At 35.7% G+C, this 144,179-nt stretch overlaps 4 protein-coding genes and 1 long non-coding RNA gene across 8 annotated transcripts in view; all 5 read left to right on the forward strand.

Moving 5' to 3' along the window:
• Positions 1–6,901, forward strand: part of LOC133248121 (killer cell lectin-like receptor 5) — an 11,256-nt gene extending 4,355 nt beyond the window's left edge. The window contains exons 5-9 of one of the 2 annotated variants that reach the window (XM_061417878.1): positions 669–740; positions 877–1,028; positions 3,604–3,707; positions 6,494–6,659; positions 6,754–6,901. In XM_061417878.1, the coding sequence (XP_061273862.1) occupies positions 669–740; positions 877–1,028; positions 3,604–3,707; positions 6,494–6,623 (458 nt within the window). In that variant the 3' untranslated portion in view covers positions 6,624–6,659; positions 6,754–6,901. The remainder of the gene's footprint in view (positions 1–668; positions 741–876; positions 1,029–3,603; positions 3,708–6,493; positions 6,660–6,753) is intronic. The other variant, XM_061417879.1, reaches the window with a different exon arrangement.
• Positions 6,902–24,261: 17,360 nt separating this feature from the next.
• On the forward strand, positions 24,262–43,813 carry LOC133248122 (killer cell lectin-like receptor subfamily I member 1). Of its 2 annotated transcripts, none has more exons than XR_009736618.1 (6): positions 24,262–25,942; positions 33,064–33,162; positions 33,307–33,375; positions 39,292–42,674; positions 43,039–43,133; positions 43,641–43,813. XR_009736618.1 is itself a non-coding variant. In XM_061417880.1 (6 exons), coding segments are annotated over exons 1-6 (528 nt in total). In that variant the 5' UTR covers positions 24,262–25,941; the 3' UTR covers positions 43,753–43,813. The 2 variants fall into 2 exon arrangements, 1 of the variants encoding a protein (XP_061273864.1); XM_061417880.1 differs by having other exon boundaries at positions 42,523–42,674.
• Positions 43,814–57,164: 13,351 nt separating this feature from the next.
• Positions 57,165–82,869, forward strand: LOC133248123 (killer cell lectin-like receptor subfamily I member 1). 2 transcript variants are annotated; one of them, XR_009736619.1, is made up of 8 exons: positions 57,165–57,775; positions 58,615–59,426; positions 61,827–62,099; positions 65,109–65,207; positions 65,358–65,426; positions 70,961–71,112; positions 71,468–71,571; positions 72,355–82,869. XR_009736619.1 is itself a non-coding variant. In XM_061417881.1 (7 exons), exons 2-7 carry the CDS (start codon positions 61,895–61,897, stop codon positions 72,464–72,466), a joined length of 741 nt encoding a protein of 246 aa, XP_061273865.1. In that variant the 5' UTR covers positions 57,175–57,775; positions 61,827–61,894; the 3' UTR covers positions 72,467–82,869. The 2 variants fall into 2 exon arrangements, 1 of the variants encoding a protein (XP_061273865.1); XM_061417881.1 differs by lacking the exon at positions 58,615–59,426 and having other exon boundaries at positions 57,175–57,775.
• A 28,279-nt stretch (positions 82,870–111,148) lies between these two features.
• On the forward strand, positions 111,149–129,805 carry LOC133248768 (NKG2-A/NKG2-B type II integral membrane protein-like). The gene is made up of 11 exons (XM_061419077.1): positions 111,149–111,542; positions 112,020–112,118; positions 112,610–112,663; positions 113,495–113,643; positions 115,378–115,478; positions 115,802–115,916; positions 125,584–125,818; positions 126,335–126,388; positions 126,920–127,071; positions 128,783–128,883; positions 129,203–129,805. Exons 1-11 carry the CDS (start codon positions 111,356–111,358, stop codon positions 129,318–129,320), a joined length of 1,365 nt encoding a protein of 454 aa, XP_061275061.1. The 5' UTR covers positions 111,149–111,355; the 3' UTR covers positions 129,321–129,805.
• A 7,671-nt stretch (positions 129,806–137,476) lies between these two features.
• Positions 137,477–143,176, forward strand: LOC133248124 (uncharacterized). The gene is made up of 3 exons (XR_009736620.1): positions 137,477–141,104; positions 142,319–142,436; positions 142,935–143,176. It is a non-coding gene; the product is annotated as an uncharacterized LOC133248124 (long non-coding RNA).
• The last annotated feature ends 1,003 nt before the right edge of the window (positions 143,177–144,179 follow it).

Here is a 144,179-nt window from a genome sequence, read left to right on the forward strand (position 1 = left end):
GGCATTGTCATAGTTTGTAAGTGCCTCCTAAGGAGGGGGTGTTTATAATAATTATCATAAGGCTTCTTTTATGCTAATTAAATTTTAATACAAAAATAGTGTAGATAAGTATTTTACAAAGGCCTTGCATTAAAATGTTAGTTTTTTCCTTTGAGATATTGAACCTATATTGAATAATTAAATGAACAACCTGAGAATCCCTTAGTGATTCATCATGCTAAAAACCTGGTTTCTTTTTTTTTTTTTATTGAAATGTAATTAACACATAACTTTGTGTAATTTTGAGCTGTACAATGTGTGGTTTTGAAACATTTGTATATCGCAATATGGTTACTATAATAGCATTAGCTTATGCCTTTATTATGACACAAGTTGTCATTTCATTTTTTGTTTTGACAATAACTGAGATCTATTCCTTTAGCAATTTTGAGCTTATAATACAGTACTGCTGACTATAATCACTAAATTGTGCATTTTAAAATGCTAATTTCTAAGCACCTGATTATTTCAGGCAGAGATGAAGCTAATTAAGTAGGGAAGGGAACTGGACTAAAACTATTTGTACACTGTGCCTGTTGACCATTGTTATTATTGTGACTCTTCAAATAGTACAAAATCGGATGAAATGTGTGGTCATCTCTAATGTTAAGTCTCATTGTCTTATATAGAAATCCTAGAGAAGCTCCAAAACCAGAATAAGAATATGACTGAGGCTCTACAAGAACTAAAGGCAAAAGGAGGTAATTTGGAAGTGAGACAATTCTGAGTTGACAATAATTTTTAATAATGACCTCATTCTTTTAAGCAGGGGAGTGTGAGGACATAAGGCCTTGTTTGGGAAGTTCTGTGGGCTCTGAGTTATATTTTCTTTCCTAGGAGACGGGTGTGGATCTCCTCTGAGTCACTGGGTACAACACAGAGACCACTGCTACTACCAGACCATGAAAACAGTTTCTTGGTCAGAGTGTTCAGATCTTTGTGTCTTTTGGAATGCTACATTTTTAAACACAGAAAGGAGTAGATTGATGGTGAGATTCTATTTCATTCTTTACTCTGGGATATAAATGTGTAGTATCCACCAGTGGAAGGAAGAGCTCACCGGCAGCTCTGAAATCAGGGTAAGGGGAGCTCTCCTGTTTCATTTCCATTCATCTTTCCGTTGAGTGCTCCACCTTTCTTTCCTAACATACATGCACACATTCATTGTGGAAACATTGCATTTGCTGTTCCCTCTTCCCTTGTGGCTCAGAGGGTAAAGAATCTGCCTGCAGTGTAAGAGACCTAGGTTCTATCCCTGGGTTGGGAAGATCCCCTGGAGAAGGGAATTGCAACCTACTCCAGTATTCTTGCTTGGAGAATTCCATGGACAGAGGAGCCTTGTGGGCTATATATAGTCCTTGGGGTTGCAAAGAGTTCCACAGGACTGAGCAACTAACACTTTCACTTCACTGCATGTAATAGTCTTCTCTCTGATACAACCATGGTGAACTACTTCATCTCCTTCAGCTGTTTATACACTTGTCAGCCTCTTAATGAGACCTGCCCTGACACCTACTTAAAATTGCAACCTGTGTATCAGCGCCCACCCCACCCCTCAGCCTCTCCTCTTCACTTGTAGGCATTCTTACCCTGCTTTAATTTTTATAGCACTTGTCACCTTCTTATATATCATATTATTTATATGTATGTGGTTGACTTCTGTCTGGCCCACAACCCTCCAAAGCAGGGATTTTTCACATTTTTGTTCCATGATATATCTCAAGCTCTAAAAACAGGCACAGAGTTGAACAAATGGTCAAATAATAAAGTGATTCATATATTGGTGTGGTGTCCTCTTAAATGGAAATTTTTCTGTTATATCATCACTTACTATTTGGCTCAGAAAAAAATAATATTAACCTGGTAAAAGCATTAAAACACAAGCTAAAAATTGTGAAGTAACTATATCAAAAAGAGACAGGAGGTGAGAAAATAGAGCATGAGACTAAAAATTCTGCCTTTGTAAAATAGGAAGTCATAGGAAAAACAGGAGAAGATAATTGCCTCTGGAGAAAGGCATTTAGTGAGGGAGGGATGACTATACACACACACACACACACACACACACATATATATATATATATTTAGCATCACTTGACTTCTAAAACCAAGTGCATGTATTTGTGTAATAAATTTTTAATGCCATTCTCCCAAATCTTCCCACCCTCTCCCTCTCCCACAGAGTCCATAAGACTGTTCTATACATCAGTGTCTCTTTTGCTGTCTCGTATACAGGGTTATCGTTACCATCTTTCTAAATTCCATATATATGCGTTAGTATACTGTATTTATGTTTTTCCTTCTGGCTTACTTCACTCTGTATAATAGGCTCCAGTTTCATCCACCTCATTAGAACTGATTCAAATGTATTCTTTTTAATGGCTGAGTAATACTCCATTGTGTATATGTACCAGAGCTTTCTTATCCATTCATCTGCTGATGGGCATCTAGGTTGTTTCCATGTCCTGGCTATTATATAAACAGTGCTGCGATGAACATTGGGGTACACGTGTCTCTTTCCCTTCTGGTTTCCTCAGTGTGTATGCCCAGCAGTGGGATTGCTGGATCATAAGGCAGTTCTATTTCCAGTTTTTTAAGGAATCTCCACACTGTTCTCCATAGTGGCTGTACTAGTTTGCATTCCCACCAACAGTGTAAGAGGGTTCCCTTTTCTCCACACCCTCTCCAGCATTTATTATTTGTAGACTTTTGGATTGCAGCCATTCTGACTGGTGTGAAATGGTACCTCATAGTGGTTTTGATTTGCATTTCTCTGATAATGAGTGATGTTGAGCATCTTTTCAAGTGTTTGTTAGCCATCTGTATGTCTTCTTTGGAGAAATGTCTATTTAGATCTTTGGCCCATTTTTTGATTGGGTCATTTATTTTTCTGGAGTTGAGCTGTAGGAGTTGCTTGTATATTTTTGAGATTAGTTGTTTGTCAGTTGCTTCATTTGCTATTATTTTCCCCCATTATGAAGGCTGTCTTTTCACCTTGCTAATAGTTTCCTTTGATGTGCAGAAGCTTTTAAGGTTCAGGATGGGGAGCATGTGTATACCTGAAATTTAAAAATGTTAAAAATTATTAAAAAAAATAATAAATATGAAAAAAAAATTTTTTTTAATATCTGTAAGTTTAAAAAAGTATATGAATTAAAAAACAGTTAACACTGTGCCCTTTCTTTTTGCAACTTAAATATTTCTAAAATACACTGGGAAAATAATACCCTTTTCATTACTGGGACTAAGCTAAAAAACAAACAAAAAAAAATGATTAGCTTTGTTTATTTTATTTTTGGGGTTGAAGAAGAACTCAAATATTTTTTCAATGTTTCACTTATCAGTGGGCATATATATACTGCATTATTTTTATGATTCTTTAGACACCAGTTTTTTAGATTCTTTTTTTATGATTCTTTAGACACAGGACAGGGAAGCCTGGAATGCTGCAGAGTCGGACACAACTGAGTGATTGAACTGAACTGAACTGAGACACAAGTTCTGTATTTTTATGTCTAATGGACTTCTGGTGTTAATAGCTTTGTGCATTCTGTTTCCATGCAGTGTATTCTGAAGTTACTTGCAGTAAACCAAACTTGGCTTGGCCTGTCTTATAAGGAAAAGGACAATGAATGGAAGTGGGAGGATGGTTCTCTTCCTTCTGGCCTGTAAGTTTCTACTAAATAATCCAATGCCTTACTCCTTTTCCAATGTCTAGCCTAAAGAGTTTTGAGGAAATAGAGATTATTAGGGACAAAATTTAGTCCTCTTTACTTCTCGCTTTTGTTATTTCATATTATATTGTCAGCAACTTTATAAATAATTAAGTCATTTAGATATTTTAAAATTAGTGTAAGTATATCCTTATTATTAGATGACCTGAATGATTACAATTTCAGGTAAGAAATATGATTATGGGAAAGAATATCATAAGTATGAATCTGAGTACCTCTCTGGTATTTTTATTGGGAACAAGCATAGAACTGTCATTTCTCATACAAATAATTTAGGTCTATTTTTTGGTTTTAAAGGCATATTTTTCAGTTGTTATTCAGAAACACTGCATTAGACAACTATGTCAGGAAAAAATATTTCAAGCTCTTTCATCACCATGTGCCAATCTTAGAGAATAAGATTGATAATCTTGATAGCCAATTATTTTTACTTTGTTCCATTAGGTTATATTATTCTGATGTTTAGTAAGGCTGTTTTTCTTCTAACTTTTAATGTCAATTCTTTTGACAGTTTTATCCTATTTATCTTTTTATTTCTTTTAAGATTTCTTGTATATAGTTTGTAACTTCTCTTGCAGGCACAGCTTTCCAGTTTTTTCCTTTAATAATTTTCTCTTTAAGTTTATTTGCTTCTATCACATAAACAGATGATTAACATTTAAATAAAATTAGATTTTTTTTAACTCATTTGAAATTTATCTTAACACATAAAGGTGTGAAGGAGAAAGCTGAGGCATGTACATGAGTATTCAAATGTAGATGTAATTATATCTGTCTCTCTATGTATATTTCAATTAGGCAATCACTTTTCAGAGCACTGCTTAAACGACTCATTTTTTATCACTGGTTTTAATATCATTCATCATATACTAGAATTTAATATTTAAATAATTTTAGTCATCATATATGTCCCTTAAATATTTCATAGTTTTTACGAATATTTTGTGTGTAAACGTATATGAATATTTTCCTGAAATTGCTGTACTAATGCATCAAATTTTTAATCTATTTTGACTTTTATGGTCGATCATTTTAATTATAGGAATTTTATGAGTTGAAAGGTTTCCTCTACTTCAAACCTTGTACAATGTTTGGAACATAGAACATTCAATAGATATGTTGAATTAATAAATGAAATAATGTATGAACTATTTTGGCAATTTAATTTTCCCAACACAGTTCAGAATTTCTTTCTAGTTCCTTTGGTATTTAAAAAAAATGTACTATGCCTTTAGCAATTCAGTAAATAAGCTTTGTCTTTTTTTTCAGATAGTATTAAACAACCAGTTTTGCTCTAGAGTGGATGAAAAGTCATTTTATTGACATTGAACTAAAATATTCCTTATATTCTAGATCTTTAGTAAAGGATTAAATTCAACCAGAATGTTTGGTAGCATCTGCCTACTAGCATTTCTACCAATGGTGATTTTATAAATTGAAGTAAGATGAATATATCAGAACAGAGGCAACTGTCCCAGCATTGTACATATACACTTGATCTTTGAACAATGTAGAGCAGGGGTGGGGGTTAGGGGCACCAACTCCTCCATGTAGAAGAAAATCTGCTTGGAAGTTTTAATTGGCCCTTTAAAACTACATGTTAAACTAGCCATGGATCCTGTAATACTGTAGGATTTACTATTGAAAAAAATCTTCATATAGTTAGAACTGAGTAGTTGAAATCCACGTTGTTCAAGGATCCGTACACACATACATTCACATGGTCTCTCACACACACAAATATACGTATATGTGTGTATATATATACACACACAAAATTTAGAATATATATATATATATATATAGGAGAAGGAAACTGCAACCCACTCCAGTATTCTTGCCTAGAGAATCCTGTGGACAGAGGAGCCTGATGGGCTGCCATCTATGGGGTCACACAGAGTCGGACACGACTGAAGTAACAACATACATGCATGCATATATATATATATATATATATATATATATATATTCTAAATTTTGTTAGTAATTCTGGCTAGCTTTTATATCTAACATATTTACAAGTAAAGTATTCCCATTCCAGCTGCAACTGTACATGCATGTGTTTTCTTTTTAAAATTAATTTATTTTAATTGGAGGCTAATTACTTTACAATATTGTAGTTGTGCTGATCTATACTTAAACTTAATTCTGTATCCCAGATCATATGTCCTGTCTTTCCTGCTATTGTCATAATTTTCCCAACTGGACCAGTCTCTTCTTCTTTATGCAGGTGTACCTTTTCCCACATATAAAATATTGGGTTGGCCAAAAGTTTGTTCTGATTTTTCCATAAACTGTTACAGAAAAAAAAATGAACAAACATTTTGGACAATAAAGTAAAAGTGAAAGTTTCTCAGTCCTGTCCGACTCTTTGAGACCCCATGGACTGTCCATGGAATTCTCCTGGCCACAATACTGGAGTGGGTAGGCTTTCCCTTCTTCAAGGGATCTTCCCGAGCCAGGAATCGAACCTGGGTCTCCCGCATTGCAGGCGGATTCTTTACCAACTGAGCTATCAGGGAAGCCAGTACTTAAAAATAATTAACACATTTTGTGAAACTTACTTATCATATGCCTATCTCTTTGTGTATATGGCATCGTGTGAGTTCTTTGAAAAGAGGGAGAGTGAGTGCCTTTACTCCCCCGAATTCCCTACAGTGCCAGGTATAATAAATTTCACACATCATGTTCTAAAGTAATGTTACTTTATTTGAACACAGCAAGTGGCGACTACCAAAGCCAAGTATGGATTTCCAGGGGAAGTGTGTGTATGCAGGCGTGCACGCTGTCGGCATAGATAACTGCACCGTGTCTTCCTCGTGCCTGTGTGAGAAGCCTGTCTGTGCTTAAAACTCAGAAGAAGAAGGTTAAAAGAAAACTGATGAGGTTTGCACATCTCAGTAACATTCCAGATTCACAATCTGCCTGTCTTTATTCTACTGTCACTTTACGTTATTCATAACTTTTTTGTTTTTGGCAGAAACTGATAAATGACTTCATGAAAGAAGAATCCAGAGTCTAGAGTTAAAGCAAAAATATCAGAGTGTCACACAAAGCATAGACACTCAGAACCTTTTGATTTTTTGAGAATTATACAAATGAATTAATAAACATATTTGTCATAAATACTTAGTCTCTAGGAGTCTTTTTATATTTAAAAATCTACTTATTTATTTTCAATTGTGACCTATGAAAATAATCCTGTAAAACAAATATAGTGGGGAATATAAGTGATAAACGGTTTACAACATAGCATACAAAAATGTAAAAAATACAAAGAAATATGAATAATAATAATAAAAGGCAGAAAACTTTTTTAAATTAATTAAAACAAATTGCTAAAGTTATCTGTTTCTCAAAACTGCTTGTAAAAGTCTTCCTAGCAGATTTTCAATATATCAGTTTCATTTAACATCTTTAATTTCTTGTTTCTCATCTTAGTGGAAAAGTTAAACTTCCTGCTGAAGGCTATTTTTAAATAGAAGCTGGGTCGGTTCTCCCCTAAATCCCACAGTTTCAAGTTGTTACGTCATTAATTCCTCCATTGCCTACATGCAACCACTTCCACTTAAAGAGCATTACTTTCAATCCATAAATACACCCATACATCTCTACCTATTTGTTATATTCATGTCTTCTAATCACTCCTTTTATGGGTTTCTTTTCACAGTAACTGTACTTGAGCAAAACTTCTACACTGATTATGTACTTTCTCACTTCTCAATCATCTTAGAATGTCATTATTCATCTTCTCTTTTCTCCTCTTTATTGGTACTGCTTTTGTTTGACACTAATTATCTGTTATTCATTCATTCACCCACTTTGAATCTTTTTATCTGTCTCTTTTAAGCAGTAAGTTTAATTCATAAATTCAATTTATTTCAAAATGTTATTTCTGAGATAAAATATTTTATTTCATGCTATTTGATCTATCAATAGAATTTTACTGAGTACTTATTTCATTCTTCTTGACACATTATCAGCAGCAGCAGCATTGTCATCTTTGGACACAATATTATTTTACTTTTAATAGCTTTTGTTCTTTCTTAGTTTTCTTCTTACTACTCTGGTCCCGTGCACTTAGTTTTCTTTATGGATTTTTCAATTGCTTCCTAATGTTGAAGCTTGAAGTTTATATCAAGGAATATTCATTTCATTTAGGATAACATATGATTTATTGTCACAGGTAATGGTAGAGAGACTTTTGCTGTAAGAGATAATAGACCAGAAAAGAAAGTGAAGTCGCTCAGTCGATCTGACTCTTCGCGATCCCATGGACTGTAGGCTACTAGCTCCTCCATCCATGGGATTTTCCAGGCAAGGGTACTGGAGTGGGTTGCCATTTCCTTCTCCAGGGGATCTTCCCAACCCAGGGATTGAACCCAGGTCTCCCACATTGCAGGCAGACGCTTTACCATCTGAGCCACCTGGACTCAAATACTTCTACTGCACTATCAGTATACCTAAGATTCTGCCGGTTATTCTATGAGTCTCAGTTTCCTAATTTACAAGATGGGGATAATAGCTGAAGCTCATAGTTGTTTGAGGATTAGGCAGGATCATCTGTTTGAGGCATTTAGGAGAAAGACAAGAGTGTGTCCAGTAGATGTTAGCTACTATTTAAGATGAGAAGGAAAATTTGAAGTTTCTTATAAACTGTGAAACATTGTATGACTTAAAGGTATTTTTATTATAAATAATGATGGCAAATGTAGAAATTATGATGGTTGAATGCACACTCTTCATAAATATCACATTAACTTTTTAACCTTTTTTAATCTACCTCCCTTTTTTCTATCTTGCACTCCTTCCTCTCCCCTTATTTCTTCATTCAATTACCTACACTCTTTTCTTTGTTTACTATCTTCCTTTCCTTTTACTTGTTATATTTCAGGTAGAGTTTATTAATTACAAGTGACAGAAACAGAATTTAACCTAGTGTGGGCAAAAAGGGAGAACTTTTGGAAATATACTTGCTTAGCCCCTAACATTGAAAGAAAGTTTGAATAAAAAAACCATAAGAAAGGAGATGGAGTAGCTTAGCCACAGGGGAAACTGGAGCTGGAACTTAAACTCTACCAGGGTGATCCATTCCTTTAACTCTACCAGGGTGATCCATTCCTTCTCTCTGCCTGTCTCAGGGTGGGGTTTTAAAAAATTTTTTTCATGAATATAGGTTTCTTCCATATAATAGAAAACATGGACAATATTTATTCTCAGGCCCCCTATTTTATGGCTTCTATTATGAGTATTATGAGAGAGATTCTTCTCATTTAATTTCAGTAGAAAAAAAATAGTAAATAATGGCACATTAAGGAAAAGCTAAGCCCAGAAAACACATCACCTTGGCCATAGCTCTATGTGTTGGAGAGTGGGAGGTTCTCAGAAGAAGAGGTGTATGCTGGCTGATAGTTGCAAGAAAGCTCCTATAAATATGCACTAATTTTGCCTGTACAAACAAAAATTACCCCAAATTAAATATATTCCTTGACAGTCTAGAGATTTTAAGATAAAGTAATAATACTGACTCATTGGAAAAGACTCTGATGCTGGGAGGGATTGGGGGCAGGCGGAGAAGGGGATGACAGAGGATGAGATGGCTGGATGGCATCACTGACTCGATGGACGTGAGTCTGAGTGAACTCCAGGAGTTGGTGATGGACAGGGAGGCCTGGCGTGCTGCAATTCATGGGGTTGCAAAGAGTCAGACACGACTGAGCGACTGAACTGAACTGAATAATACTGAGCACATATTTAAAATTTACTATGTGTCAAGTGCTAAGTATTTACATGCATTAGTCAAGATAACCCTATGAAGTAGATTGCAATATTTTATAGAAAAGAGAAGTGGTTAACTTTCCAAGGTTGTAGAACAAGGTAGTAACAGACCTAGAATTTGATGCAGATATGTTTTTTCTAATTTATTTTTTAATTTTATTATTGGAGTATAACTGCTTTACAGTGTTGTGTTTCTGCTATACAGGAAAGTGAATCAGCTATAGGTATAAATATACACACATTAAAGATTGAAGGCAGGAGGAAAAGGGGACGACAGAATATGAGACAGTTGGATGGCATCACTGACTCTATGGACGTGAGTTTGAGTAAGCTCTGGGAATTGGTGATGGACAGGGAGGTCTGGTGTACTGCAGTCCACGGGATCTCAAAGAGTCAGACACGACTGAGTGACTAAAATGAAACACTTTGCCCCTAATCCCACCTCTCTAGGTCACCACAGAGCACCGAGCTGAGCTCCCAAATGCACACATCTTAATGCCACAACTCATGCCCTGAAACACGTAGCTACATATATCTTCTCATATACCTACTCAAAGAAGCATTGGCAGAAGCATAGTATACTGATTAATGGCAGGTGACATTATGCTAGTAACCTTAGAAAATCATGAATAATGATTCTGTGTTCAATAAAAATAGTGGGGAACTCAAAAGACTATATGGCCTTTGCAGTTTTGCAGTAGAATAGCAGTGTTAGAATAAGAACAAGTTCTCTGGGAAGTACACATAAGGGGTGCCACTCAAATTTAAGAATAAAGCAGGAGAGGAATCCTAGTGGATTTTATATCTAGAAAAATATATCGATAAATTCCCCAAATCTCAATTTTTTTTTAGTATGTCAGGCTTCCAAGGAAATTGTATCTGAGACAGAGATTATTGTGTCAAAGGGGCTCTTAATGGAAGAGAAAGAAAATAGTATTGAACAGAAAAAGATGTGATAAACCTATAACTGAGATGGGGTTCAGTTCAGTTCAGTTCGGTGGCTCAATTGTGTCTGATTCTTTGAGACCCCATGGACTGCAGCACACCAGGCCTCCCTGTCCAGGAAGGGTTAATTTGTTGCTCACTCAACATCCCTTTTAGTCAGTGGACTTCTAAACCAATATGGTCACAGAAATGTCTTTATTTTTCTATGGTGTAGGTAGTTCAAGATTTAAATAGTTTTAAGGTTTGGTGTTGGTTAACACAAGCCATAAGACCAGTTCAAGCAGAAGGGAAATAAACTACATGCTTTGATGAAGGTAACCATAGATACATAGCAGAGAACATGAGAAAAGGAGAGATTTTTGTGGCTAACTTTGGAAACACAATGTGGGAAAGATGTAAACACAACTCACATATTTTCCACATTCAAAATCTGCTCATCTTGAAGTCTAGGATTTCCTCATTTCAATAAAGTCAAGTTGTAAATAAGGATCATTGAGTTATGTTCACTGGGATCAGATTCACGGCAGGTCCTTTCAGTCCAGTGATCTGTATATTAAAAGCAAGTTTTCTGTTCCTCAAAACTCAAGAAAAAAAGTAGTGAAAAATTGTCTTCCACAAAACTCGTCCCTGGTGCCAAAAAGGTTGGGGCCTGCTGCTTTATTTTCTAGAATGGGTACTGTATACCAATAAAGTTCAGAGCATTCTTTACATGTAACAAACAGTTCAGTTCAGTTCAGTCGCTCAGTCGTGTCCGACTCTGCGACCCCATGAAGCGCAGCACGCCAGGCCTCCTGTCCATCACCAATTCCCGGAGTTCACTCAAACTCATGTCCATCAAGTTGGTGATGCCATCCAGCCATTTCATCCTCCATCATCCCCTTCTCCTCCTGCTCCCAATCCCTCCCAGCATCAGAGTCTTTTCCAATGAGTCAACTCCTTGCATCAGGTGGCCAAAGTACTGGAGTTTCAGCTTCAGTGTCATTCCCTCCAAAGAAATCCCAGGGCTGATCTCCTTCAGAATGGACTGGTTGGATCTCCTTGCAGTCCAAGGGACTCTCAAGAATCTTCTCCAACACCACAGTTCAAAAGCATCAATTCTTCAGCGCTCAGCCTTCTTCACAGTCCAACTTTCACATCCATACATGACCACAGGAAAAACCACAGCCTTGATTAGATGGAACTTTGTTGGCAAAGTAATGTCTCTGCTTTTCTATATGCTATCTAGGTTGGACATAAGTTCCCTTCCAAGGAGTAAGTGTCTTTTAATTTCATGGCTGCAATCACCATCTGCAGTGATTTTAGAGCCCCCAAAAATAAAGTCTGACACTGTTTCCACTGTTTCCCCATCTATTTCCCATGAAGTAATGGGACCAGATGCCATGATCTTTGTTTTATGAATGTTGAGCTTTAAGCCAACTTTTTCACTCTCGACTTTCACTTTCATCAAGAGGCTTTTTAGTTCCTCTTCACTAAGGGTGGTGTCATCTGCATATCTCAGGTTACTGATATTTCTCCCGGCAATCTTGATTCCAACTTGTGCTTCTTCCAGCCCAGCATTTCTCATGATGTTCTCTGCATATAAGTTAAATAAGCAGGGTGACAATATACAGCCTTGACATACTCCTTTACCTATTTGGAACCAGTCTGTTGTTCCATGTCCAATTCTAACTGTTGCTTCCTGACCTGCATATAGGTTTCTCAAGAGGCCGGTGAGGTGGTCTGGTATTCCCATCTCTTTCAGAATTTTCCACAGTTTATTGTGATCCACACAGTCAAAGGCTTTGGCATAGTCAATAAAGCAGAAATAGATGTTTTTCTGGAACTCTCTTGCTTTTTTGATGACCCAGCGGATATTGGCCATTTGATCTCTGGTTCCTCTGCCTCTTCTAAAACCAGCTTGAACATCAGGAAGTTCACAGTTCACATATTGCTAAAGCCTGGCTTCGAGAATTTTGAGCATTACTTTACTAGCATGTGAGATGAGTGCAATTGTGCGGTAGTTTGAACATTCTTTGGCATTGCCTTTCTTTGGGATTGGAATGAAAACTGACCTTTTCCAGTCCTGTGGCCACTGCTGAGTTTTCCAAATTTGCTGGCATATTGAGTGCAACACTTTCACAGCATCATCTTTCAGGATTTGAAATAGCTCAACTTGAATTCCATCACCTCCACTAGCTTTGTTAATAGTGATGCTTTCTAAGGCCCACTTGACTTCACATTCCAGGATGTCTGGCTCTAGGTCAGTGATCACACCATCGTGATTATCTTGGTCACGAAGATCTTTTTTGGACAGTTCTTCTGTGTATTCCTGCCACCTCTTCTTAATATCTTCTGCTTCCGTTAGGTCCATGCCATTTCTGTCCTTTATTGAGCCCATCTTTGCATGAAATGTTCCCTTGGTATCTCTAATTTTCTTGAAGAGATCTCTAGTCTTTCCCATTCTGTTGTTTTCCTCTATTTCTTTGCATTGATCACTGAGGAAGACTTTCTTATCTCTTCTTGCTATTCTTTGGAACTCTGCATTCAGATTCTTATAATTTTCCTTTTCTCCTTTTCTTTTCATTTCTCTTCTTTTCACAGCTATTTGTAAGGCCTCCTCAGACAGCCATTTTGCTTTTTTGCATTTCTTTTCCATGGGGATGGTCTTGATCCCTGTCTCCTGTACAGTGTCACAAACCTCATTCCATAGTTCATCAGGCACTCTATCTATCAGATCTAGGCCCTTAAATCTATTTCTCACTTCCACTGTACAATCATAAGGGAATTGATTTAGGTCATACCTGAATGGTCTAGTAGTTTTCCCTACTTTCTTCAATTTCAGTCTGAATTTGGCAATAAGGAGTTCATGATCTGAGCCACAGTCAGCTCCTGGTCTTGTTTTTGTTGACTGTATAGAGCTTCTCCATCTTTGGCTGCAAAGAATATAATCAATCTGACTTCAATGTTGACCATCTGGTGATGTCCATGTGTAGAGTCTTCTCTTGTGTTGTTGGAAGAGGGTGTTTGCTATGACCAGTGCATTTTCTTGGCAAAATTCTATTAATCTTTGCCCTGCTTCATTCCATATTCCAAGGCCAAAATGCCTGTTACCCAGGTGTTTCTTGACTTCCTACTTTTGCATTCCTACTTTTGCATCATGAAAAGGACATCTTTTTTGGGTGTTAGTTCTAAAAGGTCTTGTAAGCCTTCATAGAACCATTCAACTTCAGCTTCTTCAGCATTACTGGTTGGGGCATAGACTTGGATTACTATGATATTGAATGGTTTGCCTTGGAAACGAACAGAGATCATTCTATCGTTTTAGAGATTGCATCCAAGTACTGCATTTCGGACTCGTTTGTTGACCATGATGGCTACTCCATTTCCTCTGAGGGATTCCTGCCTGTAGTAGTAGATATAATGGTCATCTGAGTTAAATTCACCCATTCCAGTCCATTTTAGTTCGCTGATTCCTAGAATGTCCACGTTCACTCTTGCCATCTCCTGTTTGACCACTTCCAATTAGCCTTGATTCATGTACCTGACATTCCAGGTTCCTATGCAATATTGCTCTTTACAGCATCAGACCTTGCTTCTATCACCAGTCACATCCACAGCTGGGTATTCTTTTTGCTTTGGCTCCATCCCTTCATTCTTTCTGGAGTTATTTCTCCACTGATCTCCAGTAGCATATTGGGCACCTACTGACTTGGGGAGTTCCTTTTTCAGTATCCTATCATTTTGCCTTTTCATACTGTTCATGGGGTTCTCAAGGCACGAATACTGAAGTGGTTTGCCATTCCCTTCTCCAGTGGACCACATTCTGTCAGCCTTCTCCACCATGACCCGCCTGTCTTGGCTGGCCCCACAAGGCATGGCTTAGTTTCATTGAGTTAGACAAGGCTGACTAACTAGGCTTAGCAAGGGACTTTACAAATCTTGAAAAAATTTTAAATACCTTAATCCACTCAGGAATGGTTCTTTAAAGCTATTTAATTATTTAAGTAAATAGCTAGTGGAGGTGATCAAATTCCAGCAGAGCTATTTTAAATCCTAAAAGATGATGCTGTGACAGTGCTACACTGAATATGCCAGCAAATTTGGAAAACTCAGCAGTGGCAACAGGACTGGAAAAGGTCGATTTTCATTACAATCCCAAAGAAGGGCAATGTCAAAGAATGTTTAAACTACCCCACCATTCACTCATTGCACATGCTGACAAGGTAATACTGCAAATCTTTCAAGCTAAGCTTCAACAATATGTGAACCAATAGTTTCCATATGTATAAGCTGGATTTAGAAAAGGCAGAGGAACCAGGGGTCAAATTGCCAACATCTGCTGTATCATAGAAAAAGCAAGAGAATTCCAGAAAAACATATATTTCTGCTTCACTGACTATGCTAAAGCCTTTGACTGTGTGGATTGCAACAAACTTTGGAAAATTTTTGAAGAGATGGGAATACCAGACAACCTTATCTGTCTTCTGAAAAACTTGTATGCAGATGAAGAAGCAACAGTTAGAACTGGACCTGGAACAATGGACTGGTTCCAAATTGGGAAAGGAGTATGTCAAGGCTGTATATTGTCACCCTACTTATTTCACTTTTAAGCAGAATACATCATGCAAAATGCCAGAATCAAGGAAATTCAAGTTGGAATCAAAATTGTGGGAGAAATATAAATAACCTCAGATATGCAGATGATACCACCCTTATGGTAGAAAGTGAAGAGGAACCAAAGGGCTTCTTGATGAAGGTGAAAGAGAAGAGAGAAAGCTGGTTTAAAACTCAACATTCAAAAAATGAAGATCACGCCTTCCAGTCTCATCACTTCATAGCAAGTAGATGGGGAGACAACGGAATCACTGAAAGAGTTTATTTTCTTGGGCTCCAAAATCACTGCAGATTGTGACTACAGCCATGAAATTAAAAGACAGTTGCTCCTTGGAAAAAAGCTATGACAAACCTAGACAGCATACTAAAAAGCAGAGACATCACTTTGCCTACAAAGGTCCCTATAGTCAAAGCTATGGTTTTTCCAGTAGTCATGTACGTATGTGAGAGTTGGACTGTAAAGAAGGCTGTGATGAAGAATTTATGCTTTCCATCTCTGGTGCAGGAGAAGACTCTTAAGAGTCCCTTGGACTTCAAGGAGATCAAACCAGTCAATTCTAAAGGAAGTCAACCCTGAATATTCATTGGAAGGACTGTTGCTGCAGTTCCAATTCTTTGGCTTCCTAATGGGAAGAGCCAACTCTTTGGAAAAGACCCTGATACTGGGAAAGATTGAGAACAAAAGGTGAAGCGGGTGACAGAAGATGAAATGGTTGGATGGCATCATCAACTCCATGGACATGAGTTTGAGCAAAAACTGGGAGATTGTGAAGGCCAGGGAAGAACAGCCCCCTGGTATGCTGTGGTCCATGGGGTTGCAAAGAGTCAAACAGGACTGAGTAACTGAACATAAACACAAAATAATATGTATATAATAAGGTCTATTTGTACACACATTATAGATTTTACACCCCACCACCACCATTTCTTGTTTTTTTCTGGTTGAAAGTGATGTGTTTTAAAAATAACTTGTCAAACTGAGATAGTAGCATTGACATATACACTACCATGTATAAAATAGTTAGTTAGTGGGAAGTTGCTATATAGCACAGGTAGCTCAGCTTGGTGCTCTGTGATGACTAAAGGGGTGGAATGGGGTTGGATGTAAGGGAGTCTCCAGAGGGTGGGAATGTATGTATACATATAGCTGATTCACTTCACTGTTTAAGAGAAACTAACACAACATTCTAAAGCAATTATACTTCAACAAAAAAGCAAAAACATAAAAAGTAAAAGCAATTTGTATTCTTGATTAACATTTCAATTACAGAACCAAAGAATTATATTTTACAGACTTGAAATTTACACACAAAGGTAAGATTTATGGGAGATTCATATATAAAAAAGCTACTCACTCTACAAATATTTTGAATATTTGTATTTAATTCTGTTTTAAATGTTAAACTCTTTGTTTTGATTCCTATTTTTAGAAAAATAGATTTATAAAAATGTCTGTAACCTTAGGTAAGTGAAGGTCTTTGAGGTACAAAATCAACTACAGATTCACTGAGAAAGAAAGAGGAAATACAAGATTATATTCCTAAATATTCTGGCTGGCAAAGTTTATAGAAATACATATTTAAATTCTAGCTAAATTCTAGAAAAATCCCCCAATCTAAGGTTGTAGAGATAGGCATTTCAGTCTTGGGAGTGTGTGAAATTAGAAAGTTTGGGGAAAGTTTAGAATTTTAAAAGGGTTAATAAATAATACAGTACAAAAATATAAAAGAATGGATATATGCCATTTTAAGTTTGGAATAAAATTGGAAAATGTCCTTTCTCTCATAAATGAAGAGAAAACTTTTGCATATCTTAGAATTAGTCTGTTAGAACTGAGTAAAGTGGAAGATTTAATTAATGAAATATGTCCATTTGAGCTATATTGTTATTTCAATTGAAGATAGTCTTATTACTGGGAAATTTATTACTTAGTGATTCTTACTGAAAAAGAAAATGTTAATTATTAAAATGCATTTTGTTACAGGACTGATAGATAAATAAATATTATAAATGTTATATTAATCTAAATACTCAGATTGCACATAGTTTTTGTTGGAATTTTCTTTTTGCTATTTTCCCTCAAGAAATATTCCAAGGATTTTAGCAAGGTTAAAGTTGGGAGTATACAATTGTCCCTTAGCATCCCTAGAAGATTGGTTTCAGGATGCCCCATGGATACCAAAATCTTTAGAATTTGCATATAATCTCAGCACATCCTCCATATACTTTAAATTATTTCTAGATTACTTATGATACCTGATTCAAAGCAAACCTTGTACAAATAGCATAAGTACAATATAAAAACTATGTAAATTATTGCCAGTGTGCAGTACATTCAAGGTTTGCCTTTTGGAACTTTCTGAAATTTTGTTTTTCAATACTTTCTACCAGTGGTTGGTTGAATTTATGGATGTGGAACTCATGGATGCAGAGGGCCACTTGAATATGAAAATTAATGTGAACATTGATTTATTTAGTCACTTTAATTTATACTGATATATTTAGCAATGATTCTAAATTACAACCTAAGTTTCTGTTCTGAGGCAGACATGAGTAACAAGAAAAAACAGAGGTTTGTCTTTTATTTTTAAAAGCAGAGCTTTGGAACAGAAAAGACGCTGTTAAAGTGCTGTACTCAATATGTCAGCAAATTTGGAAAACTCAGCAGTGGCCACGACTGGAAAAGGTCAGTTTTCATTCCAATCCCAAAGAAAGGAAATGCCAAAAAATACTCAAACTGCCGCATAATTGCACTCATCTCACATACTAGTAAAGTAATGCTCAAAATTCTCCAAGCCAGGCTTCAGCAATAAATGAACCATTAACTTCCAGATGTTCAAGCTGGTTTTAGAAAAGACAGAGGAACCAGAGAACAAATTGCCAACATCTGCTGGATCATCAAAAAAGCAAGAGAGTTCTAAGAAAACATCTATTTCTGCTTTGTTGGCTATGCCAAAGCCTTTGACTGTGTGGATCACAATAAACTGTTTAAAATTCTGAAAGAGATGGGAATACCAGACCACCTGACCTGCCTCTTGAGAAACCTGTATTCAGGTCAGGGAGCAACAGTTAGAGCCAGACATGGAACAACAGGCTGGTTCCAAATAGGAAAAGGAGTATGTCAAGGCTGTATATTGTCACCCTGCTTATTTAACTTATATGCAGAGTACATCATGAGAAATGCTGGGCTGGAAGAAGCACAAGTTGGAATCAAGATTGCTGGGAGAAATATCAGTAACCTCAGATATGCTGATGATACCACCCTTATGGTAGAAAGTGAAGAAGAACTAAAAAGCCTCTTGATGAAAGTGAAAGAGGAGAGTGAAAAAGTTAGCTTAAAGCTCAACATTCAGAAAACTAAGATCATGGCATCCAATCCCATTACTTCATGGCAAATAGATGGGGAAACAGTGGAAACAGTGACAGACTTTATTTTGGGGGGCTCCAAAATCACTGAAGATGGTGATTGCAGCCATGAAATTAAAAGATGCTTACTCCTTGAAAGGAAAGTTATGAGCAACCTAGATAGCATATTAAAAAGCAGAGACATTACTTTGCCAACAAAGGTCGCTCTAGTCAAGGCTATGGTTTTTCCAGTAGTTATGTATGGATGTGAGAGTTGGACTGTGAAGAAAGCTGAGCACTGAGGAATTGATGCTTTTGAACTGTGGTGTTGGAGAAGACTCTTGAGAGTCCCTTGGACTGCAAGAAGGTTCAACCAGTCCATCCTAAAGGAGATCAGTCCTGAGCGTTCATTGGAAGGTGTGATGTTGAAGTTGAAACTCCAATACTTTGGCCACCTGATTGAAAGAGCTGACTCATTTGAAAAGACCCTGATGCTGGGAAAGATTGAGGGCAGGAGGAGAAGGGGATGACAGAGGATGAGATGGCAGGATAGCATCACTGACTCAATGGACATGAGTTTGGGTAGGATCCGGGATTGGTGTTGGACAGGGAGGCCTGGCATGCTGCAGCTCATGGGGTCGCAGAGTCAGACACGACTGAGCAACTGAACTGAACTGAAAAGACAATTCCAATTCTGCACAGCTGTCAGTTATATATTCAAAAGGCATATCAGTCAATCTCATATTATTATATAACCCAGTAAGCTTCTATTGTCTATGAAGTGACAATAAGATTCCTTACATAAACACAAAACTCTTCCTCACTCCTGCCACCCTTTCAGTTTTATTTCCTCTCACTGCCCTCCTAATGCAATGCTTTCTGTTGCCACAAGGACTGCTTGTTCTGTCCATAACTTTGTTACCTTCTTAGTAATTCTTTAGGACTCCAATCAATTACTACCTCTAAAAATCTGTTTTTCCCATCCACCTTACTTCAGCCTGTACCAGGATTTGATTTTGTGTTTTTCTTTTCAAGCTGCACACTCGTATCACTGCCCGCTATGCAGATATCTATAATCATTTCTATACTTTTCTCAAATAGACTAAACACCTGGGCTTCAGTGGCTGTCCATCTTCACTGTGTAGCAGAGACCTAGTTACATTATACACTCAATAATTATTACTATAATGAATGAAATTAGTGGGTATCAAGCAATATACAGAGGACAAGAAAGTTGGATGGCATCACCAATTCAATGCACATGAGTTTGAGCAAGCTCTGGGAGATGATGAAGGACAGGGAACCTGGCGTGCTGCAGTCCATAGGGTCGCAAAGAGTCAGACACGACTGAATGAACAAGTACAAACAATATACATTCAATTAAGTCTGAGTATTTTTACTTCTTGTACAAAACAGCCTGAAAATGTCAGGATAGACTGTCTGTAAGTCAGGAAGAAAACTTTGGTGTAAATGATAATATGTGCACTAATACATAATACACATAAACTAAAATGTGTACCATATGTGTCACAAGCCATGGGCACCATTAAAGATTCACTGTCAGAACTTAAATAAAAGGAGAGATAAAGGTTGCTATTGAACTCAGACGAATTAGGATAGGATGGAAATTTAAATGAAGATGATTTCTGATATGTATTCAAAGTGTATATCACAAAGCCACCTTTTCAAATTTTCAAGTCCTAATTTAGGATCAAGAATTTCTTACCCATCTGATTTTATGGACATGCTTCAAAAAGGATTCACTTCACTGATTAAATAATTTATAAAGCAGCATGATTGAATTTGTACTTATGGCATTAATCCAACAACTGAAGTTAAAGAAATGGGAAGACCCAGGAAATAATATCTCAGGTAGGAAAAAAATATAAGGGTGGAGAAGAGAAAAATTGAAAAAAATTTATCGGAAAAGTCTCCTAAAAAGTTATCACCTGATTGTATTGAATCTAAATCAGCACCTGGTCCATGCTCTGCCTTCTGTTCTCCGATTTAGTGCTGTCTTTAAAGTCTCTTTTTTTGTTTTTCTTAGATTTGTTTTGATGCGGCCTTTTTAAAAGTCTTTATTCAGTTGGTTACAATATTACTTCTGCTTTATGATTTTTCATTTTTTGGCCGCAAAGCAAAGCATGTGGGATCTTAGCTCGCTGACCAGGGATCAAATTTACATCCTCTTCAGTGGAAGGTGTGTGTGTGTGTGTGTGTGAAAGTCACTCAGTCTTTTCTGACTCTTTGCGATCCCATCAACTGCAGCCCACCAGGCTTCTCTGTCCATGGAATTCTCCAGGCAAGAATACTAGAGTGGGTTGCCATGTCTTCCTCCAGGGGATCTTCCCAACCCAGGGACTGAACCTAGGTCTCCTGCATTGTAGGTGGATTCTTTACCGACTGATCCACCAGGGAAGCAGTGCAAGATGAAGTCTTACAAATTATCTTTTTTGACATTCAAATAAACTTGCTTTTTTTTTTTAATTTTATTTAATTTTTAAACCTAACATAATTGTATTAGTTTTGCCAAATATCAAAATGAATCCACCACAGGTATACATGTGTTCCCCATCCTGAACCCTCCTCCCTCCTCCCTCCCCATACCATCCCTCTGGGTCATCCCAGTGCACTAGCCCCAAGCATCCAGTATCGTGCATCGAACCTGGACTGGCATCTCGTTTCATACATGATATTTTACATGTTTCAATGCCATTCTCTCAAATCTTCCCACCCTCTCCCTCTCCCACAGAGTCCATAAGACTGTTCTATACATCAGTGTCTCTTTTGCTGTCTCGTACACAGGGTTATTGTTACCATCTTTCTAAATTCCATATATATGCGTTAGTATACTGTATTGGTGTTTTTCCTCCTGGCTTACTTCACTCTGTATAATAGGCTCCAGTTTCATCCACCTCATTAGAACTGATTCAAATGTATTCTTTTTAATGGCTAAGTAATACTCCATTGTGTATATGTACCACAGCTTTCTTATCCATTCATCTGCTGATGGGCATCTAGGTTGCTTCCATGTCCTGGCTATTATAAACTTGCTTTTAAAGGTCTGCAATCTCTTCTACTTTCTGAACCTAAACTAAATTTCAATATTTATTATCTACTTAAAACGTTTGCATGGACTGAACTCCCCTTCTTATTTAAATTTTACTAATGCCTTTCTATTTTGGGTTTTCTCTTAAGATCTCTGACCACTGGCTTCTACCTGACTCAGCCCCCATTGATCCACTGAGGAAGAAAAGTGGAAGAGGTAAGTGTAGCCTCTGCTACAGGAGAAAACAGTGCCATCAAGCTCCTAGTCTTAGGCTCGGGCTCCTATGGTCTCCCGCTCCCTCTGCCACCACCTCTGCCCCCTTACCCCACCTTCTCACTTCTCACTCCACCCCAGTCCAAGCTCTTGCTTTCTTTCCTCATGGCTAGGGCTCATCATTTTAGATTGCTATTTCATATCTTTTGGCTCTATTTCTGAAAACTGGAAATAAAAAATAGCAAGTATATGTTTTGTGTGCTCAGCTGTGTCCAACTGTTTGCCATCCCATGGACTGTAGCCCTCCAGGCTCCTCTGTTCATGGACTTTTCCAGGCAGGAATAGTGGAGCTGGTGGCCATTTCCTTCTCCAGGGGATCTTCCCACCTCAGGGATCTCTTTATCTCTTGCATTGGCAGGGGCATTCTTCACCACTGCCTCACTGGGGAAGCCCCACCCTCCACCACATAATTGGAAATTTATAGTTTAAAAACTGAACTCGTATTGTCTGTGGTGGGAGAAATTTTGATTAGCCATTTTATGAAGAAACTGATTATATCTTTATCAGACTTCACCACATGCTATATTTAAATTTGTATGTGTTATATAATATGGGTTTCCCAGGTGACTGAGAGGTAAAGAATTAGCCTGCAATGAATGCAGGAAACATGGGCTTGATCACTGGATTAGGAAGATACCCTATGGGAGGAAATGGCAACCCACTGCAGTATCCTTGCCTGAAAATCCTATGGATAGGGGATCTTGGTGAGCTACAGTCGATGGGGTTGCAAAAAGAGTCGGACATGACTTAGCAACACAACAACAATAACAATGTCATATACATAGGTTATTTTTCATATTTTAATAAAATGTTACATATTTAAAATATTTTGTTTTTCCTTTTATTCAGGCAAATACATTATCTAAAAAAATTTGTCTTCAGTTTATTTTTTCTTGACCTTTCTCAGATTAAAAATATGTTTTATGTGTTTTATTCCCTTATGTGTGTGCATGCTAATTCTTTCAGTCATGTCTGACTCTTTGAGACCCTATGGACTGTAGCTGCCAAGCTCTTCTGTCCATGGGATTTTGTAAGCAAGAATACTGGAGTGGGTTACTATTTCCTCCTCCAGGGGATTTTACAGACCCAGGGATCAAGCCCACATCTCTAAGGTCTTCTGCATTGACTGGCAGGTTTTTTACCATTAGTGCCACCTGGGAAGCCCTTTATTCCCTTATACATATTACCTATGTTTAGCACTTCATTTGCCTGATATAGGGAGCTAAGTTTAATTTTACCAAAAGTATATCTAGTTGTTCAAGCACAATTTGTTGAGTATTCTATAATTTATTTTCTGATTCACCCGTTTAAGTAACATGTCTGGGTGTCTACTATATGTCAAGGCCTAAAATGATAAATAATAATGGACATATCCCTGTGGAAATTAGAATTGTTGGAGAAAATATATATCAGTCAAATAACTATAGAAATTATTATAAGTTTCAGTGTTGATTATTGCCTCAAAAATGTAAACTATCAAGCTATGAGAAATATTATAGAGGTAACTGACCTAGTGTCAGAGTTCCCTGAAGAGCTCTAAAGGAGTATAGATTGAAACAGGTATTTTACAATCTGAATTATTTCAGTTAATTAGGTAAAGAAAAGGACAAAGAACGACTTAGGCAAGAATATTAGGATGTGTGAAGACCCAGTGATGTTAGGAAAAATGGTTCATTGAATTAAAGCGGAATGATGTAACAAGAGCAAAAAGACAGAAGTGTATGAAGCTTTCAAAGGCAAGGCCATAGCAGAGGCAGACAATTTGAGGATAATTTCTTATTTAAAATAGGCCAAATCTTGTAACTGACATAGATGTACAGAGAATAAGTAGGGGGACTCCAGATTCCTTACTCTTTCAACAAGTTGAAAAATGGTGACCTTTAGAACATCTGTGGAATGATGATATGTTTACTTTGTTTTCATTTTTAAGGTGTGGAGTTCTAGTGTTTAATATTAGGGGCATTTGGAGAGGCGCTAACTGGCAAGGGAATAAGTGAGCTGAAACCTAAAGAAGAAATCTTCTCAGCATGTGCACATGTGTAAACACATGATTTAAGTAGTAATTGAGACAAGGACGGTGGATGAAGAGACCAGGAGAATACAGATTAAAGAAGAAATGGTTAAGAAGAAAAGAGTGGTGAATGGTGTTGAATTCTATGGAAAGTTCAACTAAAAGAGAAATAAAGGATCCATTTAGTGAAGCAGAGATCACTTATGATCTAAAGGTGTACTGATGCCAAGCAGTCATTAGTAAGGAGTCAGAATGCAATGGCTTGAGTAGTGAGAATAAAATATAATAAATAGTAATGAAATGCAATGGCACTTTGAGAATTTTTCTAAGAGGAATAGAGAGCAAAAATAGTATTTTTATTGAGCTTGAGGTCTAATGATGTTAAAAATTACATGTAATTTTAAACTGATGTGAAGGATAATATTAAGAAAATATTGAATATTCAAAAAGAAAGTGGAGTGATAAATAGTGTGTGATTCTTGGGTGGTGGAGTAGATAGACTCAAATATAGTTAAAATTGGCTTTATTGAAGAGGAAGAAAAACACCTCTGTTGAACAGGAGAGAAGATAAAATGCATGCGTATATAGAGAGAAAGATGAGGTAATCTGTTAGCTTTTCTTTTTCTGTGATATAGGTCATCTTCTGAGAACAAAGAGAGGGTGTGGAAGAGAGATTTGTTAAGAATGAAGAATATGTGATAAAATCAGTTGCAGAGAATGTGAAAGAATAATGACCTGAAGAAAGCAATAGGACGCCTAGCAGCATTAAAGCGATTTGGTGCTGGTGACAAAGAATTTGTATTGTGGTAAATCTTAAAAAGCACTTGGCTTCTCAGGTGTTGACAGACAGAAACATAATTTATCTCAAACATAGGATAATGATTTTATTGAACAAGTGGGACCAAAATATGTTCAAGAAAGCTAGTGATTGGCAGAAGAGAATCAAGGTTGACCTGAAAGAAGGTGAAGAAAGAAATATACTGATGGAGTGGAACAAGGTCAAGTTGGAGACAGGGCTGGAGATGTCAATGAGACCAGAGCATTTTCATGTTGGAGAAAGATAAATAAGCAATCTTGAAAGGTAAGAGTGTTTGTAGAGGGGGGGAAGTTTTAATAAGACATTTTTTGATATGAAACACTTAAAGGTACGACAAGGACCGAGATGTTCCCATGGGAGGGCTTGGCTGAGGCAGAGTGGGGAAGTCACTTGGGGATGGGGAGAAAGAAAAACTGAGTGGCCAGGGTGTAAGTGGATGGTTCACAGAGACATTGATGAATCAGAAGACTGTGATCCATTATTACAAGTCAATATCGATAATGCCTGGGAGCACATAAACCATGATGAGAGGAGGGAAAAGGAATGTTAGAGTCATAAGTAAATGGGGGTGACTTAAGGAAGATGGGATCAGTATGTGATTCTCAGTCATCTGGTACAAACTAACAACAGAGACACATTTGGAAATTTATCATAATATGTTGTCTTTTTAACCCGCAAGTAGGTGACTATGGAAGTCTTTCAAATTACACAGTTATTAATTATAACATGCCAAACTCTACTACACTGTATTACATGTTATAATACACACAACGTAAACTTCGTTCTGGGTGGTGATAGCAACTACCACTAAATACTACTAAGAATTATATATTTTAATTTAGCCAGTAAAGCCTAAAATATACTTTCTATTCTGACACATCTGCAGACTTTTCTACATATCCCATGGTATTCTTGTTCTGTGTAACATCTAATAAAATATGTAATTTGGCTCATTTTTCTTTTCCATTAAGCTTCAGCTTTGATAAAGGGATATTCTTATTAAGCCGCCATTAAATTAATATTTTTTCAGACCTTTTAAACTAAAAAGTCTGTAATTTATGATACAGTTTTCAGAGTACCAAAAGTCATGAGGTATTGAAGCAACATTTTCACTTCTTGGTCAGTATTTTGTGGAAGAGTTAAAACTACAAATTGGCAGTTACGTGAAAACTTCCTGTGTAGTTTTTCACATATGTTTTGAACAACAAAAGTTTATGTCAGTATCAGAGTGCTTTTTAACCTAGAGTCTTCTCTAGAGGTTCTTATACCAGATTATCTACCTCATAACTAATTCCAACCTACAACAATTTTACATTATTTTAAGTCTCTGATTTTCCTACAAATTTATCTTCAAGTCAGTGAGTATGATTGCTTCCATTTATTTCCTTCTCTTAAGAAGTTAAAAATGTATGTAATGAGTAGCATTAATTTGAACTAGTAACTCAGAATGTATTAAATGATAGTTTAGGAAAAAATAGCTTTTGTAAAATTATGTTGCATGCTTATTTCATAAACAATGGCATGGAGTATGAATCCAGGTATGTCTTTAATTTATTAATTTTTTTGTTTCTTTGTCTTGAAATTTTACTGTTTTTTTTTCTCTTTTTCATTTTTTTCCAACTACCTAGGCTCTTTCCTCCAGTAAATTTATTTAAAAAGCTGTAATTTTCTCATTATTTTGAATTATTGGATCAGTAGATGTTTTTATTATTTGGTTTGGTACATAACAACAAATTAATTTCCAAAGGGAAAGATTTAGATTAACCTGAAGTCCGTGTAAATAAATGTGTTTTCTTGCACATTGTGCAACTTTATGTGACTGCATTTGACTTAAATTTAGTGATTTTATTGGTAAAAATGTGTATCATTAGTATGTTAGTTCATATTTCTTTGGTTAGTGGTGAAATAAAAATCTTTTAGTGTGATTATTGGTGACAAAAAATTTTAGTAATAAAAATGACATTTCTGTAATTCAACTTAATTATTTTCCTAGTCTGTATGAGATTAGAAAGTTGTAACTATTTACTTATACTTTCTTTTAATCCTTTATTAGCTTTATTGTCTCATGTCTTACATTTAACATTTTGACTTATCTGAAATTTGTTTCAGTATTGTAGTGAAATTAGTGATCTAAGTCTATGTAATGCTTCGCTGTGAACCAATAGTCCATCCTTCCAGTGATTATACCACTTTTAAACTTTTCTTAGACCATGCTTATTTAATTACTTTTTCTTAATAACAATAGTCATTTTTCTTCCTCCTTTGGTACCAAAATGTAGTTTAATTGCACCAAATATTTTAACAGCTCATTCTTACAATACCAATATATTCTTCAATTAAATATCATTTTTCTATCATTGAGCAAAGTTTTCAGTAAACAATTTAAGGAAGTATAAAAATTTTTAATTAAAAAATTGTATCCAATTTTTTTCCTGAAATTTACTCTTAAAATAGCCATGGATGTAGAAAATATCCTATGTATAAAATTATTTGATTTTCAACATTTTAAAATTCTCAAAATTTCACCTTTAAGTTACTTTTATCACGTTCTTTAATTTTCCGTAAAATGAAAAGCAGTGCAAACTTGCCAAAACTGTACCTAAAAGTAATCACTGCAAATCTATTACTTTGCTTTATGTATCAATATTTGTTACATTAAATAGTTAAAGGTGTACTAGAGTATCAATTGGAGAAGGCATTGGCACCGGACTCCAGTACTCTTGCTTGGAAAATCCCATGGACGGAGGAGCCTGGTAGGCTGCAGTCCATGAGGGCGCTAAGAGTCGGATACGACTGAACGACTTCACTTTCACTTTTCACTTTCATGCATTGGAGAAGGAAATGGCAACCCACTCCAGTGTTCTTGCCTGGAGAATCCCAGGGACGGAGGAGCCTGGTGGGCTGCTGTCTATGGGGTCGCACAGAGTCGGACACGACTGAAGCGACTTAACAGCAGCAGCAGTAGAGTATCAATATATCAATGTGAAATATTAACTTATCTCACAACTCACTTTATTACAAACACATCTGCTAATAACTTTGTTTTTTGTTTTCTGTTTTCCAGCTTAACTCTTAGTAAAGCATAATGGAAAAAAAAATCTATGCTGTATAACTTTGGATGTTTAAAAATTGTAAGATAAATTGCTAAAAGTAGAATTGTTTCAGAGCTTGCATACTTTATGTTTTGTAAATATTGGTAAATATTTTTGTACTCACAATCATTTGCTAATACAAGAATATCTGTTATCTAGTGTTTTCACAGGTAAAAGTTATTTTATTCTTTCAATTAGGCTTTTTTATTTATTAATGAATTTGAAGACAATAATTTTTTTTTTCAAATTTTATATTTTACCTTTTTATTTCTTTTGTTCATTTTTGGTGGTTCGTTGGCATTGTCTCATTAATTTAGGTGGTCCATGTGCTTGCTTCTGCTTGTGTGTGTATGTGGATAGGTAAATATGACTCGATTAAGTGGGAAAAAGATGGTAGGCAGGCAGACTGAGAGACAAATTGTTATTTTATAATTGTAAGATTTAGCTAGTTCCTGAGAGAGTTTTTTCTATATTAAGAATCTTCTGAATAATGGATTATTTCAGTGATACAACAACCTTTATGTCAACTTGATTTGAGATTAAAAAGCTTTAATATTAAATTTAAATAATAAGTTCTTTGTTAATGTCTTTAATCATAGTCTACACATGATTAACATTATTCATTACATAAAAACTATTGAGAGAAAAAAAAAACTATTGAGAAGCAAATATATATATACTTTACTCCTTTCAAAAAATGATTAAAAGAGGAAATGAAATGTATAATCATATTAAAGGAAAATAAAATCATTCTTCTAAATAAGGATTGCAATGTTGGGAGAGAGATTTAGTCTCTCATTTGGTCCCTTTTTTACTCTTCTCATGTTATACCTAAATGTTTACTTATACATCAGAATGAAATAATTTTTCACTGTTTGATCTGATGCAATGACCACTTAACTCTTTTCCTCACATTTGTCTATTGCATAGATACTAAAGAGAAAGATATCAAGATTGAGCTAAAGGAATCCAAGTCTTTTCAGAAAAAAAAAAAAAAGCTTAAGAATATGCAAAATAAAGGTATTGTAAACAAGCAAGAGGTAACCCACACAGAACTGAAATTTCCCAGATCTCAACAGAAGCAAAAAAGACCCAAAACAAATGAGAGAAATGTCGTATCAAGTGAACAGGAAGCAAGACACAAGGAACTGAAATCACCCAGATTTTCTCTCTTTCAGTACAGAAAATGGTTGTTTAGGAAAAAAAGAAAAAGTATAATATTACATTTTGCAATTCACTAGATCTCAGTTCTTGCATTTAGATTACTTCTCTCAAAATCTTTATTAAATTGCCACATTACACTATTTACTTATCTTCAGGACTGTCCTTGATTATTTTAGGATATTACTGTGGAATTGTTGTCTCTTAAATAGTCCTTCACTATGTTCATTTCTTCTAAAATTGTACTGATCCAAATACCAACAGAACTGCATTATTTGTAAGAACTGTTATATGAATTCTATTGCTTCTTTCATGTTTTATTTTAAAAATAATTCTTGGTGCAAGTCTTCAATTCAGTTCAGTCTAACTCAGTTCCAACAATTATTTTTTGAATTTGTACTGTGGGCCTGCTCTGGACAAAATGGTACCTATAAAGGTAAAGAAGCAATAATCACTTGACTTCAAAAAACTAACAAGAGTCTATTAGCAGAGAGACAGACTACAGAAAGAAAAAGAATATTTTGGAGGTAAAGTTTTTTAAGACTCTACAATCATTTGGATATTGGAGGTAAAGGTGAGAAATCAGTAGAATAAGATAGCAAGATTCCTAACTTAAGTGACTGAGTAGTTAATCATCTTAACCACCATTAAGAAAAATATTTAATCCAGTAAAAGTCAGATCACGTATGACATTTGAATCATCTCTTAATCAGTTCAGAGGACAACATACATAATGAAATGGGATTTGAAAGGTTGAATCTCTAGAAAGAAGATAGAAATGGGCAAGAAAGACTGATGTGAGTAGATAGGACTACAAATAGAGACGATGTGAATGAAAAGTCTACCATAGAAAAAGGCAACATGTAAGAATTAGCAGAGGAAGACTCAAGAAAGGTACATATGAAATGCATATCCAGATAGGAGAAACTAAACTATGTCTAATAAAGTGTAAGTGGAAAATTATTTCCTTGGATTTTGCAGTTGGGGTTTTTGTTTGATGATGGAGAAAAGCTTACAAGCTACAACTGAAAGTTAAGGGATCGAAAGAAGTTTAGTATAGGAATAAAAAGAGTCCGGAAAGTATTTTTACAATTTTCACTGATAATAGCAACATAATAGAAATGACAATGAAAAGTGGAAGACCTGAGCCAAGACAAGGAATCCCTTATCTCAAAATATTAGATTTTGAGAGATTTGAGCCCATGTATAGACTAATCAGATAAAGTTTATAAAAAAGAGATGATGAAGAAAAGGGCACAAAAAGATAATTTTCTCTTAGATAATAAATGCTCTAAGGGAGACGGGTGGCATGGAATAAATAGGATATGTAAAAGGTTTTGACTTGAATCATAGAGAAATTGCTCATCTTCTGAAATAAAAAGAAGACAATGACAACAGGGTATGAATATATGAATATATATACACACACGTACATACAGATATCGGAGTGGGCAAGTTAAAGACATTCATAGCCTCAACTATTTTGGTAAAATAAGAGAAATATCTTGGTGTTTGGATAGAGCTTCTCCAAGGCTTGATTTTGTTTTGTTTTGTTTTTTAACTATCTGGAGGACTTGGGGCAGAAGTTGACCAAAACTGCTGCTGCTGCTGCTGCGTCACTTCAGTCGTGTCCAACTCTGTGCGACCCCATAGACGGCAGCCCACCAGACTCCCCCATCCCTGGGATTCTCCAGGCAAGAACACTGGAGTGGGTTGCCATTTCCTTCTCCAATGCATGAAAGTGAAAAGTGAAAGTCAAGTTGCTCAGTTGTGTCTGACTCTTCGCGATCCCATGGACTGCAGCCTACCAGGCTCCTCCGTCCATGGGATTTTCCAGCCAAGAGTACTGGAGTGGGGTGCCATCACCTTCTCCGTGACCAAACTAAGAGGATTGAATTTAGTATTTTTCTCCCTCATTGCTTAATCTCAAAACCTGAAAGTAAAGTTTGACTCCTCACACTCAAGTAGTGTGTTCAAGCTGACCCGCTTCTCTCTTGGACTGAGATTCATATATTTTCATGGAGATTACTGAGACAGACTCTCAAAAGTCTCACATCTTCCACTTTTCACCTTTCCTTATATTTCAAGCAAAATGATCATGACTTTTTAAACAAAGTTCCTACACAATTTTCTATTGTTCTTAAAGTTAAAAAAAAAAAAAATAGTCCTCTCGTCCTACAGACTATCTCTCCATCTCCATCCCCTCCTTTACTGAGCTCCACTAGATTGTATTTCAGTTCGAAGCTCCCTGTCCTTTAAAAGTGTTTACAGAGATTGCCTCTCCAAGTTGAAGACACCCTCTCTCCATCCCCCATGCTTCTCCCACTTTAAGAAATAATGAATTTTTATTTTCCTCAAATTTTAAGTACAATGCCACTTTTTGACAGAAACATTTTCTAACATTATGCTGAAACTTGGTGTGTGCTTAATTGCTCAGTTGTGGCTGACTTTTTGCGACCCCATGGACTGTAGCCCGCCAGGCTCCTCTGTCCACGAGATTCTCCAAGCAAGTATTGCCATGGAGTGGGTTGCCATACCCATCTCCAGGAGATCTTCCCAACCAGGGAATTGAACCCAGGTCTCTCACATTGCAGGGGGATTCTTTACTGTCTGAGCCACAAGGGAAGCCAAAACTTGATGAACATGCTCATATATCTTTATAAAATTTATGACAGCTATTTCTTTCTTGACAAAAGATAATAATGTATTTTGTTACTTCCCTTTTGACTGATATACTGAATGATTGATTGGCTAATAAAATGGATAAGAAAGCTGTGGTACATATACAAAATGGAGTATTACTCAGCCATTAAAAAGAATACATTTGAATCAGTTTTAATGAGGTGGATGAAACTGGAGCCTATTGTACAGAGTGAAGTAAGCTAGAAAGAAAAACACCAATACAGTATACTAATGCATATATATGGAATTTAGAAAGATGGTAACAATAACCCTGTATATGAGACAGCAAAAGAGACACTGATGTATAGAACAGTCGTTTGGACTCTGTGGGAGAGGGAGAGGGTGGGATGATTTGGGAGAATGGCATTGAAACATGTATAATATCATATATGAAACGAGTCACCAGTCCAGGTTCAATGCATGATACTGGATGCTTAGGGCTGTTGCACTGGGATGACCCAGAGGGATGGTACATGGAGGGAAAAGGGAGGAGGGTTCAGGATGCGGAACACTTGTATACCTGTGGCAGATTCATGTTGATATATGGCAAAACCAATACAATATTGTAAAGTTAAAAAATAAAATTAAAAAAAATGTTAATGTTCAATGGAATTTATAATTAATATTTTTATTTGCATGACACTATGCTTCCTGGTGGGGCTTCCCTGGTGGCTCAGAGGTTAAAGCGTCTGCCTCCAATGCTGGAAACCTGGGTTTGATTCCTGGGTAGGGAAGATCTCCTGGAGAAGGAAATGGCAACCCACTCCAGTATTCTTGCCTGGAGAATCCCATGGATGGAAGAGCCTGGTAGGCTGCAGTCCACCAGGTAACAAAGAGTTGGACACTACTGAGCGACTTCACTTCACTTCATGCTCCCTGGTAGCTCAGCCGGTAGAGAATCCACCTGCAATGCAGGATACCCAAGTTCAATGTCTGGCTTGGGAAGTTCTCCTGGAGAAGGGATAGTCTACCCACTTCAGTATTCTTGGGCTTCCCTGGTGGCTCAGATGGTAAAGAATCTGCCTGCAATGCGGGAGACCTGGGTTTGATCCCTGGGATTGGAAGACCCCTTGGAGAAGGAAATGGCAACCCACTCCAATATTCTTGCCGGGAGAATCCCTGTGGACAGAGGAGCCTGGCAGGCTACAGTCCATGGGGTCCCAAAGAGGTGGACACAACTGACCGACTAAGCACAGGATATTATTTTCTCTATCTAGATGTATTTCATTTCTGAGTTTACTAGAAGAAAGTATATTTGCGGAGTGCTCAGAGTTAATAATTTATAAAATCATAGGCAAAGGAGGCTCAAAGATGATGGTGAAGGTGGTTCAGGTGACATACCTGGAGCCTCAAGCAGGATAAGAAGTGAGATCAGGAAGAACCTATTAGGGAGGATATTTGAGTATGGAAAAATTAGAGTTCTGAATGTGGCTAAGAAATGGTTTTATTCAGGATGAACACATTCAAGAATTTAAAAAACGAATGATTTCCCTCTGAGAGTGAAACATTTTGGTGTTCAGTTTTATATTTGATGTTTCCTTTAGTGCCACACCACCGATCTACAAAGTGGCAAGTGTTAGCTTGGAGTCTAGGGATCTTGTGTGTGGTCCTGATGATAACACTGTGTGTCTTGCTTGCAAAGTGTAAGTAATTGAGAAAATATCTGTTCTTATTACAATCAGTATGTCAGCAACATGTTTCAATGATTTGAAATCAGGACTGAATTTTACATTGTCTTAATATTTTATCCTAAGGAGAACTAATTACTATCATGATTTTTGCCATAGTATTTTCTAGCAGAGAAGACCAAAACCAAAAAATATCAACTGTTCCCACTCTATCTTCTAAAACTGGTGGTAAGTATTCTCTCTGTTCAGTCTAATTCTAATATTGATTACTGGTCTAAAGAGTTTATTTTCCTGACATCCACAAAACTTTAGTCAATCATGATAGAAAAATATAATTTTATAGTATGTTCAGTTTTTCATTAAGGAAAAATTAATATTGGGCAAAAGAAGAAAGATAATATAGGAGAATGTGAAAATACTCAAAGTGTCATGTGTGTAAGTATTGTCTGTGATTTGATTCTTATTAGGACAAAAAAGCGATTTAAATTATATTGAGGTGAAGGTGTGAGAAATGGGTGAAGGATGTCTAAAAGATAGAAAGAAAACGAGTGAAAAGCCAGGGAGTTGTGTCTCTTTGGCAATTTTTCTTTCTCGCTTTCTCTGATGGAGATGATTAGCATTTTTGAAATTACAAGCATTTATATTTTACATTAATATTTATTGTACATCCAGATTCAGTGGCCATGATATAGAAAGTTGTTTTTAGTTTTCTCTCTTTTTCACATATTGCAAGTTTACTCAAATCCTTATCAGTAAATTCGGCACTTATAAAGAAAAAGATATATCTATTCCTAAATGAGCCTGTCTTTCCAGGAAGATGGGATTTTTCCCCTCTGTTATCCTTTCGGAGAAATAATTGCATTTTCATGAACAAGGTTGGATTTTCAGGAAGGATGCATTTGCCAAGAAACAAAGTATCTTTACACACACACACAAAAAAACAGAAGGGTAGGGCTCCTATATCAACCAAAAGCATTGCCCATGAGTATTACCCATGAACTATCTTCTAAGCAATTAAAAAGGAAAGAAAAATTATGACAATAATGGAGTAATTCAAGCATGGCATGAAAATAATTTGGCTTAGCATTCTCCAAGAATTTAGAGACAAACATTTATGAAAGGAGAAAAGTCAAAGTATAAAAAAGATGGAAGAAAGAACTAATTTCAAGTTTTATTAAAAATAAATTGCCTGAATAAAAAGGGAATGTCCCAATAGATTCAAGAAACAGGAGACTAGACAACACAGCTACTAGTTTTTATTATAATCAGTTATTGTTTTAGAACTTGTTTGATGGCTCTTAGAAAAAATAAAATCTATAAATGCCAAATATTAGCCATTTATATGGCTTGTGTTTTTGTTTTTCTTTCATTCACCTGGTTTGAAAATTCACTTCAGTTCAGTTGCTCAGTCGTGTCCAACTCTTTGTGACCCCATGGACAGCAGCACGCCATGCCTCCCTGTCCATCACCAACTCCCAGAGTTCACTCAAACTCATGTCCACTGAGTCGGTGATGCCATCCAACCATCTCATCCTCTGTCATCCCCTTCTCCTCCTGCCTTCAATCTTTCCCAGCATCTGAGTCTTTTCAAATGAGTCAGTTATTTGCATCACGTGGCCAAAGTATTGGAGTTTCAGCCTCAACATCAGTCCTTTCAATGAATATTCAGGACTGATTTCCCTGAGGATGGACTGGTTGGATCTCCTTGCAGTCCAAGGGACTCTCAAGAGTCTTCTCCAACACCATAGTTCAAAAGCATCAATTCTTCAGCACTCAGCTTTCATTATAGTCCAGCTCTCACATCCATACAAGACTACTGGAAAAACCATAGTTTTGATTAGACAGACCTTTGTTGGCAAAGTAATGTCTCTGCTTTTTAATATGCTGTCTAGGTTGGTCATAACTTTTCTTCTAAGGAGCAAGTGTCTTTTAATTTCATGGCTGCAGTCACCATCTGCAGTGATTTTGGAGCCCGAAAAGATTAAAGTTTCTCACTGTTTTCACTGTTTCCACATCTGTTTGCTATCAAGTGATGGGACCAGATGCCATGATTTTAGTTTTCTGAATGTTGAGTTTTAAGCCAACTTTATCGCGCTTCTCTTCCACATTCATCAACAGACTCTTTAGTTCTTCACATTCTGCCATAAGGGTGGTGTCATCTGCATATCTGTGATTACTGACATTTTTCCCAGAAATCTTGATTCCAGCCTGTGCTTCATCCAGCCCAGCTTTTCTCATGATGTACTCTGCATATAAGTTAAGTAAGCAGAGTGACAATATACAGCCTTGCAATACTCCTTTCCCTATTTGGAACCAGTCTGTTGTTCCATGTCCCATTCTAACTGTGGCTTCATGACCTTCATGCAGATTTCTCAGGAGGCAGGTCAGGTGGTCTGGTATTCCCATCTCTTGAAGAATTTTCCACAGCTTGTTGTGATCCACACAGTCAAAGGCTTTGGCATAGTCAATAAAGTAGAAGTAGATATTTTTCTGGATCTCCCTTGCTTTTTCAATGATCGAACAGATGTTGGCAATTTGAAATCTCTGGTTCCTCTGACTTTTCTAAATCCTGCTTGAACATCTGGAAGTTCATGGTTCACGTATTGCTGAAGTCTGGCTTAGAGAATTTTGAGCATTACTTTGCTAGCGTGTGAGATGAGTGCAATTGTGCAGTAGTTTGAGCATTTGGTGTTGCCTTTCTTTGGGATTGGAATGAAAACTGACCTTTTCCAGTCCTGTGGCCACTGCTGAGTTTTCCAAATTTGCTGGCATATTGAGTGCAGCATGTCACAGCATCAATTTTCGGGATTTGAAATAGCTCAACTGGAATTCCATCACCTCCAGTAGCTTTGTTTGTAGTGATGTTTCCTAAGTCCCACTTGACTTCACATTCCAGGATGTCTGGAACTAGGTGAGTGATCACACCATTGTGGTTATCTGGATTGTGAAGATTTTTTTTTGTATAGTTCTTCTGTGTATTCTTGCCACCTCTTCTTAATATCTTCTTCTTCTGTTAGGCTCATACCATTTTTGTGCTTTATTATGCCCATCTTGCATGAAATGTTCCTTTGGTATCTCTAATTTTCTTGAAAAGATCTCTAGTCTTTCCCATTTTGCTGTTTTCCTCTATTTCTTTGCATTGATGGCTGAAGAAGGCTTTCTTATCTCTCCTTGCTATTCTTTGGAACTCTGCATTCAAGTGGGTATATCTTTCCTTTTCTCCTTTTCTCTTCATTGTCTCAAAAATGACAGAATCATCTCCATTCATTTCCAAGGCAAACCATTCAATATCACAGTAATCCAAGTCTATGCCCTGACCAGTAATGCTGAAGAAGCTGAATTTGAACGTCTCTATGAAGACCTACAAGACCTTTTAGAACTAACACCCCCCAAAGATGTCCTTTTCATTATAGGGGACTGGAATGCAAAAGTAGAAAGTCAAGAAATACCTGGAGTAGCAGGCAAATTTGGTCTTAGAGTACAGAATGAAACAGGGCAAAGGCTAATAGAGTTTTGCCAAGAGAACCCACTGGTCATAGCTAACACCCTCTTCCAGGAACACAAGAAATGACTCTACGTATAGACATCACAAGATGGTCAACTCCGAAATCAGAATGACTATGTTCTTTGCAACCAGAGTTGGAGAAGCTCTATACAGTCTGTTAAAACAAGACCAGGAGCTGACTGTGGCTCAGATCATGAACTCCTTATTGCCAAATTCAGACTTAATTTGACGAAAGTAGGGAAAACCACTAGACCATTCAGGTATGACCTAAATCAAATCCCTTACGATTATACAGTGGAATTGAGAAATAGATTCAGGGGATTAAATCTGATAGTGTGCCTGAAGAACTATGGTTAAAGGTTTATGACATTGTACAGGAAGACCATTCCCAAGAAAAAGAAATGCAAAAATGTTATTTGAGGAGGCCTTACAAATAGTTGTGAAAAGAAGAGAAGCAAAAGGCAAAGGAGAAAAGGAAAGATATCCCCATTTGAATGCAGAGTTTGAAAATTTAAAGCAATCAAATAAAAATAATTAAGGACATGCAAATTATGACCCCAGTGGGTTACCATTACACAACCACCCAAATGGATAGAACTTGAAAAGACTGACATTAACAAGCTTTAGAAAGGATGTGGAGTTAACTGTACAGGCACAAATCCCCAATAAGTCTACTCTTAGATACTTAGAAAAGAGAAATGAAGACACATGTCCACATAAGACATGTGAAAAAATATTTCTAGACACTTTTCTTGTAATTCTTATAAGAATTATCAGCAATCCAAATGTAAATCACCAGATAAATGAACTGCCAAAATGTGGGTTAGTCGTAGAATGGACTGTTCAGTAATGAAAAGGAATGAAATCCCTATACTCACAACCTGAGTAAAACCCAGAAACACTATGCTGAGTAAGCTAAGAATTGATCAAAAGAATTGATACTGAGTGATTCTGCTTATATGAATTGTTAAAAATATAATCTGTAAAAAATAATTTACGGTTATGCATATCAGATCCCAGGTTGCTTGGGTGAAGTAACAGTGTGGGGCATTAGTTGAAAAGGGACAGAAGTTAGCTTTTGATGTGATGGAAATATTCTAAATTTTAATTGGCGAGGAAGTTACAGAAGTATACTTATTTTTCAAAACTTATCAAATTGTGTACTTCAAAACAGTTTATTTTGTTGTGTGTAAATTATAACTCAAGTTGACTTAAAAATGGCACGTGCCTGTGTACTAAGTTGCTTCAGTCGTGTCCAAGTATTTGTGACACTTTGGACTTAGCCCACCAGGCTCTTCTGTCCATGGGATTCTGCAGGCAAGAAAACTCCAGTGGGTTACTGTGCCCTTCCTTAGGGTATCTTCCCGACCTAGGGATGGGACCCAGGGATCAGGCACTGCAGGTAGATGATTATTATTATTATTATTAGGGTAACCATCCCAGGAAGCCCTAGTGATTCCTTTGCTATTACATAATGCCTTTGTTTGGGGCTTCCTGGGTAGCTCAGTGGTAAAGAATCTGCCTGCCAATGCTGGAGATGCAGGTTCATTCCCTAGGTTGAGAAAATCCCGTGCAGGAAGAAATGGCAACCCACTCTAGTATTCTTGCCTGGGAAATCTCATGGATAGAGGAGCCTGGCAAGTGAGATATGACTGAACACGCAGGCACAGTGCCTTTCTTTGTCATCATGGTTTTGCCTTTAAAGTCCATTTTGTCTGATAGAAGTATTGCTTTCCCCATATTCTTATTTTTTATATTTGTATTTTTGGAAATATCTTTTTCCATCCCCTAATTTTCACTTTGTGTCTTTCACCCTGAAATGAGTCTCTTATAGGCAGCATATCACAGTTTCTTTTTTTTTTTTTTAATCCAATATGCTTGCTTTTGATCAGAGCATTTAGTTCATTGACATTTAAGTAATAATCATCCAGGTGGCTCAAATGGTAAAGAATCTGCCTGCAATGCAGAGACCAGGGTTTGATCCTTGGGTTGAGAAGATCCCCTGGAGGGGAAAATGGCAACCCAATCCAGTTTTCTTGCTTGGAGAATCTCCACAGACAGAGGAGCCTGGAAGGCTATAGTCCATGGGCTCACAAAGAGTCGGACATGACTGAATGACTAAACATGTTGATATATATGTACTAATAACCATTTACATCTTTGTTTTCTGGTGGTTGTAGTTCTTTTATAGTCATTTCTTCTTTTGTTTCTCCTTTTGTGGTTTGCTGATTTTCTTTTTTAGTATACCTGATTTATCTTCTTTTTAGTTTTTGTGAATCTGTTGGATGTTTTTAATCTGTGGTTACCAGGGAGTTCAAGTATGTTAACTCACAGTTATATCTACTTGCTTTAAAAGGATAGATATTCAAGTTCAAACACATTATAAAAGATATACATTTTTATATTTACCTCTCCCACATTTTGATGTCCTATTTTATAGCTTCATGATTATCCTTTCACTGTTTCCTGTAGTTACAATCACTTTTGCATTTTTTTGATTCTTTTTTAATCTACAGTCTGACTTAAGTGAGCTTAGATTCTTTTATATATTTGCTTTTCCTATTGTGATTTTCCCTTTCCTATAGGTTCTTGTTTCTTTTCTATTAAGAAACTGCCCTTCTATATTTCTTTTTGTATAGGTTTGCTGCTGCTGCTGCTAAGCCGCATCAGTCATGTCCGACTCTGTGCAACTCCATAAATGGCAGCCCACCAGGCTCCTCTGTCCCTGGGATTCTCCAGGCAAGAACACTGGAGTGGGTTGCCATTTCCTTCTCCAATGCATGAAAGTGAAAAGTGAAAGTGAAAAGTGAAAGTGAAGTCGCTCCAACTCTTAGTGACCCCATGGACTGCAGCCTACTAGGCTCATCCATCCACGGGATCTCCCAGGCAAGACTACTGAAGTGGTGTGCCATTGCCTTCTCTGTTGTATAGGTTTAGTATCGCTGATTCTTTTGGTCTTTGCTTATTGGAGAAATTCATCATCTTTCCTTCTATTCTAAATGATCATTTTGTTGGGTAGAGTATCCTGGGTTCCAAGTTTTTTCCCATTTCTGGACTTTGAATATATCTTGCCACTTCCTTCACATCCACTATTGATAAATTACTGCAGAGCAATTAGTTGACAGTCTTGTGGGACTCCCCTTGTAACTACCTCTTTGTATTTTTCTTTCTGCCTTTAGAATCCTTTCTTTCAACTTTTGCATTTTAATTTCACATTTCTTGATGATGTGTTTGGGTTGATTGTGTTTGGGACCCTCTGTGCTTCCTGTTTCCTTCTTTAAGTTTGGAAAGTTTTCGGCCATAACTTCTTCAAAACATTTTTGATCCCCTTCTCTCTCTCTTCTCCTTCTGGAAGCCCTATTCTGTGTGGGTTGCCATGTTTTATATTATCCTATAGATCTCATATATTGCTTTTGTTTTGCTTTATTTGTCCTTATATCTGCTGTTCTGATTGAGTTATTTCCATTTTTTCTATGTTCTGGGTCATTTATTCATTCTTTGTGTCATTTAGTTAGTTATTCATTGCTTCTAGATTGCTTTTTATCTCAGTAATTGAGTTATCTACTTTTGATTGGTTCTTCTTTATAGTTTCTAGTTTCTTTTTATAGTGATCTACATTTCTATTGATAGCCTTTCCTAAGTCAGTTAGTATTTTTACTACCACCTTCTTGAACTCAGGGTCTGGTGAATTCTGTTTTATTATTTGTTCTTTCAGGGGATTTCTCTTGTTCTTTTAATTGAGAGTAGTTTCTCTGTCATTTCTTTTTATTGAAATTTCTCTGACTATATTGAATTTAGGAGAAACAGTTGTGTATTGTGGTCTTGAAGGTTGGTTTTCATGTGGCAGCAATCCTGTAAAGACTGTGTTTGTCCAGTGTCTTTGATGTAAGGGCTGCTTTTGATATGGAAGCCAGCTACTTCTATCCTCAGGGTATCCTGGCCACTATCACTTTGCTAGGGTATGTGATTGACATTAGTGGTGTGAGGCGGGACTTCCTCTCTTCTCAGTGGCTGTTGCTGTCTGTCAAGTGCTGGATCTTTTCCCAGTTGCTAGAGTAAAAACCCTGAGGGAAAGACTCGATCAGCCTCCATTGCCCTTGAGTGCATGCCCTGACACAAAGTGGGGTGCTTGCTGAAGCAAGTGTGACCCATGTACTTACAGAAGACCTATGCACAACCTATGGAGGTGTCCATGGCTCCACTCAGAAGCGGCTTGGGCTTGCATCCCTTCCTCTGTTGTGATAATCCTAGATCTAGTGCAAGGCTGTAGTGTGGAGAATGCTGAGGCTAGGGGTCAGGGCACTGTGGCTGCAGGAAGTGAGTTGGCTGTGCTGCTATCAAAAATCTGGGCTGTCTCTGTGGCATTCTTCTCCCAGGCCCTGTCTGCCACAGATCCAGCTCTGAACTGAGGTATGAAGTGGGTGGAACTGGGGTGCTCTCAATTGGGAGAGGAACCGCTGAGTGCTCCTGTGGGTGCTGAGAATTGCTGTCCCTGCCCTCACCTGAAACACACCTCAGGCTCATCCAGGCTGCCTCTGTGTAGTTACATCAGGTCCTCCCTCAGTATCTGTCTACTGGGACTCAGCACGAAGCCACTGAACACTCCTGCAGTGCTGCCCTGCAGATTTGCTGACAATGGCTAGCATCGCCCCACCCAGATCACTCTCTAGTCCTCCCAGGCTGTCCCTGCAGAACTAGACAGAGTCTTTTCCCAGGACCTGTTTGGCTGGATACGACACCAAACAATGGTGTGGAGTGAGCAGGACTGGGGTGATCACCTCTTTGTATTGAAATTTGTGGCAATGCAGCAGTCACCCATGCAAGACTCTACCCACACTGACTGTTAGCCAACCAGCACATACACTGTCCTCATAAGTAGAGTCTAGGCTTTTAGAGCCCTCTTTCTGTCCCAGGAGTTTCCCCATCAGGCAATAGGGCTTGTCTCCTACACACAGGATCCAGGACTGGGATGCCCAGACTATGGCTTATTCTGCTTATTCCACAGGGTGAGGGTTCTTTTCTTTCCTTTCAGATCCCTCCCAAGGGTGCAAGGTCCTGAACTGATGCTGTTTTTTTCCCCCATCCTACCAGGTTACAATTTTCTTGCCATTTTGATTGTATGGGAGTTCTGCCAGTTTCCAGTTAGTTTTTCATGAAAATTGCTCCATATGTAGATGTCTTTTTGATGTGTTTGTGTGGGTAGATGAATTTCATGTCCTGCTTCTCTATCATCTTACTCTCCCTCAAGTATATGTTTTTGATGATTTAAAAAATATTATTAAAAATGCAAATTACATGTTTATTAAATAAGGTATGTTTTTAAATTTTTTTGCTGAATTTTATTCTGTATATTTAAAATCATTAATAATAAACATTTTTGACAAAAGGGAATAACTCATCAGTTACTTTCAGTGCTTGTATGTTTATATGTTGTTTAGCCTCTTATTTTATTTTTAATATTTATTTATATGGCTGCTCCAGGTTTTAGTTGCAGTATGTGGGATGAAACCCAGGCCCCCTGCATTGGGGGCAAGGAGTATTAGCCACTGGACCACCAGAGAAGTCTCTGGCCTTTTAAATATGCATGTATAATTTTAATCACATCAAGCAATCTTGTAATATTATTTGGAATGCATTTTCCTTATAGGTAAAATTTGATAACAAATTTTAAGTAGAAAAGTATAATACATGAGCTAAATATTATTGTTAGCTATGGTTTGTATAAAATTTGCCCAGGAACATTACAAAAAATGCTCACTTTGCTTTCTACCTAATATTCATCTGTATAACAAGCACAAAGGTATAGTAACTGTGTTAGTAGTAGTGATTCATAGTATAGAGTACACATTAAATGAGTTTATATTTTCTAGAATGTTCCTGTGACCTTTGTTCCACTCACTGGATTGGATTTGGAAATAGTTCTTACCATCTTTTCAGTCAAGCCAGAACCTGGGTGGAAAGCCATGCTGCCTGTGCAGAGCTGAATTCCCACCTTCTAAAGATTGATACTAAGGGAGAGCTGGTAGGATAGACACTTCTGTTTTTGTTGTTGGTGGTGGTGGTGTTATACTGTAACTATATTTGGTTTGAAAGCATTAGTGATTGACACCATAATTTGGGAAAACTGGAGATTCTCAAAAGTATATGGTATTTTCTTTCTTTGACTCAATTTTCTTAGGGAGAGATTAGAGAAACTCTACTTTTTGAATGTTTAATGCTAGAAGAAAAAAATCACATTAACAAATGAGATATCTTGAGAAAAAAAAAAATCTTTTTAACACTAAGTAAATGTATGCAAGCCCTTGGGAGAACTCTAAACAATAACCTTTGAAAGGAGTGGATTATAATATGCACACTTTTCTGGTTTATGATTTTTTTCCTAATAGGAAATTTTATCAGTGCTAGAAGAAAAAGGATGGATAGGTCTTCAAATCAGTGAATCCTGGTTATGGGAAGATGGCACCACAGTAAATGAAAACCTGTAAGTACAGTATTTTGATAACTGAACTTTTCTGTGTATATAGGGATGTGTGTATGTTATGTGTGTAGGGCACAGAAAAATCAGCTAAGAAAAAGGAAATTATTATGTTTTTTGAAAATCATCCTGTGAGATTTAATTGGGGGAAAATTGCCAGTTCTTTCTAAAAAATTTCACCTTTAGGAACTTTACATTTTTAACTTTACTGGACTCAGGATAAATTTGTGCATAGTTTTAGGCAAGCTTATAAATCTATAGACTTCTGTTGTATTTTTATTATTTGTCATTTGGCTTATAATTCTACTTAAACAGGATAGGATTAGGTATTGTTTAATATTTTCTGTTAAGTTTTAATATTTTGTAATTAAAGACTATTAATCTTCAGAGTTTTGTTCTTGTTTTGATTTGTTTAGTTTGTTCTTTTACTGTTTCTTATTTTGTTTTTGCTGATTTTAAGCTTGTGAGTTGGCATTTGTAGATATGACACCTTGCTTTACAATTTTTTTGCAGATTTGAATTCCTGAAAATGGATGATGAGAGTTGTGCATATATTGAAGGAAATTATGTGTATACTGCTAACTGCTTATCTGGGAAATCTTACATCTGTGAGCTTACCATATAGCAGCTGAATTTTGCTAATACATATTCTTGGTGAATTTTAATTAATTAAAAAGTACAAAATATGTTGTTGCTTTTATAAAACGGTATAAATTATTACTAAAGCTTTTTTTTTAACTGCACACAGAATACTTTAGCTAAATTTTTGAATTTTAAATGTATTCTAAGTGAGGAAAATTTATCACCCAAATTCCTTGGGAGCAAGTATTTTCCCTATGATAACTCATATTAATATTTTTTAATTTAATAAGGTTAAAAGCACTTTTTATGAACTAAAAAATTTGTAAAATTAGGGATACAAAAATAAAAAGGGCTTCTATATCAGTTAGGGTTCTGGCATGAAATAGACATCATTTAAGATTGTTCAAGAGGTTTACAGTGATGAGGACACTCACCATATTGGTGAGGTTTAATGGAAAAAACAAGAAATAACAAGATTTATAGACCTCTCCTTGGGGGCAAGTCTTGGGGGCAAGCCAGGGTGCTTGTGTTCAAGCACACTCCTTAAGAGCAGAGTCCAGGCTTCCCACAGTCCTTCCATCTGTCCCGGTACTTCTACCATTAGCCACAGGTACTTGTTTCCCCCACAAAAGACTCCAGGACTGTCACACCCAATCTGTGGCCTGACCCATTCAATCCCAAGAGTGGGTGTCCATCAGTATAATCTCTCTTTCCTCTGAGGCCCCTCCAAGGGGCACCCGTCCTGACCCAATCACTTCTCTTCCCTGCCTACCTGATTACTTGTGTATCTTTCTTACAGTTTGGGTATACAGGAGTCCTTTTGCCAGTTTCCAGTTAGGTTTCAGTGAGAATTGTTCCACATGTGGATGTATTTTTGACACATTCATGAGAGGGCAGGTGAACTTTATGGCCTCTTACTCTGCCATCTTAATCTGAAAAGTGTTAGTCACTCAGTTGTGTCTGACTCTTTGCAACCCCATGGACTCTAGTTCACCAGGCTCCTCTGTCCATAGGATTCTCCAGTCAAGAATACTGGAGTGGGTTGCCATTCCCTTCTCCAGGTCTTGATCTGAACCTCCTTTATTTACTTGGAATATAGCATGACTCCCTTTTGATCTATAAAATTTCTGCTGAAAAGGCAAATAATAATGTTATGAGAGTTCTCTTGTATATAACCAGTTGCTTTTCTCTTGCCACATTTAGTATTCTCTCTTTGCTTTTAATTTTTGCCACTATAATTATAAGTGTTTTTTTGTGAACCCCTCTGAGTTCCTATTGTTTTGGAACTTCTGTGCTCCTGGACAGGGATATTTGCTCCCTTTTCCAGGTTAGGGAAGTTTTATACTCTTATTTCTTCAAATGAGTTCTCTGCCCCTTTCTATCTCCCACTTCCTTCTGGGTCTCTATGATGCAATTGTTTGTGTACTTGACATTATCCCATAAGTGTCTTAAACGGTCCTAATTTTTGAAATTCTTTTTTCTTTATTCTGTTCAAGTCAAGCAATTTCCACCATTCTCTACCAGTTTGTTCATCTGGGTCATCTAATCTGTTGCTGATTCCCCCATGTGTATTTTAAAATTTTAACTATTGAAATCTCCAGCTCTGTGTTTCTTCTGATATTTTCTAACTCTTTGCTAAAATCTGTGCTCACCCACTCTTCTCCTGAGTTCACTGAGCATCCCCATGATCATTTCCTTGAATTCTGTTAGATAGATCAGTTACCTTCACTTTGTTTACTTCTTTTTCTGTGATTTAACCTTGTTCCTTAATTTGAAACATCCTGTCTCCATCATTCTCTCTGATTCTCTCTATTTGTTTCTCAGTGTTAGGTAGTTTGGTCATGTTTCTGGTTCTTGGAGAAGTGATCTTATATAGGAGATGTCTTATGGTTACAGAGCCATATGCTCTAGAGGTGACTCTGTGTGGGATGCATAGGCCAACTAACTACTACTGGGACACTGGTAGATGTGGTTAGTCCCTGTCTTGTTGGTTATGTTTGCAGAAAACATTTTTCCATGTTGTCATATTTTTTTTTCACTTTTCCAATAGTATCTTTTTGATAGACACAAAGACTTTATTCCCAAGATTTATTGAGACATAATCAACATATAACATTAAGTCAAACATTTTGATTTGATAGATTTATATACTACAGAATGACTACCATCATTGCATTGACTAGTACCTCTGTCCTATCACAGAGGTACCTTTCTTTTTCATGATAAAACTTTCAAGATATATTTATTAGCAACTTCCAAGAATATACTACAATATTATTACTTTATTCATCATGCCGTACATTAGATCTCTAAAACTTGTTAATCTTACCACTGAAAGTTCATTCAGTTCAGTTCAGTCACTCGGTCATGTTCAACTCTTTGGACTCCATGGACTGCAGCACGCCAGTCTTCCCTGTCCATCACCAGCTCCTGAAGCCTGTTCAAACTCATGTTCATTGAGTCAGTGATGCCATCCAACCATCTCATCCTCTGTTATTCACTTCTCTTCCTGCCTTCAATCTTTCCCAGCATCAGGGTCTTTTCAAATGAGTCAGTTCTTCACATCAGGTAGCCAAAGTATTGGAGTTTCAGCTTCAGCATCAGTTCTTCCAATGAATATTCAGGACTGATTTCCTTTAGAATGGACTGGTTGGATATCCTTGCAACTCAAGGGACTCTCAAGAGTCTCCAACACTGCAGTTCAAAAGCATTAATTCTTCAGCCTTCAGCTTTCTTTATAGACCAACTCTCACATCCATTCAAGATTACTGGAAAAACCATAGCTTTGACTAGACTGACCTTTGTTGACTAAGTAATGTCTCTGCTTTTTAATATGCTGTCTAGGTTGGTCATAGCTTTTTTCAAAGGAGCAAGCGGCTTTTAATTTCATGGCTGCAGTCACCATCTGCAGTGATTTTAGAGCCCAAGAAAATAAAGTCTGTCACAGTTTCCACTGTTTCCCCATCTATTTGCCATGAAGTGATGGGACTGAATGCCATGATTTTAGTTTTCTAAATGTTGAGTTTTAAGCCAACTTTTTCACTTTCCTCTTTCACTTTCATCAAGAGGCTCTTTAGTTCTTCACTTTCTGCCATAAGGGTGGTGTCATATGTGTCAGTCAGTCAGTTCAGTCGTTCAATTGTGTCTGACTCTTTGCAACACCATGAACCATGCACGCCAGGCCTCCCTGTCCATCACCAACTCCTGGAGTCCACTCAAACCCATGTCCATTGTGTCAGTGATGCCATCCAACCATCTCATCCTCTGTCATCCCCTTCTCCTCCTGCCTTCAATCTTTCCCAGTATCAGGGTCTTTTCAAATGAGTCAGCTCTCTGCATCAGATGGCCATGAAGTGATGGGACTGGATGCCATAATCTTAGTTTTCTGAGTTGAGCTGTGAGCCAACGTTTTCTCTCTCCTCTTTTACTTCCATCAAGAGGCTCTTTAGTTCTTCTTCATTTTCTGCCATAAGGGTGGTATCATCTGCATATCTGAGGTTATTGATATTTCTCCTGGCAATCTTGATTCCAGCTTGTGCTTCCTCCAGCCCAGCATTTCTCATGATGTACTCTGTATATAAGTTAAATAAGCAGGGTGACAATATACAGCCTTGATGTACTCTTTTCCCTATTTGGAACCAGTCTGTTGTTCCATGTCCCATTCTAACTGTTGCTTCCTGACCTGCATACAGGTTTCTCAAGAGGCAGGTCATCTGTGTATCTGAGGTTATTGATATTTCTCCCAGCAATCTTTATTCCAGCTTGTGCTTCATCCAGACCAGCATTTCATTATCTTTGACTAATATTTCCCTACCTCACACCAAGTCACTGGTAACTATCACTTCTCTGTTTCTCAGAAATTGACTTCTCCAGATTCCACACATATTTGATATCAGGTAATATTTGTCTGTGTCTGTCTGACTTATTTCAATATCAAACTGTCAGGTGTTGCTTTCAGAATATGTAGTTTTGTATTTACCATGCCAAATTCTCTCTTATCATTCTTCAGCTTTAGAAGTAAAATGTCCATTCTTGGCTCTTTGCCCTACTGTACAATTTTTAGAAATACCTTGTTTAGTTCTTGAAAAAAATTAATAATTGGATGTTTATTTTAGTTATACTAAATGTTTATAACAATTTGGGCAGAGTTTGTGTATTTGTAATGTAAGTAAATATTTCAGTGAATTGGTAAGATATTTTACCATTAATTTAGGTCTTCTTCAGTAATTTTCAATAAAACTTCATAATTCTTTACATAGTAATTGTGTTTATCTTTCACTAGATTTATCCTAGGTATTTAATTTTTTCCTTAATGTAAATCACATCATTTTTTAAATTTATACTGGAAGTGAAGCACTCATATAGAAAATAGAACAGCCAATTAATGTATAATGTTTAATTTTCACAAAATAAATATGACTATTTGGGGATACATTGTGTTGCTGCCAGAATATATTTTGAAGTGTTAACTCCCTATTTCCAAATGTGACCTCATTTGGAAATAGATCTTGGTATGTGATCTAGTTAAAGCTAGTTCTTTCTTTAGAGATACGCCTAGAAAATTGTGCTTAGGGATCAGCTCTGCTCACAACCTTATTTTGAACTTCTACCTTCCAGACTGTGAAAAACAAAATCTGTTTTTTCAAGATATTCAAGTTGTGCTGCTTTGTTACAGAAGCCCTAGGAAACAAATACTACATTGATGTAACCAGCACCCATATAATTGAATAATATTCCAAGCACCTGAGAAATGCCTCTTGGACACTGTCTCCAGGAATAACTCCTCATCTTCATAACAGCTATCCATTCCACATCATTATTCCTTTTGGGAATAAATCCCCACTATAGTACATTTTGTCTTAATTTATAATAGCAGAGATTAGATTTACCTGGTTTTAAACTGTATGAATAAATGGAATCTTATAGAATAAACTATTTTGTGTCACTTTTTTTTCCTCAAAATTGTTTGTGATATTAATCCACAATGACATGAACAGACCACATAGATAAAAGAGATACCATAAAGAGATATTCAGCCTCAGAAAGAATAGGAAAATGTAAATTTAAATAATTCAAGATAATCCTTTCTGTTGGTGAAGGTTTTATTGGTAAGATATCTCTTACCTCCTTAAACTAAGAAGATGAACTATTACCTTGATCTTTTGTTAAAAATAAATAGCTAGGTTGTAGTTCTTACCCTAGTTTTCATTTCTTCAAATTTGTTTGAGTGCCAAACAGATATTGTTTTCAAAAGGAATAGCAAGTAATTTGTTAAGATATAAGAGAAGTAAGATTTATTTCATTCTGCTGTACTGGCAATATTTTGAGAAAATTCAAGTTGCATATACTTTTTGAAATCAATCTTAATCTGATGCTTTATTTGCAAAGGAGAAATCTACTACAATGAAACTTCATTTTATTCATATCTGTTTTGAGTGGTTATATTCAAGAAGCATTCATAGGGCAACAGTAAAGATGAGGGAAGGGTCACATTTCAAGTTTGTTATTCACTCAGAACAGTTCAGTTCAGTCACTCATTCATGTCCGACTCTTTGCGACCCCACGAATCACAGCACGCCAGGCCTCCCTGTCCATCACCAACTCCTGGAGTTTACCCAAACTCACGTCCATCGAGTCAGTGATGCCATCCAGCCATCTCATCCTCTGTCGTCCCCTTCTCCTCTTGTCCCCAATCCCTCCCAGCATCAGGGTCTTTTCCAGTGATTCAACTCTTTGCCAGAGGTGGCCAAAGTATTAGTTTCAGCTTAAGCACCAGTCCTTCCAATGAACACCCAGGACTGATCTCCTTTAGGATGGACTGGTTGGAATTCCTTGCAGTCCAAGGGACTCTCAAGAGTCTTCTTCAATACCACAGTTCAAAAGCATCAATTCTTCGGTGCTCAGCTTTCTTCACAGTCCAACTCTCACATCCATACATGACTACTGGAAAAACCATAGCCTTGACTAGATGGACCTTTGTTGGCAAAGTAATTTCTCTGCTTTTAAATATGCTATCTAGGTTGGTCATAACTTTCCTTCCAAGGAGTAAGCATCTTTTAATTTCCTTGCTGCAGTCACCATCTGCAGTGATTTTGGAGCCCAGAAAAATAAAGCCTGACACTGTTTCCACTGTTTCTCCATCTATTTCCCATGAAGTGATGGGACCAGATGCCATGGTCGTAGTTTTTTGAATGTTGAGCTTTAAGCCAACTTTTTCACCTTCATCAAGAGGCTTTTTAGTTCCTCTTCACTTTCTGCCATAAGGGTGGTGTAATCTGCATATGTGAGGTTATTGATATTTCTCCCGGCAATCTTGATTCCTGCTTGTGCTTCTTCCAGCCCAGTGTTTCTCATGATGTACTCTGCATATAAGTTAAATAAGCAGGGTGACAATATACAGCCTGCACATAAAATAGGTTTAAACAATTAAATACCTCACTGGGAATATGACATAAATTAGTCACTCATTCATGTCTGACTCTTGTGACCTCATGGACTGTAGCCCACCAGGCTCCTCTGGCAAATATTTTGGAATACATAGCCATTCCCTTCTCCAGACTATCTTTCTGACCCAGGGTTCAAACCTGGGTCTCCCCATTGAAGGCAGATTCTTTACCATCTGAGTCACCAGGGACATGACATACAAGGTAACATATTCACAGGTTCAGGGATGAGGATGTGAACGTCTTTGAGGGCTGTTTATACACTATCTCCCACAGTCTTCCACTCTTGGGAGGATGAATTTGGAATTCTACATTATGGCCTGTTACTCTTCCTGAGCAAATTCTCTGACCACAGCTCTGATGCTGGCAGTGAATGCATGACATGTTCCTCTTATGTGACAATCTCGCTCTAGGAGATGAGTGTTTGGCAGATGGAAATAAAAGTTTAAGGTGCTCAGTCGTGTCTGACTCTTTGCAACCCCATGAACTATATAGTCCATGGAATTCTCTAGGTCAGAATATTGGCTTGGGTAGCCTTTCCATTTTCCAGGGGATCTTCCTAACCCAGGGATTGAACCCAGGTCTCCAGCATTGCAGGTGGATTCTTTACCAGCTGAGCCATAGGGGAATCCCAAGAATACTGGAGTGGGTAGCTTGCCCCTTCTCCAGGGGATCTTCCCCACTCACGAATCGAACTGGGGTCTCCCATATTGCAGGCAGATTCTGTACCAACTCAGGGAAACCCTGGAAGGGCTATCAGGGAAACCCAGATAGAAGAAGGCAGCACTGGCTGTCGGTATTAGTAACTGTTGTTTAGCTGCTAAGTCATGTCCAACTCTTTATGGCCCCATAGACTGTAGCCTACCAGGCTCCTCTATCCATGGGATTTTCCAGACAAGAGCACAGCAGTTGATCACCATTTCCTTTTCCTGGGGATCTTCCCAACCTAAGGATCAAACCCATATCTTCCTGCATTGTCAAGTGGATTCTTTACCACTGAACCATCAGGGAAGCCTTGTATTAGGAACTACTTCTCTACATTTTCCTAATTTCTCTACAGCCATTTTAATGAAGTGTTAATAGGAGCTGTACTGGAGATACTATACAGGTGCAAATGTCCAAACAGACGGCACCTAGTGTACTCTTTCTTGCAGTCTTAACCAAATTTAAGATACAGATAAGCTTGAAGATTATGGTTTTTATTCTTTGATTTACTACAGTCTGTAGGGTTGCAAAGAGTCAGACATGACTGAAGCAACTTAGCACAGCACAGCAACAAATATTTATTGAGCATCTCCTTATGTCCGTCACTCTTCGAGGGTCTGAGGCTACATAAATGGACAAAACAAAGAAAAGTCACTGTCCACATGGACTGACATTAAAGTGGAAAAATGACAAAGACAGTGAAGTAGTAAATTGTATGTAATAAGTGATCATGAATGCTAATAAGCAAAATAAAGCAGTGAAGGGTATTTTGCAGTCAAAGAATTGGATATTTAAATAAAGAAGTCAAGAAAGGCCTTGGGTCATCCAGATATCATTATATTTTTGCTTTGAGAATCAACTTAATGATCTAAATAGTCTCATTTTCTTGGTTAAAGTGTTTCTTCATCCTTACTATTATAAAATGCCTTTTCCACGGTATAATTACTCTTTATCAATAAAATGCATAATAGATTGACAGGACTGTAATTTCTGTACAAATATTGCTTACTGATGTTATCAAGGGATAGAAAACAAACAAACATTACAAGGCAGGGTAGAAAGAAGGGTAAGGGGAACCTGGGGTGTGTTAATAGTATGTAAAATAGCCCTGACAAAAATGTAGTATGTGTGGAAATTTGTGTGTGTGTGTGTGTGTGTAATACTTAATATTAAACAAATGAAAGAGGATTAAGTATATTTCAGATAAGACAGGACAAGTTCAAAGATACACTGTTTTCTGTTAATGTTTTTCATATGCTTTATCAAGTAACACCACACCAAAAAAAATATTGGTTGGCTCTTAGATGCTATGAAAAATTGAAATGAGAGGTGGTGTAACTCCTAAACTCAGGAAGCATGTACAAGTGAGATACGACCAATAGAATTAAATGCACATAAAAACTGGTAACAGAACACAGAAAGATGACTGCGTGTGAGTGGGTGAAGTGTGCAGCAGGCGACTCTGCTCACCCCGGTAGCTGCACAGGAAGCTCTAGCTCAGCCGAGGCTGTGGTGGACGCTGTGGCTTCCAGGGGAGATGGCACTCAGCCTGTGAGGTCAACATGGGTGGAGGTGATGTTTGCTATGTGGCTGAAACAATGGCCTTTTCCCTGTAAACATGTTAACATATCTTAGCAAAGGAAATACTACAAAGTGGGTGAAATGAGGATGTTTTCCGGGGAATAAAGTGAAGAAGACATCAGTAGAGAAAGTGAGACTGGTCTTAAGATATTCACAGATACTCCAGAAAAGAGAAAGACTACACTTTCATACTTAAAAGCATACAAAACCTGTCCATTCATACACATGTGAAGGCAAATTTAAAGCATAGGAATTATATTAATATGGATTGTATCAAAATTCAGTTAACTTTTTATTAATACTAGTAATTATACTAATACCCCTGAATTAATGGATTATATTCACATGTACAAATGTAAAATTTGGTATTACAATTAGATACACCAACAAGTTAATGACTAAAAGTGACTTTACGAATCTTGCAAATATTGAAAATCTTATTCCACCAAGGAATGGCTTCTTTAAGACTGTAATTGTTTTATTAAACATTGTAAACAGTATGTGTATATTCAGGTCTGTTAGTCCATACAGAGAAGATTACCTGCCCTTTTTTTTCCTGGTTGAAAGTGATGTATTTTAAAAGTATTTGTGTTTTTAACTAGTATAGACCAAAGAATTATATTTTATAAACTTGAAATTTACACACAAGGATAAGATTTATGGAATATTAGTATATAAAAAAGCTGCTTACTTACTTTACTGAATATTTGTATTTAATTCTGTGTCTAATGTTTAGATCTTTGTTTTGATTCCAATTTTCTGAAAACATATTTGTCAAATTTCCTGTTGCCTTAGATAAGTGAAGGTCTTTGAAGTACAAAATCAACTACAGATTCACTGAGAAAGAAATAGAAAATAGAAAAATAGAAAATACAAGACTATATTCCTGAAAGTTTGGGCTAGCAAAGTTTTAAAAATATGTGGTTTAAAATCTAGCTATATTCTAGAAAAAAACCTCTGATCCACTACTGTTGACACTGGCATTTCAGATCATAGGCATGTGTGAACTTGGGAAGTTTGGGAAAAGTTTAGAATTTTCAAAGATTAATAATAAAGTTCAAAAATGTAAAAGAATAGTATATGCTAGTATAAGTTCTGAATAAAATTGCAAAGTGTTCTATTCTCTCATAATATAGAGCAAATTTTTGCATGCCTTTTATTTACTATGTTAGAACCCTGTAAGATTGGAGATTTAATTAATGAAAATCAGCTGTATTGATTTATCATTTGGAGAAAATCTTATTACTGGAAATTTATTTACTTAGAGATGTTTATTGAAAAAGAAAATATTCATTATTAAAATACATTTTGTTACAGGGCTAAGAATTTTTAGACCTGAAAGTAAATATTGCGTTGTTGTTTAGTCACTAAGTCGTCTCCAACTGTTTTTTGTGACCCCCATGGACTGTAGCCTGCCAGGCTCCTCTATCCATGAGATTCTCCAGACAAGAATACTGGAGTGGGTTGCCATTTCCTTTTCCAGAGAATATACCCAACCCAGGGATGGAACCCTAGACTCCTACATTGGCAGGAAGATTATTTACCACCGAGTCACTAGTGAAACCCATTAAAAATAAATATTTTATTAATCTAAATGTTCAGATTGCATATAGCTTTTGTTAGGAATTTTCTGTTTGCTATTTTTCCTCAAGAAATATTCCAGTGATTTTAGCAGGTTTAAATTGGGGCATACAGTTGTCCCTCAGCATCCCTGGAGGATTGGTTCCAGGGATCCTTTGGATACCAAATTCTGCAGATGCCCAAGCCCTTTATATAAAATTGTGTGGCATTTGCATATAATCTCAGCACATCCTACATATACTTTAAATCATTTCTATATTACTTATGATATCTGATTCAATGCACATGCCGTGTAAATAGTTTAAGTACAATGTGGAAAGTGAAAGTGTTAGTCACTCATTCATGTCCCACTCTTTGCGACTCCATGGACCGAAGCTTACCAGGCTTCTCTGTCCATGGAATTCTTCAGGCAAGAATACCAGAGTGGGTAGCTATTACCTTCTCCAGGGAATCTTCCCAACCCAGGGATTGAACCCGGGTCTCTCGCATTGCAGGCAGATTGTTTACCATCTGAGCCACAAGGGAAGTACAATGTAAGCGCTTTATAAATAGTTGCTGTACATTCAAGTTTTGCTTTTTTTGAACTTTCTGAAATTTTGTTTTTCAAATACTTTCCATCAGTGGTTGGTTGAATTTATGGATGTGGAACTCATAGATACAGAGAGCCACTTATATATGAAAAGAATTTGAAAATTGATCAATTTAGTTAATTTGGTTTATACTGATGTATTTCACAAAGATTCTAACTTATACCCTGTTTTGAGGTAGGCATAGGAAATAAGAAAAAACACAGGTGTATCTTTTATACTTAACAGCAGATCTTCTGAACAGAAAAGATGCCAGGCTGTAGTCAAAAAGATTTTCACATCTTTATCTGAAGACTGTCCCTAGTTTGGGAAGATCCCCTGGAGGAGGGCACAGCAACCCACTCCAGTATTCTTGTCTGGAAAATCCCATGGATAGAGGAGCCTGGCAGGCTACACTCCATGGGGTCTCACCGAGTCGGACACGACTAAAGCAACTGAGCACGCATGCATGCCTAAGAACTAAATCAAAGTTTTTGTCAGAAAATAGCAAACATTGTTTCAAAACTGAATTGATATTGTCTGTGGTATTGCCTGTAGTAAGAGAAATTTCTAATCAGCTATTTTAAGAAGATATTGTATTTTTATCAGACTTCATCAAGTTATATTTAAATATATATATGTTATACAATATGGATTTCCCAGGTAGCTCAGAGGTAAAGAATCATCCTGCAATGTACGAAACATGAGTTTGACCCCTGAGTTGGGAAAATCCCATGTGGAAGGAAATGGCAGCCCACTCTAGAATGCTTCCCTGGGAAATCCCATGGACAGAGGAGCCTGTTAGGCTACAGTCCAGAGGGTGGCAAAAGAGTCAGACATGACTTGGTAACACAACATTATGTAATATATATAGGTTATATATTTTTCATATTTAATAAAAAGTTTTATATAAATTAAAATATTTTGTTTTTCCCTTTTTTTTGGACGAGCACGTCATTTAAAAAAATTGTCTTCATTTTTTTTTTTTTTTGCCTTTCTCAAAGATTAAAAATACATTTTCTGTGTTTTATTCCCTTATGTGTGCACATGCTAAGCCACTTCAGTTGTGTCCGACTCTTGGAGACCCTATGGACTGTAGAAAACCATGGGATTTTCCAGGCAAGAATACTGGAGTGGGTTGCCATTCCCTCCTCCAGGGGATCTGCCTGACCCAGGGATCAAACCTGCATCTCTTAGGTCTCCTGCCTAGGTAGGCAGGTTCTTTACTGCCAGTGCAACCTGGGAAGCCCTTTATCCCGTTATACATATACTCCTGTTTAGCATTTCATTTGCCTGATATAGGGAGCTAAGTTTAATTTTCTAAGATGTAATATCTAGTTGTTTAAGCACAATTTATGGAGCGTTCGATTATTTATTTTCTGATTCACTCATTTAAGTAACATGTCTGGTTGTCTACTATGTCAGGACCTAAAATGATAAATGGTAATGGACATATCCTTGGGGAAATTAAAATTGTTGGAGAAAATATATATCAGTCAAATAACTACAGAAATTACTTTTAGCTTTCAGTATTGATTATTACCTCAAAAAAAGGTAAATTATCAACCTGGTACTATGAGAAATAATATACAGGTAACTGACTTAGTGTCGGAGTTCCCTGAAGAGCTCTAAGGGAGTATAGATTGGAACAAGTATTTTACAAACTGAATTGTTTCAGTCAGTTAGGTAAAGAAAAGGACAAAGAATGATTTAGGCAACAATATTAGGATGTGTGAAGACCCAGTGATGTTAAGAAAAATGGTTCATTTAATTAAAGAGGAATGATGCGGCAAGAGCAAAACGATAGAAGAAAGTGTATAACACTTTCAAAGACTAGGCCATAGCAGAGGCAGGCAATTTGAGAATAATTTCTTATTTAAAATAGGTCAAATCTTGTAACTGATCTAGATAAACAAACAGTAAATTGGGGGAATTCCAGATTCCTTACTCTTTCAACAAGTTGAAAAATGGTGACCTTCACTAACATAAGAACATATGTGGGATGATGATATTGTTTACTTTGTTTCATTTTTGAGGTGTGGAGTTTTAGTTGTTACTATTTAGGACATTTGAGGAGATGCTAACTGACAAAGAATAAGTGAACTGAAACCTAAAGAAGAAATCTTCTCAGCATGTGCACATGTGTAAACACATGATTTAAGTAGTAATTGAGACAAGGACGGTGGATGAAGAGACCAAGAAAATATAAAGAAGAAATGGTTAAGAAGAAAGAAGTGGTGAATGGGATTGAATTCTATTAAAAGTTTAACTAAAAGAGAAATAAAGGATCCATTTAGTGAAGCAGAGATCACTTATGATCTAACAGTGTGCTGATGCCGAGGAGTCATTAGGTAGGAGTTAGAATGCAATGGCTTGAGAAATGAGAATAAAATATAATAAATAGTGATGAAACTCAATGGCACTTTGAGAATGTTTCTAAGAGTGATAGAGAGCAAAGATAGTACTTTTTATTGGGATTGAGGTCTAATGATGATGAAAATTGTGTGTAATTTTAAACTGATATGAAGGATAGTACTAAGAAGATACTGAATATTCAAGAAGAAAGCAGAGTGATAAATAGTGTGTGATTCTTGGTCAGTGGAGAGGTAGATTCAAATATAGTTGAAATTGGCTTTATTTAAGAGGAAAGAAATCACCTCTGTTGAACAGGAAAGAAGATAAGATGCATGCATATACACGGAGAAAGATAAGGTAATCTGTTAGTTTTTCTTTTTCTGTGATATAGGTCATCTTCTGAGAACAAAGAGGGTGTGGAAGAGAGATTTGTTAAGAATGGAGAATGTGTGATAAAATTAGTTTCAGATAATGTGAAAGAATGACGACTTGAAGAAAGCAACAGGATTCCTAGCAGAATTAAAGCAATTTCATGTTGGTGACTGTGAATTTATATTGCAGTAAATCTGATCTCTTCTAAAAAGGACTTGGCTTCTCAGGTGTTGACAGAGAGGAACAGATAATTTATCTCATACATAGGGTGATTTTACTGAACAAGTGGGACCAGAAAATGTTCAAGATAATTAGTGATTGGCAGAAGAGAATCAAGGTTGATAAGAAAGAAGGTGAAGAAAGAAGTATACTGATAGAGTGGAATGAGGTCAAATGGGCTGCAGGCATCAATGAGATCAGAGCATTTTCATGTTGGAGAGAGATAAATGAGCAATCTTGAAAGGTAAGAGTGTTTGTAGAGATTGTTAAGTTTATATGACACTTTTTTAGATGAAATACTTAAAGATATTCAAAGACCAAGGTGTTCCCATAGCGGGGCTTGGCTGTGGCAGAATGAGGAAGTTACTGTAGATGAGGAGACAGAGAAATTGTGTAATCGGGATATAAGAGGATGGTTCATATGGACATTAATGGATCAGAATACTGTGATTCATTAGCCTGGTCAATAATGAGGATACCTGGGAGCACATAAGCCATGATGAGGGAAAATGAATGTTAGAGTCATAAATAAGTGGAAGAGACTTGAAAAAGATGGTGTCTGTACTGTGGTTCTCAGTCATCAGGTACAAACTAACAAGAGACACATTTGGAAATTTATATTAAAATGTTTCCTTTTTTACCCATAAGCTGCTGATCATGGAAGTCTTTCAAATTATATGTATTTATTATAGCACACCAAGCTTTCCAAGTGGCTCAGACATTAAAGAATCTGCCTGCAATTCGCGAGACCCAGGTTTGATTCCTGGGTTTAGAAGATCCCCTGTAGAAGGGAATGGCTAACCATTCCAGTATTCTTGCCTGGATAATCCCATGGACAGAGGAGTCTGACAGGCTACAATCCATGCGGTCACAAAGAGTCAGACATGACTGAGCAACTAATACCCACAAACACACACACACACACACACATGACTATATTAAACTATATTATGAAAGTGAAGGACTTCATGAACTATAGAGTCCATGGAATTCTCCAGGCCAGAATAGTGAAGTGGGTTGCCATGCCCTTCTCCAGGGTATCTTCCCAACCCAGGGATTGAATCCAGGTCTCCCGCTTTGCAGGTGGATTCTTTACCAGCTGAGCCGCAAGGGAAGCCTAAGACCACTGAAGTGGGTAGCTTGCCCCTTCTCCAGAGGATCTTCCCCACCGAGAAATCCAACTGGGATCTCCTGCAAAGAAGGCTGATTCTTTATCAACTGAGCCATCAGGGAAGCTGATATTAAGCTGATAAACTATATTGTATGCTATAATAAACACAATATAAAAATAAACTTCATTCTCTGGGTAGTGATACTTGGTATCACTACCAACTAATAAGCAAGAATTATCTATTATAATTTAACCAGTAAAGCCTAAAAATAATTTCTATTGTCGTAACTACATACTTTTCCATGTATCCCATGGTACTCTTATTTCATATAATCTCTAATACAATATGTAATTGGTCCAGTTTTCTTTTCCTTTAAGGCCTCAGGCTTGATATTAAAATACTCTTATTAAGCGGTCATTAAATGTAATATTTTCCTTATACATTTTAAATTGAAAATTTGTAATTTATGAAATGGTTTTTGAAATACCAAAGGTATTTTTTATTTCCTGATTGGTATTTTGTGGGGGAGGTAAACTACAAATGAGTAGTTTCATGAAAACTTCCTTTGTAGTTTTTCACACATGCTTTGAATAACAAATGATTATAAGTCATTATTAGATTATTTTTCAACCGAGAATCTTCCCTCAAGGTTCTTACACCACATTATCCTCTGTATAACTTTATTTTCCGCATACAGCGATTTTATATTGTTTAGTATCTTTATATTGTTTAGGATCTTTGATTTTCCTACAAAGTTTCTTTTTAAATTTATTCTTCAAGTTGGTGAGTATCATTGTTTCTGTTTATTTCCTTCTCTCAAGAAGTTAAAATTGTATGTAATTTTTGACATTAATATCAACAATCAATTCATAATGTACTGCAGTTTAGGAAAAAAATCATTTCTGTAAAATTACATTACGTGCTCATTTTGTAAACAATGGTATGAAGAATGAATGCAGCTATCTTTTGTATTTTTTGATTCTTTGTCTTGGAATTTTCTTGTTGTTCTTTTCTCCAATTGTTTAGCCTCTTTTATTAAATAACCCATATTTTTCTCATTATTTTAAAATGTTGGATCAGTTGATGTTTTCATTATTTGGTTTCCATACATACTAACTAATTATTTTCCAGAAGGGAAAGATTTAAATTAACCATAAGTCTGTGTAAATGAATGTCTGTTTTCCTGCACATTGTCCAACTCTGTGTGGTTGAATTTGATTTATTGATTCTGTAGGTTAACATCTATATTATTAATATGTTAGTCTGTATTTCTTTGTTTAGTGATGAAGAAAAAGTCTTTTCATGTGGTTATTATTGACAAAAGGTCTTTGCATTAGCAATAAAATGATGTTTTTATAATTCAACCTAACTCTCTTTCTTGTCTATGTGTGATTAGAAACTTATAACTATTTACTTATACTTTCTTTGAATGTTTTATTAATTTTATCATCTCATGGTTTGCATTTAACATTTTGATTTATCTGAAATTTGTTCAAGTATATATTGTGAAATTAGCAATCTATGTATTTCTTCAATTTGAACTAATATTCCATCTGATTCTATCACTTTTAGCATTTCCTGGATCATGTTTATTTAATTATCAACTCTCAAAAACAATAGTCATTTTTCTTTCTTTTTGGGGACAAAGAAAAAGGGAGTTTAATTGTGCTAAACATTTAAACAACAACATTCTTACAATGCCAATATACTCTTAAATATCAATTTTTTGCTGGTGCTAAATGAATTGGTCAAAACTTTCAGAAAACAATTTGAGGAGGTGAGAAAAATTTTTAATTTGAAAATTAGTTTATCCTAGTTTTTTCAAAATTTACTGTTAGTAAATTTATAGAAGGATAAATATAGGATATGGAAAAGGCTTTATGAATAAAATTGTTTGTTACTCAATACTTCTAAATAGTCAAAATTTTAAAAAAACTGTTAAATAAACAAATAATAAACAAAAAAAAATAGCTTGTATCATACATTCTTTTATTTTCAATGAAATAGAGAGCAATGCATGCCAAAACTCTACCTACAAGTAACCACTGAAAATACAGCCTGTTAGAAATCTATTATTTTGCTTTAATAATATATATTCCATTATACAATATAATAATATATAAAAATAATATCTGTTACATTAAACAATAGTATACTAGGGTATAAATGTACCATAGCTTTAACACCTTCCTTAATTGTGAATTCTGTTGATAACTTTTTGTTCTTTGTTTTTCCAATTTAGCTCTTAGTAAATAAAAACAAAAGATAGGTTCTGCATAACTTTGAATATTTAAAAAGTATTTTGTAAGATACATTGCTCAAGCTAGAATTGCTGGTTAAAATTCTACTTATTTTATGCTTTCATAAATATTGATAATTTTGTACTCACAATCATGTGCCAATTTCACAAAGTATTAATTATTTAGTGTTCTCACAGCTGAAATGTGCTCTATTATTTTCATTTGCATTTCTTTCTTTATTAACGAGACAATAAATTTTTAAAATTTTATGCATGACCTTTTAATTTCTTTTGTCCCTTTTTGGCAATTCATTGGTATTGTTTCTTAATTTTAGATGGCTTGTTTGTTTGCCTCTGTGTGTGTGTGTGCTTGCAAATAAACATGATCTAGTTAAGTAGAAAAATCATGTTAGGCTGGCAGAGAGATACATGGTTATATGCAAATGTAGAATTTACCCAGTTCATGAAAGACATAGGTTTTTCCCCTTCTATTAGTCAAGAATCTACTGCCTAATGAATTATTTCAATGATACAGTACACTTTATGTCAATGTGATTTGAAATAAAAATTTTAATATTAAATATAAGTAATTAAACCTTTGTTAATACAGCTGTGTTTTAACCTTAGTTCACACATTGTCGACATTTATTCATTATATAGAGAATGTTGAGGAGGGAAAACATATCTACTTTAAACCTACTCCTTTGAAAACCTGATTCAGAGAGGAATGTATCTTATCAATCTTATTAAAGGAGAATAAAACTATTTTTCTGAATAAAGACTGCAAAGTGAGAGGGAGATTTAGTCTCTCGCTTACTCCCTTTTTTACCCTTTTAATGTTATACCTAAAAGCTTACTTGTACTTTAGAATGAACGCATTTTTCACTGTCTGATTTGATATAATCACCACTTAACCTTTTCCCTCACTTTTCTCTACTGCATAGATATTAAAGAGAGACACAGAAAGATACCCAGATTGAGCTGAAGCAGTCTAAGTTTAAAAAAAGAAAAAATGCTTAAGAGTATGCAAAACAAAGGTATTGTAAACAAGCAAGAGGTAATCTACACAGAACCAAAATTTTGCAAGTCTCAACAGCAAAAAATATCCAAGAGAAATCAGAGTAATGTCCAGTCAAGAGAAGAGCAAGTAGACTATATGGAACTGAAGTTACCCAGATCTTCTCACTTTAAGCACAGAAAACAGAAAAAAGGAAAAGGTACATTATTATATGTATTATATTTTGCTATTTGCTAGATCTTGATTCTTGGGTTTAGAAAATTACTTCTTTCAAAACCATTGTATAATAAAATTGCCTCATTACACTGATTACTTATCTTCAGCACTCTCCTTAGTTATTTTAGATATTACCATAAAATTTTTTGTCTCTTAAATAATCCTTCACTATGTTCATTTCCTCTAAAATAATCCTACAGAACTGTATTACTTGTAAGAATTATTGTGTAAATTCTACTGCTTATTTTTTAAATAATTTTAAAAATAATTCTTGTTATTAATCTTCAATTCAATTCAATGTAACTCAGCCCCACAACTGTTTTTGAATTTTTACTGTGGCCCTGATCCAAACCTATGATACCCATAAAGATGAAGCTGCAATAACCACTTGGCTTCAAAAAAACTAACAGAATTTGTAAGAGGAAAGATAGATTACAGAAAAATATAATAATGATTAATTGGATATTGGCATTAAAGCTGAAAAATTAGCAGAATATGATAATAATGTTCCTAACCTAAGTGACTGAGTAGTTAATCACCTTACTCATCATTAAAAAAATAATGTTTACTCACCATTAAGAAAAATATGTTTAATCTAATAAAGGCAGATCATATATGAAATTTGAATTGTCTCTTGATCAGTTCAGGGGAAAATGTCCATAAAGAAATTGGATTTTAAAGGCTAGATGTCCCAGAAAAGGATGGAAAAGGGTAGGAAAGACTTATGTTAGTAGGTAAGATCGCAAACAGAGATGATATGGGTGAAAAGTCTATCCTAGAGAAAAAGAACATATATGACTTAAGCAGAAGAAGATTCAAGAAGGATACATATGAAATGCATGTCCAGAGAGAAGGAGAAAATAAACTATGTCTAATAAATGACAAGTGGAAAATTATTTCTTTGGACTTAGAAAAGTCCAAAAATTTGGGGTTTGGCAAAGTCCAAAAAATTGGGATTTCTGTTTGAGTGCCAAGAAAAGCATATAAGCTACAACTAAGGGTTAAGAGGTTGAAAGAAATTTATTATGGGAATAAATTTAGTTCAGAAAACATTTTTACAATTTTCATTGAGAAAAAAACAACATAAGAGAAATGATGATAATAAATGAAAGACCTGTATGAATAACAAGGACTCTGATGCTGGGAGGCATTGGGGGCAAGAGGAGAAGGGGATGACAGAGGATGAGATGGCTGGATGACATCACTGACTCGATGGACGTGAGTCCCAGTGAACTCTGGGAGTTGGTAATGGACAGGGAGGCCTGGCGTGCTGTGATTCACGGGGTCACAAAGAGTCGGATACGACTGAGCGACTGATCTGATCTGATCTGATCTGATATTAGAGTTTGAGAGGTCTGAGCCCATACATGGATGAATGTGACAAAATTTATAGAAAGAGATGATGAAGAAGCTGGCAAAAAAGAGAAAATTTCTCTTAGAAAATAAATGTTCTAAAGGAAACTGGGTGGCATGGAGTAATTAAGGCATACAATAGGTTTTAACTTGGGCCATAAAGAAATTGCTTTTCCTCTGAATTGAAAAGAAGATAATAAGGTATGAATATATAAATATCCATATAGTAAGGTAGAATATATGAATATTCATATATTCAGGAAGGTGGTCAAGGTAAGGAAATTCATGGTTTCAACTTCCTTGTAAAATAAGAAATTTCTTGGTGCTTGAGTTAGAGTCTTACTGAGGCTTGATAATTTTTTTTTTTTTTTTTTGGTAGTCAAAGAGGGACTTTGGGCAGAAGTTGACCAAAATTAAGATTAGACATGCTAATATTTATCCACCACACTGTTTAATTTCTAAACTTGGAAATTTGACTCCTCACACTCTTTCATCTATGACACATTCAAGCAATCTTGAAAAGGACCACGTGTTCAAATAACTTGCTTCTCTCTTGGATTGATGTCTATCTGCTTTCATGAAGATTACTGACACAGACTCTCTAAAAGTCTCTCATCTTCCACTCTACACATTTTTCAATCTTTTCTTATGTTTCAAGACAAATGGTGATATCTTTTTAAAATAGGTGTCTGCAAAGATTTCATATTGTTCTTAAAGTTAAAAACAGTTATCTCTATGCTTCTATTCTCTCCGTTGCTCCCTGAATTCCAGTCAGACTATAATTTCAGTTCCATGATACATCAAACTTCCTGTCATCTAAAATCATTTATTGATGACTCTCCTCGAGTTTGATCCCTGGGTCAGGAAGATCCTCTGAAGCAGGAAATGGCAACCCACTCCAGTATTGTTGCTTAGGAAATCTCATGGACCGAGGAGCCTGTTGGATTAGAGTCCACAGGGTCACAAAAGAGTCAGACAGGACTTAGTGCCTAAACAACAACCCCAAGTGGAAGACCTCCTCCATGTCTTTCGTACTTGAAGAAATAATTAGCTCTTACTTTCCTCCAGCTTTCAGTGAAATGTCTTTTTTTTTTTTTTTTTTTGATAAATGCATTTCCTGTTCACATGTGTCTGGATTAAAACTTGGTGAACATACTTGTGTGTCTTTGTAAAATTTATGATAATTATTTCTTATCTCAACAAAGAGCAAAAATGTGTTTTGCTATTTCCCCCCTGACTGATTGATTGGCTAATGAGTGAATATTAATATTCACATAGAGTTTTGAAAATAATTTTTTTGCATGACAGCATTATTTTCTCTAGGTGTATTTCATTTTTAAGTCTCCTAGCTGAGAGTATATTTTCAAATTGCTCAGACTCAATAATTTATAGATGACTAGGCGAGGAATACGCAAAGATGCTGGTGAGTCAGGTGACATACCTGGGGCCTCAAACAGGATCAGAAAGAATTGAAGTCAAGAAAAAGCTAAAAAGGAGGAAATCTGGGTATCAAAGAACTCATACAAGGATTGGAAAATGAATGACTACCCTCTGAGAGTGAAACAAAATGGATTTAAATTTCATATTTGATGATTTGTGGGAACTGAAGAAACTTCATCATTGTTTCTGTTTCCTTTAGTGTTACACCACCGATCTAAGGCCTGGAAAGTGATAACTGGGAGCCTGGGGACCTTGTGCTTGGTCTTGTTGACAACAGTGTGTGTCTTGCTTGCAAACTGTAAGTAATTAAGAAAATAATCTGTCCTTGGCACAGTCAATATATCAACAACATAATACATTTCAATGATTTGTGATCAAGACTGAATTTTTATTGTCCTAATTATTTTATCCTAAACAGAACTAAGTATTACCATGATTTTTTCCATAGTATATTCCAACAAAGAAGACCCAAACCAAAAAATATCACCTGTTCCCACTGTATCTTCTAAAAATGATGGTGAGTACTCTCTCTGTTTTGTCCACTTCTAATATTGATTATTAGGGTTAAAAGGTTTGTTTTCCTAACATCCACAAAACTTCAGTGAATCAGATAGAAAAAATCCTCTTTTATGGTATGTTCAATTTTTTATCATGGAACTATTAATATTGGGCAAGATGAGAAAGATGACACAGGAGAATGCAAGACCCAAAGTATTATGTATAATAGGTAAGTATTGTTTTTGTGATTTGATTATTTTTAGGAGAAAAATGGGATATAAATTATATTAAGGTGGGAGCAAGAGAAATAGGTGAAGAGGGCAAAAAGAAAAAGAAAACAAATGAAAAACAAAGGAGTTATGTCTCAATAACATTTTTTTTTTGTTTCTAGCTTTCCCTGATGGAGATGATTCCTCTAGCATTTATGAAGTTAGAAGCATTTTGATTTTATTAAAGTAAATTAATTTTATTTATACATTGATATAGCTATGATATAGAAAGCAGTTATTGTTTTGAATTCTTGTTGTTTTTTTTTCACTTATTGCAAGTTTACTCAAAGTCCTAACAGTAAACTCAGCACTTGAAAGAAAGACAAAGAATGCGAGAGAGAGGGAGATAATGTTTCTGAGTCTATTTTTTCAGGAAGTTGGGATGGTTCCCCTCTGACTTTCTTTCAGGGAAATTTTTCCTTTTTAAAGAACAGTGTTAGATTCTCGGCACAGATGCATTTGCCAAGAAAGGTATCTCTTTTTCCATACACTAAAACCAAAAGGGTAGGGTCCCTTTGTCACTGAGGCCAAAGACATTCCTCATGAGTGTTCCTGATGAACATTTCCTATAAGCAGGGGGGATAAAGAAAGAAATAGAAGGAAAATAATAAAAATAATGCAGTAGTTTGAGGATGACATAAAAATATTTTGGTTTAACACTCCTATTCAAAAGCAGAGACATTACTTTGCCAACAAAGGTTCATCTAGTCAAGGCTATGGTTTTTCCTGTGGTCATGTATGGATGTGAGAGTTGCACTGTGAAGAAGGCTGAGCACAGAAGAATTGATGCTTTTGAACTGTGGTGTTGGAGAAGACTCTTGAGAGTCCCTTGGACTGCAAGGGCATCCAACCAGTCCATTCTGAAGGAGATCAACCCTGCCATTTCTTTGGAAGAAATGATACTAAAGCTGAAACTCCAGTACTTTGGCCACCTCATGCAAAGGGTTGACTCATTGGAAAAGACTCTGATGCTGGGAGGGATTGGGGGCAAGAGGAGAAGGGGATGACAGAGGATGAGATGGCTGGATGGTATCACTGACTCGATGGATGTGAGTCTGACTGAACTCCGGGAGTTGGTGATGGACAGGGAGGCCTGGTGTGCTGTGATTCATGGGGTCGCAAAGAGTCGGACACGACTGAGCAACTGATCTGATCTGATCTGAAGAAATTAAAAAGGACTAAACAGTTATGAAAGAGGAAGTCTAAGATCAAAAAAAGATGAACTAATTTCAAGTCTAATTAAAAATAAATTCTTTGAGTAAAAAGAGAAAATCTCAACAGATGCAATAAACAGAGAGTAGATACATCAGTTGTTAATTTTTTATTTAAATTAGTGATTGACTTGAGAAACTGTTTGTTGTCTCTCAGAAAAAAAAAAAAAAACAACATATCAATGTCAAACATTAGCCATCCACATTGCTTGTGTTTCTGTTTTCCTTTCATTCGCCTAATTTGAAAATAAAAAGCGATCAAATAGGAAATTAAGGAAATGCAAATTATAACCCCAATGAGTTACCATTACACAACCACCAATATGGTTAGAATTTGAAAAGACTGACAGTAACAAGCTTTAGTAAGGATGTGGAACTAACTGTACTGGCACAAGCCCTTAACGAGCCTACTCTTAGACACTTAAAAAAGAGAAATGAAGGCATATGTCCACATAAGACATGTACAAGAATATCTAGAGACACTTTATTTATAATAACTAAAAATTATAAGCAATCCAAATATAAACCTCCAGATGAATGGATTACAAATTGTGAGTTAGTAAATAATGGACTACTCAGTAATGAAAAGGAATGAAATCTCTATACACACAATAGATAAGATTCAAAAACATACTGAGTGGGAAAAGATGCAAAAGAATTGATCTTGAAGGATTATGTTTATATGAGCTGCTTAAAAAGGTAAAAAAAATAATTTGTGGCTATGTAAATCAGATCCAAGGTTGTTTGGGTGAAGTAGGGGTGTTGGAGCATTAGTTGGGAAGTAACATAAATTAACTTCTGTGTTAATAGAAATATTCTAAAATTTGATTGGAGAGGAAGTTACAGAAATATATTCATTTATCAAAACTTATCAACTTGGATATTTCAAAACTGCTTTTTATTATGTGTAAATGATAACTCTGTGGACTGTAGCCTGCCAGGTTCCTCTGTCCATGGATTTCCCAGGCTCAGAAGCAACCTGGGCTTGTATCCCTTCCTCTGTTGTGTTCATCCCAGATCTAGTGCAAGGCTGTAGCGCAGAAGGCTGGGTTTGGGGGTCAGGGCATCATGGCCATAGGAAGTGCTGCTGACAGAGATGTGGACGGTCTCTGTGGCATTCTCCTCCTGAGACCAGTCTGTCCCAGATGGACCTCTAAGATGTGGTAGAGAGGGAGTGGAGCTGGGATGCTCTCCCTGGGAGAGGAACCACTGTATACTCCTGTGGGTGCTGAGAATGGCTGCTGCTGCCCCACCCAAAACACACCATAGCCCCTCCAGGCAGTCTCTGCGTGGCTACATCAAGTCCTCTCCCAATACCTGTGTGCCTGAGACTCAGCATTAAGCCACTGAGACTCCTGGGGTGCTACCCCTGTAGCCGCTATATTCGTAGCTGCCCCATCTGTCACCTTGTGTGTACACTGACAGTGACCACTACCCACCCACCCCCATCACTCCCCAGGCCTCCCAGTCTCTCTGTGTGGAGTTAGACAGTCTTTTCCCAGGGCCTGGTTGTCCCAGATATCACACCAGGCTGTGGTGTGGAGTGAGCAGGGTTGGGGTGATCACCCTTTTGGATTAAAAAGAGTGTTGATCCAGTAGCCACAAGCCCAAAGATCTGTCCACCCTGATTGTTGGCAAACCAGCCCATGCACACCCCTCATAAGTAGAGTCTATCTAGGCTTCTCCAGTACTTCTATCTGTCCCAGAAGTTGTCTCAGCAGACGAGGGGGTTTGTCTCCCATGCACAGGACCTAGGACTGGAGTGCCCAGATTGTGGCTCACCCTGCTTGCTGTTTGAGTGAAGGTCCTTCTCCTCGTATCAGATCCTTCCCAAGGGTGCAGGTCCTGAAATGATGCCTTTTTTCCCTACCCTACTGAGTTACACGTTTCCTGCTGTTTTGATTTTATAGGAGTCCTTCTACCAGTTTCCAGTTAGTTTTTCATGAGCATTGTTACACATGTAGATATTTTTTTGATGTGCCTGTGGCAAAATGAGTTCCATGTCTTCCTACTCCACCGTCTTGTTCCCCCTCCCTAAGTCTACATTTTTTATGATTATAAAAAATTATTAAAATACACAAATTACATGATTATTAAATTGTTGAAGTATAAGTTTTAAAAAATTACTTACTGAATTTTATTCTGTGTATTTAAATTGCTTCCCTGGTACATAAGTTGCTAAAGAAACTGCCTGCAATGCTGGAGACTGAGGTTCAATCCCTTGGTAGGGTAGATATCCTGGAGAAGGAAATAGCAAGGAATATTTAAATTAATAGCAAAAATTTTGACGAAAGTGAGATAGCTCATTAGTTGCTTTTTGTGTTCATATGATTATATGTTGATTAGTTTTTTATTTATGACATTTATTTATTCACTTATTTATTTGACTATGCTGGGTCTTAGTTGCAGCACATGGGATTTTCCATCGTCTTTGTGGCATGTGGGATATTTCTAGTTGCCACATGCAAACTCTTAGTTGCAACATGTGGGATCCAGTTCCCTGACCAGGGATCAAGACTGGGTCTCCTGCATAGGGGCTCAGAGTCTTAGCCACTGGTCTACGATATGCATGCATAATTTTGATCAGATCAAAAAAGTTATATTTAAAATGCATTTTCCCTATAGATAAAATTTTATAACAAATTTTAAGTAGAAAAATTAAAAACATGAGCTAATTATTGTTCAGTTCAGTCGCTCAGTTGTGTCCGACTCTGCGATCCCATGAATCACAGCACACCAGGGCTCCCTGTCCATCACCAACTCCTGGAGTTCACCCAAACCCATGTCCATCAAGTCGATGATGCCATCCAACCATCTTATCCTCTATCATCCCCTTCTCCTGCCCTCAATCTTTCCCAGCATCAGGGTCTTTTCCAATGAGTCAGCTCTTCGCATCACGTGGCCAAAGTACTGGAGTTTAAGCTTCAACATCAGTCCTTCCAATGAACACCCAGGACTGATCTCCTTTAGGAAGGACTGGTTGGATCTCCTTGCAGTCCAAGGGACTCTCAAGAGTCTCCAACACCATAGTTCAAAAGCATCAATTTTTCAGTGCTCAGCTTTCTTTATAGTTCAACTCTCACATCCATACATGACTACTGGAAAAACCATAGCCTTGACTAGATGAACCTTTGTTGGCAAAGTAATGTCTCTGCTTTTTAATGTGCTGTCTAGGTTGGTCACAACTTTCCTTCCAAGGAGTAAGTGTCTTTTAATTTCATGGTTGCAATCACCATCTGCAGTGATTTTGGAGCCCAGAAAAATAAAGTCTGACACTGTTTCCACTGTTTCCCCATCTATTTGCCACCAAGTGATGGAACTAGGTGCCATGATCTTAGTTTTCTGAATGTTGAGCTTTAAGCCAACTTTTTCACTCTCCACTTTCACTTTCATCAAGAGGCTCTTTAGTTCTTCTTCACTTTCTGCCATAAGGGTGGTATCATCTGCATATCTGAGGTTATTGATATTTCTCCCAGCAATCTTGATTCCAGCTTGTGCTTCTTCCAGCCCAGCGTTTCTCATGATGTACTCTGCATATAAGTTAAATAAGCAGGGTGACAATATACAGCCTTGACGTACTCTTTTCCCTATTTGGAACCAGTCTGTTTTTCCATGTCTAGTTCTAACTGTTGATTCCTAACCTGCATACAGGTTTCTCAAGAGACAGGTCAGGTGGTCTGGTATGCCCATCTCTTTCAGAATTTTCCACAGTTTATTGTGATCCACACAGTCAAAGGCTTTGGCACAGTCAATAAAGCAGAAATAGATGTTTTTCTGGAACTCTCTTGCTTTTTTGATGATCCATCGAATTTGATCAATTCAAATTTGGCAATTTGATCTCTGGTTCCTCTCCCTTTCTAAAACCACCTTGAACATCTGGAAGTTCATGGTTCACATATTGCTGAAGTTAGCTATGGTTTTGTTTAAAATTTGCCCAGAAATGTTACCAAAAAATGCTTGTTTTGCTTTCTACCTAATATCCATCTGTATAACAAACAGAAAGATAAGGGAATTGTGTTAGTAGTAGTGACTTATTGTACAGAGTACACATTAAATATATTTTTACTTTCTAGAATGTTCCTGTGACCATTGTTCAACTCACTGGATTGGATTTGGAAGTAGTTATTATCATCTTTCGAGTAAAACCAAAACCTGGATGGAGAGTCATGCTGCCTGTGAAGAGCTAAATACCCACCTTCTAAAGATCGATATCAAGGGAGAGCTGGTAGGGGAAACACTTCATTTGTTTGTTTTTGTTGTTGTTATACTTTGACTGTATTTGGTTTGAAAACATTAGTGATTGATGCTATAATTTGGCAAAACTGAAGTTCTCAGAAGTCTGTGATATTTTGTTTCTTTGACTCAGTTTTATTAGGGAGAAATTAGAGAAACTCCACTTTTTGAACATTCAATGCTAGGGAAAAAGCACATTAATAAATGAGATATCTTGAGCAAAAATCTTATTAATACTAAGTGGATGTGTGCAAGCCCTTGGGAGAAATTTAATCAATAATCTTTGAGTCAGAAAGGAGTGAATTATAATATGTACACATTTATGATTTATGATTTTTTCCAAATAGGAAATTTTATCAATGCTTGAAGTAAAAGGATGGATAGGTCTCAAAATCAATGAAACCAGTGAATCCTGGTTATGGGAAGATGGCAGCACAGTAATTGAAAACCTGTATGTACAGTGTTTTGATAACTGAACTTTTCTGAGATTATATGTGGTTTTGTGTGTATGTGTGTTATGTTTGTAGGGAACAGAAAGAGCAACCAAGATAAAGGAAATCATTATGTTTTTTGAGGATCAGTCTGTGGGATTTAATTGGGGAAAATAATTCTTTCTAAATAATCTCAGCTTTAGAACCTTTACATTGTTAACTTTACTGGACTCTTAGGAGAAATTTGGGCATAGTTTTAGGCAAGTTTATAAATCTATACATTTCTATCATTCGTGATTTGCTTTTGTTGTTGTACAGTCACTGTCATTTCCGATTCTGTGACCCCATGTACTGTCTTCCCTATCCTCATTAACTCCCTGGGTTTGCTCAAAGTCATGTCCACTGGGTCAGGGCTGCCATCCAACCTTCTCATCATCTATCATCCTCTTCTTCTCCTGCCTTTAATCTCTCCCCACGTCAGGGTCTTTTCCAATGAGTCAGCTCTTCACATCAGGTGGCTAAAGTATTGGAGCTTCAGCTTCAGCATCAGTTCTTCCAATGAATATTCAGGATTGATTTCCTTTGGCTTATAAATTGTCATTTGGCTTATAATTCTATTTAAACAAACAGGATTAGATACTGTTTAGTATTAACTGCTAAACTTAAAGACTGTCAATCTTCAGGGGTTTGTTCTTATTTTATTTGTTTAGTTTGTTCTTTTATTTTTTCTCATTTTGTTTGTTAATTTTAAGCTTGAGATAAAATTGGCATTTGAAGATTCTATTGCTTTAATTTTTTTACAGATTTGAATTCCTGAAAATGGAGAAAGATGGTTGTGCATATATTGAAGGAAATTATGTTTATACTGCTAACTGTTCATCTAGGAAAAGTTACGTGTGTGAGTTTACTGTATAGCAGCTCAATTTTGCTAATACAAGTTGTTGCTGCTGCTGCTAAGTCACTTCAGTTGTGTCCAATTCTGTGCGACCCCATAGACAGCAGCCCACCAGGCTCCGGAGTCCCCGGGATTTTCCAGGCAAGAACACTGGAGTGGGTTGCCATTTCCTTCTCCAATACAAGTTGTTAGTGAAACCTAATTAATTAAAGAGCATAAAATATGTTGCTGCTTTTATAAAATTTTATTAGTTATTAATTAAACCTTTTTTTACTGCATGCAGAATACTTCAGTTACATTTCCAAATTTTAAATGTACTCAAAGTGAGGAAAATTTACCACCCATAAATTCCTTGGGAGTGAGTAGTCTCCTTATGAGAGCTCATATTAGTAATTATTTATGTAATAAAGTTAGCAAACATCCTTTATGAACTAAAAAATTGTAAAAATTAGGGATATAAAACTAAAAAAGGCTTCTACTTATATCAATTAGGGTTCTGGCATGAAATAGACATTTAAGATTGTTGTAGAGGTTTACAGTGGTAAACCACATTGGTAAGGTTTAATGGAAAAACAAGAAATAGCAAGATTTATAAACCTTTGTCTGTCCAGTCTTGGAGGCAAACCAGTATGCTTATGTTCATGCATACTCCTTAAGAACAAAGCCCAGGCTTCCCACAGCCCTTCCATCTGTTTTAGTAGTTTTACAATCAGTCACAGGTACTTGTCTCCCCCGCATAGGACTCCAGACTGTGACACCCAATCCATGGCTTGACCCATTCAATCCCAAGAGTGGGTCTCCATCAGTATAATTTCTCTTTCCTCTGAGTTCCCTCCAAGGGGCACCAGTCCTGACCCAATCACTTCTCTTCCCTTTCTACTTGATTATTTGTGTATCTTTCTTACAGTTTCAGTTAAACAGGAGTCCTTTTGCCAGTTTCCAGTTAGGTTTCAGTGAGAATTGTTCCACATGTGGAAGTATTTTTGACATGTTGTGAAGGAGTAGGTGAGCTTTATGTCCTTTTACTCCATCATATTGATCTGAACTTCCTTTATTCAGTTTGCATATAGCATTCCCATCTTTTGACCTGCAAAGTTTCTGTTTAAAAGCCAAATGATAGTCTTGTGGGAGTTCCTTTGTACATTGTACTTTGCTGTGTTGTGCTTAGTCACTCAGTGTTGTCTGACTCTTTACGATCCCATGGACTGTAGCCTGCCAGGCTTCTCTGTCCATAGGGATTCTCCAGACCAGAATACTGGAGTGGGTGACCTTTCCCTTCTCCAGGGGATCTTCCCAACCCAGGGACTGAACCCAGGTCTCCTGCATTGCGGGCAGATTCTTTACCAGCTGAGCTACCAGGGAAGCCTCTCCCTTGTACAATACCAGTGGCTTTTCCCTTAATGATTTTATTAATAATGGTCTCTTTTTATTTTTAATTATTGCCACTATCTTTATAATGTGTTTCTTTGAGGACCCCTTTGGGTTCATATGTTTTTGTACCGTCTGTCCTCCCAGACAGGGATATCTGTTTCTCGGGTTAAGGAAGTTTTCTGCTCCTATTTCTTCATATGAGTTTTCTGCTCCATCTCTTACTGGTGATCTGTATGATGCAATTGTTTGTGCACTTGATATTGCATAATGTGTGTCTTAAACTATCCTCGATTTTTAAACGTCTTCTCTTTTTTTCCTTTTCTGTTCAACTTAAATGCTTTTCTCTACTCTCTCTTCCAGACTACTGAACTGTTCATCTGCAGCATCTAATCTGTTGTTGATACCTTCATGTGTATTTTAAAATTTTAGCTATTGAATTCTATAGCTCTGTGTGTTTCTTCTGTTATTTTCTAACTTTTTGTTAAAAATACTGTGTAATCCTTTCTTCTCTTGAGTTCATTGAGTATATCCATAATCATTTTCTTGAACTCTGCCAGGTAGATTGGTCATATCCACTTTATTTCTTTTTCTATGATTTTACCTTGCTCTTTTAGTCTCTGTCATTTTCTCTAATTCTCTGTGTTTATTTCTCTGTATTAGGTAGCTTGGTCATGTTTCTTGTTCTTGGAGAAGTGGTCTTATGTAAGAGATGTCCTATGGGGCCAGCAGCAGACTCTTCTGGTCACCAGAGCCATATGCTCTAGGAGTGACTCTGTGGACAGCGTAGGATGACTACTATGGGGACACTGATAGGTGGGGCTGTCCTCATATTGTTGGTTACATTTGCAGCAAACATTTTTACATGTTGTCACTTTTTCCCCCCACTTTTTAAGTAATATCTTTTTGATAGACACAAAGACTTTATTCCACAGTTTTACTGAGATATAATCAACATGCAACATTGTATAAGTCCAGCATGTTGATTTGACACATTTCTATTGCAAAATGACTGTCATCATTGCATTACCTAGCATGTCTGTCCTATCAGAAACATACATTTCTTTTTTGTGATGAAAACTTTCAAGATCTAATTTATTAGCAACTTCCAGGTATGTACTACAATATTATTATCTTATTCATCATCAGATCAGATCAGTCGCTCAGTCGTGTCCAATTCTTTGTGACCCCATGAATCGCAGCACGTCAGGCCTCCCTGTCCATCACCAACTCCCAGAGTTCACTGAGACTCACATCCATCGAGTCAGTGATGCCATCCAGCTATCTCATCCTCTGTCGTCCCCTTCTCCTCTTGCCCCCAATCCCTCCCAGAATCAGAGTCTTTTCCAATGAGTCAACTCTTCGCATGAGGTGGCCAAAGTACTGGAATTTCAGCTTTAGCATCATTCCTTCCAAAGAAATCCCAGGCCTGATGTCCTTCAGAATGGACTGGTTGGATCTCCTTTCAGTCCAAGGGACTCTCAAGAGTCTTCTCCAACACTACAGTTCAAAGGCATCAATTATTCATCATACTGTACACTAGATCCCTAGAACCTGTTAATCTTATGACTGGAAATTTATGTCCTTTGATTAGTATTTCCACAGTCCACTCCCAGTTCCTAGTGACAATCACTTCTCTCTCTGTTCTCTGAATTTGGCTTTTTCAGATTCCATGTGTATGTGATATCATGTAATATTTATTTGTCTCTGTCTGACTTATTTCATTATCAAGTATCTAAATTAAGGTTGCTTTTATAATATGTAGCTTTGTGTTTACCACGCCAAATTCTCTCTTACCATTCTTCAGTTTTAGGAATAAAATATCTATTCTAGGCTCTTTGCCCTACTATAAATTTTTAGAAATAATTGATTAAGGTCTAGAATAAACAATGATAGGGTGTTTGTTTTAGTTACACTAAGTATTTAGATTACTTTGGGCAGAATTTGCATATTTATAATGTAAGTAAATATTTCAATGAATTGGCAAGAGATATCACTAGTAATTTACATCTTCTTTAATAATTTTCAGTAAACTTCATAATTTTCTACATAGAAATAGTGAATATCTTCTGGTATTTACTCCAGATACTACTAGGTATTTAAATTTTTTCCTAATGTAAATGGAATCATCTATTATATTAAACAAATTCATAATGTAAATAAAACATGCAGAAAACTGCACAGACTATTAATGTAGAGCTTGTTTAATTTTCACAAAATAAATATACTTGTTGTATATTTATATGTTGAGATCCTAACATATAAATATATGTTAAGATCTAATCCCCCAGGACCTGAAAATATGAACTTATTTGAAATGGGTCTTGGGTCTTGGTGGATATGATCAAGTTAAAGCTACTTCTCTCTTTAGAGAGAAGCCTAATCAAATATGCTCATTTGTAGGACCTGCTGACACCTTTATTTTGAACTATCTTCATAGAGCTGTGGGGAAAAAAAATTCTGTTCTTTTAAGACACTCAAGTTGTGCTACTTTGTTACAGAAGGCCTAGGAAACAAATACAACACCCAAGTAACCAGGACCAGATAATTAACAAGGCTTTGACCAGAAACATATTGATATATCTTTTGTTACTGAAACTTTAGTGACTGAGGATGTTTCAATATTCACTTACGTAACAAATCACCAACCACAGGCATTAATGTCTGCAAAAATCCCCTGGTCAATAATGTGTTAAACAATATTACAAGCACTTGAGAAATGCCTCTAGGACATTGTCTCTAGGAATGACTTCTCACCATGGTAACTATTATTCATTCCCATTATTATACCTTCTAGGAATAAATCCTCTATAAAATAAATTCTGTCCTAATTTATAACAGCAGAGATTAGAGTTACTGTATAAATAAATAGAATTTTATAGAATAAACTATTTTGTATCTTATTTTTTGCTCAAAATTATGTCCATGTTATTAACCCACAATGACATGAACAGATAGTTTAAATAAAAGAAATACCAAAAAGAGATGCTTGGTGTCACAAATAATAGGAAATTGTACATTTAAATAACTCAAGACAACTCTTTCCATTGGTAAAGGTTTTATTGGCAAAATCAAACAGATTCATAACACACTTTGTTGGTAAAGATGTAGGGAAGCAAGCACTTTTGAATGATGCTATTTGGGGATAGTAAGTGCACAAGCTCTATTAAACACTAAATTTCTATCAAAATTTAATTTACATATTTTTTGACACAGAAATAACACTGCAGGAGATTTATATTATAGATATGCTCTATGGCAAATGATACAGTATATCATGCTATTTATTGGAGAATTTTTCTATAATTACCAAATTCTGGGGCAAAACTGAATATCCATTGAAATAAGCAGTTAAATTTTTAAAAAGTAATTTATTTTAAATGAAACAAAGATAAATATTTTTAATGATAAAAGGTACAATTCACAAAGAAGATAGACATCATAAACCATCAGCTACCTTAACAGCAAAGAAACAAAAATGCATAAAGCAAAAATTAGAAGGAATAAAAGGGAAAAGAAAAAAATATATAATCACAATGAGACAGGTTAACACTTCTCTGAGAATATTTTATCAAGTAAGCAGTTAAATTTTATCGTAATACTTGCAATTGTTTACAAAAAGTGAGATAGCTCTTTATATGCTGACATGGAAAAATCTGCAAGAAGGTTATTTAAATAAAAAAATAAAGAAGCAGGACTATTGTTTATAATTCAGTTCAGTTTAGTCGCTCAGTCATGTCTGACTCTGTGACCCCATGAACTGCAGCCTGCCAGACCTCCCTGTCCATCACCAACTCCCGGAGTCCACCCAAACCCATGTCCATCGAGTATGTGATGCCATCCAACCATCTCACCCTCCATCATCCCCATCTCTTCCTGCCCTCAATCTTTCCCAGCATCAGGGTCTTTTCCAATGAGTCAGCTCTTCGCATCACGTGGCCAAAGTACTGGAGTTTCAGCTTCAACATCAGTCCTTCCAATGAACACCCAGGACTGATCTCCTTTAGGATGGACTGGTTGGATCTCCTTGCAGTCCAAGGGACTCTCAAGAGTCTTCTCCAACACCACAGTTCAAAAGCATCAATTCTTTGGCATTCAGCTTTCTTTATAGTCCAACTCTAACATCCGTACATGATCACTAGAAAAACCATAGCCTTAACTAGACAGACCTCTGTTGACAAAGTAATGTCTCTGCTTTTGATTGTGCTGTCTAGGTTGGTCATAACTTCCCTTCCAAGGAGTAAACGTCTTTTAATTTCATGGCTGCAATCACCATTTACAGTAATTTTTGAGCCCAGAAAAATAAAGTCAGCCATTGTTTCCCCATCTATTTGCCATGAAGTGATTGGACCAGATGCCATGATCTTAGTTATCTGAATGTTGACTTTTAAGCAAACCTCTTTCACTTTCATCAAGAGGCTCTTTAGTTTTTATTCACTATCTGCCATAAAGGTGGTGTCATCTGCATATCTGAGGTTATTGATATTTCTCCCAGCAATCTTCCAGCTTGTGCTTCTTCCAGCCCAGTGTTTCTCATGATGTACCCTGCATATAAGTTAAATAAGCCAGGTGACAATATACAGCCTTGAAGTATTCCTTTTCCTATTTGAAACCAGTCTGTTGTTCCATGATTACATAACATTTGATTTAGCATATAGCATGTATATAATTTTATGTTCCTAGAATATCTCTGGAATAACATCTAGGCAAATATAATATTTGCTCTGAGAAGGAAATGAGGAAAAATAAAAGACTTTGTTCATTATTTCACACCTTTCATATTTTGAACATTATGAAAGTATCAATTTCAAACCTTTTAAAATACATTTAATAATGACTTACATAGATAACTTTAAAATATCTACTCCATTAAATGAAATTGTTTGATGTTTTATTATTTACTGGTCCTCGAAATTTTTAAAATCTAAATTTATTTTTTGGACTTTTGACTTTATTACATTTAAAACTTATTGTTTTATCCTTCAGGAATATTTGAGAGATCATAATCCTTCATAAATCATGCATAGTTGAGTAATTTGAATGAACATCCTGTTTTCTTTCATAGTATCTATTAAAGAGTTAAAATATTGACTTTGAACACAATAATTCTTTTAGTTATCAGGGCAAATAAACTTCTTTTCACAAATGTAATGAAGCTGTCTAATACAAACATCAAAAATGATACTCACTGAATTGAAGTATCCACATTTCCCATCAGGTGAATTCTGTTGGAAATTCCTACAACAGAAAATATATTTATTTTAGACAGTCATTCTTCAGGAAAAATTTGATTATGACAAATTTAAAACATATGTGTGTAATTATTTCAGTGTTCAGATGCAAATCTTGTGACAGATATATAGCTATAAAATTGTAAAGTGTAACTTTATATATAAAACTAATAGAAGTATTGCCAATTATAACTAGACATAAAAATACTTCCAGTTTCCTATGACTCAGAATAATGTGCTGAAAGCAATTATCTACTATACTAGCCTCACTTTGAGTGCAGAAAGTGCTAATATGCATTAAAAATGAATGTATATTTTTAATTTTTTTAGTTTGGTCATTTTTAAAGTCTTAAATGGATTTGTTACAATATTGTTTCTTTTTTTTTTAATGTTTTGGTTTTTTGGCCATGAGGCCTGTGGGATCTTAGTTCCCCAACCAGGAATTGAGCTGGAAGGCAAAGTCTTGACCACTGCACTGCCAGGGAAGTCTCAAGAGTGTATGTTTGGAAAGCAAGATAGCTGAGTTGGAGATCCTGAGCTCATTTCCTTCCACAGACAAACTAAAACTACAACCGTATGTAGAACAACGATCTCTAAGAATGACTTAAAGACCAACAGAGCAGATTTTCTATAACTAAGGTTGTAAAGACACTGCATAGGGGCTTCCCTGGTGGCTCAGTGGTAATGAATCTGCCTGCCAATGTAGGAGACACGGATTCAGTCTCTTATACAGGAAGATCACACATGCCATGGAGTAACTAAGCCTGTTCACCACAACTGTTGAGCCTGTGCTCCAGAGCCCATGCTTTGCAACAAGAGAAGCCACCGGAATGAGAAGCCTGTGCATCACAGCTAGAGAGTAGCCCCCACTCGCCACAACTAGAGAAAAGCCTCATGCAGCAATGAAGACCCCAGTACAGCCAAAAATAAATTAAAATTTAAAACAGACAATGCCTAGGTATAGTGATTCAGAGCCTGCATTCCCAGTGCCATGAGATGTGAGTGCAACTGCAGAGCTCACCCCTGAAAAGCAAAGGTTCTGGCTCTTCGCTGGGGTCCCCAGACCAGGGGACCTGCACTAGGAAGATGAGTCCCCATAATGTCTGGTTTTGAAAACTAGTGGGGCTTTTACATCCCAGGGAGCCAGAGGTCAGTATGAGACTCTAGTTTTGAAGGACTCACACACAAACTAACTTGCTCTGATCCCAGAACAGCAGCAGAAGCTTGAAAAGTATCAGAGTCATACAAGAAAAAAATTAATTGAGTAATTTTAGGGCCCGTGCTAAAGGGGCAGGGATATGGTAGAACTTTCTATGGGGATGGAAACACTGGTGGGGGATACTTTTTTTTTTTAGCTCTTCACCCACCTAGCTAACCCAGCACTGGTTGGCACCATTCCTGTTGCTCCTTCCCAGGTGGTTCAATGATAAAGAATCTGCCTGCCAAGTAAGAGAAGCAAGAGACATGGGCTTAATATCTGAGTCGGGAAGATTCCCTGGGGTGGGAAATGGCTACTGGCTCCAATATTCTTGCCTGGAGAGTGCCATGACAGAGAAGTCTGGCAGACTACAGTCCAGAGGGTTGCAAAGAGTCGGATATGACTGAGTGACTTATCACAAGCACAGAGAGTTAAACACAACGAGGAGACAAATAGACATAGTCACTATGTTGTACACCTGAAACTTGTTGTATGTTAACTATATGTCAATAAAAATTTTACATAAATAACTAAAATGAAAGTACACCTTTTTCCTACTGACTTTAAGGACTTTGGGGCTTCCCTAGTACCTGAGATTCTTTCCCTGGTAAAGAATCTGCCTGCAATGCAGGAGACTTGTGTTCCATCCCTGGGTCAAGAAGATCCCCTGGAGAAGGGAATGGCTACCTCCTTCAGTATTCTTGCTTGGAGAATCCCAAAGACAGAGGAGCCTGGTGGGCTACAGTCCATGGGAGTCACAAAGAGTCAGACACGACTGAGCAACTAACACTTTTATAAAGACTTTCATACCAAAGAAAGTATTAAAATTCTGTGAAATTGAGCAATGAGATTAGGGAACATAGATTTTACATTTTAGAGGGAGGAGGCAGCAATATGTAGGAGAAAATGTTGCTTAATTTTAATTTTCTCTAAATGTTCCTGAATCTAACCAATAGTGAGTAAAACTTTTAAATCACAAAATTATCTGTGTGAAGTCACCAAACTTTCGAATTCTGCTAATGACCTCAGTAGCACTTCTATTTAAGGTATCCCACGATCCTACCTGCTTCATTGTTTTCCTTATGTCTCTTTTACCACCCTTCTTAGTAGTCTCTCATCATCATCCTCTTCTCCCCATTATCTTAAACATTTGTGTCTGCAAAAGTTCAAGCTTAGATTTCCTGAAGGTCACTCCCAGCTTCATAGTATTGACAATGTCTCTGCAATGATTCATGCTGCACTTGCATTCCCAGCACAGACCTCTCATTTGAACTTGATGACCATGTACAAAAACCATCATGTGATATCTTGTGGATATATAAATGTTTAATATGTTTATCTGACATATCTAAAATTGAATTCCAAATATGTCCCATCAGAGTTAATGGCAAATATTCTTACAATTACTGACATAAAAATCTTGGAGGCATCCCTGACATCTCTGACTCACACATCTTAAAATATGTTTGCAATCTGTCAGTAGACCAACTCAACCAATGTTTATCAGTTCAATTCAATTCACTTCAGTCCCTCAGTTGTGCCTGACTCTTTGCAACCCCATAGACTGCAGCACACCAGGCCTCCCTGTCCATCACCGACTCCCAAAGTTTACATTAACTCATGTCCATCCAACTATCTCATCCTCTGTCATCCCCTTCTCCTTAATGTTCATCATTGTTCATCAAGCCACTATCATCTCTCACCTAGATGACCATACTAAGTACTTCATGTCCCAATTCTTACTCCCTATACCCCTAAACATACCCTAAACAGCCTGGAAGGCAAAGTCAAGTGGGCCTTAGGAAGCATCACTACAAAGCTAGTGGAGGTGATGGAATTCTAGTTGAGCTATTTCAAATCCTAAAAGATGGTGCTGTGAAAGTGCTCAACTCAATATGCCAGCAAATTTGGAAAACTCAGCAGTGACCACAGGACTGGAAAAAGACAGTTTTCATTTCAATTCCAAAGAAAAGCAATGCCAAAAAATGTTCAAACTACCACACAATTGCACACTAGGAAAGTAATGCTCAAAATTCTCCATGCTAGTCTTCAACAGTACGTGAACCACGAACTTCCAGATATTCAAGCCGGATTTACAAAAGGCAGAGGAACCAGAGATCAAATTGCCAACATCCATTGGATCATCGAAAAAGCAAGAGAGTTCCAGAAAAACATCTATTTCTGCTTTATCGATTATGCCAAAGCCTTTGACTGTGTGGATCACAATAAAGTGTGGAAAATTCTTCAAGAGATGGGAATACCAAATCACTTGACCTGTCTCCTGAAAAATCTCTATGTAGGTTAGGAAGAAAAGGTTAGAACTGGACATGGAACAACAGACTGGTTCCAAATAGGGAAAGGATTACATCAAGGCTGTATATTGTCACCCTGCTTATTTAACTTATACAGAGTACATCATGAAAAATGCCAGGCTGGATGAAGCACAAGCTGGAATCAAGATTGCCAAGAGAAATATCAATAACATCAGATATGCATATGATACCACCCTTATGGCAGAAAGTGAAGAAGGACTAAAGAGCCTGTTGATGAAAGTGAAAGAGGAGAGTGAAAAATTTGGCTTAAAACTCAACATTCAGAAAACTAAGAACATGGCATCCAGTCCCATCACTTCATGGCAAATAGATGGGGAAACAGTGGTAACCATGACAGACTTTATTTTCTTGGGCTTCAAAATCACTGCAGATGGTGACTGCAGCCATGAAATTAAAAGATGTTTGCTCCTTAGAAGAAAAGCTATGACCAACCTAGACAGAAGATTAAAAATAAGACATATCACGTTGCCAACAAATGTCCATCTAGTCAGAGCTATGGTTTTCCAGTAGTCATGTATATGAGAGTTGGACTATAAAGAGAGCTGAGCATTGAAGAATTGATGCTTTTGAACTGTGGTGTTGGAGAAGACTCTTGAGAGTCCCTTGACCTGCAAGGAAATCCAACCAGTCCATCCTAAAGAAAATCAGAGATCCAATCAGAGATCCCACCAGTCTATCATAAAGGAAATCAGTCATGAATATTCATTGAAAGGACTGATGCTGAAGCTGAAGCTCCAACTCTTTGGCTACCTGATGCGAAGAACTGACTCACTGGAAAAGTCCCTGATGCTGGGAAAGGCTGAAGGCAGGAGGAGAAATGGACAACAGGGGATGAGATGTTGAATGGATCACCGACTGTATGGACATGAGTTTCAACAGGCTCCAGGAGTTGGTGAAGGACAGGAAACCCCAGTGGCCGGTGGTCCATGGGGTCGCAAAGAGTCTGATATGACTGAGCAACTGAACTGAATTAATACCCCTAAACACACACACCCACAGTCTAATCTCAAAGAGTGAGTCTCTAAAACTAAAAATCTGCCCTCATCACTCCTCTGCTCAAAACCCTCCAGTAGTTATCCTCCTGAAAACAAATCAAAGTTCTTGCAATAACGTCTGATCTCTTACATGCTGCTGTTGTTGTTCAGTTAAGTTGTGTCCAACTCTTTGCAACGCCATGGACCATAGCCTGCCAGCTCCTCTGTCATGGGATTTTCCAGGCAAGAATACTGGAGTGAATTGCCATTCCCTTCAGAGGAGCTTCCTCATCCAGGGATTGAACCCTCATCTCCTGGGTTGGCAGGCAGATTCTTTACTGCTGAGCCACCAGGGAAGCCCATGTTCTCTGTCATCCTTATTTCTCTGCTCTCTGACCTACTTTTCTTCTTCTTTCCCCACTTTGCTCCAGTCTTATAGGTCTCTAGCTTTTTCCTCATGCAGGTGATATACATTCCAACCTCTGAGTTTTTACACCTACTTTTTTTTTTCTGAATAATATCTTTCAATTCCTTTTTTAATAAATTAATAAATTAATTAATTTATTTCAATTGGAGGCTAATTACTCCACACTATTTTAGTGGTTTTTGCCATACATTGACATGAATCAACCATGGGTATACATGTGTCTCCCATCCTGAACCGCCCTCCCACCTCCTTCCCCATCCCATCCCTCAGGGTTGTCCCAGTGCACCGGTTTTGAGTGCCCTGTTTCATGCATCAAACTTGGACTGGTGATCTATTTCACATATAGTAATATACATGTTTCAATGCTATTCTCTCAAATCATCCCAGTCTTGCCTTCTCCCACAAAGCCCAAAAGTCAGATCTTTATATCTGTCTCTTTTGCTGTCATCCATATAGGGTTGTCATTACCATCTTTCTAAATTCCATATATATGCATTAATATACTGTATCGGTGTTTTTCTTTCTGACTTACTTCACTCTGTATAATAGGCTCCAGTTTCATCCACCTCTTTAGAACTGATTCAAATGCATTCTTTTTAATAGCTGAGTAATATTCCATTGTATGTATATACCACAGCTTTCTTATCCATTCATCTGCCAATGGACTTCTAGGTTGCTTCCATGTCCTAGCTATTGTAAACAGTGCTGCAATGAATGTTGGGGTTCAAGTGTCTTTTCAATTCTGGTTTCCTCAGTGTGTATGCCCAGTAGTGGGATTGCTGGGCTGTACACTGACTTTTTTACTGTGCGGAAGCTATCCCACCAGGCAACCCATATAGCTTGCTCATTCAAGATACTGTATGGACATAATTTCTCAAGAAGGCTGTCCCTGGCAACTCTATTTAACACAATGAAGTATCTTTCCTTTGCATCCATATATAAGAAAGTACTTTGTGATATAGTGGAATATATGGACTCATATCACATCATAGCATTTATCATTCTCTGATATGTTATGCAATTTACTTGGCATATTTTGTTTTCTGTCAATAATTTTCATTATCCCTATCTCTCATGCATTAAAATGTAATCTTCTACAAGAGTAAGATATTTTTGTATGTTTGTTTATTGCTATAGCTTCAATAGCTAGAATAGCTACATGGGACAGTGGGTAATTAATCAATAAACAGCTTGTTAAAGAGCCTGTGTTTCTCATATTTTTCCCCATGCTACTTATCTTTAACAGGTGATTTTTCTTCATTTTCTAAACTACCTTCCTAGATATGGATTGACAAATCTATGCTGACTAATTAATGATGAGAGGGCGTTAACTGGAATTAATGTGAACTTATGTGAAATAATGGCTTGAAAGACAGTACCACATAAGCTATTTGAGATTACTAAATGATTTATTAGGAAATGGATTTGTTTCAATTCTTCAATGACATTCCAGTAAGTAGCTACAAATTTCATATACAGAGAGTGCTGGGTTTAGGTACAATTGTTCTTTCCCATTACATTTTTACTCTTTCTTCCAGCCCCACCTGCAAATACAACTAGCATCATCAAATACACAAGGGAAAAATACAAAAGTAAAATGTTACTTTACTCTGTTTGGAAGACCCCTCCATTAAAGAACATGAGAAGAAATAATGTACTTTGTGTTTGATGATTTGGGGCCTGAGATTTGCATTTGGTTCCTTGAGAAGTGATATTCAATGCAATTAAAGATGGTACCTAAATTCCCAAGGACCATTTCAGTTCATGACCTGTAATCTCTGAGTCAGTTACTGAGAATGAAATGGAAACTTACATGTTCTGAGAAAGAGATGAACTATCCAGCCACATCCAGGGATGATTAGCTCCTTTTTAATATAATCCAACCCAATAGTTGTATTTTATTTTTGATTGAATGATCTGTGGGAAAATTAGAATCACTAGCGTTATTCATAATATTGATAACAGTTTATTACTGGGGACTTTCATAAAACATTGGACACATTTGTCTTCAAATGCCCCTATGATAAATCAAAAAAGCACTAATTTCTCCATCGTGCAGAGAAGAAATGAAAGTGGGAAAGCCTCATGAATGACTCATCCAATTCTTTGTGTCTGGATGAAAGGTATCAAGGAAGAGACATGATAGACTAAAAGAAATTCCAAGTATAACAGAATAGATGGGTTAATATGGGTGCTCTAAACCTAAAACTTCTCTTCAATGAAAGACATCTTAAAAATGTGAAAAGACAAGCTTCAAATCTGGAGATATCTGCAATATTTCGCTTAAAGAACAAATAAAATATTCTTATAAATCAATAAGAAAACATAATAAATATAATGTATAGTCAATAAATATGGAAATATTTCAAGCTCACTAGAAATCAGGGTAATATAAATCAAAACTACAAAGATATTGACAGCTATTAAACTGTCAAAAATTAAGAATAACAACTCCAAAGAGTTGGACATGACTGAGTGACTGAACTGAAGAATAACTACCCCAAGTTTGTGGGACGCCAGATATCAAAGATATTTTTTAAACCATTGCTAAAAATATTGAAAAATAATTTGGAATTATCATATAAAATTAAACTTTTACATACCCAATTATCCTATGATTCCACTCCTCAGGATATTGTGACAAAGAAAAGATTAGGACACAGGGGGAAAAAAAAAAACTTATGAAGTGATATATCTATGAATGTTTAATGAAGGACAATTCATAACAACAAAAATGGGGAAAAAATTAAATTCCCATCATTTAGACTATGGATAAACTATATCTGTACTATGGAATATTATATAGCAGTGAAAATGGAGAAACTGTATCTACAAGTTTTAAAACAGGTCATCCCATTTACTTCCATGTTAATGTAAGGAAACAAATTTTCTTAAGCATTTTTTATATATCAAATGGGAATCATACTGTCTATTCTGAAGATTTTGTGTACTGAAATAATGGATGCATGCAGTTTCTGAAACATCCTTACCATAAAATACTATTAATTATTTGCAATCATTCTTTATGGTGCACTTTATTCACTTGAAATATTTTCTTATGGATGCAAATGTGGAGCTATAAAGTCATATTTTTTCCTAAGAGCAACATCTTTCTCTCTTTTTCTTTGTCTTTCTGTATTTCCCTCTCTCTCTCTCTCTCACTCACACACACACACACCAGTTTTTTCTACTATAGCTAAATTGCATAGAGGAAAATTTTAATTATTAACTTTTAATGTCTGGGAAAAATATATAGGTATTCTAGATGCACGTCAAAAATATACCCTATCATTTCTAGTTCTCTGAAAAAGCACTAAAATTAAATGTTCATCAATTCTTTCATTTATATATCTTTGTTACATACTAGGGGTCTATATCATTTATAAAAGACTGTTTTCACGTATCACTGGATTTAAGTCACTGCTTTACCTATACTCTTAGGCTCTATAAAGCAAGGAAATACCCAAAATCCTAAACCATTAGCATGAAAGTAATGCTGTTATACAAGAAAGTCTGTCATAAGATTTGTACAACATAAAGTTTTCACTCTAACAAACATCACAAGGTTTCAGAAATTTCAGAGGAGATGGAATAGTTGGTGGAAGTACACAGATGAAAGATACAAAACATTTGGCTGAAATGTCAAAGTCCAGAAACTCCAGTGGCAGAAGTAAAACTGTAGACAACAAAATGGGAAGAGATGAGAGAAATACAGATTAAAATAAAGCTAATTTCCTGAGGGTAAAATAAAACTCATATCATTCAGGGATTGATTGTTCACAATTGAGGTTTAAATTAATCAAGGTACCTATAATATGTGTCTGAATTTTTGTATTTCTCTGTCTTCATTGTCCACCACTTAATTCATTAATTTTTTATACTGAAGAGTTATTCACTGACACTGTTATTTTAAGAACATAAGCATTTCACAATCAAGAAAACATAGAGCTCTTAACCTATACTTTAAAAGACTAATAGAAATAGCATTCTTGGGACTAAATATTGCAAATTAAATTCAGTGCCTGACCTGAATTATTAGAAGGAAATCTACAAAACCTGCTAGGTAGGCTTTATAGTTCTACATTTTATAGGTCATGGCAAATGTGACCTAGATTTTCTCTTCCAGAAAAGAGAAGCTTCCCTCTCATTCAGGATTAAGAGTAAGACAAAAACTCATTTTCAAAGAATCATTCCAACTAAAGTCTTTCTCTTTATTTTTCATTTTATATTTCCTATGGTCATGAAAGTGAAAAACTCATCCTCCCTTAGAAATGTGATCCCTCCCAAATACCGATGTGTGTTAGTCACTCAGTCATATCCAACTCTTTGCAACCCTGTGGACTGTAGCCTGCCAGGCTCCTCTGTCCATGGAATTCTCCAGGCAAGAATACTGGAGTGGGTTGCCATTCCCTTCCCCAGAGGAACTTCCCAACCCAGGGATCAAACCCATGAAATACTGGTGGTGGAAGAATAGAACTCAATATAGTAAGATGTTGGCTCTTTTAGACTGTTTATATCATTGAAAGCAGTTTCTCTTTTGTCCCAAAAATATTCTTTGGAAGGACTGATGCAGAAGCTGAAGCTCGAATGCCTTGGCCACCTAATGGGAAGAGCCAACTCACTGGAAAAGATCTAGTTGCTGGGAAAGATTGAGGGCAAAAGGAGAAGGGGGCAATAAAGGATGAGATGGTTGGATGGCATCACTGACTCAATGGACATGAGTTTGAGCACCCTCTGAGAGATAGTGAAGGACAGGGAAGCCTAGCATGCTGCAGTCCATGGGGTCAGAGTTTGACACGGCTGAGCGACTGAACAACAACAAAGTGCTTTGAGGCTAAATACTGAAACAGCCTTATGTATATTAAAATATCAAGATGCCACACATAAAATGAAACAACTGAAAATCAGTACATTGCACCCACACCCACAGCAAAACTCTCTCTCTTGGTTTAGAGATAGCTTTTACAGGTCTTTGTTACACCTGTGTCCCCTTTTCTGCAGGTAAGTCTGCACCTATACGTATCAGGGCTCAAACCAAATTGGTCAAATATCATTGGAGGAAAAGTCTACGCAATTATCCTAACTTAAGATATACAAACTTCTCCTAAAACACTTACTCAGGTTTAGTAAAGTAAATATGCCTTCTCCTCTTGGTCATCAATCTTAATGAGTCTAGGGCCCAGGTCTTGGAATGATTTCTTATACTCACTCCAAATTTTTTCTTCTTTTGAAAAATAATAATATTTCTTTCCACAGCAGGACCATTGTACTTGACATGTGCCATAGTCTATCTTGAAAACAAAACTACCATCATCACAGCCTCAAGATCTTTAGTGACCTGTATATTTTCTTTATTTCACTGCTTACTTCTGACTGAATGATCAGTAAATAGATTATTTTCTGTGTCCCAAAAGTCTATATTAAAAAATAGCTCTTCTACCAAATTCTGTAGGTAAGAATACTGTTGAGCCACAGACTGTCTCTGACAGACTCAAGGCCTTTGATAAGATTACACTGAGAAACCTTGACTTCTCAAATGTAGATAAATTGTAACAAAATGAAATATTTCTCCCTAAAGGGCAAAATCCATCAAAGTGAATACATGGGAATGATGTTAATTCTAAAAACTCTTTGCTTTGAGAAATATTTATAGATAGCATGTGTGTGTGCTCAGCCGTGTCCGACTCTTTGCAACCCCATGGACTACAGCCCACCAGGCTCTTCTGCCCATGGGATTCTCTAGGCAAGAATACTGGACTGGGTTGCCATTTCCTAATCCAGGGGATCTTCCTGACCCAGGGATCAAACCCAAGTGTCTTGAGTCTCCTGAATTGGTAGGAGGATTGTTTACCATTGAGCGACCTGGAAATCTTATGACTAGCATAGAACATCCAAATAATCAAGTAACTATGATGGTATCATAGGATTTTTGTGAAAGTTAAGTATCCAATTAACTATAGTAAAACATGGATTCAAGAAGAAAGACGAGTAAAATTAAAATTTCTGCCAAAGTTTCAATATAAAGTTTTAAAACTACATTTTGAAATGGTACAGAAGGGGATATTTCCATGAAAAAATACCTGTCAGATATCAGCCTAAGTATTTAATACTTGCTTGTATTAGGTGGTAAAATGAAGTGATCCTCAACTTCTGGTGCAGAAATTTTCCTTTCTGTTGTATTTTGTATTTTGCATTCACAATAGCCCTGTAACACTTCAATTGTAAAAATAAGATCATGAATGGCTTTAACACAAGATGACATTACTATAATTTATTGTATGAATGATGTTGGCTAAGTTGAAACAATCAATGAATATGTAAAGTTAAAATATTTTGAAGTGTTGAAGCATAAAAAAGATCTTTAAATGATAGCTGCATATATTTGACTCTGTTATTTTTAAAGTGAGTAAAATAATAATAAACATTTATACAACATAAAACAAAAAGTGGAAATAAAGAAGCTATTAACCGTTTTTTTTTTTTGCCATATATTCTTCTCAAATAACAATTTCAAACTTGTGATTCTGCTCAGTATACATTAACCCAGAAAGACACTAAAAATGGTTTGAAGTGAAACAAATAATTAACAGTTATCAGGAAAAACACATTGAAATGAAAGAATAATGTACAAAATAATATATAATATATCAATACTCATGATTTTTATTTTAATAACATAAAAAGGGATCAAACTTACTCTTTTCTAATTAAGTAGTATTGCAGTAAGATAAGGAATGTAACAATCAAATAAAATGCTCTAAGTCTTGGTCCATATGGCAAATTCAAACTTACATGAAAAATAATTTCAAATAGAAAATTTCAAATAATTTCAAATTCAAATTCCTTACTAAAATTTTTGTATGACTTCAGCTATTTTGTGTGACATAAGAACTTTATGATAACAAGATTATGATATCAATATCATAGTCATTACCCTCTGGAATCTAACATTTCTATAGAACTTTATAGTTTATGAAGCTCAACAGCTGTTCAGCAGTTATAGTATCTCATTTTTTAAATTCTGGTTCATTGCTCTCATGATCAATAAGTGTACCTGATACTCATGTGTATATCCTAAGCCTCTGGTTACCAGCAGGAATAAAAAGCACATTAATCCCAGGATTGCTGCAACAATATGCTGTGGAAATTCTTCACAAAATCAGAAGGCAAATATGTGGTAAGCAAAACCCCCAGAATCAGAGCAAAACTGAACTTATTGTGGAGTTTCAGATTAATATCACTATTTAGTTGATCACAAATGTCATTGAATATTGCATTTAAATACACCTCTTAATATATTAAGAACCAGACATATAATAAATACACGGACACAACTGTTATCATTTCATTTTTTCTTACTTGACATTGTTTCCAGTAAACAACCAAATATATAGGAAAAGAGTTTCCTTGGTGGCTCAATGGTAAAGAAACAGCCTGCAGTGCAGGAGATGTGGGTTCAATCCCTGGGTCGGGAAGATCCCCTGGAGAAGCAAATGGCAACCTACTCCAATATTCTTGCCTGGGAAATTCCATGGACAGAGGGGCCTGACAGAATACATTCTAAGGGTTGGCAAAAGAGTCAGATACAACTTAGGACCTAAACAACCACAGCATATAGAAAAAAGTATTTACCTTTTTATCAGCTGAATGCCTTTTATCCTTCTTTGAATAAGAGAATTTCTGGTTTATGAATCACCCCCTCTTCTTACTCATTTTTGAAGACTATAGGCAAAGAACACACTAAGAATCCTTCACATTGTTTCATAAGGTATAATTAATTCAATGGAAAAATGGCAACATATTCATCATTAAGTAATGGGGTGCTAAGTGAATAATAACCAAGATGATCTTAAAAAGTGAAATAAAATATCCATTTCTCTGGGAATATCAGAAAATACGATTTTTTAAATTTCTCTTTCTGGAGCTTTTAGAACATATTTTCTGTGTGATTAAGTAATGATCCATGACAGCTTATGGCTTAAACTTTCAAACTTAAAAATCAATTTAATTGGTTGCAAAGTTTTAGAAATGATATATTTCACACTCATCAAAAACCCAGATCAATATGTTCTTTTGAGAAAAATTATATCTCATCACTTAGTATCTGTATTAGACTCAAATGGCACACGTTTTGGTACACCAAATAGAGTAACCCCTTTGAAGAAGAATACACACACACAGTCTAATTTGGCAAATTCCCTTAACTGACCAATTGTGTTATACCAGGTCCTATCATTCACTTTTCTTGTTCCTTCAACATTATGGTCACTGGAGTTCATAACTTGAATCTTAGATTTTGAGGAAAACACAGTAACCATGAGATTCAAAAAAAGAGCCTTTGAAAAGTGATATTAAAGGTGCCAAAGATGACTTGTGGCACTAATAACAAGCCTATATGGTGTGATTATTTTTCATTCTATAAGTGAGAAAAATTGAGCCTAAATAATATAAATATTTCTAAGATCAATCAACTAATAAGTGATAATCTTTAATCAAAATCCATATATATATGTACATACATACATATAACTCCAAAATATAATTTCTCATCTATACTTCCACAAAAATATAGCCTCTGTCTACTCCAGAAAAATAAATAAATTTAAGGAGGAAAACATTCTGAAGAAATGCAAGGTTTATTTTTTTTTTTCTATTTTAACACCACAGGGCTTAGAATGGAGACAAATATGTTCTCTTCAGCAAGATATGGATGGATTTTTAAAGAACGTGGTACTAAATCTGCTCTGAAACTTCAGAGGAACAATAAAGTTTCAAGCTATTTTAGGAAGGTGTGAATAATCTAAGACTCATAATCTTTTGATATTTAGCAGACTATAAAACAAGGCAATTCAAGATTCTCTGAAATAACTTTATAATTGAATCCAGGAGATAGTTATAATCTTTGTTATGATACAAATTAATTTTATGACTTTAAGAAAATAACTATTCTAACTTTCTCATACACATAAGGAGAGGTTAGAAGAGATGATCTCAAGTTTCATTTTTGAGTCTAAAATTCCATCTTAAATGTAATTCTAAAGCAAATCCAATATGGATAGAATTGGTAATTAGTATAGCTGATCTTTAGTGAGTAAAATATACCATATTGTACTGAGCTTTTTGTTTTTTTTGCTTTCTGATTCAACTTATTCTTGCAACCAATTAATATACCTTGATTAATACATGATATATATTAACTACATTCTATAATTAATTAAATCATACATGTTGTGTTAAAAAGTGTATAAATTTATTATATAAGTCAGAGGCTAAAAGGAAGGATTATCCAGTTAATGGAGTTGGGACATTTGCTTAACAATCTCGAGAAATTGTAGTCTTTCCTCAAATCTAAATCAATTTAAAGTATTTCAGTTTTCACATTGATTGATTTCCCAACATTTATTCTACTCCAGATATTAGCCTAAGTTAATCATGAGCATCGACTTCATCTTGCCAGTGATTTGGTTTACATTTTAGAATGAGATCGAGAAAGTAAAAAGAAGCATAATAAGGAGTTAGCATACAAAATTTATTTATGTTTTGTGTAATTATGAGAAAATTTTGCATTTATTTTTATGACATCTCCACAGCTTTTGTTTACTGGATATATACATTACTTGCAATATTTAATATATTTTTCTTAAATATTTATTTTGACTCCTAAAACAAAACAAAATGTGCCTTTACAAGTTAACTCATTTATGAAGTAAGGGCCTGTTTGTCTCCAACTCCTCCTCTATCACTTAGCAGACTGTGAGGTGAACAGCCAATACTGGCAGAGAAGATTGTTGCGGGAATGACATCCTTCTATTGTCCACATGTTATACTATGAACATATAATAATTTCAAAACTATAAAAATATTTTAAATAATGAATATAGAATAGATGTCAGTGAAATTCATACATTCAATACACAGTAAGATTTACAAATTTAGTTGAAAACAATTATCATTCAATTAAAAAATAAATTAAAAAATTAGTTGGATTGTGTATGGCTAATACAAAATAAACTACTGAAGAAATGGAAAATGCTAATGATTAAAAGAAAAAAACCCATATTTTTCTCTGAAAAATATTTCTGTGACTTCTGTAAACATAGCCAGAATAGTGTTCCTAAGAGTTTAGGTTTTATTCTTGGGTTCTCAAAATATCTTACTATTTCAACATTTACTTTGTAATTTGAGGAAACTTGATTTGAACAATCATCAAATAATGATAAGTTAAACAAAAACACTACTATTTATTGTTTAGTAAATACTCTGTCTTCTACATTTTCAAAATATATAATAAATCTTGTTATAGTTAAAATAACTTCTTGGCAAACTTTTTTAATATAAATGTATTTATTTTAATTGAAGTTTAATTACTTTACAATATTGTATTGGTTTTGGCATACATCAACATGAATCCACCACAAGTATACACATGTTCCCCATCCTGAACCCCTCTTCCTCCTCCCTCCCCATACCGTCCCTCTGGGTCGTCCCAGTGCACCAGCCCCAAGCATCCAGTATCATGCACTGAACCTGGACTGGCGATTCGTTTCATGTATGATATTATACATGTTTCAATGCCATTCTCCCAAATTATCCCACCCTCTCCCTCTCTCACAGAGTCCAAAAGACTGTTCTATACATCTGTGTCTCTTTTGCTGTCTCGCTTACAGGGTTATCATTACCATCTTTCTAAATTCCATATATATGCGTTAGTATGCTGCTAAGTCGCTTCAGTCTTGTCCGACTCTGTGCAACCCCATAGACGGCAGCCCACCAGGCTCCCCCATCCCTGGGATTCTCCAGGCAAGAACACTGGAGTGGGTTGCCATTTCCTCCTTCAATGCATGAAAGTGAAAAAGTAAAGTGAAGTTGCTCAGTCGTGTCCGACTCCTAGAGATCCCATGGACTGCAGCCCACCAGGCCCCTCTGTCCATGGGATTTTCCAGGCAAGAGTACTGGAGTGGGTTGCTATTGCCTTCTCTGAATTGTTAGTATACTGTATTGGTTTTTTTTTTTTTTTTTTTTTGGCTTACTTCACTCTATACAATAGGCTCCAGTTTCATCCACCTCATTAGAACTGATTCAAATGTATTCTTTTTAATGGCTGAGTTACACTCTATTGTGTATATGTACCACAGCTTTCTCATCCATTCATCTGCTGATGGACATCTAGGTTGCTTCCATGTCCTGGCTATTATAAGCAGTGTTGCAATGAACATTGGGGTACACGTGTCTCTTTCAATTCTGGTTTCCTCGGTGTGTATGCCCAGCAGTGGGATTGCTGGGTCATAAGGCAGTTCTATTTCCAGTTTTTTAAGGAATCTCCACACTGTTCTCCATAGTGGCTGTACTAGTTTGCATTCCCATCAACAATATAAGAGGGTTCCCTTTTCTCCACACCCTCTCCAGCATTTATTGCTTGTAGACTTTTGGATCGCTGCCATTCTGACTGGCGTGAGATGGTACTTCATTCTGGTTTTGATTTGCATTTCTCTGATGATGAGTGATGTTGAGCATCTTTTCATGTGTTTGTTAGCCATCTGTATGTCTTCTTGGGAGAAATGTCTATTTAGTTCTTTGGCCCATTTTTTGATTGGGTCATTTATTTTTCTGGAGTTGAGCTGCAGCAGTCGCTTGTATATTTTTGAGATCAGTTGTTTGTCAGTTGCTTCATTTGCTATTATTTTCTCCCATTCTGAAGGCTGTCTTTTCACCTTGCTTATAGTTTTCTTTGTTGTGCAGAAGATTTTAAGTTTAATTAGGTCTCATTTGTTTATTTTTGCTTTTATTTTCAGTATTCTGGGAGGTAGGTCATAGAGGATCCTGTCGTGATTTATGTCAGAGAGTTGTCTATGTTCTCTTCTAGGAGTTTTATAGTTTCTGGCCCTACATTTAGATCTTTAATCCATTTTGAGTTTATTTTTGTGTATGGTGTTAGAAAGTGTTCTAGTTTCATTCTTTTACAAGTGGTTGACCAATCTTCCCAGCACCACTTGTTAAAGAGATTGTCTTTTCTCCATTGTATATTCTCGTCTCCTTTGTCAAAGATACGTTGTACGTAGGTGCATGGATTTATCTCTGGGCTTTCTATTTTGTTCCATTGATCTATATTTCTGTCTTTGTGCCAGTACCATACTGTCTTGATGACTGTGGCTTTGTAGTAGAGCCTGAAGTCAGGCATGTTGATTCCTCCAGTTCTATTCTTCTTTCTCAAGATTGCTTTGGCTATTCGAGGTTTTTTGTATTTCCATACAAATTGTGAAATTATTTGTTCTAGCTCTGTGAAAAATACCGTTGGTAGCTTGATAAGGATTGCATTGAATCTATAGATTGCTTTGGGTAGTATACTCATTTTCACTATATTGATTCTTCCAATCCATGAACATGGTATATTTCTCCATCTTTTAGTGTCCTCTTTGATTCTTTCACCAGTGTTTTATAGTTTTCTATATATAGGTCTTTAGTTTCTTTAGGTAGATATATTCCTAAGTATTTTATTCTTTCCGTTGCAATAGTGAATGGAATTGTTTCCTTAATTTCTCTTTTTTTTCTCATTATTAGTGTATAGGAATGCAAGGGATTTCTGTGTGTTGATTTTATATCCTGCAACTTTACTATATTCATTGATTAGCTCTAGTAATTTTCTGGTGAGTCTTTAGGGTTTTCTATGTAGAGGATCATGTCATTTGCAAACAGTGAGTTTTACTTCTTCTTTTCCAACTTTTTTAATTTAGTTTTTTCCCCATCAGTTGCTCAGTTGTTTCTGACTCTTTGCGACCCCATGGACTGCAGCACACCAGGCCTCCCTGTCCATCACCAACTCCCAGAGTTTACTCAAACTCATGTGCATCAAGTTGGTGATGCCATCCAACCATTTCATCCTCTGCTGCTCTCTTCTCCTTCTACCTTCAATTCTTCTCAGCATCAGGGTCTTTTCTAATGAGTTGGCTGGTAGCATCAAGTGACGAAAGTCTGGAGCTTAAGTACAGTCAATAAATATATACAATATTGGGTTGACTGATTTGAATAATAGCCAGTTTCTGTTTCTTTCTTGTGTTCTCCTAGAATTGTCTGAAGAAGCAGACATTGGTTTTCAAGTAAAAAAAAAAAAAAGTGACAGAAACTAAAATTGAAAATCTTAAAATGGTGAATGGGTTTGAATGTAGCCCTTTAAAACCATCAGAGTCAAAATCATCTGTTCCACTTGTCAAAGCATTGTTTTTAAATCATGACATGTTTAAATATAGTGAGTAGGTCTGGGCCCTATTTAATCCAGAAGCAAGTGCTAGTCAGGCAGGAACAAAAGAAGGGTTATATTTTGTTTTTTTCTCTTTTTTTCCTTATTAACCACATAGATCTGTGCACCTCAAGGGCCACCAATGCTCTGATGCTTTACAACTTTTCCTAGAAATGCATAGTAGCAACAACTGAAATTACTTCTATGTCAATTATACCATTTGTAGTGTTTTCAATAGCACTGTTCTGTGGCTTGGTATGACTTCACCCGTCATTGCCAAAACAAAGCTGTCTTTTTCTCATTCTAAATAATGATTGCACATTTTTGAGATTCTTTAGAGTTTTCTCATAGATTTGCCTTTAAATTATTATATATCTTCCTTAAGATTAAACTGCTTGATTTTAGGGAGTCGGTTTCTGATATAAATAATGACAGTGAGGAAGTCAATCCAGAAGTTCTCCGGTCAGTTGGGCAATGGTACATTCTTCTAAAGTCAAAACAGTATTTTTTAAGGCATGTCTGAGAACTATCGGTATTAATAGGCTCACAGGTATGAATTCAATCTTCCCTGGTGACTCAGTCGTAAAGAATCTGCCTGCAATGCAAGAGACACAGGTCCAATTCCTGGGTTGGGAAGATTTCCTGGAGAAAGAAATGACAACCCACTTCACTATTCTTGCCTGGGAAATCCCTGGCCAGGAGCCTGACAAGCTACAGTCCATGGGTTGCAAAAGAGTTGGACACTACTGAAAGACTAACCAATAACAACAACAATCAATCACTCAGCATGGCTGCTGTACATCTATATCTATGTATAGTATGTCAAATTTCCCACTTTCAAACTATGTAATTTAACAAAATGTATTAAGTAATATTTTCATATGTTATGAACCAAAAATATAATTTAATTATAAATATTAGCATACCATATATTTAAGTAATTTGGTGGCTCTGATCATTTAAAAAGTTGCATAGTTTTATATTTACCATTTTTAATATTGACAGATTAACTGATAAACACATATTCATAAATGTTTGGGGCAAGCCCCTGTGAAAAGCAGATTAGCAGTTTTAGTTCTTAGGGCTTCTAAAATAGGCTTATACATTTATCATAATTAAAATAAATATAATAAGTGCTATAAAAATCTGTCAGACTATATGATTTAAATATTTCATGAACAGCATCTACAGCAAGTGAAATATAAAATATCTTCAGATCATGGATACATGATTATTTTATTTTAAGAATTAAAATACTTTCTCCTGTTTTGAGTAAAGAATAGGATTTTATTAATTAGTTTATTAGACTCTTCCCTGTTCTTGAAGCACCCATACTCTTTTGCACCCAAAATACTAACATACTTTTAGCACTGCCTAGAATGGCTTTTATTCTCAACAACTTGACTTTCAACCTGAACTTTTACTTATCTTTTAAGGTCCCACTGAAGTATTGCTTATGTTTCACTATTTTCATATCTACAAAGCCAACTCAATATTAGAGAAAAAAAAAAAGAAATAGAACTTCAAACAGCTTTGAATGAAAGAAAGATGAGGTAATGGAAACCAAGATTCAAACCTCAGATGAAATAAATAAAATAAAATAGAAAGGGGAATACTTCATGATGACATAAGTAAACATAAGCATAAGAACAAAGCAGAATGATAGCAGGATTTAACTAAGTTAATATGAACTTAATTATAAAGCAGATGGAATAAGAAAATTACGAAACAATAGTTTAAAAAGAGAAATCTGAAAAAAACACTTTTTTTTTTTGAGGAAAGCTGAATCTCTCATATGTATTTTTAATTTCCAACTAGAGTATAGTTGATTTTCAATTTATGTTAGTTTGTATGTACAGCAAAGAGATTCAGATATGTATTTATACTATATGTATGAAAATACGTATTTGTTTTTCAGATTCTTTTCCATTATAGGTTATTTCCACAAGGTATTAAATATAGTTACCTGTGCGGTTTATCTATTATATATATAGAAGTGTGTATATGTTAATCTGAAACTCCTAATTGATTCCTCCTTCCATTTTTCCCATTGGTAACTATAAGTTTGTTTTCTGTATCTGTGAGTCTGTTTCTGTTTTGTAAATAAGGTCATTTGTATCATGTTTTTTAAGATTCTAAACATAAGTGATATCATATGATACTTGTCCTTGTCTGATTTACTTCACATAGTATGATAATCTCTAGGTCCAACTATGTTTATACAAATGACATTGTTTCATTCTTTTTTTATGGCTGAGTAAATATTCCATTATATATATATAGTAAGTGTGTGTGTGTGTGTGTGTGTTTATATGTACAACATATCTTTCTATTCATTCATCTGTCAATGGACATATAACTTCCATATCTTGGCTACTTTAAGTAGTGGTGCTATGAACATTGGGATTTAATGTGTTGTTTCAAATTAAATTTTTCTCTTGATATATGCCCAAGTGTAGCATTTCTGCATCATACGGAGAGTCTATTAAACTTTTAAGGAATCTCTATATTGTTCTCCATAGTGTCAACACAAATTTACAACCACACCAATAGTATGGGAGGGTTCCCATTTTTCCACACCCTCTAAGCATTTGTTATTATAGAATTTTTGAGATAGTTATTTTGATGGTGTGAAGTGATAACTCACTGTAGTTTTGATTTGCATTACTCTAATAATTTCTGCTGTTGAACATATTTCCAAGTTCTTGTTGGCCATCTGGAAAGTCTTTGAACATACTTCTATTTAGGACTTCTGCCCATTTTTTGTTTGGATTGTTTTCTGTTGTTATAAAGTTGTATAAGCTGTTTGCATATTTTGAAAATCAGGCCCTGACAGTGAGATCCTTTGTAAATACATTCTCCCATTTTGTAGGTTGTTTTTCTGTTTTTTATTTCTTTGCTTTGCAAAAGCTTATAAGTTTGATGAGGTGCATTTGTTTATTTTTGCTTTTATTTCATTTGATTTGGAAGACTGACTTAAGTAAATATTGCTAAAATTATGTCAAAAGTTTTGTCTATGTTCTCTTTAAGAGTTTTATGGTGTCATGTCTTATATTTAAATTGTTAAGATATTTTGAATTTATTTTTGAATATGGTCCAAACAGGTAAAGGAGTACATCAAGGCTGTATATTGTCACCCTGCTTATTTAACTTATACTCAGAGTACCTTGTGAGAAACGCTGGGCTGGAAGAAGCACAAGCTGGAATCAAGATTGCCGGGAGAAATATCAATAACCTCAGATATGCAGATGACACCACCCTTATGGTAGAAAGTGAAGAGGAACTAAAAAGCCTCTTGATGAAAGTGAAAGAGGAGAGTGAAACAGTTGGCTTAAGGCTCAACATTCAGAAAACTAAGATCATGGCATCTGGTCCCATCACTTCATGGCAAATAGATGGGGAAACAGTGGAAACAGTGTCAGACTTTATTTTTGGGGGGCTCCAAAATCACTGCAGATGGTGATTGCAGTCATGAAATTAAAAGATGCTTACTCCTTGGAAGGAAAGTTATGACCAACCTAAATAGCATATTAAAAAGCAGAGACATCATTTTGCCAACAAAGGTCCGTCTAGTCAAGGCTATGGTTTTTCCAGTGGTCATGTATGGATGTAAGAGTTGGACTGTGAATAAGGCTGAGCACCGAAGAATTGATGCTTTTGAATTGTGGTGTTGAAGACTCTTAAGAGTCCCTTGGACTGCAAGGAGATCCAACCAGTCCATTCTAAAGGAGAGCAGTCCTGGGTGTTCATTGGAAGGACTGATGCTAAAGCTGAAACTCCAGTACTTTGGCCACCTCATGTGAAGAGTTGACTCATTGGAAAAGACTCTGATGCTGGGAGGGATTGGGGGCAGAAGAAGAAGAGGATGACAGAGGATGAGGTGGCTGGATGGCATCACTGGCTTGATGGACATGAGTTTGAGTGAACTCTGGGAATTGGTGATGGACAGACAGGCCTGGCATGCTGCGATTCATGGGGTTGCAAAGAGTCGGACACAACTGAGCGACTGAACTGAACTGAACTGATGGTGCAAGAGATCTAATTGCCAACAGGGATCTAATTGCCAACAGATATCAAATTGCCAACATCTGTTGGATCATAGAAGAAAGAAAGAGAATTCCAGAAAACATCTACTTCTGCTTTACCTACTGTGCTAAAGCCTTTGTTTTTGTGGATCACAACAAACTGGAAAATTCTTCAAGAGAAGGGATTACCAGATCACATTACCTGTCTCCTGTGAAACCTGTATGCAGATCAAGAAGCAACAGTTAGAACTGGACATAGAACAGACTGGTTCCAAATTGGGAAAGGGGTACATCAAGTCTATATACTGTCACCCTGCTTATTTAACTTATATGCAGAGTACATCATGTGAGATATCAGATTGGAGAAAGCACAAGCTGGAATCAAGATTGCCAGGAGAAATATCAAAACCACAGATATATGGATGACACCACCATTATGGAAGAAGGTGAAGAGGAACTAAAGAACATCTTGATGAAAGTGAAAGAGGAGAGTTAAAAAGCTGGCTTAAAACTCAACATTCAAAAAATGAAGATCATGGCATCCTGTCACATCACTTCATGGCATCCTGTCACATCACTTCATGGCAAATAGATGAGGGAACAATGGCAATAGTAACAGATTTTTTTTTCTTGGGCTCAAAAATCACTGCATATGGTGAACTGCAGCCATGAAATTAAAAGATACTTGCTCCTTGGAAGAAAAGCTATGACCAACCAGTTCAGTCACTCAGTCATGTCTGACTCTTTGTGACTCCATGGACTGCAGCACACCCAGGCCTCCCAGTCCATCACCAACTCCTGGAGTTTACTCAGACTCATGTCCATTGAGTCAGTGATGCCATCCAACCATCTCATCCTCTGTCATGCCCTTCTCCCACCTTCAATCATTCACAGCATCAGGGTCTTTTCAAATGATTCAGCTCTTTGCAACAGGCAGCCAAAGTGTTGAAGTTTCAGCTTCAGCGTCAGTCCTTCCAATAAATATTCAGGATTAATTTCCTTTAGGATGGATTGGTTGGATCTCCTTGCAGTCCAAGGGACTCTCAAGAGTCTTCTCCAACACCACAGTTCAAAAGCATCAATTCATCCACACTCAGTTTTCTTTATAGTCCAACTCTCATATCCATACATTACTACTGGAAAAACCATAGCTTTGACTAGATGGACCTTTGTTGGCAAAGTAATGTCTCTATTTTTTAATATGCTGTCTAGGTTGGTCATAACTTTTCTTCCAAGGAGTAAGTGTCTTAAAAGACACATGAAATTAAAATTTCATGGCTGCAGTCACCATCTGCAGTGATTTTGGAGCCCAAAAAAATAAAGTCAGTCACTCTTTCGACTATTTCCCCATCTATTTGCTATGAAGTGATGGGACCAGGTGCCATGATCTTAATTTTCTGATTGTTGAGTTTTAAGCCAAATTTTTCACTCTCCTCTTTCACTTTCATCAATAGGCTCTTTACTTCTTCATTTTCTGCCATAAGGGTGTTGTCATATGTGTATCTGATGTTATTGATATTTCTCCCGGCAATCTTGATTCCAGCTTGTGCTTCATCCAGCCCAGCATTTCTCATGATGTACTCTGCATATAAGTTAAATAAGCAGGGTGACAATATACAGCCTTGATATACTCCTTTCCCTATTTGGAACCAGTCTGTTGTTCTGTTAGGTAGGTAGAATAGAGAAAAGGAGTCCAAAATGGCGGTGGCTAAAAGACAAGGAAGGTCCAAGGACCAGAGGGAAGACTTCAGGCAGAACAAACAGAACAAACAGCACTCCTGGCTAAGCCCAATTTGCATAGGGCAGGCCCAGGTGGAGGAAAAAATATAAAAGGAGGAGCCAAAGCGCTTTCTCTCAGACTCTCTCTCCCATGTGCGTGCACTCTTTTCTTTCTCTCTCTCTCTCTCTCCTGCTATCTTCTAAATAAAATAGAGCTGTAACACTGATTTGCCTAAGAGCTGTAGCATGGTTTGTCCAAGACCCAAGAGCTGTGACATGCCAAGGGCTTTAATGTCTGTGGCTCCAAATCTTTGTTGTGATGAGACAAAGAACCGAGAAACTTACACTCGCGTGACAGTTCCATGTCCATTTCTAACTGTTACTCCCTGACCTGCTTACATATTTCTCAAAAGTAGGTCAGGTGGTCTGGTATTCCAGTCTCTTTCAGAATTTTCCACGTTTTGTTGTGATCCACACAGTCAAAGGCTTTGGCATAGTCAATAAAGCAGAAATAGATGTTTTTCTGGAATTCTCTTGCTTTTTTGATGATCCATACGATGTTGGCAATTTGATCTCTGGTTCCTCTGCTGTTTCTAAGTCCAACTGAACATCTGGAAATTCATGGTTCACGTACTGTTGAAGCCTGGCTTGGAGAATTTTTAGCATTACTTTACTAACATGAGAGATGAATGCAATTGTGCAGTAGTTTGAGCATTCTTTGGCATTGCCTTTCTTTGGGATTGGAATGAAAACTGACCTTTTCCAGTCCCGTGGCCACTGTTTTCCAAATTTGCTGGCATATTGAAAGGTTGTTGTTGAATCACGCGGATACACCAGGATTCTTGGCCTCCTGGAGGAGAAGAATTCAATCCAGGGCCAGAGATGAGGCTTGATCGCTCAGAGCTTTTGTGTAATAAAGTTTTATTAAAGTATAAAGGAGATAGAGAAAGCTTCTGACATAGGCATCAGAAGGGGGCAGAAAGAGTACCCGCTTGCTAGTGTTAACAATGAGGTTATATAATCCAAAGAATGTCTGGAGGTTGTAAAGACCTCATCAGACCTACTCCCATAATTTACATTTTAAGATAACACTGTCCTCAGGCAAGATACATCCTTATAAAGACCAGGTCTACTCCCATATTTTAAGATAACAGAAGGTTGAATCCAAAGACTGTCCTTAGGCAGGATACATTATTGTTATATAATCCTAAGGAATGTGGAGAAAGAAAAAAAGTTTGTCCTTTCTTCCTCCTTGAGAATTCCAGACCCCTCTCTCCTTGGGGACCCCTAGACTCCTTATCAACCTGCCTAGGAAATGACTCTCTCAATATTGAGTGCAGCACACTCACAGCATCATCTTTTAGGATTTGAAAGACTCAACTGGAGTTTCATCAGCTCCATTAGCTTTGCTCATAGTGATGCTTCCTAAGGACTACTTGACTTCGTGTTCCAGGATGTCTGGCTCCAGGCAAGTGATCACACTATTGTGATTATCTGAGTCATGAAGATCTTTTTTGTATGGTTCTTCTGTGTTATTCCCATGTCCTTTTAATATCTTTTGCTTCTGTCAGGTCCACACCATTTCTGTCCTTTATCGTGCCCATCTTTGCATGAAATGTTCCTTTGGTATCTCTAATTTTCTTGAAGAGATCTCAAGAGATCTATTATTTTCTTCTATTTCTTTGCTCTGTTCATTAAGGAAGGCTTTCTTATCTTATGACCAACCTAGACAGCATATTAAAAAGCAGAGACATTACTTTACCAACACAGGTGTGTCTGGTCAAAGCTATGGTTTTTCCAGTAATCACATACGTATGTGAGAGTTGGACTATAAAGAAAGTTGAGAGCTGAAGAATTGATGCTTTTTAACTGTGGTGTTGGATAAGACTCTTGAGAGTACCTTGGACTGCGAGGACAGCAAACCAATCAATCCTAAAGGAAATCAATCATGAATATTCATTGAAGGACTGATGCTGAAGATGAAGCTCTGATACTTTGGCTGCCTAATGCAAAGAACTGACTCATATGAAAAGACCCTGATGCTGGGAAAGATTGAAGGCGGGAGGAGAAGGGCACGACAAAGTATGAGATGGTTGGATGGCATCACCGGCTCAATGAACATGAATTTGGACAAGCTCCAAGTGATGCTGAAGGACAGGAAAGCCTGGCATGCTGCAGTACATGGGGTTGGAAAGAGTTGAATACGACTGAATGACTGAACAACACAACAAATGGTTCAAGGTGGGTGTTTTAACTTCATTGGTTTACGTTCAGCTGTCTGGATTCCCAATGCCACTTGCCGAAGAGACTTTTTCTCTGTTGTTTATTCTTGCCCCCTTTGTGAAAGATTAATTAACTGTAGGTTTGAGGGTTTGTTTCCGTGCTCTCTGCTCAGTTCCATTCATCCATATATCTTCTTCTGTGCCAGTATCACACTGGTTACTGTAGCTTTGTAGTATTTTTTGAGTTCTGAGAAGGATCTGCCTCTAGATTTGTTCTTTTTCCTCTGGATTACTGGGTCTTTTCTGGTTCCGTACAAATTTTAGAATTATTTGCTATAGTTTTTTGTAAAATGTCATGGGTAATTTGATAGGAATTACATTAAATCTGTAGATTGCTTTGGTATAGTATGGCCATTTTAACAGTATTAATTCTTCCAATACAAGAGCACCTGTCCACTTCTTTAAATCATGTTTCTTTTTATCAATATTTTACAGTTCTCAGTCTTTAGATCTTTCACATCCATGGTTATATTTATTCTTTGGTATTTTTTGATGCATTTAAAGCAGGATCATTTTTACTTTCCCTTTCTGATAGTTAATTGTTAGTGTAAAGAAATGCAACAGATTTCTATGTATTAATTTTACATCCTCCTACTTTGCTGAATTTATTAGTTCTAGTGGGTTTTGTGTGCAGTCATTAGGGTTTTCTATATATAGTGTCATGTCATCTGCATATAATGACATTTTTGCCTCTTCCTTTCCAATCTGAATGCATGTGTGCCCAGTTGCTTCACTCGTGTCCAACTTTGCAATCCTATGAACAGTAGCCTTCCAGGCTCCTTTTTCCATGGGATTCTCCAGACAAAATACTGGAGTGAGTTGCTGTGCTGTTTCCAGGGGATCTTCCCAACCCAAGAAGCAAAATTGCTTCTCTTATGTCTTGTGCACCACCTGCTAAGCTCCCAATTTAGATACCATTTATTTGCTTTTCTTGTCTGACTACTATTGGCAGTACTTTGAATACTATATTGAATAGAATTGGTGAGAATGGGCACCTTTGTCTTGTCCTAGATTTTATCTGGATGGCTTTCAGCTTTTCATTGTTGAGCATTATATTGACTATGGATTTGTTATAAAAAGTTTATGCTGAGACATGTTCCCTCTTTCCCACTTTGGTGAAAGTTTTTATCATGAATGGATGCTGAATTCTATCAAAGACTTTTCTTCGTCTATTGAGATGATCAGTGTTTGTTGTCTTTTCTTTTTTTATCATGGTGTATCATGTTAATTGATTTGTATATGATGAACCATTCTTGGGACCCTGGAATGAATTTAATTTGATCATAGCATATGATCTCTTTACTTATTGCTGCATTCATTTTTCTAATATTTTGTGAGGAATTTTCCATTTACATTAATCAAGGATATTGGCCTTTAATAATTTTCTCTTTTTTTCTTTCTCTCTCTCTCTTTTTTTTTGTTTTTTTTCTTCAGTATCTTTGTCTGATTTGACATCAGGATGCTGGTGGCTTCTTAGAATGTCTTTAGGAGTGTTCCCTCCTTTTCAGCCTTTTAGAATAATGCAAGAAGAACTAAAATAAATTTTTTCTTTGTATATTTGGTAAAATTCCCCAGTGAAGCCATCCAGACCTGAACTATTGTTTGTAGGGAGTTTTTTAAGATGACAGATTCTATTTCACTTCCAGTGATCATGCTGTTCAAATTATCTTTTTTTTCATAACTCACTTTGGAAGGTTGTACATTTCTGGAAACTTGTTTGTTTCTTCTAGGTTGTCCAGTTTGTTGACATAGTATTTTCTTATTTTTTAAAATTTTCTCTGGTATTGGTTGTTATTTCTCATTTTTATTTTTTAATTTCTTTTTTTAAATTTGAGCTCTCTTTTCTTCTTGGTGAACTTGGCTTAATTTTCTTTACATTCTCAAAAAAAATTTATCTTTACTTTATTTCCTCTATTGTTTTTAATTTCTTATTTATTTCCTCTCCGATCTTTGTTATTTCCTTCCTTCTGATGACTTTTGGGTTTGTTTGTCCCTCTTTTTCTAATTTTTTTAAGTGGTAGGTTAGGTTGTATATTTGAGATTTTCTTCTTTAAGAAAGTTCTGTATCCCTATGACCTTCCATTTTAGAACTGCTTTTGCTCAGTCCCATAGGTTTTATAAGGTTGTCTTTTCATCATCATTTATCTCTAGGTATTTTTCTGATTTTTCTCTTTCATTTCATTGCTGACCCATTGGGTTTTAGTATTGTGTTTTTAGCTTCCATGTAATCATTCTTTTATCATTTTATTTTATTTCTTATTTTATTTCTATTTACAGAGTTGTGGTCAGAAAAGATGTGTGAAATAATTTCTACCCCTTAAGGCATATTTTGTGTTCTAGTATGTGGTCTAACCTTGAGAATGTTCTATGTGCACTTAAAAGGATATCCTGGGTTTTTTGTATGTAATGTCCTGTAGATATCAATTAAGTTCATCAGTTCTATTGTGTCACTTAGATTCTCTGCTGCCTTACGGATTTTATGTCCAGAAGATCTGTCCAGTGATGTCAGTGAGGTGTTAAAAAGCTCCTACTATTATTGTATTCCCTTCAATTATTATTTTTATGTCTGTGGTGTTTGTTTTATGTATTTAGGTCCTCCTAAATATATTGGGTGGATATATGCTAACAAGTATAATATCCTTTTCTTATATTGATCTCCTTATCATTACATAGTGTCCTTTGTCTTTCATTATGAAATTTGTTTTAAAGACTATTTTATCTGATATGAATATTGTTATACCTGCTTTCTTATCATTTTCATTTGCATGTGCCATTTATCTTGTGGCTTATGTCTTCTTTTCCTCCCCTTCCCATTGTTTTGTTAGATATGTTTAAAAATTACCTTTTCTTGAACTGCAAAGTTTGACTTGGGTTTATATTGTGATATAAATATTCCTAGTGAAATATAGACAACTAGGCATGATTGAGGATTGGAGGATGAATTCATGACCAGTTTGATGTGTGTGTTAGTCTCTCATTTGTGTCCAACTCTTTGTGACCCTACTGTAGCCCACAAGGCTCCTTTGTCCATGGAATTCTCCAGGCAAGAATACTGGAGGGAGTTTTTATTTCCTACTCTGACAGCATATTGGACATCTCTTGACATTGCCAATAGTTTTCTTCCAATCTTAGTCACATCACAAACCTCTATGACCCTGCCTCAATTTCATCCTAAGTTTCTGGTTTGAGCACTCAGGAAAACGCTGGATTGCAAGTAGTCTGAAGGTGGTTCAGTTTGGGGGTAAGAACTGACATTTTTCATATTGTAAAGACTAACAAAGTGAATCCTAAGGAGAAAACAGAAGTGGGAAGAAACTAGGAAAGTAAAACAAACTGATGGTGATCAACAGTGGACATGCCTGTGGTGACTCATTTAGTCTCTAAAGGTAGGAATGGGCGGATAAAAATTAAAATTACTAATGTTTCCTTCATTATAACAAAAAGAGAAGGGATGATGAGAATGTAAAATTTGAAGGTGGGTAGCTGGGAAGTGATGAGTTATCTGATATGATGAGTAGTTATTTAATATCTCAACCTATGTCATGATGATACATTTAATATTGTTTATATTTATCCTTTCAAAGGGAATTTATTTTTATCAGAGGAAATTTATACATTAAAATATTTATTTAATAAGATTAAAGCTGAATGTAAGAACTAAGGCAGAGAAAGGGAGATGGTATTTTGGAAATGATGGACTCTGTGCAAGGTACACTATGGTTGGCAATGCAGTAATTTCTCAGAATAATTAGGGACAAATATCTTTAAATATTTATTGAAAATGGGATTATGATTCATAGAACTTCTTTAATAACAATGGAAATGAAGTAATAATGGATGTGAGGAAAAGGCATATGTACTGCCAAGATTTAGCAATCTAGTTTTAAAAGAAAAACTTGAAGTATTCTAAGTTTGCAATGTATATGATTGAGATGGAAGCAAGATAACTGCATGGGTGGTTAAACCTCAGTGTCCTCAGATCATGTAGAATATGGAAATAATTTCTCAGAGGCATTTGAAAATTGAAAATATAAATAGCACACTTAGAGGTCCATCTGTCCTTTCAATTGGAGTCCAAAGTTTCCTATTTTCTGGAGGTGTGTGATAAGCTAAACTCTTTTCAAATAGCCCAAATGTGAGAATTTCCTGTTCAAACCTGAAGTGACACATTGATGACAAATCAACTTTTTCCACTCTCACTTCACTCTGAGCCTTCAAAGGGCAGTATGTGAAGGTCACAGACATTGTTTATTCTTGTCCTGGATTTATGTTTTTAAATTTCTCCTTTTATTACACAGCTATAGCAGGCCTCTTTTATGAGAGTAACCTGACCTCCCCACTAAAGGATGCACGACTTTCTGGCCAACAGAAGGTATGTGTCCCTTCTCGCCTGTCTCTCTACTAGACCATCTCACTTAGTGGGAACTAGCAAATGTTAGATGTGAAGTAACTGAAGTATAGTTAATATACAACAAAATCAAAGTATAATATTAGCTTAAAAAAATAACTCAGGGTAAAAAACAACCATAAAATATCAAATACGATGGAAGATTTCTCCAAGTATTCAAATTAGTGTCTGTAGAATGCTAGTCAAGTGCATATTTGGATTTGTATATCATTCTTAAGTGAAAGCTGCAGGCATCTTGACAGAGAACAACTAGTTTGGGATTTTATAATCAGTAGAAGGTAGGTTTCTTGTATAATAATATGTTAATATATATTTCTCTTGACTTCTATAAATAGATTCTTGGGAAAGAATTCATTGCATAAAAAGGCCAAACATAATTCTTTATATATGCACTTAGATTGAATAAAATCAGTTTTATTTTTAATAAAAATCGAGATGAAGTAGCTTCCTAAATACTAATATAACCTTAACTGTAAGTAATGACAGGATTTTAAAAAATATTGAACAAACATTTCAGAAAAGATGTACTATACTAATTAAAGATACTCTTGTTTAACAAATTGCTTTCCAGGCTCTAACTGATATGAATCAGAAATAGTAACACAGAAATTGTAACACAGAAATTGTAACTTAAACAGTAGTTAAAAACTAATATTTATAGAACATATAGGTATCAGATTGAGTGCTCAGTGTAACATGCATTATATATTACATATTATTTCCATGTTAGATTAATAATATAGGTTACTAGACACTAAGTAACTTTTAAAGAACACACTTCTTTAAGTTTCAAATCCATAATTAATTTCCAGATCTTTCTGACTAATGCATCCATTGACTGAATTATTAAGCTATGTTTTCTGGATTTTATAAGCAATTATCATCACTTATACAAATATAATGACCTTTACTAACTTTGACATCTATAAGATCTTTCTGGAAGTTTGAACCAACAGTGTTCTTCCATAAATGTCCTATATTTGTTTATCATTTTGTGAATTCAGACCTTAGTCACTAAATCAATTATCAATTAGGTTTGTAAAATAAATATTTTTTAGTCTTTTTCTATTGTTTTATTTTTAATATTGCTTAGGTTATGTTTAGTTTGTCACGTAATATTTTTCAATATATGAAGTAGTACCTCAATTTTTAAAGTTTTCTAAGAATTCCTCAACCATTCAAAATAAAGAGCATTTGGTACCCTTTTTAGTAAATAAATGTCACCATATACTATAATTTAGTACAGGAAATGCCAACTTTATCCTCATCTTTAAAGTACTTCGTCTATAACCAGTGTTGGATTTCAAAATAATCAAAATTATAGTTGAATCTCTGTTGTATTACAAAATATTTTCATTTTAATACAAGCACTGTAATGCTGTTAAAATATTTCTGTGGAATCTAACTTAATAAGGATATTATTAGTCATGAACTTCTTTATTATTCCCTGATTTATTGCTTTTCATTGTTTAACCAATAATATATTGTCAAATATAAAATATCTTTTTTTTTTAAAAAGTGTTCTATCATGAAATCCTTGTTTGAAGTTCCAAGGAATTTAGAACCAGGCTTTAAGTTTGTTCAGCTGCAAAGTGAACACTAAGCTCTTTGCCCCGCCCCATGTTATTGCAGTAGGATTCTTGTCTTATATACACCACTCATTCCTCAGTTCACTTAGAGCACAGTCCTTGACATCACTCAGCTTCAGAGATGAATAACCAAGGAGTAATCTATGCAGAACTGAAGGGAGTCAAGAACTCAAAGAGACAGCGAATAAAACCTAAGGGCTCTAAAGGTTCCATTTCAATAGCTCCACAGGAATTAACATATGCTGAATTAAATCTTCAAAATGCTTCTCAGAATCTTCAAGGGAATGAGGAGAACTACCACTTCAAAGGTAAAACATTACCAGTCACTAGGTGGAACTGTTCCAGGATATGCAGTTGGGGTGCAAAAGTGTGGAGAAGGAGTAAGGGATAAGTCACATATTTTTCATTTTGAGGAAGAGAGCTTAAAATTGGGTATGGTATTTAATGTGAAATCAGAGAACTACTTTCATTCTGGCATTGCTGAAATTTGTAGTCTTTAATCAACAACTAATGCAGCATTATATTTGCTGAAAATGCAATGGTATATTTTGAGAGAATATATATTTCTACATGGTATATTTCTACAGTTGTAGAAATTGAGTTTGGGGTCCAAGTTTATATACATAACTCTCTGTTTACATGGATTCTAGTGTAGGCTGCTGTCTATGGGGTTGCACAGAGTCGGACACGACTGAAGCAACTTAGCAGCAGCAGCAGTGTTATGTCTACTCTAAACAATTGCTCCCATCACTCCTTTCTCAGTAGTTACTTTTCTCTCCCTGCAGGTTCACCATCACCTCCAGAGAAGCTCATTGCTGGGATCCTCGGAATCATCTGCCTTGTCCTGATGTCCACTGTGGTAACAATGATCGTTATTACTCCCTGTAAGTACATTTTTTAAAAACTGTAAGGGAACTTTTCACTTTAATGATGGTCAGTCTTCTAAACATTTCATAATATTATAGAATGTGCCTATCATTAAAAAATATGCATTTAGACTAAATGTGGAATGGTAATTCTGAATCTGTCAAAAATATACAACACAGAATATTTACAGAGGGTACATATTTGTATATTCTAATTTCATAACTCAAAAACATGTATTAGGAGATTGAAATAACTTATTGATAAACATAAATTAATTCTTAATTGATTAAAACAAATACTGTAAGAGGTGGTGGCATCTGTTACTTTTGGTTTTTGAAATCTTTTTTTTCCACCAAATCTTCATTGCTTAATTAATTTTTCTAGGTAAAATCAGTTTTATTTTAGATTACTCTAATCATAAATAATAAACCAAATTTTAAACTCAGAAACTAAAATCATTATGATTTATTTAGAGCAATATTAACTTTTGTAATGATTAATTTTGTAGCTACTCTAAAACAGGAACAGAATAACTCCTCTCGGATAACAAGGCTCCAGAAAGGTACATAATGATTTTAAAGCTCTGGCATACATACAGTTGGTATTTTGTCTCTGTCTTAGGCTAATGAAAATAAGAATAGATTATGGGGTAGAACATAAATTGGAAAATAGAGCAACAAATATTTATAAGTAATGATTATAGGAGAATGCTTCTGCCTATACAACAATATGATCAATATGAACAATACAATTGTTGAAAACTGGTTCTAATTTCCTTCTGCTATAATATGATAAGAGACAAATAATTTTATTATTCTAAAGCAGAGGTTTCATTTCTTGATTTTCAGCATGTGTAAAGAGTGGGTATTTCTTTGTCCTTGCTTTATATGGAGACATAAATTGGGTTATGAGAGACTAACCCTTTCTGTGAATGTATGTGTTGGTTTATTTAATATGTACCAACCTTGAGGATGCATAGATACATTGTCTAAACACGTATATACATATATATATATGTTTATATCTATGCATATATGTTGGAGAAGGCAATGGCAACTCAGTCCAGTACTTTTGCCTGGAAAATCCCATGGATGGAGGAGCCTGGTAGGCTGCAGTCCATGGGGTCACTAGGAGTCGGACATGACTGAACGACTTCACTTTCACATTTCACTTTCATGCACTGGAGAAAGAAATGGCAACCCACTCCAGTATTCTTACTTGGAGAATCCCAGGGACATGGGAGCCTGTTGGGTTGCCATCAATAGGGTCGCAGAGTCCGACACGACTGAAGTGACTTAGCAGCAGCAGCAGCAGCAGCATGCATATATGTCAATTGACTTTTATTTTCTAAAATTCAATATTTTTTGGCTAGTAATTCACAATCTTTCTTCAGAATGCCATTGTGGTCATTCAAAAGACTGGTTTACATATTCCCACAACTGCTATTGTATTATTTTTGAAGAAAAAACGTGGAATGGGAGTTTGACAGCCTGTGCTTCTAGGAACTCTACTCTGCTTTATATAGATAATGAAGAGGAACTGGTAAGATATCAAATGTTTCCAACATTTTGTTAAAGGCTTGATTCAGTCAGTGTTATATTTGTTGGAATTCACTTGTATTTTTGTATGTATTTGTAGTTTGTTTAAGGCCTGTTATTTTACTAAATAATGGAATACAACCTTATGATACTTTATTAATATTTATCCTATGAATTCATGCTTGATTATTTCCATTCTTGCTTTTCACTGAAAACCACACTGCTACAAGTGCTATTATATTCTAAGATAAACTGTGCTATTTAATTTTAATATATATCAAGGAAAGTATACATATCATACATTTTCATATAGATCACAAAATAAATAGAACCATGTAATTACACATCAGATCATGGATTAGAAGTTTCAACTTTCCAGCACCCCATCCTCTGTAACTTGTCATCACTTTTGTGTCCTCCTTATTTACCCACTGTCGTGACATTTGATGTTATATAAGCTCTTTGCATGTTTTTGCTCTTCGTGTACATAGAATCAAACAGTATGCATTTTTCTTTCAGTCTCCGCACACTCCCATGTACTGGTTTTGCAATTCATCCATATTCTTGCATTTACATGGTGTTTGTTAATGTCTATTACTCATTATGTAAATATAACATTTAAAATCCATTCTATCCAGTGTCTCTGAATGGAGATGGAGTTTTACGCCTTCAGGGAAAAGAGGCTTCCTGGGTTCAGTACTTTTAGATATGAGACCCTCTTTCCTGGCCCCACCTCCATCTCAGCCTCCCAACTTTAGTTCTCTTTGTGGAAGCAGGAGGAGAACTTCCTCTAACTGCTCCTTGTTAGCAGGTGTCCTGATGGACACTTTGTAAGGCTCACACAGCATTGTCGACAGGATTCCCCTCAACACACTGAAAGAATGGAATGGCTTATCTGTGCCCCCTCCTACAGCTAGGCTGGTAAGTCATTTAGCAGGTCTAGGTCATTTTCTTCTTTGGGGGAAGATATAAGATGCCCCTAATTGTTGTTCCCTAACCTCTCACCTTGTTCTCTCATCCTGGAGAAGTGATGAGCGATTACAGAAGAGTCAAGCTGCTGTTAAGTCTCCAACCACATCACCCTTCTCTTTCCACCTTTCAGAGTTCTCCATTCTTGTGTCTTTCATTAGTTCCCATGTTTACAGTTGTACTTAGCAGGGAGGAGCAGAGAGAAATGAGTCTCTGACCCTTTGTCTTGTCCACTGGATTCCAGCAATACAGAAAAAAGATTGATTTGGGGTTCATCTAGGCAAAGAATGGTGTGGGTCCCGGAAAATCAAAACTTTATCTTTCATGTCACTTATTTTCTCAATTTCAATCCCTTAATTTCCTTCTAACGCTGAAACTCAGAAAAATAGTAGTGAAATCCAGTGATATAATCACAGTATCTAGAAAAACAAATGTCACAGAATCTGAAAACATTTAAACCCTTGCTATGTTTAATTTGACATCATGGGTAGCAATTAAACTGCATGAATCAGACTTCGACTTATTAACATGAGAAAAGCAATGAAATTGATAAACATAAATGTTTGAGTTTATTTTTAATCACAAGTACTGACATTTGTTAATGCTTTGACAAATATTAAAACTTTCAACTTTGTATTTTTAGTGTTAGATTAGATTCTAACACTCATCTTGTTCAGAAAACTCAAGGTCCTATGAAAGAGCACACTATTTGCATTTTAAGAATTAATAAATTCTTTCATAGTGATTAAATGAAAATACTTTTGTGTAGACATTTCTGAGGTCCCTATCAATTATGTCATGGATTCCAGTCTTTCGTGAAGGCCGTGGTCATCCGTGGATGTGGCAAAATGGCTCAACTTGCAAACTACAGTAAGTTTTTAAAAACAATACTATATAGAGGAGGAACATATTAAAAATATGTATTTTAAGAATATTATTAAAACATTTGTTTTGGTTGAATTGCACAATGATGAAGGAAGATGTTGAAAGTTAATAAAATGTTGATAGAACTATTAGAAAATGGGATACTCAGTATTCCATTTTCCTAATAACAAACTCTGCCTGAAATTATGTTAAAAACACCATTACCCACTTTCAAAATATCTTTTTTATTACTGTTATACAAAAATTTTATAACTTCATGAGCTGTCCTCATATATCATAACAGAATTATGCAATGCTTTCCATTACAGGGTATTAGACGTCTTACCTGAGAAAGGAAACTGTGCAGTGCTATCCTCGGGGGACATAAAGTCAGATGACTGTGAATTCCCAAATTTTTATACTTGCAAGCACAAGCTTGAGAATTAAAAAGTAAGTTTGGCTGCTGTTGGGTAACTTCATCTCTTATGAAATGGAAATAATAGTATGATTGCATAAACTTCAAAATGCATTATATTCTTTTTTCTAATAATGGAAGTTTAAAAAAAAAAAAACTATTGAAATTTAATATGCACACCAGAAAGTACGGATATCATTCCTTTGGTGTCTGACTTTTTCACTCAATAATACATTTATGGCAATCAAACTTTCTAAAGGATCACATGGTATATAGGATCATTTACATGAAATACCAAAAATAGGAAAAGAGAGACCAGAAGCATATTAGTGATGACCAAGAGCTGTGGGGAGGTGGGGATAGAAAATGACTGCTAGCTGAACAGTGATGAATACTTTCTAGATTTTGATGGTGGCAAAGGTCGCAAATTGGAAATGTACATAAAATAACTGATTATACACTTTAAATGGATGAATTTTATGCTATGTAAATCACATCTCAATAAAGCTATTTTAAAAAACTGCTTGGGACTGCATTTAATCTTTAAAGTAAATTGTAAAGAGAGTAATCTTTGCAATATTGATTCTTCCAATCAGTACCATGCTTTATCCTTCCAATAATTTAGGTTTTCTCTTAATTTCTTTCTATTTTATTTATTTAATTATTTTTGGCCACTCCAGGTGGCAGGTGGAATCTTAGTTTCCAAGCCAGGAATCCAACCTGCACCCCCCACGCTGGGGAGCACAGAGTCCCATCCACTGACTGTCAAGGAAATCCGCTTAGCATGTTTTACATTTTTCAATATTGAAATCTTAGAGAAATATGGATATTTCATATCCATGCTTTTGTAAATGTCATCGTTGCTTTTTAAATTTTTGGTAATTTTTGCTCCTGCAGCAGAAATAAACAAACAAAGAAAAAGGTTTACAGGCTGATCTTATGTCCAATGACCTCTCTGATTTTATGTATTAATTCTATTGTTTCAAATTTACATTCTTCTGGATTTTTAAAATAAAAACAGATATTGCAACTATAAATAATCATGTTTTATTTCTTCTCTCCAGGTACAATTGCTTTGTTTTTTTCTTGACTTATTTTTACACTGCAAGCTTTTATCTTCAATGTCAAATAGAAGGTACTGTAAAGGTCCTTTATGTATCATTCCTATATTATGGGAATATATTTCAATACTTTATCTTCAAGTATGAGGTTTAAGGATTTTTTGATCATACTTTTTTTACTATGAAAGCAATTCCATATTATTTATTTTTTCTTATAAATTTTGTAACCAATCAGTAGTGTTTCAGTTTTATTTTTTCTTCAATAGAATGAGAAATTTTTTAAAAAATAATGCTTATGTATGGCAAAAACTACCACAATATTGTAATTAGCCTCCAATTAAAATAAATAAATTAATTTTAAAAATAAAGTTTTTCCTCCAAATATTCCTATTTACTTCAAATATTAACCAGTCAAACATTGCTGAAATGAAACCACAATGATCATTCTGTATTTTCTTTCTCTTAAAATCAGTGCATATGTCATACTTAGATTAAAATATTTTCTTCATCAATTTTCACAAAGAGACAGGACTGAGTTCCTTAATATTATGTAAGCTGGCAAGTTTTGTTCTCAAGGCTCTATTGGGAAGCGTTCCTTTTTTTTTTTTTTTTTTATCTTACCTGGAGACTTTGTGAAAGACCTGGTATAATTTTAAGTGTTATTATTCACTACTGTTATCATTAGAGTTTCTAGAACTTTTTTTGTAGGAACTTTATGCAATAAATGCCATATCTTTAGCACATATTAAGTTTATTCAGGATCCAAGTTGTACTGCATTTGGTAAATTGCATTTTTTAGGCATTTCATATAGATAGTAGAATATATTCATAGTATGGTTTTCTTATCTATTTAACATCTATAAAAACAGTAATGGTGTTGTCATATTTATTATAGATGTAAAAGATTTATGTCTTCTCATTTTTTCTTTAAACGTCTTTTATCAATTATACTGCCTTTCAAATGAAAATGACATTGACCATTTTATTCCTTTCTAATATACTTGCTTTCTTTGTCATGATTTTGCATCATTTATTTTCATTTTACTTCTTTATTTGGACTATGCTAAGTCACCTCAGTCGTGTCCGACTCTGTGCGACCCCAGAGACGGCAGCCCAACAGGTTCCCCCGTCCCTGGAAATCTCCAGGCAAGAGCACTGGATTGGGTTGCCGTTTCCTTCTCCAATGCATGAAAGTGAAGTCGCTCAGTCAGGTCCGACTCTTAGCGACCCCATGGACTGCAGCCTACCAGGCTCCTCCATCCATGGGATTTTCCAGGCAAGAGTACTGGAGTGGGATGTCATTGCCTTCTCCTATTTGGACTATACTTGAATTTAATTTCACCCAGATTGCTTTTTAAGTTTTAGTTTCTAGTGGCACCTCCTCAAATTTATTCTTTCTTATTTTTTTGTTTGCAATGTATGCATTTAAGGCAATTGATATTTCACAAGGCAGATTTTACTATTGCATTTTCCTTCAAAATCATATAAAAATTGAGAACTTTGTGGATTTTTCTTTGGTTCATATGTTATTTACAAATGTGTAATTGAAATTAAAACTAGATAAAGGTTTTCACACTTTTGGTTATTACCTTCTAGCTTAGATTGTAAAGAATTTTCTATGAATCTGGAAGCAATCTATATCTCTATTATATGCTGCTGGTGTGAATGGGGAGGAAATCTTAAATTTTTATTTTTTTATAATAAATTAAAAATTAAATTTGAATACTCACATTTCAAGTGTCCATCTGCCAAACTTGACTTATGGCTGTTATAGTGACACTACAGTTCTATATACTTCATATTAATGTAATCAGGATTATGAATATACAGTGAATTTTTGGAAAATTTGAGTGTAATTAAAAGTGTGAGTGTTCTATACGAGTATATAAGTGTGTGTGTGCACAAATATTTTGGTTAATTGTCTAGTTTAGATCTATCTATAGCGTTACTGGTATATCTGCTTGCCAGATGAGCAGTGAGAAGTAATTATTTAAATCTCCATTTATGATTATTTAACCTACATACTTTTCTCAAATCTTTGTTGAACTTGTACTATTAAGTACAGGCAGTTTTTTTGTAATTGCTAATGGCTTGGATCCTCAGTATATTGTTATGAAACACACTTCATCTTTTCTAACAAGATTCTTCCCTCGTATTGTGACAGCACATTAACTTTATTAGTTCTACCATCTTGTGTTGCATCATATCATTTTTCAGCTTTTTAAATTTCCTCTTTATTTCTAAAATAATTATAACTAGGACAGCAGTTATTAAAATAACTCTTCTATATATATAGCTGTATTAAACAAAATGTTTTAAATTATGAACATTCTTAGAAGTGGAAGGCTATTTCATATATATTTAACCTAATTTTAAAATTATTGTAAACTTTACATATTTTATTTGTATGTAAGTATATATAATTAATTTTTAAGTACAATATATTGTTTCTTTGAATTGTACTTTATTTTTTCTTATTTTTCAAAATAAATATTTTTTACACTCATCTGGAAGAATTTATTCATTTAATATGCCTTAGTTTAATTCGTGCCCTACATTTTGCAGCTTGTATTCTTTACTCAATAAAGTCCAAGTTAGTACTTTCACCCACTTCTCAAACAATGAAAGGATATATTTATTCTCTACTTTTATTTACTGCTCATGCTGTATTCGCTTCCTTGAATTCTAATACAAATATGTGTTTACAATTTGAAATTTTATCATTAATATTTTACGTCTCAATATCTATTTGGATGTAGTCACACAAGTTCTTTTCTTCAAATCGTCTTATAAAATTTTACCTAGATTAAGAGTTCCTTCTTTAGAAGACCCTAAATATTTCCTTTTATAGAGTCAGTTGGTAATTTCTCTCCATTTAAAAAACTTCCTTGAAAATGAATTGATCTTGTCGTTAGGTGAAAAGGACATTTTCACTTGTTGTTGACTTCCAATTTCTCTCTCTCTCTTAGGTCACTAAGTATGGCCATTAATAGACATAGTTACAAATCGATATATTCATATCACAAAAAGTAAATTCAAACTACTTTTAGTGTTTTGAGTAATTTTATCTTTGCTGTATGTTGTCTGAACATAGATTTTATTAAAGTTAAATGCCAGAGAAAGTGAAAATGAAAATGTACTCACTCAGTTGTATCCGACTCTGCTACACCATTAACTGTAGCTTGCCAAACTCCTCTGTCAACGGAATTCTCCGGGCAAGATTACTGGAGTGGGTAGTCATTCCCTTCTCTAGTGGATCTTCCCAACCCAAGGATCGAACCCATGTCTCCTGCGTGGAGGGCAGTTTCTTCAGATTAAACTCGTATTTTTACATATAACAAAGAACCTGACATGTGTAACATTATTGAAAACAGCAAAGGATATGAAAGCAGTAGATATAACTGCTTCAAATTTTAAAAATAAACATTAGTATATTTTACATTGTGTGACACCTCTAATAAATGTTTCAATAACTATAATTCTAGGATGTGAGTAATAGAGAAAATTATCAATTTAGTTTATGAAAATAAAATATAATGGATAGATACAACCATATAGGTAGCCATTAGTCACTGTTTTAGAAGGCGCAAGTATTAGTCTTCATTACAAGGACATAACTGAGTTTACATTACATTTGTATAGATTTCAGAAAGCAAAAAATAGTGGTTCCCTCAACTCAATGTTCTAGAAGTGATGCTGAAAGTGAATATCCTTAGGAATGGTAGATAAACATTTATCCTTTTCTTGATACAAGTGACAACTGATAAAAAAAAATCCATTTGAGGCAAATTTGATAGTTTATTTAATATTTTACATGTGTGTTTTGCAAAAAGGTCAACATTTTCTACCTTCCCCATTTTCTTGTGAAGTGAAAATTTAAAAGCTTATTTTTCCCCTATGGAAACTTGGGCTTTTGTTATTTACAACAAATATTCCTATTAAAAATATAGATAACAAGTTATGATTTGAGGATCATCAATGAATGATATGGTGAGTATTCAATATTTCAATCTCTGCCATGGTGATATAGCTTGATCAAAAGGAGAAAGTCAAGAGATACCTGAAGTAACAGGCAAGTTTGGCCTTGGAGAACAAAATAAAGCATGGCAAAAGCTAACAGAGTTTTGCCAAGAGAACTCACTGGTCGTAGCAAACACCTTCTTCCAACAACACAAGAGATGACTCTACACAGGGACATCACCAGATGCTCAATACCAAAGTCGGATTGATTATGTTCTTTGCAGTCAAAGATGGAGGAGCTCTATACAGTCAGCAAAAACCATCATACAGAGGAAGTGGCAAATAGATCCAAGGCATTAAATCTGATAGCCACAATGCTTGAAGAACTATGGACAGAGGTTCATGAAATGGTTCAGGAGGCAGTGATCAAGAACATTCCCAAGAAAAAAATGCAAAATGGTTATCTGAAGAGGCTTTGCAAATAGCTAAGAAAAGAAGAGAAGCTAAAGGCAAAAGAGAAAAAGATATACCCATTTAAAAACAGAGTTCTAAAGAATAGCAGGGAGAGATAAGAAAGACTTCCTCAGTGATCAATGCAAAGAAATAGAGGAAAACAATAGAATGGGAAAGACAAGAGATCTTTTCAAGAGAACTAGAGATACCAAGGGAACATTTCATTCAAAGATGGGCACAATAAACAACAGAAATGGTATGGACCTAACAGAAGCAGAAGATACCAAGAAGAGGTGACAGAATACACAAAACAAATATACAGAAAATATCTTCATGACCCAGGTAACCATGATGGTTGATTAATCACCTAGAGCCAGACATCCTGGAATGCGAAGTCAAGTGGGCCTTAGGAAGCATCATTACGAACAAAGCTAGTAGAGGTGATGGAATTCCAGTTGAGCTATTTCAAATCCTAAAAGATGATGCTGTGAAAGTGCTGCACTCAAAATGCCAACAAATTTAAAAAACTCAGCAGTGGCCACGGGACTGGAAAAGGTCAGGTTTCATTCTAATTCCAAAGAAAGGCAATGACAAAGAATGTTCAAACAATTGCACAGTTGCGCTAATCTCACATGCTAGCAAAGTAATGGTCAGAATTCTCCAAACAAGACTTCAACAGTATGTGAACCATGAACTTCCAGATGTTCAAGCTGAATTTAGAAAAGGCAGAGGAACCAGAGACCAAATTGCCAACATCTGCTGGATCATCGAAAAGCAAGAGAGTTCCATAAAACCGTCTACTTCTACTTTATTGACTATGCCAAAGCCTTTTACTGTGTTGATCACAACAATCTGTGGAAACAAACAGAGCATGAGATGGTTGGATGGCATCATTGACTCACTGGGCATGAGTCTGAGCAAAGGTTGATAGTTAAGGACAGGGAAGCCTTGAATGCTACAGTTCATGGGGGAGGGGAGATGTGAATTATCCAACACTACTTAGCAACTGAAAAACAACAACCCTTAAATAACTACTGTTAATAGATTATGATTGTTTTCATTACAACCAAAAAGACATAATGCTAATATAAGGAAAAGAAATATGTAATGCCATGTAGTAAATCTTCTGAATTCATGATGTGTTGTATGTGCTAAGTCGCTTTAGTCATGTCTGACTCTTTGTGACACTATGGACTGTAGCCACCAGATTCCTCTCTCCATATGGATTCTCAGGCAAGAATAGTGAAGTGGATTGCCATGACATGCTCCAGGGGATCTTCCCAGGGATTGAAGCCACATGTCTTTTGTTTCCTGCATTGGCAGGAGGGTTCTTTACCACTAGCTATAAGTGGGAAGCCCTAGTGACAAATATTGCTAATAGAATTATGACTTATTCCACAACAGGAATGAAAACATGAGAGTATAAGGAAATGAAAAATACAATGCCAAGATTTAGAAACTTTATATAAAAGTAGAACTTAAAACATTGAAGGCACCCTTAGCAAAGCCTAAGTTTGTAGTATGTGTGATTGAGATAAAAACAAGTTAACAAGTTAACAATTTAAAGGTGTAGTCATCTTTTCCCCAGTATCTTTTAGAAAATGAAAAAAACTTCTCAGAGGCACTTACCAAAGGGCAGACTAAATGACACACTACACACCCAAAGTCTCCTATATTCTGGAGTTGTGTCATGAGATAAATTGTCTTGAAAATACTCAAGTGTAAGAATTTCCTGTTTGAACTTTGTGACATGATGATGAGAAATCTACCTTTTCTACTATTGCTTCACTGTGGCCCTCACAGGGCAGTCTGTGAAGACCACAAATACTGTTTGCTACAGTAACTTGGTCACCCACAAGAGGAGTCAGGACTCTGGCATACAGAAGGTACGTGTCTCTCTCCTTTGTAATTCCTCATCTCATTTGGTAGGAGGTTACCCATGCCTAGATATGGTTCAATTTAGGGACAATTGATATGAAGCCAAATCAAGGATATACTGGTAGATTTATTTGAATAATTCTGAGAATTATGTAAACATAAAATATGAAATATTATGGAGGATTTTGTAAAATATTCAAATTCTTGCCTGTTTATTATTCAAGTACATACACACATGTGTAAATGAGTTTCTAAATCAATGCAATTTAAAGTGAAATCTCATAATCACTATGACAAGGAACAGTTACTGCTGTATTTTGTCATCAGTAGAGATACATTTATATATGTCATTAAACATTTCACTCAGCTTTTAAGAATAGATTCTTTTTTTTAACTTGTTGAATTAATGCTTTTATTTTATTTTTTTTCAGTTTTATGAAAGTTATTTTTTATTTTTTTTAATGAACTACTCAAATTTATTTTTTTTGTCCTGAATTCTTTTTTTTATATGATATTATACATGATTTAATGCCATTCTCCCAAGTCATCCTTCTTAAAGGGGATTCATGAAATTGTGAAGGGCCAGTGTAATTCTTCACAGATCTAGATAGAATAAAAGCAGTTGAGTTTTAATAAAAATAAGACTGATACAGCTTCAATAAAATCCTAATTTAAATCCAATTATAAACAACCAAATGCTTTTTAAAACCTTGAACAAAACATTGAATAAGAAAGAAAAATGACACAGATACAGAGATCCTGTCTAAGAAATTATGTTACATTTTCCTGACTGATATGAATGGCATCATGGCAATTATATTAAAATAATAAAATAAAATATAAAATTTAACATGACTTTTATATGATCTATGTAATACATATTTTATTAAAATTTTGGATTTGCAAACTAGTTTCTACATACTAAATAATTTTTAAAGGTCACACCTTGTACACTTCAAAGCCAGAAATAATTCTAGTTCTCACTAACTACTGACTCCAGTGACAGAATTATTAATGTGCATTATCTGACATTTAATTGCTGATACAGCCAAAGCTATCCTCATTGATTTGACACCTATAAGATTTTTCTGGACGTCTGTGTCAGTATCGCTCTTCCATAATTGATTGACACTTTTATTTATCACTTTATGATTTCATATCTCAGCCATTATCAATTGCTAATTACTTTTGTAAAGTAATTATTTTAAAATCTTTTAATATTATTTTATTTTTATTGTTTACTAAGCTTTGGATAGTTTAATATGTCATGTAACATTTTTAACATGTGAAATATTTCTCTAAACTTCTAATGATTTCAAAGAACTTGCAGTCAATCAAAATAAAATAAAATAAAACTATTTGATAGCACTTCATTTTCTTTTAATAAATGATACCACTAATTAAAGTAGTTTAGTGCAGGAAATATTTCATATGCAAATACTATTATTCTCTCTTCTTTAGAAGGTTCAATCCTTAACCATTAATGGGTTCTAAAATTATCACAAAAATTGGCATATTGGTGCATCTGTTTTTTCCAGTATGGCATTTTAATTTCAACATAGTTACTGTAACAGTTTTAAAATGTTTCTTTGCAAATTAATTGTAAATTGATAAGGACATTATTCTTTATGAACTTTATTTTTCACCAATTTATTAATTTCATTGTTCCAATGATAAATAACATTATTTCAAACATTTTTAAAACTTAGTCTATCTTGAAACACTTACTAATACCCTGTGGAAAGGAGAACCAAACATGCACCTTGCTTAACTGCAAAATGAGTGCTGTCACTCATCTCACACACCACCCACTTCAGGCTTCTTGTGATTTTATACACCATTTATTAACTACCTAGGTACAGTTTTCATAGAGCGCCATCCTTGACATTACACAGCTGCGGAGATGAACAATCAAACGCAAAACTACCCAGAACCAAATCTGGCTAAGGACTCCAGGAAACAGCAAGTTAGAGGTAAGAGCACGCAAAGTTCCATTTCAGTCATTGAACAGGAGAAAACCTACATGGAATTAAAATTTCAAAATGCTTCTCACTATCCTCAATGGAATGACAGGAGCTACCAGTGCAAGTGTGAGAATTTAATAGCTCACATACTTTTTATTTATGAGGATCAGAGCTTGAATTTGAAATACAGTACTCTAGTGTGAGCTTCCTGGTGGCTTCGTGATAAAGAATCCACCTGCCAATGCAGGAGACGTGGGTTGGATCCCTGGCAAATCCCATGGACAGAGAAGCCTATCTATTCCAGGACTGTTGTAATTTATAGTCTTTGATATACAACTTGTGAAGTGTTATATTTGCTGAAAATGTATATATTCTGAGAGGAGGATTACAATGTTTCATATGGATTTGGGGTCCAAGTTGATGTCTATGAATTCTCAGGGATGTGGGATCTTTTGTTCTTCTACAACAACTGTCTCCATTGCTCCTTTCTCAGTGTTTCCTTTTCTCTCCGTGCAGGCTTACCATCACCTCAAGAGGAGATTGTTGCTGTGATCCTGGGAATCATCTGTTTTGTCTTGACGTATACTCTAGTGAGAGTGATAACTTTTATTCCACGTAAGTATATTTTTGAAATTGTGATTGAACTTTTCACTTTAATGATCATCAGTGCCTCTCAAAAATCATATGATGAAATAAAACTGTGCATTCAGCCTAAATGTGGAATAGCTATTCTCAGATTGTCCAAAGTATAAATAACACAATGATTCTAGAGAACATTATATATATATATGTATATATTTGTATATAGGTTTACATGTATATATATGTTTTTCTGATTTCATAACTCAAACACAGACTTTAGGAAGATGAAAGACTATATTGAGAAACACAAATCAGTTCTTGAGATTGGTTAAACCAAATACTATAAGAGGTGGTGGCATCTGTTCCTTTTTGTTTTTTAATTTTTTCTTTTCCATCAAATCTTCATTGCTTAATTTATTTTTCTTGGTAGAGTCAGTTTTAGTTTAGATTATTTAATCTTAAGCAATTAACCAAATTTTAGACTCATAAACTAAAATCATTATGATTTATTTAGAGCAATATTAACTTTTGTAATGATTAATTTTGTAGCTGCTCTAATACAGGAACAGAATAACTCCTCTCGGATAACAAGGCTCCAGAAAGGTACATAATAATTTTAAAGTTCTGGCATATATACAATTGGTATTTTGTCTCTATCTTAGGCTAATGAAAATAAGAATAGATTATAGCATAGAACATAAATTGTAAAATGGAGCAACAAATATTTATAAGTAATGATTATAGGAGAATGCTTCTGTCTGTGCCACAGTATGATCACCATATGCTTTGTTGACAATTGGTTCTAATTTCCTTATGCTATAGTATAATAAAGGCAAATAAGTTTGCTATTCTAAAACAGAGGTTTCATTTCTTGATCCTCAGGACGTGTAAAGAGTGGGTATTTCTGTGTCTTTGCTTTATATGGAGACATAAATTGGCTTATGAGAGACTGACTCTTTCTGTGAATGTATGTGTTGGTTTGTTTAATATGTACCAGCCTTGAGGGTGCATATATATATATGTTGTATAAGCATGTATATACATAAATATATTTATATCTATGCATATATGTAGTTTCTTTTATTTTATAAAATTCAATTTTTTTTTGGCTAGTAATTCACGATCTTTCCTCAGAAGACCATTGTGGTCGTTTTCCAAAAGACTGGTTTACATATTCCAACAACTGCTATTATATCATCTTTGAAGAAAAAACATGGAATGGGAGTTTGACAGCCTGTGCTTCTAGGAACTCTACTCTGCTTTATTTAGATAATGAAGAGGAACTGGTAAGATATCAAATGTTTCCAACATTTTGTTAAAGGCTTGATTCAGTCAGTGTTATATTTGTTAGAATTCACTTGTATTTTTGTATGTATTTGTAGTTTGTTTAAGGCCTGTTATTTTACTAAATAATGGAATACAACTTTATATTTTATTTATATTTTTATCCTATTAATGCATGCTTAATTATTTCCATTTGCTTTTTCACTGAAAACCATGCTTCTCCAAGTGCTATTATATTCTAAGATAAACTGTGCTATTTAATTTTACCATATATCAAGGATAGTACACATATCATAAATTTTCACAAAGATCACAAAGTAAATAGAACCATGTAATTACACATCAGATCATGGATTAGAAGTTTTCACTTTCCAGCAGCCTATTCTTTGTAATTTCTCATCATTCTGTGTCCTCCTTATTTACCCACTGTCATGACTTTGATGTTATAGAATCTCTTGGCATGTTTTGCTTTTCATGTACGTAGAATCACACTATATGCATTCTTCGTTCAGTCTCTGCACCCTCCATGTACTAGTTTTGTAATTCATCCATATTCTTGTATTTATGTGGAATTTGTTAATTTCCATAGTTCATTATGTAAATATAACATTTAAATCCATTCTATCCAATGTCACTGAGTGGAGATGGAGTCTTATGCCCTTAAGGAAAAGAGGCTTCCTAGGTTCAGAACTTTTAGTCATGGGATCCTCTTTGCTGGCCCTACCTCCACCCCTGCCTCCCAACTCTAGTTCTCTTTGTGGAGGCAGGAGAAAAACTTCCTCTAACTGCTTCTTGTTAGCAGGTGTCCTGACGGACACTTTGTAAGGCTCACGTGGCATTGTCGACAGGATTCCCCTCAACACACTGGAAGAATGGAATGGCTTATCTGTGCCCCCTCCTACAGCTAGGCTGGGTAAGTCATTTAGCAGGTCTAGGTCATTTTCTTCTTTTAGGAAAGATATAAGATGCCCCTAATTGTTGTTCCCTTGTTCTCTCATCCTGGAAAGTGATGAGAGATTACATGAGAGTCAAGCTGATGTTAAGTCTCCAACCACATCACCCTTCTCTTGCCACCTTTCAGAGTCCTCCATTATTGTGTCTTTCATTAGTTCCCACGTTTACAGTTGTACTTAATGGGGAGAAGCAGAGAGAAATTAGTCTCTGACACTCTGTCTTATCTGCTGGATTCCAGCAATACAGAAAAAGATTGACTTGGGGTTCATCTAGGCAAAGAATGGTGTGGGTCCCAGAAAACCAAAGTTTGTCTTTTGTGTCACTTTTTTTCTCAATTTCAATCCCTTAATTTTCTTCTAAAACTGAAACTCTGAGAAATATAGTAGTGAAATCCAGTGATATAATCACAGTATCTGGAAAAATGAATGTCACAGAATCTGAAAACATTTAAAACCTTACTATGTTTAATTTGACAACATGGGTAGCAATTAAACTGCATGAATCAGACTTTTCTTTAATAACATAAGAAAAGCAATGAAACTAATAAACATAAATGTTTATTTTTAATCAAAAGTACAGACATTTGTTAATGCTTTGACAAATATTAAAACTTTCACCTTTATACTTTTAGTGTTAGATTAGATTCTAATACTCTCATCTTGTTCAGAAAACTCAGGATCCTATGAAAGAGCACATTATTTGCATTTTAAGAATAAATAAAATCTTCCATAGTGATTAAATGAAAATACTTTTGTGTAGAAATTTCTGAAGTCCCTATCAATTATATCATGGATTCCAGTCTTTCGTGAAGGCCGTGGTCATCCGTGGATGTGGCAAAATGGTTCAACTTGCAAACTACAGTAAGTTTTTAAAAACCATACTATATAGAGGAGGAACATATTAAAAATAAATATTTTAAGATTATTAAAACATTTGTTTTGGTTGAATTACACAATGATGAAGGAAGATGTTGAAAGTTAATAAAATGTTGATAGAAATATTAAAAATAGAAATCTCAGTATTCCATTTTCCTAATAACAAACTCTGCCTGAAATTATGTTAAAAACACCATTACCCACTTTCAAAATATCTTTTTTATTACTGTTATACAGAAATGTTATAACTTCATGAGCTGTCCTCATATATCATAACAGAATTATGCAGTGCTTTCCATTACAGGGTATTAGACGTCTTACCTGAGAAAGGAAACTGTGCAGTGTTATCCTCGGGGGACACAAAGTCAGATGACTGTGAATTCCCAAATTTTTATACTTGCAAGCACAAGCTTGAGAATTAAAAAGTAAGTTTGGCTGCTGTTGGGTAACTTCATCTCTTATGAAATGGAAATAATAGTATGATTGCATAAACTTCAAAATGCATTATATTCTTTTTTCTAATAATGGAAGTTTTTTTAACAAAACTCTTGAAATTTAATATGCACACCAGAAAGTACAGATATCATTCCTTTGATGTCTGGCTTTTTTTGCTCAACTATATATTTACAGCAATCAAACTTTCTAAAGTATTGCTTGGTACATTATTTACATGAAATATCAAAAATAAGAAAAGAGAGACCAGAAGCATATTAGTGATGACCAAGAGCTGTGGGGAGGTGGGGAAAGGAAATTAATGCTAACTAAACAGTGATGAATACTTTCTAGATTTTGATAGTGGTGATCATTGCAAATTAAAAATATATCTAAAATCACTGATTGTACACTTTAAATGGATGAATTTTAGGCTGTGTAAGTTACATCTCAATAAAGCTGCTTTAAAAAACTGCTTGGGACTGCATTTAATCTTTAAAATAAATTGCAGAGAGTCATCTTTGCAATATTGACTCTTCCAATCAGTACTATGCTTTATCCTTCCAATAATATAGGTTTTCTCTTAATTTTTTTCTATTTATTTATTTATTTTTGGCCATGCCAGGTGGCATGTGGAATCTTAGCTTCCCAACCAGGAATCCAACCTGCACCCCTCACACTGGGGAGCACAGTCCCAATCACTGAACTGCCAAGGAAATCCACTTAGCATGTTTTACATTTTTCAATATTGAAATCTTAAAGAAATACGGATATTTCATAGCCATGCTTTTGTAAACGTAATCTTTATTTTTTAAATTTTTAGTAATTTTTGCTCTGCAGCAGAAATAAACAAAATAAAACTCAGAGGTTTACAGGTGTATCTTATGTCCAATGACTTCCCTGATATTATATATTAATTTTATTGTTTCAAATATATATTCCTCTAGATTTTTAAAATAAAAAGAGCTATTAGAACTATAAATAGTCACATTTTATTTCTTTTCTCCAGGTGCAATTGCATTTTTTTTCATGACTTATTTTTACACTGCAGGCTTTTACTTTCAATGTTGAATAGAAGGTACAGTAAAGGTCCTATATGAATCATTCCTATATTATGGGAATATATTCAAATACTTCATCTTTAAGTATGAGGTTTAAGGATTTTTTTCATCATACATTTTTACTATGAAAGCACTTCCATATTATTCATATTTTTCTCATAGAGTTTGTAAACAATCAGTAGTGTTACATTTTTATTTTTTCTTCCATAGAGTGAGAAATATTTTTTAAAATAAGGTTTCTGTATGGCAAAAACTACCACAATATTGTAAAGTAATTAACCTCCAATTAAAATAAACAAATTAATTAAAATATAATGTTTATGTTTTTCTTTCTAATATTCCTATTTCCTTCAAATATTAACCAGTCAAGAATCCCTGAAATGAAACCACAATGATCATTCTGTATTTTCTTTCTCTTAAAAATCACTGCACATATCATATTTAGATTAAAATATTTTCTTCATCCATTTTCACAAAGAGACAGGACAGAGTTCCTTAACATTATGTAAGCTGACAAACTGTGTTATCAAGGCTCTACTGGGAAGCATTCCTTTCTTTCATCTTACCTGGAAACCTTGTGAAAGACCTAGTATATTTTTAAATGTTATTATTATAGTGAATTTTTGGAAAATTTAAGTGCAATTAAAAATATGAGTATTCTATATGAGTATATAAGTGTGTGTGTTCACCTATATGTTGGTTAATTGTTTAGTTTAGAAATATTTATAACCTTACTGGTATATCTGCTTGCCAGATAAGCAATGAGAGGTAATTGTTTAAATCTCCAATTATGATTCTTTAACCTACATACTTTTCTAAAATCTTTGTTGAACATTTAGTATTAAGTACATGCAGTTTTTTTTTATTTTTTGCAATTGCTAATGGTTTGGATGCTCAGTATATAGTTATGAAACATGCTTCATCTTTTCTAACATAGTTCTTGCTTTGTATTGTGACAGTATGTTAACTTTCTCAGCTTTATCATCTTGTGTTGCATGATATCATTTTTCATCTTTTTAAATTTCCTTTTTATTTCTTCATCTAAAAAAGTCTCACTAAGACAGCAGTTATTAAAATAACTCTTTTATATATATAGCTGTATTAAACAAAATGTTTTAAATTATAAAGGGGCTTCCCTAGTGGCTCAGAGGGTAAAGCGTCTGTCTGCAATGCAGGAGACCCGGGTTCAGTCCCTGGGGTGGGAAGATCCCCTGGAGAAGGAAATGGCAACCCACTTCGGTACTCTTGCCTGGAAAATCCACGGATGGAGAAGCCTGTAGGCTACAGTCTATGGGGTCGCAAAGAGTCGGACATGAATGAGCAACTTCACTTTCTTTCTTTAAATTATAAACATTTTTAGAATTTAGTTCAGTTCAGTTGTTCAATGGGTCTGACTCTTTGCAACCCCGTGAACCACAGCACGCCAAGCCTCTCTGTCCATCACCAATTCCTGGAGACCACCCAAACCCATGTCCATGAGTTGGTGATGCCATCGAATCATCTCATCCTCTCTTGTCCCCTTCTCCTCCTGCCCTCAATCTTTCCCAGCATCACGGTTTTTTCCAATGAGTCAGCTTTTCGTATTAGGTGGTCAAAGTATTGGAGTTTCAGCTTCAACATCAGTCCTTCCAAAGAACACTCAGGACTGATCTACTTTAGGATGGATTGACTGGTTGGATCTCCTTGCAGTCCAAGGGACTCTCAAGAGTCTTCTCCAACACCGTTGTTCAAAAGCATCAATTCTTCAGCACTCAGCTTTCTTCACCATCCCACTCTCACATCCATACATGACCACTGGAAAAACCATAGCCTTGACAAGACAGACCTTTGTTGGCAAAGTAATGTGTCTGCTTTTTAATATGCTGTCTAGGTTGGTCATAACTTTCCTTCCAAGGAGTAAGCGTCTTTTAATTTCATGGCTGCAATCAGCATCTGCAGTGATTTTGGAGCCCAGAAAAATAAAGACAGCCACTGTTTCCACTATTTATTCATCTGTTTGCCATGAAGTGATGGGACCAGATGCCATGACCTTAGTTTTCTGAATGTTGAGCTTTAAGCCAACTTTTTCACACTCCTCTTTCACTTTCAGCAAGAGGATCTTTAGTTCTTCTTCACTTTCTGCCACAAGGGTGGTGTCATCTGCATATCTGAGATTATTGATATTTCTCCCGGCAATCTTGATTCCAGCCTGTGCTTCTTCCAGCCCAGCATTTTTCATGATGTACTCTGCCTTTTCTAAAACCAGCTTGACAAGTTTAGGTTGGTCATAACTTTCCTCCCAAGGAGTAAGCGTCTTTTAATTTCATGGCTGCAGTCACCATCCGCAGTGATTCTGGAGCCCCAAAAATGAAGTTTGTTGCTGTTTCCCCATCTATTTGCCATGAAGTGATGGGACCGGATGCCATGATCTTAGTTTTCTGATTGTTGAGTTTTAAGCCAACTTTCTCACTCTCCTCTTTCACTTTTGTCAAGAGGCTCTTTAGTTTTTCTTCACTTTCTGCAATAAGGGTGGTGTCATCTACATATCCGAGCTTACTGATATTTGGCCCAGCAATCTTGATTCCAGCTTGTGCTTCATCCAGCCCAGTGTTTCTCATGATTTACCCTGCTTATAAGTTATATAAGCATGGTGACAATATAAAGCCTTGACATACTCCTTTTCCTAATTGGAACCAATCTGTTGTTCCATGTCCTGTTCTAACTGTTGTTTCCTGACCTGCATACAGATTTCTCAAAAGGTAGGTCAGGTAGTCTGGTATTCCCATCTCTTTAAGAATTTTCCACATTTTGTTGTGATCCACAGAGTCAAAGGCTTTGGCATAGTCAATAAAGCAGAAATAGATGTTTTTCTGGAACTCTCTTTCTTTTTCGATGATCCAGTGGATGTTGGTAATTTGTCTCTGGTTCCTCTGCCATTTCTAAAACCAGCTTGAACATCTGGAAGTTGACGGTTCACATATTGCTGAAGCCTGGCTTGGAGAATTTTGAGCATTACTTTGCTAGCACGTGAGATGAGTGCAATTGTGCAGTAATTTGAACATTCCTTAGCATTCCCTTTCTTTGGGATTGGAATGAAAATGGACCTTTTCCAGTCCTGTGGCCACTGCTGAGTTTTCCAAATTTGCTGGCATATTGAGTGCAGTACTTTCACACCATCTTTTTAGGATTTGAAAGAGCTCAACTGGAGCTCACCTCCACTAGCTTTGTTTGTAATAATGCTTCCCAAGGATAATTTGACTTCACATTCCAAGATGTCTGGCTCTAGGTGATTGATCACACCATCGTGATTATCTGGGTCATAAAGATCTTTTTTGTACATTTCTTCTGTGTATTTTTGCCACCTCTTCTTAATATCTTCTGATTCTGTTAGGTCCCTACCATTTCTGCCCTTTATTGAGCCCATCTTTGCATAAAATGTTCCCTTGGTATCTCTAATTTTCTTCCTATTCTATTGTTTTCCTCTATTTCTTTGCACTGATCACTGAGGAAGGCTTTCTTATCTCTCCTTGCTATTCTTTGGAACTCTGCATTCAAATGAGTATATCTTTCCATTTCTCCTTTGCTTTTCACTTCTTTTCTTTTCACAGCTATTTATAAGGCCTCTTCAGACAGTCATTTTGCTCTTTTGCATTTCTTTCTCTTGGGAATGATCTTGATCCCTGTCCTCTGTACAATGTCACAAACTTCCATCCATACTTAATCAGGCACTCTGTCTATCAGATCTAGTTCCTTAAATTTATTTGTCACTCCCACTGTATAACTGTAAAGGATTTGATTTAGGTCATACCTGAATGGTCTAGTGGTTTTCTGTGCTTTCTTCAATTTAAGTCTGAATTTTGCAGTAAGGAGTTCATGATCTGACCCACAGTTAGCTCCTGGTCTTGTTTTTGCTGAATGTATAGAGCCTGTCCATCTTTGGCTGCAAAGAATATAATCAATTTGATTTCAGTGTTGGCCATCTGGTGTTGTCCATGTGTAGAGTCTTCTCTTGTGTTGTTGGAAGAGATTTTTGCTATGACCAGTGTGTTCTCTTGTCGAAACTCTATTAGCCTTTGCCCTGTTTCCTTCTGTACTCCAAGGCCAGATTTGTGTGTTACTGCAGGTGTTTCTTGACTTCCTACTTTTGCATTCCAGTCCCCTATAATGAAAAGGACATCTTTTTGGGGTAGTAGTTCTAAAAGTTCTTGTAGGTCTTCACAGAACCATTCAAGTTCAGCTTCTTTAGCATTACTGGTTGGGGCATAGACTTGGATTACCATGATATTGAATGGTTTGCCTTGGAAACGAACAGAGATCATTCTGTCGTTTTTGAGATTGATTCCAAGTATTGCATTTCAGACTCTTTTGTTGACTATGATGGCTAATCCATTTCTTCTAAAGGATTCTTGCCACAGTAGTAGATATAATGGTTATCTGAGTTAAATTCACCGATTCCAATCCATTTTAGTTCGCTGATTCCTAAAATGTCGATGTTCACTCTTGCCATCTCCTGTTTGACCACTTCCAATTTGCCTTCATTCATGGACCTAACATTCCAGGTTCCTATACAATGTTGCTCTTTATATTTGTGTGTAAGTATATATAATTAATTTTAAGTATAGTATATTGTTTCTTTGCATTCTACATTATCTTTTTCTTATCTTTCACTATAATAGCTGCATTAAATAAAATATTTTAAATTAAAACATTCTTAAAATTTAACTGGCAAGCTATTCCATATATATTTAACCTAATTATAAAATTATTGTAAACTTCATATGTATTATTTGTATGTAATCCTATTTAATCAATTTTAATTATAATATATTGCTTCTTTGCATTCTACATTATCTTTTTCTTATCTTTCACAATAAATATTTTTACTTTCCTCTAGAATAACTTATTTATTTAATATGCCTTAGTTTTATTAGTGCCCTACATTTTACAGCTTGTATTCTCTACTCAATAAAGTCCAAGTTAGTATTTTCACTCATTCTCAAACAATGAAAAGACATATTTATTCTCTAAAGTATACTTTTATTTACTGCTCATGCTGTATTCACTCCCTTGAATTGTAATACAAATATGTTTTTACATTTTGGAATTTTATCATTAATATTTTACCTCTCAGTATCTATTTGGATATAGTCACACAAGTTCTTTTTTTCAAATTTTTTCTTATAAAATTTTACCTAGATTAAGAGTTTCTTCTTTAGATGAATGTAAATATTTCCTTTTTGGAGTCATTTGGTAATTTCCCTCCATTCAAAAACCTCCTTGAAAATGAATTGATCTTGTTATTATGTTAAAAGGACTTTTTCACTTTTTATTGACTTTCAGTTTATCTATCTCACTAGCTATGGCCATTAATAGACATTGTCACAAATAGATATATACATATCATAAAAAGTAAACTACTATTAGTAAAACTACTAATCGTATTTTGAATAATTTTATCTTTGCTGTATGTGTCTGAAAATAGATTTTATTAAAGTTAAAGGCCAGAGAAAACGAAAATGAAAGTGTAGTCACTCAGTTGTATCTGACTCTTTGCAACCCCATAAATTGTAGCCTACCAGGCTCCTCTGTCCATGGAATTCTCCAGGCAAAATTACTGGAGTGGGTAGTCATTCCATTCTCTAGGGGATCTTCCTAACCCAAGGATCAAACCTGGGTCTCTGGCATTTGAGGCAGATTCTTTAGAATAAACCCATATTTTGACATATAAAAAAGAACCTGACATGTATAACATTATTTAATTAAAAATAGCAAAGTATATGACAGCAGTAGACATAAGTACTTCAAATTGTAAAAGCCAACATTAGTGTATTTTACATTGATCTCTAATGAATGCTTCAACTGCTATAATTCTAGGATGTGAGTAACAGAGAAAATTATCAATTTAGTTTATGAAAATAAAATATGATTGATAGATGCAACCATATAGGTAGCCATTATTAGTCATTGTTTTAGAAGACTCAAGTATTAGTCTTCATTACAAGGACATAACTGAGTTTACATTCGATTTTTCTAGCTTTTAGAAAGCTAAAAAATAGTGTTTGCTTGAATTCAGTGGTCTAGAAGTTATGCTGAAAATGAATATCCTTAGGAACGGTAGATAAACATTTACCCTTTTCTTGATACAGTGATAATTGATGAAAAAAATGCATTTGAGGCAAATTTGATCTTTTATTCAATGTTTTACATTTTTGAATGTTCATATGTGTTTTGGTAAAAGGTCAACTTTTTATGCATTCCCCATTTTCTTGAGAAGTGACAATTTAAAAGCTTATTATTCCCCTGACAGAAACTTGGGCTTTTGTTATTTACAACAAATATTCCTGTTAAAAATACAAATAACAAGTTATGATTTAAAGATCATCAATGAATGATATAGCGAGTATTCAGTATTTCAATCTCTGCTATGGAGATATAGCTTGATATTGTTCGATGTTTTACCCTTCCCAAAGACATTTATTTTTTCAGAGGAAACCTGAATAACTTATTTAAGAATAATAAAATTAGGTGTAGCTCTTTTAAGAACTAGAGTGAAATTGAAAAGTAAGACTAGGCATTCATCTCTTTTTAACAGTTATTTTAATGTAGACAAGGTAGTAAGTCTTCTGAATTAGTGACAAATGGTATGGAGTAACCCTCATAGTCAACAAAAGAGTCCAAAATGCAGTACTAGGGTGCAATTTCAAAAATGACAGAATGATCTCTGTTCCTTTCCAAGGCAAACCATTGAATATCACTGTAACCCAAGTCTGTATCCCAACCAGTGATGCTGAAGAAGCTGAAGTTCAACGGTTCTATGAGGACCTTCTAGAACTAACACCCAAAAACGACGCCCTTTTCATCATAGGGGACTGGATGCCAAAGTAGGAAGTCAAGAAATACCTGGAGTAACAGGCAAATTTGACATTAGAGCACAAAATGAAGCAGGACAAAAGCTAACAGTTTTGCCAAGAAAACATGTTGGTCATAATAAGCACTTTCTTCCAACAACACAAGAGATGAATCTAAACATGGACATCATCAGATGGTCAATACTGAAATCAAAATGATTATATTCTTTGTAGCCAAAGATGGAGAAGCTCTATACAGTCATCAAAACAAGATGGAAAGCTGAATGTGGCTCAGATCATGAACCTCTTATTGCAAAATTCAGGCTTAAATTGAAGAAAATAGGGAAAACCACTAGACCATTTTGGTAAGACCTAAATCAAAGCCCTTACTGTTATACAGTGGAAGTGACAAATAGATTCAAGGGATTAATCTGATAGACTGACTGCCTGAAGTACTATGGATGGGGGTTCATGACATTGTACAGGAGGCAGTGATCATGACCATCTCCAAGAAAAAGAAATACAAAAAGGCAAAATGTTTCTCTGAGGAGGTCTTAAAAAAGTAGAGAAGAAAAGGCAAAGGAGAAATAGAAAGAGATACCCACTTGAAAGCAGAGTTCCAAAGAATATCAAGGAGAAATAAGAAAGCCTTCCTTAGTGATCCATGAAAAGAAATAGAGGAAAGCAATGGGAAATACTAGAGATCTCTTCAAGAGAACTAGAGATACTAAGGGAATACTTCATGCAAAGATGGGCACAATAAAGGACAGAAATGGTAATGGTATGGACCTAACAGAAGCAGAAGATATTAAGAAAAGGTGGCAAGAATACACAGAAGAACTGTACAAAACGATCTTCATGCCCCAGATAATTATGGTTGTTGATCACTCACTTTTCCTGGAATGAGAAGTCAGGATGGATATCATAACTATAAACAAAGCTAGTGGAGGTGATGGAATTCCAGTTGAGTTCTTTCAAATCCTAAAAGATGATGCTGTGAAAGTGCTGCACTCAAAATGCCAGCAAATTTGGAAACTCAGCAGTAGTCACAGGACTGGAAAAAGTCAGTTTTCATTCCAATCCCAAAGAGAGGTAATGCCAAAGAATGTTCAAACTACTGCACAATTGCACTCATCTCACATGCTAGCAAAGTAAAGCTCAAAATTCTCCAAGCCAGGCTTCAACAGTACATAAATTGTGAACTTCCAGATGTTCAAGATAGATTTAGAACAGGCAGAGGAATCAGGTAAAATTGCCAACGTCCACTGGATCATTGAAAAAGCAAGAGTGTTCTAGATAAACATCTATTTCTGCTCCATTGACTATGCCAAAGCCTTTGACTGTGTGGATCACAACAAACTGTGGAAAATTCTTATTGGAATACTAGACCACCTTACCTACCTCCTGAGTAAGCTGTATGCAGATCAAGAAGCAACAGTTAGAACCAGACATGGAACAAGAGAATGCTTTCAAATCAGGAATGGAGTATGTCAAGGCTGTATATTGTCATCCTGCTTATTTAACTTGAGTATAGATTACATCACATGAAATGCTGGGCTGGATGAAACACAACCTGAAGTCAAGATTGCTGGGAGAAGTATCAATAACCTCAGATATGCAGATGAGAACACCCTTTGGCAGAAAGCAAAGAATAACTAAAAAGCTTCTCAATGAAAGTGAAAGAGGAGAGTGAAAACGTTGTCTTAAAACTCTATACTCAGAAAACTAATGAAGGGGAAAAAAAAAAAAACCAAGATCATAGCAGCTAGTCCCTTCATAGCAAACAGATGAGGAAACAATGAAAACAGTGAAAGACTCTACTTTTGGGGGCTCCAAAATCACTGCAGATGGTGACTGCAGCCATGAAGTTAAAAGATGCTTGCTCCTTGGAAGAAAAGTTATGACCAACCTAGACAGCGTATTAAAAATCAGAGACATTACCAACAAAGGTCCATCTAGTCAAAGCTATGGTTTTTCCAGTAGTCATGTATGGATATGAGAGTTGGACTTTAAGGAAAGCTGAGCGCCGAAGAATTGATGCATTGGAACTCTGGTGTTGGAGAAGACTCTTGAGAGTCCTTTGGCTGCGAGGAGATCAGATCAGTCAATCCTAAAGGAAATCAGTCTTGAATACTCATTAGAATGACTGATGCTGAACCTGAAACGCCTATACTTTTGCAACCTGATGAGAACTGACTCTTTGGAAAAGACCCTAATTCTGGGAAAGATTGAAGCCAGAAGGAGAAGGGGATGACAGAGGATGAGATGGTTGGATGGACATGAGTTTGAGTAAGCTCCATAAGTTGATGATGGACCAGGAAGCCTGGTGTGCTGCAGTCCATGGGGTCACAAAGAGTGGACATGACCAGGGACTGAACTGAACTGAACTGGTATGGTCACTCAGCAAAATCCTGACATCCTGGAGTGTGAAGTCAAGTGGGCCTTAGGAAGCATCATTACGAACAAAGCTAGTGGAGGTGATGGAATTCCAGTTGAGCTATTGCAAATCCTAAAAGATGATGGTGTGAAATTGCAGCACTCAATATGCCAGCAAAATGGAAAACTCAGCAGTGGCCATAGGACTGAGAAATGTCAGTTTTCATTCCAATCTCAAATAAAGGCATGCCAAAGAGTTTTCAAGCTACTGCACAATTGCACTCATCTCACATGCTAGTAAAGTAATGCTCAAAATTCTCCACGCCAGGCTTCAAGAGTACATGAACCGTGAACTTCCAGATGTTCAAGCTAGATTTAGAAAAGACAGAGAAACCAAAGATCAACATCCTCTGGATCATCAAAAAGCAGAAGAGTTTCGTAAAACATCTACTTCTGCTTTATTGACTATTCCAAAGCCTTTGACTGTGTGGATCACGACAAATTGTGGAAACAAACAGAGCATAATATGCTTGGATGGCATCACTGATTCAATGGGCATAAGTGTGAGCAAAGGTTAATAGTGAAGGTCAGTGAAGCGTGGAATGCTACAGTTGACAGAGTGTTGAATTATTGAACATGACTTGGCTACTGAAAAACTACAATCCTTAAATAATTATTGTTAATGGATTATGATTTTTTTTTCATTATAGCATAAAAGACATAATACAAGGAAAAGAAATATGTAATTCCAAGTAGTAAATCTTCCGAATTAGTGACTGGTATGTACTATGTCTCTTCAATCATGTCTGACTCTTTGCAACACTATGGACTGTAGCCCACTGGGTTCCTCTCTCCATAGGGATTCTAGTGGAGTGAATTGCCATGCTCTCCTCCAGGGGATCTTCTCGACCCAGGGACTAAACCAGCATCTCTTGTCTCCTGCCTTGGCAGGTTTCTTTACCACTAGCTTCACCTGGGAAGCCCTAGTGACAAATATTGCTAATAGAATTATGATTTTTTTCCACAACAGGAATGAAATCATGAGTATAAGGAAATGAAAAATGTAATGTCAAAATTTAGCAATTTTATGTAAAAGTAAAACTTAAACATTGAAGGTACCCTTAACAAGGCCTTAGGTTGTAGTATGCGTGATTGAGATAAAAACAAGTTAACAGTATTGTTGTCATCTTTTCTTCCCCAATATCTTTTAGAAATTTAAAAAAAAAAACTTCTCAGAGGCATTTGCCAAAGGGCAAACTGAATGACACACTACATACCCAAAGTCTCCTATATCCTGGAGGTGTGTCATGAGATAAACCGTCTTCAAAATACTCAAGTGTAAGAATTTCCTGTTTAAACTTTGTGACATGTTGATGAGAAATCTACCTTTTCTACACTTGCTTCACCATGGGCCTTCACAGGGTAGTCTGTGAAGACCACAGATACTGTTTACTACTTGGGTAGTAACTTGGTCACCCACAAGAGGAGGCAGGATTCTGGCCTGCAGAAGGTATGTGTCTCCCTCTCCATCCTAATTCCTCATCTCATTTGGTAGGAGATTACACATGCCTAGATGTGATTCAATTTATGGACAATTGATATATAGCCAAATTGGATATATTGGTAGCTTTATTTGAATAATTCTAAGAATTATGTAAGAATAAAATATGAAATATTATGGAGGATTTCTAAAACATTCAAATTCTTGCCTATTAGTCAAGTTCATATACACATTTGTAAATGAGCTTGTAAATCAATGCAATTTTAAGTGAAATCTCAATAATTTTTAAAAGTCACAAATTGTAAACTTCAAAGTCAGAATTATTTCTAGATCTCACTAACTACAGGCTCCAGTGACAGAATTATTAATGTGCATTATCTGACATTTAATTGTTGATACAACTAAAGCTACCCTCACTGATTTGACACCAATAGGATCTTTCTGGAAGTTTGTATAAGAATTGCTCCTCCATAATTGATTGACACTTTTATTTATCATTTTATGATTTCATATCTCAGCCATTATCAATTGCTAATTACTTTTGTAAAGTAAGTATTTATTTTAAAATCTTTTTAATATTGTTTTCTTTTATTATTTGTCAAGTTTTGGATAGTTTAATATGTTTCATGTAACATTTTTAACATGCAAAATATGTGTCTAAATTTCTAATGATTTCAAAGAACTTGCACTCAGTCATAATAAAATAAAAAAAGTATTTGATAGCACTTCATTTTCTTTTAATAAATGATATCACTAATTAAAGTAGTTTAGTGCAGGAAATATTACATTTGCCTATACTATTATTCTCTCTTCTTTAGAAGGCTCAATCCTTAACCGTTAATGGGCTTTAAAATTATCATAAAAGTTGTTATATTGGTGCATCTATTTTTTCCAGTATGGCACTTTAATTACAACACAGTTGCTGTAACAGCTTTTGAATGTTTCTATGCAAATAGATGGTAAATTGATAAGGATATTATTCTTTATGAACTTTATTTTTCACCAATTTATTAATTTCATTGTTCCAATGATAAATAACATTATTTCAAACGTAGAATATTATTGTTAAAACTTAGTCTATCTTGAAACACTTACTAATACCCTGTGGAAATGAGAACCAAACATGCACTTTGCTTAACTGCAAAATGAGTGCTGTCACTCATCTCACACACCACCTACTCCAGGCTTCTTGTGATTTTATACACCATTTATTAACTACCTAGGTACAGTTTTCATAGAGCGCCATCCTTGACATAACACAGCTGCAGAGATGAACAATCAAACGCAAAACTACCCAGAACCCAATCTGGCTAAGGACTCCAGTAAACAAGCAAATGAGAGGTAAGAGCAGACAAAGTTCCGTTTTAGTCACTGAGCAGGAGAAAACCTACATGGAATTAAAATTTCAAAATGCTTCTCACTATCCTCAATGGAATGACAGGAGCTACCAGTGCAAGTGTGAAGCATTTAATAGCTCACATATTTTTATTTATGAAGATCAAAGTTTGATTTTGAAATACAGTACTCTAGTATGAGCTTCCTGGTGGCTTCGTGATACAGAATCCACCTGCCAATGCAGGTTGGATCCCTGGCAAATCCCATGGACAGAGGAGCCTATCTATTCCAGCACTGTTGTAATTTATAGTCTTTGATATACAACTTGTGAAGTGTTATATTTGCTGAAAATGTATATATTCTGAGAGGAGGATTACAATGTTTCATATGGATTTGGGGTCCAAATTGATGTCTATGAATTCTCACAGATGTGGGATCTTTTGTTCTTCTACAACAACTGTCTCCATTGCTCCTTTCTCAGTGTTTCCTTTTCTCTCCCTGCAGATTTACCATTATCTTGAGAGAAGTTCGTTGCCGTGATCCTGGGAATCATCTGTTTTGTCTTGATGTATACTCTAGTGAGAGTGATAACTTTTATTCCACGTAAGTATATTTTTGAAATTGTGATTGAACTTTTCACTTTAATGATCATCAGTGCCTTCTCAAAAATCATATGATGAAATAAAACTTTTATTTTAATATGTTCATTCAGCCTAAATGTGGAATCCAAAGTATAAATAAGAGAATGATTGTAGGGAATATTTTATATATATATATATATATATATATACATATATATATATATATATATATATATTTGTCGGAGAAGGCGATGGCACCCCACTCCAGTACTCTTGCCTGGAAAATCCCATGGATGGAGGAGCCTGGTAGGCTGCAGTCCATTGGGTCGCGAAGAGTCGGACACGACTGTGCGACTTCACTTTCACTTTTCACTTTCATGCATTGGAGAAGGAAATGGCAACCCACTCCAGTGTTCTTGCCTGGAGAATCCCAGAGATGGGGGAGCCTGGTGGGCTGGCGTCTACGGGGTCGCACAGAGTCGGACACGACTGAAGCGACTTAGCAGCAGCAGCATATATATATTTGTACATATGTGTGCATGTATATATACATGTATTTTCTGATTTCATAACTCACACACAGGCTTTAGGAAGCTGAAAGACCTGATTGAGAAATACAAATTAGTTCTTGAGATTGGTTAAACCAAATACTGTAAGAGGTGGAGAATCTATTTCTCTAGGCTTTTGTTAATATTCCCCCCTCCTCCCAATTTTCATTACTTTATTAATTTTTCTTGGTAAAAACAATTTTATTCCAGATAATTCTAATTCTAAAAAACACCACATTTAAACTAAGAAACAAATTATTATGATTTATTTAGATCAGTGTTAATATTTTAAAAGATCATTTCAATGTTTTCTAGGTACTAAAATACCAGAGCAGAACAATTCCTGTATGATAACAAAGCTCTGAAAAGTTACATAATAATTTTCAAAGTTCTGATATTAAATACACTTAGTTTTGTCTCTGTCTTAGATTAGACAAAGATAATAATAGTCTTTGACATGGAAGCATAAATTATAAAATCAAATGATGAACATTCATAAATGATCATAGAAGAGTGTTCCTTCTTAGACAACAATACATAGAAATATTCAGTTACAATCACCATACCTACTGCTGCCAATTGGCTTAAATTTCTTCCTGTGATAATACAATTAAATAATT

This window comes from Bos javanicus, chromosome 5, assembly GCF_032452875.1.
Source record: "Bos javanicus breed banteng chromosome 5, ARS-OSU_banteng_1.0, whole genome shotgun sequence".
NCBI classification, from domain to species: domain Eukaryota; kingdom Metazoa; phylum Chordata; class Mammalia; order Artiodactyla; family Bovidae; genus Bos; species Bos javanicus.

Excerpts from the sequence above, each read along its gene's own strand:
- LOC133248123 (XM_061417881.1), top strand. The coding sequence starts at position 61,895 with ATGCTTAAGAGTATGCAAAACAAAGGTATTGTAAACAAGCAAGAGGTA. Across the intron at positions 71,113-71,467 it reads TCGATATCAAGGGAGAGCTG|GAAATTTTATCAATGCTTGA; the intron begins GTAGGGGAAACA and ends TTTTCCAAATAG. Across the intron at positions 71,572-72,354 it reads AGCACAGTAATTGAAAACCT|ATTTGAATTCCTGAAAATGG; the intron begins GTATGTACAGTG and ends ATTTTTTTACAG.
- LOC133248122 (XM_061417880.1), top strand. Across the intron at positions 42,675-43,038 it reads TTGATACTAAGGGAGAGCTG|GAAATTTTATCAGTGCTAGA; the intron begins GTAGGATAGACA and ends TTTTCCTAATAG. Across the intron at positions 43,134-43,640 it reads ACCACAGTAAATGAAAACCT|ATTTGAATTCCTGAAAATGG; the intron begins GTAAGTACAGTA and ends ATTTTTTTGCAG.
- LOC133248768 (XM_061419077.1), top strand. The coding sequence starts at position 111,356 with ATGAATAACCAAGGAGTAATCTATGCAGAACTGAAGGGAGTCAAGAAC. Across the intron at positions 112,119-112,609 it reads AATGATCGTTATTACTCCCT|CTACTCTAAAACAGGAACAG; the intron begins GTAAGTACATTT and ends TTAATTTTGTAG. Across the intron at positions 125,819-126,334 it reads AGTGATAACTTTTATTCCAC|CTGCTCTAATACAGGAACAG; the intron begins GTAAGTATATTT and ends TTAATTTTGTAG.